The sequence below is a fragment of the Heterodontus francisci genome, unplaced genomic scaffold, assembly GCF_036365525.1.
Source record: "Heterodontus francisci isolate sHetFra1 unplaced genomic scaffold, sHetFra1.hap1 HAP1_SCAFFOLD_84, whole genome shotgun sequence".
NCBI classification, from domain to species: domain Eukaryota; kingdom Metazoa; phylum Chordata; class Chondrichthyes; order Heterodontiformes; family Heterodontidae; genus Heterodontus; species Heterodontus francisci.
The window spans coordinates 7121241-7265419 of NW_027140330.1; positions in this window are offsets into that span (position 1 = coordinate 7121241).

Genomic DNA, 144179 nt, shown 5'->3' on the forward strand with positions numbered 1-144179 from the left:
CCTGACACACCTGGCAGGAGCCTGATCCACTGTGAAAACCCCATACACACCTGGCAGGATCCTGATCCACTGTGAAAATTCCATACTAATCTGGCAGGATCCAGATCCACTGTGAAAACCCCGTACACACCTGGTAGGATCCTGATCCACTGTGAAACCCCATTCACATGTGGCAGGATCCTGATAAACTGTGAAACCCACATACACACCTGGAAGGATCCTGATACACTGTGAAAACCCCGTACATATCTGGCAGGATCCTGATTCACTGTGAAGCCCCATACACACCTGGCAGGATCCCGATACACTGTGAAAACCCCATACACAGCTGGCAGGATGCTGATACACTGAGAAAACCCCGTACACACCTGGCAGGATCCTGATGCACAGTGAATACCCCATACACACCTGGCAGGATCGTGATGCACAGTGAAAACCCCATACACACCTGGCAGGATACTGATACACTGTGAAAACCCCACACACACCTGGCAGGATTCTGATGCACAGTGAAACCCCCAGACACACCAGTCAGGATCCCGATAAACTGTGAAACACCCAGACACACCTGGCAGGATCCTGACAAACTGTGAAACCCCCATACACACCTGGCAGGAGACTGATAAACTGTGAAAACCCCAGACACACCTGGCATGATCCTGATACACTGTGAAACCCCCATGCACACCTGGCTGGATCCTGACGCACAGTGAAAACCCCATACACACCTGCCAGGATCCTGATACACAGTGAAAACCCCACACACACCTGGCAGGATCCTGATGCACAGTGAAAAACCCAAACACACCTGGCAGGATCCTGATAAACTGTGAAACCCACATACACACCTGGCAGGATCCTGATACAATGTGAAAAACCCATACACACCGGGCAGCATCCTGATGCACAGTGAAAACCCCATACACACCTGGCAGTATCCTGATACACAGTGAAAACCCTACAAACACCTGGCAGGATCCTGATGCACAGTGAAAACCCCAAACACACCTGGCAGGATGCTGATACACAGTGAAAACCCCATACACACCCTGCAGAATCCTGATGCACTGTGAAAACCCCATATACACCTGGCAGGATCTTGATACACTGTGAAAACCCCATACACACCTGGCAGGAACCTGATCCACTGTGAAAACCCCATACACACTTGGCAGCATCCTGATACACTGTGAAAACCCCATACACACCTGGCAGGATCCTGATACACTGTGAAAATACCATACACACCTGGCAGGATCCTGATATACTGTGAAAACCCATACACACCTGGCAGGGTCCTGATATACCGTGAAACCCCCATACACACCTGGCAGGAGCCTGATGCACTGTGAAATCCCCGTACACACCTGGCAGGTTCCTGATGCACAGTGAAACCCCATTCACATCTGGCCGGATCCTGATACACAGTGAAACCCAATTCACATCTGGCAGGATCCTGATACACTGTGAAACCCCATACACACCTGGCAGGATCCTGATACACTGTGAAACCCCATACACACCTGGCAGGATCCTGATGCACAGTGAAACCGCCATACACACCTGGCAGGATCCTGATCCACTGTGAAAACTCCAAACACGCCTGGCAGGACCTTGATAAACTGTGAACACCCCATACACACCTGTCAGGATCCTGATACACTGTGAAATCCCTGACACACCTGGCAGGAGCCTGATCCACTGTGAAAACCCCATACACACCTGGCAGGATCCTGATCCACTGTGAAAATTCCATACTAATCTGGCAGGATCCAGATCCACTGTGAAAACCCCGTACACACCTGGTAGGATCCTGATCCACTGTGAAACCCCATTCACATGTGGCAGGATCCTGATAAACTGTGAAACCCACATACACACCTGGAAGGATCCTGATACACTGTGAAAACCCCGTACACACCTAGCAGGATCCTGATGCACAGTGAAACCCCAAACACACCTGGCAGTATCCTGAACCACTGTGAAACCCCATTCACACGTGGCAGGATCCTGATCAACTGTGAAACCCACATACACACCTGGCAGGATCCTGATACACTGTGAAATCCCCATACACACATGGCAGGATCCTGATACACTGTGAACAACCCCGTACACACCTGGCAGGATCCTGATACACTGTGAAAACCCCATACACACCTCGCAGGACCCTGATGCACAGTGAATACCCCAAACACACCTGGCAGGGTCCTGAACCACTGTGAAAACCCAGACACATGCGGAAGGATCCTGATAAACTGTGAAACCCCCAAACACACCTGGCAGGATCCTGATAAACTGTGAAACCCACATAGACACCTTGCAGGACCCTGATCCACTGTGAAACCCCACACACACCTGGCAGGATCCTGATCCACTGTGAAACCCCATTCACATCTGGCAGGATCCTGATAAACTGTGAAACCCACATACACACCTGGCAGGATCCTGATACACTGTGAAAACCCCATACACACCTGGCAGGATGCTGATGCACAGTGAAAAACCCAAACACACCTAGCAGGATCCTGATACACTGTGAAAACCCAATACACACCTGGCAGGATGCTGATGCACAGTGAAAACCCAAACACACCTGGCAGGATCCTGAACCACTTTGAAACCCCATACGCACGTGGCAGGATACTGATAAACTGTGAAACCCACATACACACCTGGCAGGATCCTGATACACTGTGATATCCCCATACACACCTGGCAGGTTCCTGATCCACTGTCAGAACCCCATACACATCTGGCAGGTTCCTGATACACTGTTAACAACCCTGTACAAACCTGGCAGAAACCTGATACACTGGGAAAACCCCATACACACCTGGCAGGATGCTGATACACTGTGAAAACCCCGTGCACACCTGGCAGGATCCTGATGCACAGTGAATACCCCAAACACACCTGGCAGGATCCTGAACCACAGTGAAACCCCATACACATGTGGCAGGATCCAGATAAAATGTGAAACCCCATACACACCTGGCATGATCCTGATAAACTGTGAAACCCACATACACACCTGGCAGGATCCTGATACACTGTGAAAATCCCATACACACCGGGTAGCATCCTGATGCACAGTGAAAACCCCATACACACCTGGCAGTATCCTGATACACAGTGAAAACCCTACAAACACCTGGCAGGATCCTGATGCACAGTGAAAACCCCAAACACACCTGGCAGGATCCTGATACACAGTGAAAACCCCATACACACCCTGCAGAATCCTGATGCACTGTGAAAACCCCATATACACCTGGCAGGATCCTGATACACTGTGAAAACCCCATACACACCTGGCAGGAACCTGATCCACTGTGAAAACCCCATACACACTTGGCAGCATCCTGATACACTGTGAAAACCCCATACACACCTGGCAGGATCCTGATACACTGTGAAAATACCATACACACCTGGCAGGATCCTGATATACTGTGAAAACCCATACACACCTGGCAGGGTCCTGATATACCGTGAAACCCCCATACACACCTGGCAGGAGCCTGAGGCACTGTGAAATCCCCATACACACCTGGCAGGTTCCTGATGCACAGTGAAACCCCATTCACATCTGGCCGGATCCTGATACACAGTGAAACCCAATTCACATCTGGCAGGATCCTGATACACATTGAAACCCCATACACACCTGGCAGGATCCTGATACACTGTGAAACCCCATACACACCTGGCAGGATCCTGATGCACAGTGAAACCCCCATACACACCTGGCAGGATCCTGATCCACTGTGAAAACTCCAAACACGCCTGGCAGGACCTTGATAAACTGTGAACACCCCATACACACCTGTCAGGATCCTGATACACTGTGAAATCCCTGACACACCTGGCAGGAGCCTGATCCACTGTGAAAACCCCATACACACCTGGAAGGATCCTGATCCACTGTTAAAATTCCATACTAATCTGGCAGGATCCAGATCCACTGTGAAAACCCCGTACACACCTGGTAGGATACTGATCCACTGTGAAACCCCATTCACATGTGGCAGGATCCTGATAAACTGTGAAACCCACATACACACCTGGAAGGATCCTGATACACTGTGAAAACCCCGTACACACCTGGCAGGATCCTGATGCACAGTGAAACCCCAAACACACCTGGCATTATCCTGAACCACTGTGAAACCCCATTCACACGTGGCAGGATCCTGATCAACTGTGAAACCCACATACACACCTGGCAGGATCCTGATACACTGTGAAATCCCCATACACACATGGCAGGATCCTGATACACTGTGAACAACCCCGTACACACCTGGCAGGATCCTGATACACTGTGAAAACCCCATACACACCTCGCAGGACCCTGATGCACAGTGAATACCCCAAACACACCTGGCAGGGTCCTGAACCACTGTGAAAACCCAGACACATGTGGAAGGATCCTGATAAACTGTGAAACCCCCAAACACACCTGGCAGGATCCTGATAAACTGTGAAACCCACATAGAAACCTTGCAGGACCCTGATCCACTGTGAAACCCCACACACACCTGGCAGGATCCTGATCCACTGTGAAACCCCATTCACATCTGGCAGGATCCTGATAAACTGTGAAACCCACATACACACCTGGCAGGATCCTGATACACTGTGAAAACCCCATACACACCTGGCAGGATGCTGATGCACAGTGAAAACCCAAACACACCTGGCAGGATCCTGAACCACTTTGAAACCCCATACACGCGTGGCAGGTTCCTGATAAACACTGAAACCCACAAACACAACTTGCATGATCCTGATACACTGTGATATCCCCATACACACCTGGCAGGTTCCTGATCCACTGTGAAAACCCCATACATATCTGGCAGGATCCTGATACACTGTGAAGCCCCAGACACACCTGCAGTATCCTGATACACTGTGAACAACCCCGTACACACCTGGCAGTATCCTGATACACTGTGAAAACCCCACACACAGCTGGCAGGATGCTGATACACTGTGAAAACCCCGTACACACCTGGCAGGATCCTGAGCACAGTGAATACCCCATACACACCTGGCAGGATCCTGATGCACAGTGAAAACCCCATACACACCTGGCAGGATCCTGATACACTGTGAAAACCCCACACACACATGGCAGGATCCTGATGCACAGTGAAACCCCCAGACACACCAGTCAGGATCCCGATAAACTGTGAAACACCCAGACACACCTGGCAGGTTCCTGACAAACTGTGAAACCCCCATACACACCTGGTAGGAGACTGATAAACTTTGAAACCAACATACACACCTGGCAGCATCCTGATAAACTGTGAAAACCCCAGACAGACCTGGCATGATCCTGATACACTGTGAAACCCCCATGCACACCTGGCTGGATCCTGATGCACAGTGAAAACCCCATGCACACCTGCCAGGATCCTGATACACAGTGAAAACCCCACACACACCTGGCAGGATCCTGATGCACAGTGAAAACCCCAAACACACCTGGCAGGATCCTGATACACTGTGAAAACCCCATACACACCGAGCAGGATGCTGATGCACAGTGAAAACCCAAACACACCTGGCAGGATCCTGAACCACTTTGAAACCCCATACGCACGTGGCAGGATCCTGATAAACTGTGAAACCCACATACACACCTGGCAGGATCCTGATACACTGTGATATCCCCATACACACCTGGCAGGTTCCTGATCCACTGTCAAAACCCCATACACATCTGGCAGGATCCTGATACACTGTGAAACCCCATACACACCTGGCAGGATCCTGATACACTGTGAACAACCCCGGACACACCTGGCAGAATCCTGATACACCGGGAAAACCCCATACACACCTGGCAGGATGCTGATACACTGTGAAAACCCCGTACACACCTGGCAGGATCCTGATGCACAGTGAATACCCCAAACACACCTGGCAGGATCCTGAACCACTGTGAAACCCCATACACATGTGGCAGGATCCTGATAAACTGTGAAACCCACATACACACCTGGCAGGATCCTGATTAACTGTGAAAACCCCATACACACCTGGCAGGATCCTGATAAACTGTGAAGACCCCTGACACACCTGGCAGGATCCTGATAAAATGTGAAACCCCCATACACACCTGGCATGATCCTGATAAACTGTGAAACCCACATACACACCTGGCAGGATCCTGATACACTGTGAAAACCCCATACACACCTGGCAGCATCCTGATGCACAGTGAAAACCCCATACACACCTGGCAGTATCCTGATACACAGTGAAAACCCCACAAACACCTGGCAGGATCCTGATGCACAGTGAAAACCCCAAATACACCTGGCAGGATCCTGATACACAGTGAAAACCCCATACACACCCTGCAGAATCCTGATGCACTGTGAAAACCCCATAGACACCTGGCAGGATCCTGATACATTGTGAAAACCCCATACACACCTGGCAGGAACCTGATCCACTGTGAAAACCCCATACACACTTGGCAGCTTCCTGATACACTGTGAAAACCCCATACACACCTGGCAGGATCCTGATACACTGTGAAAATACCATACACACCTGGCAGGATCCTGATACACTGTGAAAATACCATACACACCTGGCAGGATCCTGATCCACTTTATATACCCCATACGCACCTGGCAGGATGCTGATAAGCTGTGAAACCCCCATACACACCTGGCAGGATACTGATAAACTGTGAAACCCCCATACACACCTGGCAGGATCCTGATATACTGTGAAAACCCATACACACTTGGCAGGGTCCTGATATACCATGAAACCCCCATACACACCTGGCAGGACACTGATGCACAGTGAATACCCCAAACACACCTGGCAGGGTCCTGAACAACTGTGAAAACCCAGACACATGTGGAAGGATCCTGATAAACTGTGAAACCCCCAAACACACCTGGCAGGATACTGATAAACTGTGAAACCCACATAGACACCTTGCAGGACCCTGATCCACTGTGAAACCCCACACACACCAGGCAGGATCCTGATAAACTGTGAAACCCACATACACACCTGGCAGGATCCTGATACACTGTGAAAACCCCATACACACCTGGCAGGATCCTGATACACTGTGCAAACCCCATACACACCTGGCAGGATCCTGATACACTGTGAAAACCCCATACACACCTGGCAGGATCCTGATACACTGTGAAAACCCCATACACACCTGGCAGGATCCTGATGCACTGTGCAAACCCCATACACACCTGGCAGGATCCTGATACACTGTGCAAACCCCATACACACCTGGCAGGATCCTGATGCACTGTGAAAACCCCATTCACATCTGGCAGTTTCCTGATAAAATGTGAAACCCACATACAAACCTGGCAGGATCCTGATGAACTGTGAATCCCCCAGACACACCAGGCAGGATCCTGATGAACTGTGAAACCCCCATACACACCTGGCAGGATCCTGATGAACTGTGAAACCCCCTTGCACACCTGGCAGGATCCTGATAAACTGTGAAACCCCCATACACACCTGGCAGGAGCCTGATGCACTGTGAAATCCCCGTACACACCAGGCAGGATCCTGATCCACTGTGAAAATTCCAAACACACCTGGCAGGACCTTGATAAACTGTGAACACCCCATACACACCTGTCAGGATCCTGATGCACAGTGCAACCACATTCACATCTGGAAGTATCCTGATACACAGTGAAACCCCATTCACATCTGGCAGGAGCCTGATACACTGTGAAACCCCATACACACCTGGCAGGATCCTGATACACTGTGAAACCCCATACACACCTGTCAGGATCCTGATACACTGTGAAATCCCTGACACACCTGGCAGGAGCCTGATCCACTGTGAAAACCCCATACACACCTGGCAGGATCCTGATCCACTGTGAAAACTCCAAACTAATCTGGCAGGATCCAGGTCCACTGTGAAAACCCCGTACACACCTGGTAGGATCCTGATCCACTGTGAAACCCCATTCACATGTGGCAGGATCCTGATAAACTGTGAAACCCACATACACACCTGGCAGGATCCTGATGCACTGTGAAAACCCCGTACACACCTGGCAGGATCCTGATGCACAGTGAAACCCCAAACACACCTGGCAGTATCCTGAACCACTGTGAAACCATCATACACACGTGGCAGGATCCTGATACGCTGTGAAATCCCCATACACACCTGGCAGGTTCCTGATCCACTGTGAAAACCCCATACACATCTGGAAGGATCCTGATACACTGTGAAAACTCCATACACACATGGCAGGATCCTGATACACTGTGAAGAACCCCGTACACACCTGGCAGGATCCTGATACACTGTGAAAACCCCATACACACCTGGCAGGACCCTGATGCACAGTGAATACCCCAAATACACCTGGCAGGGTCCTGAACCACTGTGAAAACACAGACACATGTGGAAGGATCCTGATAAACTGTGAAACCCCCAAACACACCTGGCAGGATCCTGATAAACTGTGAAACCCACATGGACACCTTGCAGGACCCTGATCCACTGTGAAACCCCACACACACCAGGCAAGATCCTGATAAACTGTGAAACCCACATGCACACCTGGCAGGATCCTGATACACTGTGAAAACCCCATACACACGATGCAGGATCCTGATACACTGTGCAAACCCCCATATACATCTGGAAGAATCCTGATGCACTGTGAATACCCCATACACATCTGACAGGATCCTGATGCACTGTGAAAACCCCATTCACATCTGGCAGTTTCCTGATAAACTGTGAAACCCACATACACACCTGGCAGGAACCTGATGAACTGTGAAACCCCCAGACACACCAGACAGGATCCTGAGAAACTGTGAAACCCCCATACACACCTGGCAGTATCCTGATGAACTGTGAAACCCCCTTACACACCTGGCAGGATCCTGATAAACTGTGAAACCCACATACACACCTGGCAGGATCCTGATAAACTGTGAAACCCCCATACACACCTGGCAGGATCCTGATACACTGTGAAAACCCCATACACACGTGGCAGGATCCTGAATTTCACTGAAACCCCATGCACACCAGGCAGGATCCTGATAAACTGTGAAACCCACATACGCACCTGGCAGGAGCCTGATACACTGTGAAACTCACATACACACCTGGCAGGTTCCTGTCACACTGTGAAAACCCCAGACACACCAGGCAGGATCCTGATGAACTGTGAAACCCACACATACACCTGGCAGGATCCGGATAAACTGTGAAACCCCAGACACACGTGGCAGGATCCTGATACACTGTGAAACCCCCAGACACATCTGGAAGGATCCTGATGCACTTTGAAAAACCCATTCACATCTGGCAGGATCCTGATAAACTGTGAAACCCACATACACACCTGGCAGGATCGTGATAAACTGTGAAACCCCCAGACACACCAGGCAGTATCCCGATAAACTGTGAAACCCCCATAAACACCTGGCAGGAACCTGACATACTGTGAAACCCCCATACACACCTGGCAGAAAACTGATAAACTGTGAATCCAACATGCACACCTGGCAGGATCCTGATAAACTGTGAAACCCCCAGACACACCTGGCAGGATCCTGATAAACTGTGAAACCCACATACACACCTGGCAGGATCCTGATACACTGTGAAAACCCCATACACACCTGGCAGGACCCTGATGCACAGTGAATACCCCAAACACACCTGGCAGGGTCCTGAACCACTGTGAAAACCCAGACACATGTGGAAGGATCCTGATAAACTGTGAAACCCCCAAACACACCTGGCAGGATCCTGATAAACTGTGAAACCCACATAGACACCTTGCAGGAACCTGATCCACTGTGAAACCCCACACACACCAGGCAAGATCCTGATAAACTGTGAAACCCACATACAAACCTGGCAGGATCCTGATACACTGTGAAAACCCCATGCACACCTGGCAGGATCCTGATACACTGTGCAAACCCCATACACACCTGGCAGGATCCTGATGCACTGTGAAAACCCCATACACACGATGCAGGATCCTGATACACTGTGAAACCCCCATACACATCTGGAAGAATCCTGATGCACTGTGAAAACCCCATACACATCTGGCAGTATCCTGATGCACTGTGAAATCCCCATTCACATCAGGCAGTTTCCTGATAAAATGTCAAACCCACATACACACCTGGCAGGATCCTGATGAACTGTGAATCCCCCAGACACACCTGGCAGGATCCTGATGAACTGTGAAACCCCCTTACACACCTGTCAGGATCCTGATAAACTGTGAAACCCCCGTACACACCTGGCAGGAGCCTGATGCACTGTGAAATGCCCGTACACACCTGGCAGGTTCCTGATGCACAGTGCAACCCCATTCACATCTGGCAGTATCCTGATACACAGTGAAACCCCATTCACATCTGGCAGGATCCTGATACACTGTGAAACCCAATACACACCTGGCAGGATCCTGATACACTGTGAAACCCCAAACACACCTGGCAGGATCCTGATACACAGTGAAACCCCCATGCACACCTGGCGTGATCCTGATCAACTGTGAAAACTCCAAACACGCCTGGCAGGACCTTGATAAACTGTGAACACCCCATACACACCAGGCAGGATCCTGATCCACTGTGAAATCCCTGACAAACCTGGCATGATCCTGATCCACTGTGAAACCCCCATACACACTTGGCAGGATCCTGAACCGCTGTGAAATCTCTATACACATCTGGCAGGATCCTGATCCACTGTGAAAACCCCGTGCACACCTGGCAGGATCCTAATCTACTGTGAAACCCCATTCACATCTGGCAGGATCCTGATAAACTGTGAAACCCACATACACACCTGGCAGGATCCTGATACACTGTGAAAACCCCGTACACACCTGGAAGGATCCTGATGCACAGTGAAACCCCAAACACACCTGGCAGTATCCTGAACCACTGTGAAACCCCATACACACGTGGCAGGATCATGATAAACTGTGAAACCCACATACACACCTGGCAGGTTCCTGATACACTGTGAAATCCCGATACACACTTGGCAGGTTCCTGATCCACTGTGAAAAACCCATACACATCAGGCAGGATCATGATACACTGTGAAAACCCCATACACACATGGCAGGATGCTGATACACTGTGAACAACACCGGACACACCTGGCAGGGTCCTGAACCACTGTGAAACCCCAGACACATGTGGAAGGACCCTGATCCGCTGTGAAATCTCTATACACATCTGGCAGGATCCTGATCCACTGTGAAAGCCCCGTGCACACCTGGCAGGATCCTAATCTACTGTGAAACCCCATTCACATCTGGCAGGATCCTGATACACTGTGAAATCCCGATACACACTTGGCAGGTTCCTGATCCACTGTGAAAAACCCATACACATCAGGCAGGATCCTGATACACTGTGAAAACCCCATACACACATGGCAGGATGCTGATACACTGTGAACAACCCCGGACACACCTGTCAGGATCCTGATACACTGTGAAAACCCCATACACACCAGGCAGGATCCTGATGCACAGTGAATACCCCATACACACCTGGCAGGGTCCTGAACCACTGTGAAACCCCAGACACATGTGGAAGGATCCTGATAAACTGTGAAAACCCCATACACACCTGGCAGGATCCTGATCCATTGTGAAAACCCCATACACACCTGGCAGGATACTGATCCACTGTGAAAACCCCACACACACCTGGCAGGATCCTGATACACTGTGAAAACCTCATACACACCTGGCAGGATCCTGATACACTGTGAAAACCCCATACACACCTGGCAGGATCCTTATGCACTGTGAAAACCCCATACACACCTGGCAGGATCCTGATACACTGTGAAAACCCCACACACACCTGGCATTATCCTGATCCACTGTGAAAACCCCATACACACCTGGCAGGATCCTGATACACTGTGAAACCCCATTCACATCTGGCAGGATCCAGTTAAACTGTGAAACCCACATACGCACCTGGCAGGATCCTGATACACTGTCAAAACCGCATACACACCTAGCAGGATCCTGATGCACAGTCAAACCCCAAACACACCTGGCAGGATCCTGAACCACTTTGAAACCCCATACACACGTGGCAGGATCCTGATAAACTGTGAAACCCACATAAACACCTGGCAGGATCCTGATACACTGTGAAATCCCCATACACACCTGGCAGGTTCATGATCCACTGTGAAAACCACATACACATCTGGCAGGATCCTGATACACTGTGAAAAAGCCATACACACCTGGCAGGATCCTGATACACTGTGAACAACCGCGTACACACCTGGCTGGATCCTGACACACTGTGAAAACCCCATACACACCTGGCTGGATGCTGATAAACTGTGAAAAGCCCGTACACACCTGGCAGGATCCTGAACCACTGTGCAACCCCAGACACATGTGGCAGGATACTGATAAACTGTGAAACCCCTAAACACACCTGGCAGAATCCTGATAAACTGTGAAACCCACATAGACACCTGGCAGGATCCTGATCCACTGTGAAACCCCATACATACCAGGCAGGATCCTGATAAACTGTGAAACCCACATACACACCTGGCAGGATCCTGATGCACTGTGAAAACCCCAAACACACCAGGCAGGATCCTGATAAACTGTGAAACCCACATACACACCTGGCAGGATCCTGATACACTGTGAAAACCCCATACACACCTGGCAGGATCCTGATACACTGTGAAAACCCCATACACACCTGGCAGGATCCTGATGCACTGTGAAAACCCCATACACACGATGCAGGATCCTGAGACATTGTGAAACCCCCATACACATCTGGAAGGATCCTGATAAACTGTGTAACCCACAAACACACCTGGCAGGATCCTGATGAACTGTGAAACCCCCAGACACCCCAGGCAGGATGCTGATAAACTGGGAAACCCCCATACACACCTGGCAGGATCCTTATGAACTGTGAAACCCCCTTACACACCTGGCAGGATCCTGATAAACTGTGAAACCCACATACACACCGGGCAGGATCCGGATAAACTGTGAAACCCCCATACACACCTGGCAGGATCCTGATACACTGTGAAAACCCCAAACACACGTGGCAGGATCCTGATCCACTGTGAAACCCCATACACACCAGGCAGGATCCTAATAAACTGTGAAACCCACATACACACCTGGCAGGAACCTGATACACTGTGAAACCCACATACACACCTGGCAGGATCCTGACACATTGTGAAAACCCCAGACACACCAGGCAGCATCCTGATAAACTGTGAAACCGACATATACACCTGGCATGATCCTGATAAACTGTGAAACCCCATACTAACGTGGCAGGATCCTGATACACTGTGAAACCCCCAGTCACATCTGGAAGGATCCTGATGCACTGTGAAAAACCCATACACATCTGGCAGGATCCTGATAAACTGTGAAACCCACATACATACCTGGCAGGATCCTGATTAACAGTGAAACCCCCAGACACACAAGGCAGGATTCTGACAAACTGTGAAACCCCCATGAACAACTGGCAGGAAACTGATAAACAGTGAAACCCCAGACACACCTGGCTGGATCCTGATTTACTGTGAAACCCACATACTCACCTGGCAGGATCCTGATACACTGTGAAACACGCATACATACCTGGCAGGATCATGAGACACTTTGAAAATCCCATACACACATGGCAGGATTCTGATGCACAGTGAAAGCCAAAACACAACTGGCAGGGTCCTGATGCACTGTGAAAACCCCACACACACCTGTCAGGATCCTGATTCATAGTGAAAACACAAAACACATCTGGCAGGATCCTGATATACTGTGAAAACCCCATACACACCTGGCAGGAACCTTATGCACTGTGAAAACCCCATACAAACCTGGCAGGATCCTGATGCACTGTGAAAACCCCACACACACCTGGCAGTATCCTGATCCACTGTGAAAACCCCATACACACTTGGCAGGATCCTAATACACTGTGAAAACCCCATACACACCTGGCAGGATCCTGATACATGGTGAAAGCCCCAAACACACCTGGTAGGATACTGATACACTGTGAAAACCCCATACACACCTGGCAGGATCCTGATATACTGTGAAAACCCCATACACACCTGGCAGGATCCTCATGCACTGTGAAAACCCCATACACACCTGGCAGGATCCTGATACACTGTGAAACCCCACACACACCTGGCAGTATCCTGATCAACTGTGAAAACCCCATACACAAGTGGCAGGATCCTGATACACTGTGAAAGCCCCATACACACCTGGCAGTATCCTGATACACTGTGAAAACCCCATGCACACCTGGCAGGATCCAGTTAAAATGTGAAACCCACATACACACCTGGCAGGATCCTGATACACTGTCAAAACCGCATACACACCTAGCAGGATCCTGATGCACAGTCAAACCCCAAACACACCTGGCAGGATCCTGAACCACTGTGAAACCCCATACACACGTGGCAGGATCCTGATAAACTGTGAAACCCACATAAACACCTGGCAGGATCCTGATACACTGTGAAATCCCCATACACACCTGGCAGGTTCATGATCCACTGTGAAAACCAAATGCACATCTGGCAGGATACTGATACACTGTGAAAAAGCCATACACACCTGGCAGGATCCTGATACACTGTGAACAACCGCGTACACACCTGGCTGGATCCTGACACACTGTGAAAACCCCATACACACTTGGCTGGATGCTGATAAACTGTGAAAAGCCCGTACACACCTGGCAGGATCCTGAACCACTGTGCAACCCCAGACACATGTGGCAGGATACGGATAAACTGTGAAACCCCTAAACACACCTGGCAGGATCCTGATAAACTGTGAAACCCACATAGACACCTGGCAGGATCCTGATCCACTGTGAAACCCCATACATACCAGGCAGGATCCTGATAAACTGTGAAACCCACATACACACCTGGCAGGATCCTGATGCACTGTGAAAACCCCAAACACACCAGGCAGAATCCTGATAAACTGTGAAACCCACATACACACCTGGCAGGATCCTGATACACTGTGAAAACCCCATACACACCTGGCAGGATCCTGATACACTGTGAAAACCCCATACACACCTGGCAGGATCCTGATGCACTGTGAAAACCCCATCCACACGATGCAGGATCCTGAGACACTGTGAAACCCCCATACACATCTGGAAGGATCCTGATAAACTGTGTAACCCACAAACACACCTGGCAGGATCCTGATGAACTGTGAAACCCCCAGACACCCCAGGCAGGATGCTGATAAACTGGGAAACCCCCATACACACCTGGCAGGATCCTTATGAACTGTGAAACCCCCTTACACACCTGGCAGGATCCTGATAAACTGTGAAACCCACATACACACCGGGCAGGATCCTGATAAACTGTGAAACCCCCATACACACCTGGCAGGATCCTGATACACTGTGAAAACCCCAAACACACGTGGCAGGATCCTGATCCACTGTGAAACCCCATACACACCAGGCAGGATCCTAATAAACTGTGAAACCCACATACACACCTGGCAGGAACCTGATACACTGTGTAACCCACATACACACCTGGCAGGATCCTGACACATTGTGAAAACCCCAGACACACCAGGCAGCATCCTGATAAACTGTGAAACCGACATATACACCTGGCATGATCCTGATAAACTGTGAAACCCCATACTAACGTGGCAGGATCCTGATACACTGTGAAACCCCCAGACACATCTGGAAGGATCCTGATGCACTGTGAAAAACCCATACACATCTGGCAGCATCCTGATGCACTGTGAAAACCCCATTCACATCTGGCAGGATCCTGATAAACTGTGAAACCCACATACATACCTGGCAGGATCCTGATAAACAGTGAAACCCCCAGACACACAAGGCAGTATCCCGATAAACTGTGAAACCCCCGTACACACCTGGCAGGATTCTGACAAACTGTGAAACCCCCATAAACAACTGGCAGGAAAGTGATAAACAGTGAAAACCCCAGACACACCTGGCTGGATCCTGATTAACTGTGAAACCCACATACACACCTGGCAGGATCCTGATACACTGTGAAAACCCCACACACACCTGTCAGGATCCTGATTCACAGTGAAAACACCAAACACACCTGGCAGGATCCTGATATACTGTGAAAACCCCATACACACCTGGCAGGAACCTTATGCACTGTGAAAACCCCATACACACCTGGCAGTATCCTGATCCACTGTGAAAACCCCATACACACCTGGCAGGATCCTGATAAAACTGTGAAAACCCAACACACTTGGCAGGATCCTAATACACTGTGAAAACCCCATACACACCTGGCAGGATCCTGATACACTGTGAAAGCCCCAAACACACCTGGTAGGATACTGATACACTGTGAAAACCCAAACACACCTGGCAGGATCCTGATATACTGTGAAAACCCCATACACACCTGGCAGGATCCTCATGCACTGTGAAAACCCCATACACACCTGGCAGGATCCTGATACACTGTGAAAACCCCACACACACCTGGCAGTATCCTGATCCACTGTGAAAACCCCATACACACCTGGCAGGATCCTGATACACTGTGAAAGCCCCATACACACCTGGCAGTATCCTGATACACTGTGAAAACCCCATGCACACGATGCAGGATCCTGATACACTGTGAAGCCCCCATGCACATCTTGAAGGATCCTGATGCACTGTGAAAACCCCATGCACATCTGGCAGGATCATGATGCACTTTGAAAACCCCATTCATATCTGGCAGTTTCCTGATAAACTTTGAAACCCACATACACACATGGCAGGATCCTGATGAACTGTGAAACCCCCAGACACACCACGCAGGATCCTGATGAACTGTGAATCCCCCATACACACCTGGCAGGATCCTGATAAACTGTGAAACCCACATACACGCCTGGCAGGATCCTGATAAACTGTGAAACCCCCATACACACCTGGCAGGATCCTGATACACTGTGAAAACGCCATACACACGTGGCAGGATCCTGATCCACTGTGAAACTCCATACACACCAGGCAGGATCCTGATAAACTGTGAAACCCACATACACACCTGGCAGGAGCCTGGTACACTGTGAACAACCCCCATACACACCTGGCTGGATGCTGATAAACTGTGAAAACCCTGTACACACCTGGCAGGATCCAGATGCACAGTGAATACCCCAAACACAACTGGCAGTGTCCTGAACCACTGTGTAACCCCAGACACATGTGGCAGGACCCTGATAAACTGTGAAAACCCCAAACACACCTGGCAGGATCCTGATAAACTGTGAAACCCACATAGACACCTGGCAGTATCCTGATCCACTGTGCAACCCCATACACACCAGGCAGGATCCTGATAAACTGTGAAACCCACATACACACCTGGCAGGATCCTGATGCACTGTGAAAAGCCCAGACACACCAGGCAGGATCCTGATAAACTGTGAAACCCACATACACACCTGGCAGGATCCTGATGCACTGTGAAAAACCCATAAACATCTGGCAGCATCCTGATACACTGCGAAAACCCCATTCACATCTGGCAGGATCCTGATAAACTGTGAAACCCACATACACACCTGGCAGGATCCTGATAAACAGTGAAACCCCCAGACACACCAGGCAGTATCCCGATAAACTGTGAAACCCCCATACACACCTGGCAGGATTCTGACAAACTGTGAAACCCCCATACACACCTGGCAGGAAACTGATAAACTGTGAAACCAACATACACACCTGGCAGGATCCTGATAAATTGTGAAAACCCCAGACACACCTGGCAGGATCCTGATAAACTGTGAAACCCACATACACACCTGGCAGGATCATGAGACACTGTGAAAACCCCATACACACTTGGCAGGATTCTGATGCACAGTGAAAGCCCCATACACACCTGGCAGGGTCCTGATACACTGTGAAAACCACATACACACCTGGCAATATCCCGATACACTGTGAAAGCCCCATACACACCTGGCAGGATCCTGATACACTGTGAAAACCCCATACACACCTGGCAGGATCCTGATATACTGTGAAATCCCCATACACACCTGGCAGGATCCTTATGCACTGTGAAAACCCCATACACACCTGGCAGGATCCTGATACACTGTGAAAACCCCACACACACCTGGCATTATCCTGCTCCACTGTGAAAACCCCATACACACCTGGCAGGATCCTGATACACTGTGAAAGCCCCATACACACCTGGAAGGATCCGGGTACACTGTGAAAACCCCATACACACCTGGCAGGATCCTGATGCACTGTGAAATCCCCACACACACGATGCAGGATCCTGATACACTGTGAAACCCCCATACACATCTTGAAGGATCCTGATGCACTGTGAAAACCCCATACACATCTGGCAGGATCCTGATGCACTGTGAAAACCCCATTCACATCTGGCAGTTTCCTGATAAACATTGAAACCCACATACACACCTGGCAGGATCCTGATGAACTGTGAAACCCCCATACACATCTTTAAGGATCCTGATGCACTGTGAAAACCCCATACACATCTTGAAGGATCCTGATGCACTGTGAAACCCCCAGACACACCACGCAGGATGCTGATAAACTGTGAAACCCCCATACACACCTGGCAGGATCCTGATGAACTGTGAAACCCCCATACACACCTGGCAGGATCCTGATAAACTGTGAAAGCCACATACACGCCTGGCAGGATCCTGATAAACTGTGAAACCCCCAAACACACCTTGCAGGATCCTGATACACCGTGAAAACGCCACACACACGTGGCAGGATACTGATCCACTGTGAAACCCCATACACACCAGGCAGGATCCTGATAAACTGTGAGACCCACATACACACCTGGCAGGATCCTGATACATTGTGAAAACTCCATACACACCTGGCAGGATACTGATCCACTGTATATACCCCATATGCACCTGGCAGGATCCTGATAAACTGTGAAACCCACATAAACACCTGGCAGGATCCTGATACACTGTGAAATCCCCATACACACCTGGCAGGTTCATGATCCACTGTGAAAACCACATACACATCTGGCAGGATCCTGATACACTGTGAAAAAGCCATACACACCTGGCAGGATCCTGATACACTGTGAACAACCGCGTACACACCTGGCTGGATCCTGACACACTGTGAAAACCCCATACACACCTGGCTGGATGCTGATAAACTGTGAAAAGCCCGTACACACCTGGCAGGATCCTGAACCACTGTGCAACCCCAGACACATGTGGCAGGATACTGATAAACTGTGAAACCCCTAAACACACCTGGCAGGATCCTGATAAACTGTGAAACCCACATAGAAACCTGGCAGGATCCTGATCCACTGTGAAACCCCATACATACCAGGCAGGAACCTGATAAACTGTGAAACCCACATACACACCTGGCAGGATCCTGATGCACTTTGAAAACCCCAAACACACCAGGCAGGATCCTGATAAACTGTGAAACCCACATACACACCTGGCAGGATCCTGATACACTGTGAAAACCCCATACACACCTGGCAGGATCCTGATACACTGTGAAAACCCCATACACACCTGGCAGGATCCTGATGCACTGTGAAAACCCCATACACACGATGCAGGATCCTGAGACACTGTGAAACCCCCATACACATCTGGAAGGATCCTGATAAACTGTGTAACCCACAAACACACCTGGCAGGATCCTGATGAACTGTGAAACCCCCAGACACCCCAGGCAGGATGCTGATAAACTGGGAAACCCCCATACACACCTGGCAGGATCCTTATGAACTGTGAAACCCCCTAACACACCTGGCAGGATCCTGATAAACTGTGAAACCCACATACACACCGGGCAGGATCCGGATAAACTGTGAAACCCCCATACACACCTGGCAGGATCCTGATACACTGTGAAAACCCCAAACACACGTGGCAGGATCCTGATCCACTATGAAACCCCATACACACCAGGCAGGATCCTAATAAACTGTGAAACCCACATACACACCTGGCAGGAACCTGATACACTGTGAAACCCACATACACACCTGGCAGGATCCTGACACATTGTGAAAACCCCAGACACACCAGGCAGCATCCTGATAAACTGTGAAACCGACATATACACCTGGCATGATCCTGATAAACTGTGAAACCCCATACTAACGTGGCAGGATCCTGATACACTGTGAAACCCCCAGTCACATCTGGAAGGATCCTGATGCACTGTGAAAAACCCATACACATCTGGCAGCATCCTGATGCACTGTGAAAACCCCATTCACATCTGGCAGCATCCTGATAAACTGTGAAACCCACATACATACCTGGCAGGATCCTGATAAACAGTGAAACCCCCAGACACACAAGGCAGTATCCCGATAAACTGTGAAACCCCCGTACACACCTGGCAGGATTCTCACAAACTGTGAAACCCCCATGAACAACTGGCAGGAAACTGATAAACAGTGAAACCCCATACACACCTGGCAGGATCCTGATAAATTGTGAAAACCCCAGACACACCTGGCTGGATCCTGATTAACTGTGAAACCCACATACTCACCTGGCAGGATCCTGATACACTGTGAAACACCCATACATACCTGGCAGGATCATGAGACACTTTGAAAATCCCATACACACATGGCAGGATTCTGATGCACAGTGAAAGCCCCATACACACCTGGCAGGGTCCTGATGCACTGTGAAAACCCCACACACACCTGTCAGGATCCTGATTCATAGTGAAAACACCAAACACATCTGGCAGGATCCTGATATACTGTGAAAACCCCATACACACCTGGCAGGAACCTTATGCACTGTGAAAACCCCATACAAACCTGGCAGGATCCTGATGCACTGTGAAAACCCCACACACACCTGGCAGTATCCTGATCCACTGTGAAAATCCCATACACACCTGGCAGGATCCTGATAAAACTGTGAAAACCCAACACACTTGGCAGGATCCTAATACACTGTGAAAACCCCATACACACCTGGCAGGATCCTGATACATGGTGAAAGCCCCAAACACACCTGGTAGGATACTGATACACTGTGAAAACCCCATACACACCTGGCAGGATCCTGATATACTGTGAAAACCCCATACACACCTGGCAGGATCCTCATGCACTGTGAAAACCCCATACACACCTGGCAGGATCCTGATACACTGTGAAAACCCCACACACACCTGGCAGTATCCTGATCAACTGTGAAAACCCCATACACAACTGGCAGGATCCTGATACACTGTGAAAGCCCCATACACACCTGGCAGTATCCTGATACACTGTGAAAACCCCATGCACACCTGGCAGGATCCAGTTAAACTGTGAAACCCACATGCACACCTGGCAGGATCCTGATACACTGTCAAAACCGCATACACACCTAGAAGGATCCTGATGCACAGTCAAACCCCAAACACACCTGGCAGGATCCTGAACCACTGTGAAACCCCATACACACGTGGCAGGATCCTGATAAACTGTGAAACCCACATAAACACCTGGCAGGATCCTGATACACTGTGAAATCCCCATACACACCTGGCAGGTTCATGATCCACTGTGAAAACCAAATGCACATCTGGCAGGATACTGATACACTGTGAAAAAGCCATACACACCTGGCAGGATCCTGATACACTGTGAACAACCGCGTACACACCTGGCTGGATCCTGACACACTGTGAAAACCCCATACACACTTGGCTGGATGCTGATAAACTGTGAAAAGCCCATACACACCTGGCAGGATCCTGAACCACTGTGCAACCCCAGACACATGTGGCAGGATACTGATAAACTGTGAAACCCCTAAACACACCTGGCAGGATCCTGATAAACTGTGAAACCCACATAGACACCTGGCAGGATCCTGATCCACTGTGAAACCCCATACATACCAGGCAGGATCCTGATAAACTGTGAAACCCACATACACACCTGGCAGGATCCTAATGCACTGTGAAAACCCCAAACACACCAGGCAGAATCCTGATAAACTGTGAAACCCACATACACACCTGGCAGGATCCTGATACACTGTGAAATCCCCATACACACCTGGCAGGTTCATGATCCACTGTGAAAACCAAATGCACATCTGGCAGGATACTGATACACTGTGAAAAAGCCATACACACCTGGCAGGATCCTGATACACTGTGAACAGCCGCGTACACACCTGGCTGGATCCTGACACACTGTGAAAACCCCATACACACTTGGCTGGATGCTGATAAACTGTGAAAAGCCCGTACACACCTGGCAGGATCCTGAACCACTGTGCAACCCCAGACACATGTGGCAGGATACTGATAAACTGTGAAACCCCTAAACACACCTGGCAGGATCCTGATAAACTGTGAAACCCACATAGACACCTGGCAGGATCCTGATCCACTGTGAAACCCCATACATACCAGGCAGGATCCTGATAAACTGTGAAACCCACATACACACCTGGCAGGATCCTGATGCACTGTGAAAACCCCAAACACACCAGGCAGAATCCTGATAAACTGTGAAACCCACATACACACCTGGCAGGATCCTGATACACTGTGAAAACCCCATACACACCTGGCAGGATCCTGATACACTGTGAAAACCCCATACACACCTGGCAGGATCCTGATGCACTGTGAAAACCCCATACACACGATGCAGGATCCTGAGACACTGTGAAACCCCCATACACATCTGGAAGGATCCTGATAAACTGTGTAACCCACAAACACACCTGGCAGGAACCTGATGAACTGTGAAACCCCCAGACACCCCAGGCAGGAAGCTGATAAACTGGGAAACCCCCATACACACCTGGCAGGATCCTTATGAACTGTGAAACCCCTTTACACACCTGGCAGGATCCTGATAAACTGTGAAACCCACATACTCACTGGGCAGGATCCGGATAAACTGTGAAACCCCCATACACACCTGGCAGGATCCTGATACACTGTGAAAACCCCAAACACACGTGGCAGGATCCTGATCCACTGTGAATCCCCATACACACCAGGCAGGATCCTGATAAACTGTGAAACCCACATACACACCTGGCAGGAACCTGATACACTGTGAAACCCACATACACACCTGGCAGGATCCTGACACATTGTGAAAACCCCAGACACACCAGGCAGCATCCTGATAAACTGTGAAACCGACATATACACCTGGCATGATCCTGATAAACTGTGAAACCCCATACTAACGTGGCAGGATCCTGATACACTGTGAAACCCCCAGACACATCTGGAAGGATCCTGATGCACTGTGAAAAACCCATACACATCTGGCAGCATCCTGATGCACTGTGAAAACCCCATTCACATCTGGCAGGATCCTGATAAACTGTGAAACCCACATACATACCTGGCAGGATCCTGATAAACAGTGAAACCCCCAGTCACACAAGGCAGTATCCCGATAAACTGTGAAACCCCCGTACACACCTGGCAGGATTCTGACAAACTGTGAAACGCCCATAAACAACTGGCAGGAAAGTGATAAACAGTGAAACCCCATACACACCTGGCAGGATCCTGATACACTGTGAAAACCCCAGACACACCTGGCTGGATCCTGATTAACTGTGAAACCCACATACACACCTGGCAGGATCCTGATACACTGTGAAAACACCAAACACACCTGGCAGGATCCTGATATACTGTGAAAACCCCATACACACCTGGCAGGAACCTTATGCACTGTGAAAACCCCATACACACCTGGCAGTATCCTGATCCACTGTGAAAACCCCATACACACCTGGCAGGATCCTGATAAAACTGTGAAAACCCAACACACTTGGCAGGATCCTAATACACTGTGAAAACCCCATACACACCTGGCAGGATCCTGATACACTGTGAAAGCCCCAAACACACCTGGTAGGATACTGATACACTGTGAAAACCCAAACACACCTGGCAGGATCCTGATATACTGTGAAAACCCCATACACACCTGGCAGGATCCTCATGCACTGTGAAAACCCCATACACACCTGGCAGGATCCTGATACACTGTGAAAACCCCACACACACCTGGCAGTATCCTGATAAACTGTGAAAACCCCATACACACCTGGCAGGATCCTCATACACTGTGAAAGCCCCATACACACCTGGCAGTATCCTGATACACTGTGAAAACCCCATGCACACGATGCAGGATCCTGATACACTGTGAAGCCACCATGCACATCTTGAAGGATCCTGATGCACTGTGAAAACCCCATGCACATCTGGCAGGATCCTGATGCACTTTGAAAACCCCATTCATATCTGGCAGTTTCCTGATAAACTTTGAAACCCACATACACACATGGCAGGATCCTGATGAACTGTGAAACCCCCAGACACACCACGCAGGATCCTGATGAAATGTGAATCCCCCATACACACCTGGCAGGATCCTGATAAACTGTGAAACCCACATACACGCCTGGCAGGATCCTGATAAACTGTGAAACCCCCATACACACCTGGCAGGATCCTGATACACTGTGAAAACGCCATACACACCTGGCAGGATCCTGATCCACTGTGAAACTCCATACACACCAGGCAGGATCCTGATAAACTGTGAAACCCACATACACACCTGGCAGGAGCCTGATACACTGTGAAACCCACATACACAACTGGCAGGATCCTGATCCACTCTGAAAACCCCAAACACACCAGGCAGGATCCTGATCCACTGCGAAAACCCCATGCACACTTGGCAGGATCCTGATACACTGTGAAAACCCCATACAAACCTGGCAGGATCCTGATACACTGTGAAAACACCATACACACCTGGCAGGATCCTGATCCACTGTATATACCCCATACGCACCTGGCAGGATGCCGATAAACTGTGAAACCCCCATACACACCTGGCAGGATCCTGATAAACTGCGAAACCCCCATACACACCTGGCAGGATCCTGATATGCTGTGAAAACCCATACACACCTGGCAGGAACCTGATATACTGTGAAACCCCCAAACACACCTGGCAGGAGCCTGTTGCACTGTGAAATCCCCGTACACACCTGGCAGGTTACGGATGCACAGTGAAACCCCATTCACATCTGGCAGGATCCTGATACACTATGAAAACCCCATACACACCTGGCAGGATCCTGATGCACAGTGAAAACCCCATACACACCTGGCAGGATCCTGATACACAGTGAAAACCCCACACACACCTGGCAGGATCCTGATGCACAGTGAAAACCCCAAACACACCTGGCAGGATCCTGATACACTGTGAAAACCCCATACACACCTGGCAGTATCCTGATGCACTGTGAAAACCACATATGCACCTGGCAGGATCCTGATACACTGTGAAAACCCCACACACACCTGGCAGGACCTTGATAAACTGTGAACACCCTATACACAGCTGGCAGGATCCTGATACACTGTTAAATCCCTTACACACCTGGCAGGATCCTGATACACTGTCAAAACCGCATACACACCTAGCAGGATCCTGTTGCACAGTGAAACCCCAAACACACCTGGCAGGATCCTGAACCACTGTGAAACCCCATACACACGTGGCAGGATCCTGATAAACTGTGAAACCCACATAAACACCTGGCAGGATGCTGATGCACTGTGAAATCCCGATACACACCTGGCAGGTTCCTGATCCACTGTGAAAACCACATACACACCTGGCAGGATCCTGGTACACTGTGAACAACCCCCATACACACCTGGCTGGATGCTGATAAACTGTGAAAACCCTGTACACACCTGGCAGGATCCTGATGCACAGTGAATACCCCAAACACAACTGGCAGTGTCCTGAACCACTGTGTAACCCCAGACACATGTGGCAGGACCCTGATAAACTGTGAAAACCCCAAACACACCTGGCAGGATCCTGATAAACTGTGAAACCCACATAGACACCTGGCAGTATCCTGATCCACTGTGAAACCCCATACACACCAGGCAGGATCCTGATAAACTGTGAAACCCACATACACACCTGGCAGGATATTGATGCACTGTGAAAAGCCCAGACACACCAGGCAGGATCCTGATAAACTGTGAAACCCACATACACACCTGGCAGGATCCTGATGCACTGTGAAAAACCCATAAACATCTGGCAGGATCCTGATAAACTGTGAAACCCACATACACACCTGGCAGGATCCTGATAAACAGTGAAACCCCCAGACACACCAGGCAGTATCCCGATAAACTGTGAAACCCCCATACACACCTGGCAGGATTCTGACAAACTGTGAAACCCCCATACACACCAGGCAGGAAACTGATAAACTGTGAAACCAACATACACACCTGGCAGGATCCTGATAAACAGTGAAACCCCCATACACACCTGGCAGGATCCTGATAAATTGTGAAAACCCCAGACACACCTGGCAGGATACTGATAAACTGTGAAACCCCCATACACACCTGGCAGGATCCTGATAAATTGTGAAACCCACATACACACCTGGCAGGATCCTGATAAACTGTGAAACCCCCATACACACCTGGCAGGATCCTGATAAATTGTGAAACCCACATACACACCTGGCAGGATCCTGATAAACAGTGAAACCCCCATACACACCTGGCAGGATCCTGATAAATTGTGAAACCCACATACACACCTGGCAGGATCCTGATAAACTGTGAAACCCACATACACACCTGGCAGGATCATGAGACACTGTGAAATCCCCATACACACTTGGCAGGATTCTGATGCACAGTGAAAGCCCCATACACACCTGGCAGGGTCCTGATACACTGTGAAAACCACATACACACCTGGCAGGATCCCGATACACTGTGAAAGCCCCATACACACCTGGCAGGATCCTGATACACTGTGAAAACCCCATACACACCTGGCAGGATCCTGATATACTGTGAAATCCCCATACACACCTGGCAGGATCCTTATGCACTGTGAAAACCCCATACACACCTGGCAGGATCCTGATACACTGTGAAAACCCCACACACACCTGGCATTATCCTGCTCCACTGTGAAAACCCCATACACACCTGGCAGGATCCTGATACACTGTGAAAGCCCCATACACACCTGGCAGGATCCGGGTACACTGTGAAAACCCCATACACACCTGGCAGGATCCTGATGCACTGTGAAATCCCCACACACACGATGCAGGATCCTGATACACTGTGAAACCCCCATACACATCTTGAAGGATCCTGATGCACTGTGAAAACCCCATACACATCTGGCAGGATCCTGATGCACTGTGAAAACCCCATTCACATCTGGCAGTTTCCTGATAAACATTGAAACCCACATACACACCTGGCAGGATCCTGATGAACTGTGAAACCCCCAGACACACCACGCAGGATGCTGATAAACTGTGAAACCCCCATACACACCTGGCAGGATCCTGATGAACTGTGAAACCCCCATACACACCTGGCAGGATCCTGATAAACTGTGAAAGCCACATACACGCCTGGCAGGATACTGATAAACTGTGAAACCCCCAAACACACCTTGCAGGATCCTGATACACCGTGAAAACGCCACACACACGTGACGTGGCAGGATACTGATCCACTGTGAAACCCCATACACACCAGGCAGGATCCTGATAAACTGTGAAACCCACATACACACCTGGCAGGATCCTGATACACTGTGAAAACTCCATACACACCTGGCAGGATACTGATCCACTGTATATACCCCATACGCACCTGGCAGGATGCCGATAAACTGTGAAACTCCCATACACACCTGGCAGGATCCTGATAAACTGCGAAACCCCCATACACACCTGGCAGGATCCTGATATACTGCGAAACCCCCAAACACACCTGGCAGGAGCCTGATGCACTGTCAAATCCCCGTACACACCTGGCATGTTCCTGATGCACAGTGAAACCCCATTCACATCTGGTAGGATCCTGATGAGCTGTGAAAACCCCATACACACGATGCAGGATCCTGAGACACTGTGAAACCCCCATACACATCTGGAAGGATCCTGAAGCACTGTGAAAACCCCATACACATCTGGCAGATTCCTGATAATCTGTGTAACCCACATACACACCTGGCAGGATCCTGATGAACTGTGAAACCCCCAGACACACCAGGCAGGATGCTGATAAACTGTGAAACCCCCATACACACCTGGCAGGATCCTTATGAACTGTGAAACCCCCTTACACACCTGGCAGTTTCCTGATAAAATGTGAAACCCACATACACACCTGGCAGGATCCTGATGCACTGTGAAAAACCCATAAACCTCTGGCAGCATCCTGATACACTGCGAAAACCCCATTCACATCTGGCAGGATCCTGATAAACTGTGAAACCCACATACACACCTGGCAGGATCCTGATAAACAGTGAAACCCCCAGACACACCAGGCAGTATCCCGATAAACTGTGAAACCCCCATACACACCTGGCAGGATTCTGACAAACTGTGAAACCCCCATACACACCTGGCAGGAAACTGATAAACTGTGAAACCAACATACACACCTGGCAGGATCCTGATAAACAGTGAAACCCCCATACACACCTGGCAGGATCCTGATAAATTGTGAAAACCCCAGACACACCTGGCATGATCCTGATAAACTGTGAAACCCACATACACACCTGGCAGGATCCTGATAAACTGTGAAACCCACATACACACCTGGCAGGATCACGAGACACTGTGAAAACCCCATACACACATGGCAGGATTCTGATGCACAGTGAAAGCCCCATACACACCTGGCAGGGTCCTGATACACTGTGAAAACCCCATACACACCTGGCAGGATCCTGATACACTGTGAAAGCCCCATACACACCTGGCAGGATCCTGATATACTGTGAAAACACCATATACACCTGGCAGGATCCTTATGCACTGTGAAAACCCCATACACACCTGGCAGGATCCTGTTACACTGTGAAATCCCCACACACAAGATGCAGGATCCTGATACACTGTGAAACCCCCATACACATCTTGAAGGATCCTGATGCACTGTGAAAACCCCATACACATCTGGCAGGATCCTGATGCACTGTGAAAACCCCATTCACATCTGGCAGTTTCCTGATTAACTTTGAAACCCACATACACACCTGGCAGGATCCTGATGAACTGTGAAACCCCCAGACACACCACGCAGGATGCTGATAAACTGTGAAACCCCCATACACGCCTGGCAGGATCCTGATGAACTGTGAAACCCCCATAAACACCTGGCAGGATCCTGATAAACTGTGAAACCCACATACACGCCTGGCAGAATCCTGATAAACTGTTAAACCCCCAAACACACCTGGCAGGATCCTGATAAACAGTGAAACCCCCAGACACACCAGGCAGTATCCCGATAAACTGTGAAACCCCCATACACACCTGGCAGGATTCTGACAAACTGTGAAACCCCCATACACACCTGGCAGGAAACTGATAAACCTTGAAACCAACATGCAAACCTGGCCGGATCCTGATAAACAGTGAAACTACCATACACACCTGGCAGGATCCTGAAAAATTGTGAAAACCCCAGACACACCTGGCAGGATCCTGATAAACTGTTGAAACCCACATACACACCTGGCAGGATCCTGATAAACTGTGAAACCCACATACACACCTGGCAGGATCACGAGACACTGTGAAAACCCCATACACACTTGGCAGGATTCTGATGCACAGTGAAAGCCCCATACACACCTGGCAGGGTCCTGATACACTGTGAAAACCCCATACACACCTGGCAGGATCCTGATACACTGTGAAATCCCCATACACACCTGGCAGGATCCTGATACACTGTGAAAATCCCATACACACCTGGCAGGATCCTGATATACTGTGAAAACCCCATACACACCTGGCAGGATCCTTATGCACTGTGAAAACCCCATGCACACCTGGCAGGATCCTGATACACTGTGAAAACCCCACACACACCTGGCATTATCCTGATCAACTGTGAAAACCCCATACACACATGGCAGGATCCTGATACACTGTGAAAGCCCCATACACACCTGGCAGGATCCTGATACTCTGTGAAAACCCCATACACACCTGGCAGGATCCTGATGCACTGTGAAATCCCCACACACACGATGCAGGATCCTGATGCACTGTGAATCCCCCATACACGTCTTGAAGGATCCTGATGCACTGTGAAAACCCCATACACATCTGGCAGGATCCTGATGCACTGTGAAAACCCCATTCACATCTGGCAGTTTCCTGATAAACTTTGAAACCCACATACACACCTGGCAGGATCCTGATGAACTGTGAAACCCCCAGACACACCACGCAGGATGCTGATAAACTGTGAAACCCACATACACGCCTGGCAGGATCCTGATAAACTGTGAAACCCCCAAACACAACTTGCAGGATCCTGATACACTGTGAAAACGCCACACACACCTGGCAGGATCCTGATCCACTGTGAAACCCCATACACACCAGGCAGGATCCTGATAAACTGTGAAACCCACATACACACCTGGCAGGAGCCTGATACACTGTGAAACCCACATACACACCTGGCAGGATCCTGATCCACTGTGAAAACCCCATGCACACCTGGCAGGATCCTGATCCACTGCGAAAACACCATACACACTTGGCAGGATCCTGATACACTGTGAAAACACCATACACACCTGGCAGGATACTGATCCACTGTATATTCCCCATACGCACCTGGCAGGATGCCGATAAACTGTGAAACCCCCATGCACACCTGGCAGGATACTGATATGCTGTGAAAACCCATACACACCTGGCAGGATCCTGATGTACTGTGAAACCCCCATACATACCTGGCAGGAGCCTGATGCACTATGAAATCCCCATACACACATGGCAGGATCCTGATGCACAGTGAAAACCCCATACACACCTGCCAGGATCGTGATGCACGGTGAAAACCCCAAACACACCTGGCAGGATCCTGATACACTGTGAAAACCCCATACACACCTGGCAGTATCCTGATGCACTGTGAAAACCACATACGCACCTGGCAGGATCCTGATACACTGTGAAAACCCCACACACACCTGGCAGGACCTTGATAAACTGTGAACCCCCCAAACACAACTTGCAGGATCCTGATACACTGTGAAAACGCCACACACACGTGGCAGGATCCTGATCCACTGTGAAACCCCATACACACCAGGCAGGATCCTGATAAACTGTGAAACCCACATACACACCTGGCAGGAGCCTGATGCACTGTGAAACCCACATGCACACCTGGCAGGATCCTGATCCACTGTGAAAACCCCATGCACACCTGGCAGGATCCTGATCCACTGCGAAAACACCATACACACTTGGCAGGATCCTGATACACTGTGAAAACACCATACACACCTGGCAGGATACTGATCCACTGTATATTCCCCATACGCACCTGGCAGGATGCCGATAAACTGCGAAACCCCCATGCACACCTGGCAGGATCCTGATATGCTGTGAAAACCCATACACACCTGGCAGGATCCTGATATACTGTGAAACCCCCATACATACCTGGCAGGAGCCTGATGCACTGTGAAATCCCCGTACACACCTGGCAGGTTCCTGATGCACAGTGAAACCCCATTCACATCTGGCAGGACCCTGATACACTATGAAAACCCCATACACACCTGGCAGGATCCTGATGCACAGTGAAAACCCCATACACACCTGCCAGGATCCTGATGCACGGTGAAAACCCCAAACACACCTGGCAGGATACTGATACACTGTGAAAACCCCATACACACCTGGCAGTATCCTGATGCACTGTGAAAACCACATACGCACCTGGCAGGATCCTGATACACTGTGAAAACCCCACACACACCTGGCAGGACCTTGATAAACTGTGAACACCCCATACACAGCTGGCAGGATCCTGATGCACAGTGAAACCCCAAACACACCTGGCAGGAACCTGAACCAATGTGAAACCCCATACACTAGTGGCAGGATCCTGATAAACTGTGAAACCCACATAAACACCTGGCAGGATCCTGACAAACAGTGAAACCCCCATACACACCTGGCAGGTTTGTGATAAATTGTGAAAACCCCAGACACACCTGGCTGGATCCTGATAAACTGTGAAACCCACATACACACCTGGCAGGATCCTGATAAACTGTGAAACCCACATACATACCTGGCAGGATCCTGATGCACTGTGAAACCCCCAGACACACCAGGCAGTATCCCGATAAACTGTGAAACCCCCATACACACCTGGCAGGATTCTGACAAACTGTGAAACCCCCATACACACCTGGCAGGAAACTGATAAACTGTGAAACCAACATGCAAACCTGGCAGGATCCTGATAAACAGTGAAACTACAATACACACCTGGCAGGATCCTGATAAATTGTGAAAACCCCAGACACACCTGGCAGGATCCTGATAAACTGTGAAACCCACATACACACCTGGCAGGATCCTGATAAACTGTGAAACCCACATACACACCTGGCAGGATCACGAGACACTGTGAAAACCCCATACACACTTGGCAGGATTCTGATGCACAGTGAAAGCCCCATACACACCTGGCAGGGTCCTGATACACTGTGAAAACCCCATACACACCTGGCAGGATCCTGATACACTGTGAAATCCCCATACACACCTGGCAGGATCCTGATACACTGTGAAAATCCCATACACACCTGGCAGGATCCTGATATACTGTGAAAACCCCATACACACCTGGCAGGATCCTTATGCACTGTGAAAACCCCATGCACACCTGGCAGGATCCTGATACACTGTGAAAACCCCACACACACCTGGCATTATCCTTCTTCTTCTTCTTCTTCTTCTTTTGGGCCTCCTGTGAAAACCCCATACACACCTGGCAGGATCCTTATGCACTGTGAAAACCCCATACACACCTGGCAGGATCCTGATACACTGTGAAAACCCCACACACACCTGGCATTATCCTGATCCACTGTGAAAACTCCATACACACCTGGCAGGATCCTGATACACTGTGAAAGCCCCGGACACACCTGGCAGGATCCTGATACACTGTGAAAACACCATACACACCTGGCAGGATCCTGATGCACTGTGAAATCCCCACACACACGCTGCAGGATCCTGATACACTGTGAAACCCCCATACACATCTTGAAGGATCCTGATGCACTGTGAAAACCCCATTCACATCTGGCAGTTTCCTGATAAACTTTGAAACCCACATACACACCTGGCAGGATCCTGATGAACTGTGAAACCCCCAGACACACCACGCAGGATGCTGATAAACTGTGAAACCCCCATACACACCTGGCAGGATCCTGATGAACTGTGAAACCCCCATACACACCTGGCAGGATCCTGATAAACTGTGAAACCCCCAAACACACCGTGCAGGATACTGATACATTGTGAAAACGCCACACACACGTGGCAGGATCCTGATCCACTGTGAAACCCCATACACACCTGGCAGGATCCTGATAAACTGTGAAACCCACATACACACCTGGCAGGAGCCTGATACACTGTGAAACCCACATACACACCTGGCAGGATCCTGATCCACTGTGAAAACCCCATGCACACGTGGCAGGATCCTGATCCACTGCGAAAACCCCATACACACTTGGCAGGATCCTGATACACTGTGAAAACCCCATACACACCTGGCAGGATCCTGATACACTGTGAAAACACCATACACACCTGGCAGGATACTGATCCACTGTATATATCCCATACGCACCTGGCAGGATGCCGATAAACTGTGAAACCCCCATACACACCTTGCAGGATCCTGATAAACTGCGAAAACCCCATACACACCTGGCAGTATCCTGATATGCTGCGAAAACCCATACACACCTGGCAGGATCCTGATATACTGTGAAACCCCCATACACACCTGGCAGGAGCCTGATGCACTGTGAAATCCCCGTACACACCTGGCAGGTTCCTGATGCACAGTGAAACCCCATTCACATCTGGCAGGACACTGATACACTGTGAAAACCCCATACACACCTGGCAGGATCCTGATGCGCTGTGAAAACCCCATACACACGATGCAGGTTCCTGAGACACTGTGAAACCCCCATACACATCTGGAAGGATCCTGATGCACTGTGAAAACCCCATACACATCTGGCAGTTTCCTGATAAACTGTGTAACCCACATACACACCTGGCAGGATCCTGATGAACTGTGAAACCCCCAGACACACCAGGCAGGATGCTGATAAACTGTGAAACCCCCATACACACCTGGCAGGATCCTTATGAACAGTGAAACCCCCTTACACACCTGGCAGGATCCTGATAAACTGTGAAACCCACATATACACCTGGCAGGATCCTGATGCACTGTGCAAAACCCATAAACATCTGGCAGCATCCTGATACACTGCGAAAACCCCATTCACATCTGGCAGGATACTGATAAACCGTGAAACCAACATACACACCTGGCAGGATCCTGATAAACAGTGAAACCCCCAGACACACCAGGCAGTATCCCGATAAACTGTGAAACCCCCATACACACCTGGCAGGATTCTGACAAACAGTGAAACCCCCATACACACCTGGCAGTAAACTGATAAACTGTGAAGCAAACATACACACCTGGCAGGATCCTGATAAACAGTGAAACCCCCATACACACCTGGCAGGATCCTGATAAACTGTGAAATCCCCAGAGACACCTGGCAGGATCCTGATGAACTGTGAAACCCCCATACACACCTGGCAGGATCCTGATAAACTGTGAAAACGCCACACACACGTGGCAGGATCCTGATCCACTGTGAAACCCCATACACACCAGGCAGGATCCTGATAAACTGTGAAACCCACATACACAACTTGCAGGAGCCTGACACACTGTGAAATCCACATACACACCTGCCAGGATCCTGATCCACTGTGAAAACCCCATGCACACCTGGCAGGAAGCTGATCCACTGCGAAAACCCCAAACACACCTGGCAGGATCCTGATACACTGTGAAAACACCATACACACCTGGCAGGGTACTGGTCCACTGTATATACCCCATACGCACCTGGCAGGATGCCGATAAATTGTGAAACCCCCATACACACCTGGCAGGATCCTGATAAACTGCGAAACCCCCATACACACCTGGCAGGATCCTGATATGCTGTGAAAACCCATACACACCTGGCAGGATCCTGATATACTGTGAAACCCCCATACACACCTGGCAGGAGCCTGATGCACTGTGAAATCCCCGTACACAACTGGCAGGTTCCTGATGCACAGTGAAACCCCATTCACATCTGGCAGGACCCTGATACACTATGAAAACCCCATACACACCTGGCAGGATCCTGATGCACAGTGAAAACCCCATACACACCTGCCAGGATCCTGATACACAGTGAACACCCCACACACACCTGGCAGGATCCGGATGCACAGTGAAAACCCCAAACACACCTGGCAGGATCCTGATACACTGTGAAAACCCCATACACACCTGGCAGTATCCTGATGCACTGTGAAAGCCACATACGCACCTGGCAGGATCCTGATACACTGTGAAAACCCCACACACACCTGGCAGGACCTTGATAAACTGTGAACACCCCATACACAGCTGGCAGGATCCTGATGCACAGTGAAACCCCAAACACACCTGGCAGGATCCTGAACCACTGTGAAACCCCATACACACGTGGCAGGATCCTGATAAACTGTGAAACCCACATAAACACCTGGCAGAATCCTGATGCACTGTGAAATCCCCATACACACCTGGCAGGTACCTGATCCACTGTGAAAACCCCATACACATCTGGCAGGATCCTGATACACTGTGAAAACCCCATGCACACCTGGCAGGATGCTGGTACACTGTGAACAACCCCGTACACACCTGGCAGAATACTGATACACTGTGAAAACCCCATACACAGCTGGCTGGATGCTGATAAACTGTGAAAACCCCGTACTCACCTGGCAGGATCCTGATGCACAGTGAATACCCCAAACACACCTGGCAGTGTCCTGAACCACTGTGCAACCCCAGACACATGTGGCAGGATCTAGATAATCTGTGAAACCCCCAAACACACCTGGCAGGATCCTGATAAACTGTGAAACCCACATAGGCACCTGGCAGGATCCTGATCCACTGTGAAACCCCATACACACCAGGCAGGATCCTGATAAACTGTGAAACCCACATACACACCTGGCAGGATCCTGATGCACTGTGAAAACCCCATGCACACCAGGCAGGATCCTGATAAACTGTGAAACCCACATACACACCTGGCAGGATCCTGATACTGTGTGAAAACCCCATACACATCTGGCAGGATCCTGATACACTGTGAAAACCCCATACACACCTGGCAGGATCCTGATGCACTGTGAAAACCCCATACACACGATGCACGATCCTGAGACACTGTGAAACCCCCATGCACATTTGGAAGGATCTTGATGCACTGTGAAAACCCCATACACATCTGGCAGGATCCTGATGCACTGTGAAAACCCCTTTCACATCTGGCAGTTTCCTGATAAACTGTGAAACCCCCAGACACACCAGGCAGGATGCTGATAAACTGTGAAACCCCCATACACACCTGGCAGGATCCTTATGAACTGTGAAACCCCCCTACACACCTGGCAGGATCCTGAGAAACTGTGAAACCCACATACACACCTGGCAGGATCCTGATAAACTGTGAAACCCCCATGCACACCTGGCAGGATCCTGATACACTGTGAAAATCCCATACACACGTGGCAGGATCCTGATCCACTGTGAAACCCCAATCACACCAGGCAGGATCCTTATAAACTGTGAAACCCACATACACACCTGGCAGGAACCTGATACACTGTGAAACCCACATGCACACCTGGCAGGATCGTGACACATTGTGAAAACCCCGGACACACCAGGCAGGATCCTGATAAACAGTGAAACCCCCATACACACCTGGCAGGATCCTGATAAATTGTGAAAACCCCAGACACACCTGGCAGGATCCTGATAATCTGTGAAACCCACATACACACCTGGCAGGATCCTGATAAACTGTGAAACCCACATACACACCTGGCAGGATCACGAGACACTGTGAAAACCCCATACACACTTGGCAGGATTCTGATGCACATTGAAAGCCCCATACACACCTGGCAGGGTCCTGATACACTGTGATAACCCCAGACACACATGGCAGGATCCTGATACACTGTGAAAGCCCCATACACACCTGGCAGGATCCTGATACACTGTGAAATCCCCACACACACCTGGCATTATCCTGATCCACTGTGAAAACCCCATACACACCTGGCAGGATCCTGATACACTGTGAAAGCCCCATACACACCTGGCAGGATCCTGATACTCTGTGAAAACCCCATACACACCTGGCAGGATCCTGATGCACTGTGAAATCCCCACACACACGATGCAGGATCCTGATACACTGCGAAACCCCCATACACATCTTGAAGGATCCTGATGCACTGTGAAAACCCCATACACATCTGGCAGGATCCTGATGCACTGTGAAAACCCCATTCACATCTGGCAGTTTCCTGATAAACTTTGAAACCCACATACACACCTGGCAGGATCCTGATGAACTGTGAAACCCCCAGACACACCACGCAGGATACTGATAAACTGTGAAACCCCCATACACACCTGGCAGGATCCTGATGAACTGTGAAACCCCCATACACACCTGGCAGGATCCTGATAAACTGTGAAAACGCCACACACACGTGGCAGGATCCTGATCCACTGTGAAACCCCATACACACCAGGCAGGATCCTGATAAACTGTGAAACCCACATACACACCTGGCAGGAGCCTGACACACTGTGAAATCCACATACACACCTGGCAGGATCATGATCCACTGTGAAAACCCCATGCACACCTGGCAGGAAGCTGATCCACTGTGAAAACACCATACACACCTGGCAGGATACTGGTCCACTGTATATACCCCAGACGCACCTGGCAGGATGCCGATAAATTGTGAAACCCCCATACACACCTGGCAGGATCCTGATAAACTGCGAAACCCCCATACACACCTGGCAGGATCCTGATATGCTGTGAAAACCCATACACACCTGGCAGGATCCTGATATACTGTGAAACCCCCATACACACCTGGCAGGAGCCTGATGCACTGTGAAATCCCCGTACACACCTGGCAGGTTACGGATGCACAGTGAAACCCCATTCACATCTGGCAGGACCCTGATGCACTATGAAAACCCCATACACACCTGGCAGGATCCTGATGCACAGTGAAAACCCCATACACACCTGCCAGGATCCTGATACACAGTGAACACCCCACACACACCTGGCAGGATCCTGATGCACAGTGAAAACCCCAAACACACCTGGCAGGATCCTGATACACTGTGAAAACCCCATACACACCTGGCAGTATCCTAATGCACTGTGAAAGCCACATACGCACCTGGCAGGATCCTGATACACTGTGAAAACCCCACACACACCTGGCAGGACCTTGATAAACTGTGAACACCCCATACACAGCTGGCAGGATCCTGATGCACAGTGAAACCCCAAACACACCTGGCAGGATCCTGAACCACTGTGAAACCCCATACACACGTGGCAGGATCCTGATAAACTGTGAAACCCACATAAACACCTGGCAGGATCCTGATGCACTGTGAAATCCCCATACACACCTGGCAGGTTCCTGATCCACTGTGAAAACCCCATACACATCTGGCAGGATCCTGATACACTGTGAAAACCCCATGCACACCTGGCAGGATGCTGGTGCACTGTGAACAACCCCGTACACACCTGGCAGAATCCTGATACACTGTGAAAACCCCATACACAGCTGGCTGGATGCTGATATACTGTGAAAACCCCGTACACACCTGGCAGGATCCTGATGCACAGTGAATACCCCAAACACACCTGGCAGTGTCCTGAACCACTGTGCAACCCCAGACACATGTGGCAGGATCTAGATAAACTGTGAAACCCCGAAACACACCTGGCAGGATCCTGATAAACTGTGAAACCCACATAGGCACCTGGCAGGATGCTGATCCACTGTGAAACCCCATACACACCAGGCAGGATCCTGATCCACTGTGAAACCCACATACACACCTGGCAGGATCCTGATGCACTGTGAAAACCCCATGCACACCAGGCAGGATCCTGATAAACTGTGAAACCCACATACACACCTGGCAGGATCCTGATACTGTGTGAAAACCCCATACACATCTGGCAGGATCCTGATACACTGTGAAAACCCCAAACACACCTGGCAGGATCCTGATACACTGTGAAAACCCCATACACACCTGGCAGTATCCTGATGCACTGTGAAAGCCACATACGCACCTGGCAGGATCCTGATACACTGTGAAAACCCCACACACACCTGGCAGGACCTTGATAAACTGTGAACACCCCATACACAGCTGGCAGGATCCTGATGCACAGTGAAACCCCAAACACACCTGGCAGGATCCTGAACCACTGTGAAACCCCATACACACGTGGCAGGATCCTGATAAACTGTGAAACCCACATAAACACCTGGCAGGATCCTGATGCACTGTGAAATCCCCATACACACCTGGCAGGTTCCTGATCCACTGTGAAAACCCCATACACATCTGGCAGGATCCTGATACACTGTGAAAACCCCATGCACACCTGGCAGGATGCTGGTGCACTGTGAACAACCCCGTACACACCTGGCAGAATCCTGATACACTGTGAAAACCCCATACACAGCTGGCTGGATGCTGATAAACTGTGAAAACCCCGTACACACCTGGCAGGATCCTGATGCACAGTGAATACCCCAAACACACCTGGCAGTGTCCTGAACCACTGTGCAACCCCAGACACATGTGGCAGGATCTAGATAAACTGTGAAACCCCGAAACACACCTGGCAGGATCCTGATAAACTGTGAAACCCACATAGGCACCTGGCAGGATCCTGATCCACTGTGAAACCCCATACACACCAGGCAGGATCCTGATCCACTGTGAAACCCACATACACACCTGGCAGGATCCTGATGCACTGTGAAAACCCCATGCACACCAGGCAGGATCCTGATAAACTGTGAAACCCACATACACACCTGGCAGGATCCTGATACTGTGTGAAAACCCCATACACATCTGGCAGGATCCTGATACACTGTGAAAACCCCATACACACCTGGCAGGATCCTGATGCACTGTGAAAACCCCATACACACGATGCACGATCCTGAGACACTGTGAAACCCCCATGCACATCTGGAAGGATCTTGATGCACTGTGAAAACGCCATACACATCTGGCAGGATCCTGATGCACTGTGAAAACCCCTTTCACATCTGGCAGTTTCCTGATAAACTGTGAAACCCCCAGACACACCAGGCAGGATGCAGATAAACTGTGAAACCCCCATACACACCTGGCAGGATCCTTATGAACTGTGAAACCCCCTTACACACCTGGCAGGATCCTGAGAAACTGTGAAACCCACATACACACCTGGCAGGATCCTGATAAACTGTGAAACCCCCATACACACCTGGCAGGATCCTGATACACTGTGAAAATCCCATACACACGTGGCAGGATCCTGATCCACTGTGAAACCCCAATCACACCAGGCAGGATCCTGATAAACTGTGAAAACCACATACACACCTGGCAGGAACCTGATACACTGTGAAACCCACATGCACACCTGGCAGGATCGTGACACATTGTGAAAACCCCGGACACACCAGGCAGGATCCTGATAAACTGTGAAACCGACATATACACCTGGCATGATCCTGATAAACTGTGAAACCCCATACTCACGTGGCAGGATCCTGATACACTGTGAAACCCCCAGACACATCTGGAAGGATCCTGATGCACTGTGAAATACCCATAAACATCTGGCAGCATCCTGATGCACTGTGAAAACCCCATTCACATCTGGCAGGATCCTGATAAACTGTGAAACCCCGAGATACACCAGGCAGTATCCCGATAAACTGTGAAACCCCCATACACACCTGGCAGGATTCTGACAAACTGTGAAACCCCCATACACACCTGGCAGGAAACTGATAAACTGTGAAAACAACATACACACCTGGCAGGATCCTGATAAACAGTGACACCCCCATACACACCTGGCAGGATCCTGATATATTGTGAAAACCCCAGACACACCTGGCTGGATCCTGATAAACTGTGAAACCCACATACACACCTGGCAGGATCCTGATACACTGTGAAACACCCATACATACCTGGCATGATCCCGATAAACTGTGAAACCCAAATACACACCTGGCAGGATCATGAGACACAGTGAAAGCCCCATACACACCTGGCAGGATCCTGATAAACTGTGAAAACCCCACACACACTTGGCAGGATCCTGATATACTGTGAAAACCCCATACACACCTGGCAGGATCCTTATGCACTGTGAAAACCCCATACACACCTGGCAGGATTCTGATACACTGTGAAAACCCCACACACACCTGGCAGTATCCTGATCCCCTGTGAAAACCCCTTACACACCTGGCAGGATCCTGATAAATCTGTGAAAACCCCACACACTTGGCAGGATCCTGATGCACTGTGAAAAACCCATACACACCTGGCAGGATCCTGATACACTGTGAACGCCCCATACACACCTGGCAGGCGCCTGTTGCACTGTGAAATCCCCGTAAACACCTGGCAGGTTACGGATGCACAGTGAAACCCCATTCACATCTGGCAGGATCCTGATACACTATGAAAACCCCAGACACATCTGGAAGGATCCTGATGCACTGTGAAATACCCATAAACATCTGGCAGCATCCTGATGCACTGTGAAAACCCCATTCACATCTGGCAGGATCCTGATAAACTGTGAAACCCCGAGATACACCAGGCAGTATCCCGATAAACTGTGAAACCCCCATACACACCTGGCAGGATTCTGACAAACTGTGAAACCCCCATACACACCTGGCAGGAAACTGATAAACTGTGAAAACAACATACACACCTGGCAGGATCCTGATAAACAGTGAAACCCCCATACACACCTGGCAGGATCCTGATAAATTGTGAAAACCCCAGACACACCTGGCTGGATCCTGATAAACTGTGAAACCCACATACACACCTGGCAGGATCCTGATCCCCTGTGAAAACCCCTTACACACCTGGCAGGATCCTGATAAATCTGTGAAAACCCCACACACTTGGCAGGATCCTGATGCACTGTGAAAAACCCATACACACCTGGCAGAATCCTGATACACTGTGAACGCCCCATACACACCTGGCAGGATCCTGATACACTGTGAAAACCCCATACACACCTGGCAGGATCCTGATGCACTGTGAAAACCTCATTCACATCTGGCAGTTACCTGATAAACTTTGAAACCCACATACACACCTGGCAGGATCCTGATGAACTGTGAAACCCCCAGACACACCACGCAGGATCCTGATAATCTGTGAAACCCCCATACACACCTGGCAGGATCCTGATGAACTGTGAAACCCCCATACACACCTGGCAGGATCCTGATGAACTGTGAAACCCCCATACACACCTGGCAGGATCCTGATAAACTGTGAAACCCACATACACGCCTTGCAGGATCCTGATAAACTGTGAAACCCCCATGCACACCTGGCAGGATCCTGATAAACTGTGAAACCCACATACACGCCTGGCAGGATCCTGATAAACTGTGAAACACACATACACACCTGGCAGGATCCTGATCCACTGTGAAAACCCCATACACACCTGGCAGGATCCTGAGCAACTGCGAAAACCCACATGCACACCTGGCAGGATCCTGATAAACTGCGAAACGCCCATACACACCTGGCAGGATCCTGATATGCTGTGAAAACCCATGCACACCTGGCAGTATCCTCAGATACTGTGAAACACCCATACACACCTGGCAGGAGCCTGATGCACTGTGAAATCCCCGTACACATCTGGCAGGTTCCTGATGCACAGTGAAACCCCATTCACATCTGGCAGGATCCTGATACACAGTGAAACCCCATTCACATCTGGCGGGATCCTAATACACTGTGAAACCCCATACACATCTGGCAGGATCCTGATACACTGTGAAACCCCATACACACCTGGCAGGATCCTGATACACAGTGACACCCCCATACACACCTGGCAGGATCCTGATCCATTGTGAAAACTCCTTACACACCTGGCAGGACATTGATAAACTGTGAACACCCCATACACACCTGGCAGGATCCTGATACACTGTGAAATCCCTGACATACCTGGCAGTATCCTGATCCACTGTGAAAACCCCTTACACACCTGGCAGGATCCAGATCCACTGTGAAAACTCCATACACATCTGGCAGGATACTGATCCACTGTGAAAACCCCGTACACACCTGGCAGGTTCCTGAACCACTGTGAAAACCCCGTACACACCTGGCAGGATCCTGATGCACAGTGAATACCCCAAACACACCTGGCAGGATCCTGAAACACTGTGAAACCCCACACACATGTGGCAGGATCCTGATAAACTGTGGAACCCACATAGACACCTGGCAGGATCCTGATCCACTGTGAAACCCCATACACACCAGGCAGGATCCTGATGCAATGTGAAAACCCCAGACACACCAGGCAGGATCCTGATAAACTGTGAAACCCTCGTAGACACCTGGCAGGATCCTGATGAACTGTGAAACCCCCAGACACACCTGGCAGGATCCTGATGAAATGTGAAACCCCCATACACACCTGGCAGGATCCTGATAAAATGTGAAACCCCCATACACACCTGGCAGGATCCTGATGAAATGTGAAACCCCCATACACACCTGGCAGGATCCTGATAAACTGTGAAACACACATGCACACCTGGCAGGATCCTGATAAACTGTGAAACCCCATACACACGATGCAGGATCGTGATACACTGTGAAAACGCCACACACACACGTGGCACGATCCTGATCCACTGTGAAACCCCATACACACCAGGCAGGATCCTGATAAACTGTGAAACCCACATACACACGATGCAGGATCCTGATACACTGTGAAACCCCCATACACATCTGGAAGGATTGTGATGCACTGTGAAAACCCCATACACATCTGGCAGGATCCTGATGCACTGTGAAAACCCCATTCACATCTGGCAGTTTCCTGAAAAACTGTGAAACCCCCATACACACCTGGCAGGATCCTGATGAACTGTGAAACTCCCATACACATCTGGAAGGATCCTGATGCACTGTGAAGACCCCATACACATCTGGCAGGATCCTGATGCACTGTGAAAACCTCATTCACATCTGGAAGGATCCTGATGCACTGTGAAAACCCCATACACATCTGGCAGGATCCTGATGCACTGTGAAAACCTCATTCACATCTGGCAGTTTCCTGGTAAACAGTGAAACCCCCAGACACACTAGGCAGTATCCCGATAAACTGTGAAACCCCCATACACACCTGGCAGGATTCTGACAATCTGTGAAACCCCCATACACACCTGGCAGGAAACTGATAAACTGTGAAAACAACATGCACACCTGGCATGATCCTGATAAAATGTGAAACCCACATACTCACCTGGCAGGATCATGAGACACTGTGAAAAACCCATACACACCCGGCAGGATTCTGATGCACAGTGAAAGCCCCATACACACCTGGCAGGGTCCTGATACACTGTGAAAACCCCACACACACCAGGCAGGATCCTGATGTACAGTGAAAACACCAAACACACCTGGCAGGATCCTGATATACTGTGAAAACCCCATACACACCTGGCAGGATCCTGATACAATGTGAAAACCCCACACACACCTGGCAGGATCCTGATCCACTGTGAAAACCCCTGACATACCTGGCAGGATCCTGATAAAACTGTGAAAACCCCAAACACTTGGCAGGATCCTGATACACTGTGAAAAACCCATACACACCTGGCAGGATCCTGATGCACTGTGAAAGCCCCATACACACCTGGCAGGATCCTGATGCACTGTGAAAAACCCATGCACACCTGGCAGGATCCTGATGCACTGTGAAAACCCCATTCACATCTGGCAGTTTCCTGATAAACTTTGAAACCCACATACACACCTGGCAGGATCCTGATGAACTGTGAAACCCCCAGACACACCACGCAGGATCCTGATAAACTGTGAAACCCCCATACACACCTGGCAGGATCCTGATGAACTTTGAAACCCACATACACACCTGGCAGGATCCTGATAAACTGTGAAACCCACATACACGCCTGGCAGGATCCTGATAAACTGTGAAACCCCCATACACTCCTGGCAGGATCCTGATACACTGTGAAAACGCCATACACACGTGGCAGGATCCTGATGAACTGTGAAACTCCCATACACATCTGGAAGGATCCTGATGCACTGTGAAGACCCCATACACATCTGGCAGGATCCTGATGCACTGTGAAAACCTCATTCACATCTGGAAGGATCCTGATGCACTGTGAAAACCCCATACACATCTGGCAGGATCCTGATGCACTGTGAAAACCTCATTCACATCTGGCAGTTTCCTGATAAACAGTGAAACCCCCAGACACACTAGGCAGTATCCCGATAAACTGTGAAACCCCCATACACACCTGGCAGGATTCTGACAATCTGTGAAACCCCCATACACACCTGGCAGGAAACTGATAAACTGTGAAAACAACATGCACACCTGGCATGATCCTGATAAAATGTGAAACCCACATACTCACCTGGCAGGATCATGAGACACTGTGAAAAACCCATACACACCCGGCAGGATTCTGATGCACAGTGAAAGCCCCATACACACCTGGCAGGGTCCTGATACACTGTGAAAACCCCACACACACCAGGCAGGATCCTGATGTACAGTGAAAACACCAAACACACCTGGCAGGATCCTGATATACTGTGAAAACCCCATACACACCTGGCAGGATCCTGATACAATGTGAAAACCCCACACACACCTGGCAGGATCCTGATCCACTGTGAAAACCCCTGACATACCTGGCAGGATCCTGATAAAACTGTGAAAACCCCAAACACTTGGCAGGATCCTGATACACTGTGAAAAACCCATACACACCTGGCAGGATCCTGATGCACTGTGAAAGCCCCATACACACCTGGCAGGATCCTGATGCACTGTGAAAAACCCATGCACACCTGGCAGGATCCTGATGCACTGTGAAAACCCCATTCACATCTGGCAGTTTCCTGATAAACTTTGAAACCCACATACACACCTGGCAGGATCCTGATGAACTGTGAAACCCCCAGACACACCACGCAGGATCCTGATAAACTGTGAAACCCCCATACACACCTGGCAGGATCCTGATGAACTTTGAAACCCACATACACACCTGGCAGGATCCTGATAAACTGTGAAACCCACATACACGCCTGGCAGGATCCTGATAAACTGTGAAACCCCCATACACTCCTGGCAGGATCCTGATACACTGTGAAAACGCCATACACACGTGGCAGGATCCTGATCCACTGTGAAACCCCATACACACTTGGCAGGATCCTGATACACTGTGAAAACCCCTTACAAACCTGGCAGGATCCTGATACACTGTGAAAACACCATACACACCTGGCAGGATCCTGATCCACTGTAAATACCCCATACGCACCTGGCAGGATGCCGATAAACTGTGAAACCCCCAGACACACCTGGCAGGATCCTGATAAACTGCGAAACGCCCAGACACACCTGGCAGGATCCTGATAAACTGTGAAACCCTCATACACACCTGGCAGTATCCTGATAAACTGTGAAACCCTCATGCACGCCTGGCAGGATCCTGATAAACTGTGAAACCCCCATAGACACCTGGCAGGATCCTGATACACTGTGAAAACGCCATACACTCGTGGCAGGATCCTGATCCACTGTGAAACCCCATACACACCAGGCTGGATCCTGATAAACTGTGAAACCCACATACACACCTGGCAGGAGCCTGAGACACTGTGAAACCCACATGCACACCTGGCAGGATCCTGATACACTGTGAAAACCCCATACACACCTGGCAGGATCCTGATCCACTGCGAAAACCCCTTACACACTTGGCAGGATCCCGATACACTGTGAAAACCCCATACACACCTGGCAGGATCCTGATACACTGTGAAAACACCATACACACCTGGCAGGACCCTGATCCACTGTAAATACCCCATACGCACCTGGCAGGATGCCGATAAACTGTGAAACCCCCATACACACCTGGCAGGATCCAGATAAACTGTGAAACGCCCATACACACCTGGCAGGATCCTGATATGCTGTGAAAACCCATACACACCTGGCAGGATCCTCAGATACTGTGAAACCCCCATACACACCTGGCAGGAGCCTGATGCACTGTGAAATCCCCGTACACACCTGGCAGGTTCCTGATGCACAGTGAAACCCCATTCTCATCTGGTAGGATCCTGATACACAGTGAAACCGAATTCACATCTGGCAGGATCCTGATACACTGTGAAAACCCCATACACATTTGGCAGGATCCTGATACACAGTGAAACCCAATTCACATCTGGTAGGATCCTGATACACAGTGAAACCCCATTCACATTTGGCAGGATCCTGATACACTGTGAAACCCCATACACACCTGGCAGGATCCTGATACACTGTGAAACCCCATGCAAACCTGACAGGATCCTGATACACATTGACACCCCCATACACACCTGGCAGGATCCTGATCCACTGTGAAAACTCCTTACATGCCTGGCAGGACCTTGATAAACTGTGAACACCCCATACACACCTGGCAGGATCCTGTTACACTGTGAAATCCCTGACATACCTGGCAGGATCCTGATCCACTGTGAAAACCCCTTACACACCTGGCAGGATCCAGATCCACTTTGAAAACCCCGTACACACCTGGCAGGATCCTGATCCACTGTGAAAGCCCATTCACATCTGGCAGCATCCTGATAAACTGTGAAACCCACATACACACCTGGCAGGATCCTGATACACTGTCAAAACCCCATACACACCTAGCATGATCCTGATGCACAGTGAAACCCCAGACACAGCTGGCAGGATCCTGAACCACTGTGAAACCCCGTACACACGTGGGAGGATCCTGATAAACTGTGAAACCCACATACACATCTGGCAGGATCCTGATAAACTGTGAAACCCCCATACACACCTGGCAGGCTCCTGATGAACTGTGAAACCCCCATACACACCTGGCAGGATCCTGATAAACTGTAAAAACCCCATACACATCTGGCAGGATCCTGATACACTGCGAAAACCCCATACATACCTGGCAGGATCCTGATACACTGTGAACAACCGCGGACACAGCTGGCAGGATCCTGATACACTGTGAAAACCCCATACATACCTGGCAGGATGCTGATGCACAGTGAATACCCCAAACACACCTGGCAGGATCCTGAAACACTGTGAAACCCCACACACACCAGGCAGGATCCTGATGCACTGTGAAAACCCCAGACACACCAGGCAGGATCCTGATAAACTGTGAAATCCCCAAACACACCTGGCAGGATCCTGATAAACGGTGAAACCCACATAGACACCTGACAGGATGCTGATCCACTGCGAAATCCCACACACACCAGGCAGGATCCTGATGTACTGTGAAAACCCCAGACACACCAGGCAGGATCTTGATAAACTGTGAAATCCACATACACACCTGGCAGGATCCTGATGAACTGTGAAACCCCCGTACACACCAGGCAGGATCCTGATAAACTGTGAAACACACATACACACCTGGTAGGATCCTGATGAACTGTGAAACCCACATACACACCTGGCAGGATCCTGAAAAACTGTGAAACCCCATACACACGATGCAGTATCCTGATACACTGTGAAACCCCTATACACACCTGGCAGGAAACTGACAAACTGTGAAATCAACATACACACCTGGCAGGATCCTGATACACTGTGAAAAACCCACACATACCTGGCATGATCCTGATAAACTGTGAAACGCACATACACACCTGGCAGGATCATGAGACACTTTGAGAAACCCATACACACCCGGCAGGATTCTGATCCACAGTGAAAGCCCCATACACACCTGGCAGGGTCCTGATACACTGTGGAAATCCGACACACACCTGGCAGGATCCTGATGCACAGTGAAAACACCAAACACACCTGGCAGGTTCCTGATGTACTGTGAAAACCCCATACACACCTGGCAGGATCCTTATGCACTGTGAAAACCCCATACACACCTGGCAGGATCCTGATACACAGTGAAAATCCCACACACACCTGGCAGTATCCTGATCCACTGTGAAAACCCCTTACACACCTGGCAGGATCCTGATAAAACTGTGAAAACCCCACACACTTGGCAGGATCCTGATACACTGTGAAAAACCCATACACACCTGGCAGGATCCTGATACACTGTGAAACCCCCAGACACACCACGCAGGATCCTCATAAACTGTGAAACCACCATACACGCCTGGCAGGATCCTGATAAACTGTGAAACCCACATACACGCCTGGCAGGATCCTGTTAAACTTTGAAACCCCCATACACACCTGGCAGGATCCTGATACACTGTGAAAACGCCATACACATGTGGCAGGATCCTGATCCACTGTGAAACCCCATACACACCAGGCAGGATCCTGATATACTGTGAAACCCACATACACACCTGGCAGGAGCCTGAAACACTGTGAAACCCACATGCACACCTGGCAGGATCCTGATCCACTGCGAAAACCCCTTACACACTTGGCAGGATCCTGATACACTGTGAAAACCCCATACACACCTGGCAGGATCCTGATACACTGTGAAAACACCACGCACACCTGGCAGGATCCTGATCCACTGTAAATACCCCATACGCACCTGGCAGGATGCCGATAAACTGTGAAACCCCCATACACACCTGGCAGGATCCTGATAAACTGCGAAACGCCCATACACACCTGGCAGGATCCTGATATGTTGTGAAAACCCATACACACCTGGCAGGATCCTCAGATACTGTGAAACCCCCATACACACCTGGCAGGAGCCTGATGCACTGTGAAATCCCTGTACACACCTGGCAGGTACCTGATGCACAGTGAAACCCCATTCACATCTGGTCGGATCCTGATACACAGTGAAACCCCATTCACATCTGGCAGGATCCTGATACACTGTGAAACCCCATACACATCTGGCAGGATCCTGATACACTGTGAAACCCCAAAAACAACTGGCAGGATCCTGATACACAGTGACACCCCCATACACACCTGGCAGGATCCTGATCCACTGTGAAAACTCCTTACACGCCTGGCAGGACCTTGATAAACTGTGAACACCCCATACACACCTGGCAGGATCCTGTTACACTGTGAAATCCCTGACATACCTGGCAGGATGATGCTCCACTGTGAAAACCCCTTACACACCTTGCAGGATCCAGATCCACTGTGAAAACTCCATACACATCTGGCAGGATACTGATCCACTGTGAAACCCCCGTACACACCTGGCAGGATCCTGATCCACTGTGAAACCCCATTCACATCTGGCAGGATCCTGATAAACTGTGAAACCCCCATACACACCTGGCAGGATCCTGATACACTGTCAAAACCCCATACACACCTGGCAGGATCCTGAACCACTGTGAAACCCCGTACACACGTGGCAGGATCCTGATAAAATGTGAAACCCACATACACACCTGGCAGGATCCTGATGCACTGTGAAATCCCCGTAGACACCTGGCAGGTTCCTGATCCACTGCGAAAACCCCATACACACCTGGCAGGATCCTGATACACTGTGAACAACCGCGTACAAAACTGGCAGGATCCTGATACACTGTGAAAACCCCATACACACCTGGCAGGATGCTGATACACTGTGAAAACCCCGTACACACCTGGCAGGATGCTGATGCACAGTGAATACCCCAAACACACCTGGCAGGATCCTGAAACACTGTGAAACCCCACACACATGTGGCAGGATCCTGATATACTGTGAAACACACATACACACCTGGCAGGATCCTGATACACTGTGAAATCCCCGTAGACACCTGGCATGTTCCTGATCCACTGTGAAAACCCCATACACATCTGGCAGGATCCTGATACACTGTGAAAACAACATACACACCTGGCAAGATCCTGATACACTGTGAACAACCCCATACACATCTGGCAGGGTCCTGATACACTGTGAAAACCCCATACACAACTGGCAGGATGCTGATACACTGTGAAAACCCCATACACACCTGGCAGGATCCTGATAAACTGTGAAACCCACATATACACCTGGCAGGATCCTGATGAACTGTGAAACCCACATACACACCTGGCAGGATCCTGAAAAACTGTGAAACCCCATACACACGATGCAGTATCCTGATACACTGTGAAACCCCTATACACATCTGGAAGGATCCTGATGCACTGTGAAAACCCCATACACATCTGGCAGGATCCAGATGCACTGTGAAAGCCCCATTCACATCTGGCAGTTTCCTGATAAACTTTGAAACCCACATACACACCTGGCAGGATCCTGATGAACTGTGAAACCCCCAGACACACCAGGCAGGATCCTGATCAACTGTGAAACCCACATACACACCTGGCAGGATCCTGATGAACTGTGAAACCCCCAGACACACCAGGCAGGATCCTGATAAACTGTGAAACCCCCCATACACATCTGGAAGGATCCTGATGCACTGTGAAAACCCATACACATCTGGCAGGATCCTGATGCACTGTGAAAACCCCAGACGCACCAGGCAGGATCCTGATATACTGTGAAACCCCCAGACACACCTGGCAGGATCCCGATTAAATGTGAAACCCCCATACACACCTGGCAGGATCCTGATGACCTGTGAAACCCCCAGACACACCAGGCAGGATCCTGATAAACTGTGAAACCCCCAGACACACCTGGCAGGATCCCGATGAAATGTGAAACCCCCAGACACACCAGGCAGGATCCTGATAAACTGTGAAACCCCCAGACACACCTGGCAGGATCCTGATAAACTGTGAAACCCACATACACACCTGGAGGATCCTGATAAACTGTGAAACCCCACACACACGATGCAGGATCCTGATACACTGTGAAAACCCCATACACACGTGGCAGGATCCTGATCCACTGTGAAACCCCATGCACACCAGGCAGGATCCTGATAAACTGTGAAACCCACATAAACACGATGCAGGATCCTGATACACTGTGAAACCCCCATACACATCTGGAAGGATCATGATGCACTGTGAAAACCCCATACACATCTGGCAGGATCCTGATGCACTGTGAAAACCCCATTCACATCTGGCAGTTTCCTGATAAACTTTGAAACCCACATACACACCTGGCAGGAACCTGATGAACTTTGAAACCCACATACACACCTGGCAGGATCCTGATGAACTGTGAAACCCCCATACACACCCGGCAGGATCCTGATAAACTGTGAAACCCACTTACACACCTGGCAGGATCCTGATAAACTGTGAAAACGCCATACACACGTGGCAGGATCCTGATCCACTGTGAAACCCCATACACACCAGGCAGGATCCTGATAAACTGTTAAAACCACATACACACCTGGCAGGAGCCTGATACACTGTGAAACCCACATACACACCTGGCAGGATCCTGATCCACTGTGAAAACCCCATACACACCTGGCAGGATCCTGATACACTGTGAAAACACCATGCACACTTGGCAGGATCCTGATCCACTGTCTATACCCCATACGCACCTGGCAGGATGCCGATAAACTGTAAAACCCCCAAACACACCTGGCAGGATCCTGATAAACTGTGAAACCCCCACACACACCTGGCAAGATCCTGACATGCTGTGAAAACCCATACACACCTGGCAGGATCCTGATATACTGTGAAGCCCCCATACACACCTGGCAGGAGCCTGATGCACTGTGAAATCCCCGTACACACCTGGCAGGTTCCTGATGCACAGTGAAACCCCATTCACATCTGGCAGGATCCTGATACACAGTGAAACCCCATTCACATCTGGCAGGATCCTGATACACTGTGAAACCCCATACACACCTGGCAGGATCCTGATACACAGTGACACCCCCATACACACCTGGCAGGATCCTGATCCACTGTGAAAACTCCAAACACGCCTGGCAGGACCATGATAAACTGTGAACACCCCATACACACCTGGCAGGAGCCTGATGCACTGTGAAATCCCCGTACACACCTGGCAGGTTCCTGATGCACAGTGAAACCCCATTCACATCTGGCAGGATCCTGATACACTGTGAAACCGCATACACACCTGGCAGGATCCTGATACACTGTGAAACCCCATACACACCTGGCAGGATCCTGATACACAGTGACACCCCCATACACACCTGGCAGGATCCTGATCCACTGTGAAAACTCCATACACGCCTGGCAGGACCATGATAAACTGTGAACACCCCATACACACCTGGCAGGATCCTGATACACTGTGAAATCCCTGATATACCTGGCAGGATACTGATCCACTGTGAAAACCCTTTACACACCTGGCAGGATCCAGATCCACTGTGAAAACTCCATACACATCTGGCAGGATCCTGATCCACTGAGAAAACCCTGGACATACCTGGCAGGATCCTGATCCACTGTGAAAACCCATTCACATCTGGCAGGATCCTGATAAACTGTGAAACCCACAGACACACCTGGCAGGATCCTAATACACTGTCAAAACACCATACACACCTAAAATGATCCAGATGCACAGTGCAACCCCAGACACACCTGGCAGGATCCTGAACCTCTGTGAAAACCCATACACACGTGGCAGGATCCTGATAAACTGTGAAACCCACATGCACACCTGGCAGGATCCTGATACACTGTGAAATCCCCGTAGACACCTGGCAGGTTCCTGATCCACTGTGAAAACCCCATACACATCTGGCAGGATACAGATACACTGTGAACAACCCCGTACACACGTGGCAGGATCCTGATACACTGTGAAAACCCCACACACACCTGGCAGGATGCTGATACACTGTGAAAACCCCGTACACACCTGGCAGGATCCTGATGCACAGTGAATACCCCAAACACACCTGGCAGTATCCTGAACCACTGTGAAACCCCATACACATGTGGCAGGATCCTGATAAACTGTGGAACCCCCAAACACACCTGGCAGGATCCTGATACACTGTGAAACACACATACACACCTGGCAGGATCCTGATACACTGTGAAAACCCCATACACACGATGCAGGATCCTGATACACTGTGAAACCCCCATACACATCTGGAAGGATCCTGATGCACTGTGAAAACCCATACACATCTGGCAGGATCCTGATGCACTGTGAAATCCCCTGGCACACCAGGCAGGATCCTGATAAACTGTGAAAACCCCGTACACACCTGGCAGGATCCTGATGCACAATGAATACCGCAAACACACCTGGCAAACTCCTGAACCACTGTGAAACCCCCTACACATGTGGCAGGATCCTGATAAACTGTGGAACCCCCAAACACACCTGGCAGGATCCTGATAAACTGTGAAACCCACATAGACACCTGGCAGGTTCCTGATCCACTGTGAAACCCTATACACACCTGGCAGGATCCTGATGCAGTGTGAAAACCCCATACACACCAGGCAGGATCCTGATAAACTGTGAAACCCACTTACACACCTGGCAGGATCCTGATACACTGTGAAATCCCCATACACACCTGGCAGGATCCTGATACACTGTGAAAACCGCATACTCACCTGGCAGGATCCTGATGCACTGTGAAAACCCCATACACACCTGGCAGGATCCTGATACACTGTGAAACCCCCATACACATCTGGAAGGATCCTGATGCACTGTGAAAACCCATACACATCTGGCAGGATCCTGATGCACTATGAAAACCGCAGGCACACCAGGCAGGATCATGACAAACTGTGAAATCCACATACTCACCTGGCAGCATCCTGATGAACTGTGAAACCCCCAGACACACCAGGCAGGATCCTGATAAACTGTGAAACTCCCATACACACCTGGCAGGATCCTGACAAACTGTGAAATCCCCATACACACCAAGCAGGAAACTGATGAACTGTGAAACCAAAATCCACACCTGGCAGGATCCTGACAAACTGTGAAACCCCATACACACCTGGCAGGATCCTGATGCAGTGTGAAAACCCCATACACACCAGGCAGGATCCTGATAAACTGTGAAACCCACATAGACACCTGGCAGGATCCTGATCCACTGTGAAACCCCATACACACCTGGCAGGATCCTGATGCAGTGTGAAAACCCCATACACACCAGGCAGGATCCTGATAAACTGTGAAACCCACTTACACACCTGGCAGGATCCTGATACACTGTGAAATCCCCATACACAACAGGCAGGATCCTGATACACTGTGAAAACCGCATACTCAACTGGCAGGATCCTGATGCACTGTGAAAACCCCATACACATCTGGAAGGATCCTGATACACTGTGAAAACCCATACACATCTGGCAGGATCCTGATGCACTATGAAAACCGCAGGCACACCAGGCGGGATCCTGACAAACTGTGAAATCCACATACTCACCTGGCAGCATCCTGATGAACTGTGAAACCCCCAGACACACCAGGCAGGATCCTGATAAACTGTGAAACCCCCATACACACCTGGCAGGATCCTGACAAACTGTCAAAACCCCATACACACCTAGCAGGAAACTGATGAACTGTGAAACCAAAATCCACACCTGGCAGGATCCTGACAAACTGTGAAACCCCCATACACACCTCGCAGGATCCTCATAAACTGTGAAAACCCCAGATACACCTGGCAGGATCCTGATAAACTGTGAAACCCACATGCACACCTGGCAGGATCCTGATACACTGTGAAACCCCCATTCACACCTGGCAGGATCCTGATGAATTGTGAAACCCCCATACACACCTGGCAGGATCCTGATAAACTGTAAAACCCACATACACACGTGGCAGGATCCTGATCCACTGTGAAAACCCATACACACCAGGCAGGATACTGAAAAACTGTGAAACCCACATATACACATGGCAGTATCCTGATAAACTGTGAAACCCCATACACACGTGGCAGGATCCTGATACACTGTGAAACCCCCAGACACATCTGGAAGGATCCTGATGCACTGTGAAAAACCCATACACACCTGGCAGGATGCTGATACACTGTGAAAACCCCGTACACACCTGGCAGGATGCTGATGCACAGTGAATACCCCAAACACACCTGGCAGGATCCTGAAACACTGTGAAACCCCACACACATGTGGCAGAATCCTGATATACTGTGAAACACACATACACACCTGGCAGGATCCTGATACACTGTGAAATCCCCGTAGACACCTGGCATGTTCCTGATCCACTGTGAAAACCCCATACACATCTGGCAGGATCCTGATACACTGTGAAAACAACATACACACCTGGCAAGATCCTGATACACTGTGAACAACCCCATACACACCTGGCAGGGTCCTGATACACTGTGAAAACCCCATACACAACTGGCAGGATGCTGATACACTGTGAAAACCCCATACACACCTGGCAGGATCCTGATAAACTGTGAAACCCACATACACACCTGGCAGGATCCTGATGAACTGTGAAACCCACATACACACCTGGCAGGATCCTGAAAAACTGTGAAACCCCATACACACGATGCAGTATCCTGATACACTGTGAAACTCCTATACACATCTGGAAGGATCCTGATGCACTGTGAAAACCCCATACACATCTGGCAGGATCCAGATGCACTGTGAAAGCCCCATTCACATCTGGCAGTTTCCTGATAAACTTTGAAACCCACATACACACCTGGCAGGATCCTGATGAACTGTGAAACCCCCAGACACACCAGGCAGGATCCTGATCAACTGTGAAACCCACATACACACCTGGCAGGATCCTGATGAACTGTGAAACCCCCAGACACACCAGGCAGGATCCTGATAAACTGTGAAACCCCCCATACACATCTGGAAGGATCCTGATGCACTGTGAAAACCCATACACATCTGGCAGGATCCTGATGCACTGTGAAAACCCCAGACGCACCAGGCAGGATCCTGATGACCTGTGAAACCCCCAGACACACCAGGCAGGATCCTGATAAACTGTGAAACCCCCAGACACACCTGGCAGGATCCCGATGAAATGTGAAACCCCCAGACACACCAGGCAGGATCCTGATAAACTGTGAAACCCCCAGACACACCTGGCAGGATCCTGATAAACTGTGAAACCCACATACACACCTGGAGGATCCTGATAAACTGTGAAACCCCATACACACGATGCAGGATCCTGATACACTGTGAAAACCCCATACACACGTGGCAGGATCCTGATCCACTGTGAAACCCCATGCACACCAGGCAGGATCCTGATAAACTGTGAAACCCACATAAACACGATGCAGGATCCTGATACACTGTGAAACCCCCATACACATCTGGAAGGATCATGATGCACTGTGAAAACCCCATACACATCTGGCAGGATCCTGATGCACTGTGAAAACCCCATTCACATCTGGCAGTTTCCTGATAAACTTTGAAACCCACATACACACCTGGCAGGATCCTGATGAACTTTGAAACCCACATACACACCTGGCAGGATCCTGATGAACTGTGAAACCCCCATACACACCCGGCAGGATCCTGATAAACTGTGAAACCCACTTACACACCTGGCAGGATCCTGATAAACTGTGAAAACGCCATACACACGTGGCAGGATCCTGATCCACTGTGAAACCCCATACACACCAGGCAGGATCCTGATAAACTGTTAAAACCACATACACACCTGGCAGGAGCCTGATACACTGTGAAACCCACATACACACCTGGCAGGATCCTGATCCACTGTGAAAACCCCATACACACCTGGCAGGATCCTGATACACTGTGAAAACACCATGCACACTTGGCAGGATCCTGATCCACTGTCTATACCCCATACGCACCTGGCAGGATGCCGATAAACTGTAAAACCCCCAAACACACCTGGCAGGATCCTGATAAACTGTGAAACCCCCACACACACCTGGCAGGATCCTGACATGCTGTGAAAACCCATACACAACTGGCAGGATCCTGATATACTGTGAAGCCCCCATACACACCTGGCAGGAGCCTGATGCACTGTGAAATCCCCGTACACACCTGGCAGGTTCCTGATGCACAGTGAAACCCCATTCACATCTGGCAGGATCCTGATACACAGTGAAACCCCATTCACATCTGGCAGGATCCTGATACACTGTGAAACCGCATACACACCTGGCAGGATCCTGATACACTGTGAAACCCCATACACACCTGGCAGGATCCTGATACACAGTGACACCCCCATACACACCTGGCAGGATCCTGATCCACTGTGAAAACTCCATACACGCCTGGCAGGACCATGATAAACTGTGAACACCCCATACACACCTGGCAGGATCCTGATACACTGTGAAATCCCTGATATACCTGGCAGGATACTGATCCACTGTGAAAACCCCTTACACACCTGGCAGGATCCAGATCCACTGTGAAAACTCCATACACATCTGGCAGGATCCTGATCCACTGAGAAAACCCTGGACATACCTGGCAGGATCCTGATCCACTGTGAAAACCCATTCACATCTGGCAGGATCCTGATAAACTGTGAAACCCACAGACACACCTGGCAGGATCCTAATACACTGTCAAAACACCATACACACCTAAAATGATCCAGATGCACAGTGCAACCCCAGACACACCTGTCAGGATCCTGAACCTCTGTGAAAACCCACATGCACACCTGGCAGGATCCTGATACACTGTGAAATCCCCGTAGACACCTGGCAGGTTCCTGATCCACTGTGAAAACCCCATACACATCTGGCAGGATCCTGATACACTGTGAAAACCACATACACACCTGGCAAGATACAGATACACTGTGAACAACCCCGTACACACGTGGCAGGATCCTGATACACTGTGAAAACCCCACACACACCTGGCAGGATGCTGATACACTGTGAAAACCCCGTACACACCTGGCAGGATCCTGATGCACAGTGAATACCCCAAACACACCTGGCAGTATCCTGAACCACTGTGAAACCCCATACACATGTGGCAGGATCCTGATAAACTGTGGAACCCCCAAACACACCTGGCAGGATCCTGATACACTGTGAAACACACATACACACCTGGCAGGATCCTGATACACTGTGAAAACCCCATACACACGATGCAGGATCCTGATACACTGTGAAACCCCCATACACATCTGGAAGGATCCTGATGCACTGTGAAAACCCATACACATCTGGCAGGATCCTGATGCACTGTGAAATCCCTTGGCACACCAGGCAGGATCCTGATAAACTGTGAAAACCCCGTACACACCTGGCAGGATCCTGATGCACAATGAATACCGCAAACACACCTGGCAAACTCCTGAACCACTGTGAAACCCCCTACACATGTGGCAGGATCCTGATAAACTGTGGAACCCCCAAACACACCTGGCAGGATCCTGATAAACTGTGAAACCCACATAGACACCTGGCAGGTTCCTGATCCACTGTGAAACCCCATACACACCTGGCAGGATCCTGATGCAGTGTGAAAACCCCATACACACCAGGCAGGATCCTGATAAACTGTGAAACCCACTTACACACCTGGCAGGATCCTGATACACTGTGAAATCCCCATACACACCTGGCAGGATCCTGATACACTGTGAAAACCGCATACTCACCTGGCAGGATCCTGATGCACTGTGAAAACCCCATACACACGATGCAGGATCCTGATACACTGTGAAACCCCCATACACATCTGGAAGGATCCTGATGCACTGTGAAAACCCATACACATCTGGCAGGATCCTGATGCACTATGAAAACCGCAGGCACACCAGGCAGGATCATGACAAACTGTGAAATCCACATACTCACCTGGCAGCATCCTGATGAACTGTGAAACCCCCAGACACACCAGGCAGGATCCTGATAAACTGTGAAACTCCCATACACACCTGGCAGGATCCTGACAAACTGTGAAATCCCCATACACACCAAGCAGGAAACTGATGAACTGTGAAACCAAAATCCACACCTGGCAGGATCCTGACAAACTGTGAAACCCCCATACACACCTCGCAGGATCCTCATAAACTGTGAAAACCCCAGATACACCTGGCAGGATCCTGATAAACTGTGAAACCCACATACACACCTGGCAGGATCCTGATACACTGTGAAACCCCCATACACACCTGGCAGGATCCTGATGAATTGTGAAACCCCCATACACACCTGGCAGGATCCTGATAAACTGTGAAACCCACATACACACGTGGCAGGATCCTGATCCACTGTGAAACCCCATACACACCAGGCAGGATACTGAAAAACTGTGAAACCCACATACACACCTGGCAGGAGCCTGGTACACTGTGAAACCCCCATACACACCTGGCAGAATCCTGATACACTGTGAAAACCCCAGACACACCAGGCAGGATCCTGATAAACTGTGAAACCCAGATAAACACATGGCAGTATCCTGATAAACTGTGAAACCCCATACACACGTGGCAGGATCCTGATACACTGTGAAACCCCCAGACACATCTGGAAGTATCCTGATGCACTGTGAAAACCCATACACATCTGGCAGGATCCTGATGCACTGTGAAATCCCCTGGCACACCAGGCAGGATCCTGATAAACTGTGAAAACCCCGTACACACCTGGCAGGATCCTGATGCACAATGAATACCGCAAACACACCTGGCAGGATCCTGAACCACTGTGAAACCCCCTACACATGTGGCAGGATCCTGATAAACTGTGGAACCCCCAAACACACCTGGCAGGATCCTGATAAACTGTGAAACCCACATAGACACCTGGCAGGATCCTGATCCACTGTGAAACCCCATACACACCTGGCAGGATCCTGATGCAGTGTGAAAACCCCATACACACCAGGCAGGATCCTGATAAACTGTGAAACCCACATAGACACCTGGCAGGATCCTGATCCACTGTGAAACCCCATACACACCTGGCAGGATCCTGATGCAGTGTGAAAACCCCATACACACCAGGCAGGATCCTGATAAACTGTGAAACCCACTTACACACCTGGCAGGATCCTGATACACTGTGAAATCCCCATACACACCAGGCAGGATCCTGATACACTGTGAAAACCGCATACTCAACTGGCAGGATCCTGATGCACTGTGAAAACCCCATACACATCTGGAAGGATCTTGATACACTGTGAAAACCCATACACATCTGGCAGGATCCTGATGCACTATGAAAACCGCAGGCACACCAGGCGGGATCCTGACAAACTGTGAAATCCACATACTCACCTGGCAGCATCCTGATGAACTGTGAAACCCCCAGACACACCAGGCAGGATCCTGATAAACTGTGAAACCCCCATACACACCTGGCAGGATCCTGACAAACTGTGAAAACCCCATACACACCTAGCAGGAAACTGATGAACTGTGAAACCAAAATCCACACCTGGCATGATCCTGACAAACTGTGAAACCCCCATACACACCTCGCAGGATCCTCATAAACTGTGAAAACCCCAGATACACCTGGCAGGATCCTGATAAACTGTGAAACCCACATGCACACCTGGCAGGATCCTGATACACTGTGAAACCCCCATTCACACCTGGCAGGATCCTGATGAATTGTGAAACCCCCATACACACCTGGCAGGATCCTGATAAACTGTAAAACCCACATACACACGTGGCAGGATCCTGATCCACTGTGAAAACCCATACACACCAGGCAGGATACTGAAAAACTGTGAAACCCACATATACACATGGCAGTATCCTGATAAACTGTGAAACCCCATACACACGTGGCAGGATCCTGATACACTGTGAAACCCCCAGACACATCTGGAAGGATCCTGATGCACTGTGAAAAACCCATACACATCTGGCAGGATCCTGATGCACTGTGAAAACCCCATTCACATCTGGCAGGATCCTGATAAACTGTGAAACCCACATATACACCTGGCAGGATCCTGATAAACTGTGAAACCCCATACACACGATGCAGGATCCTGATACACTGTGAAACCCACATACACACCCGGCAGGATCCTGATGAACTGTGAAACCCACATACACACCTGGCAGGATCCTGATGAACTGGGAAACCCCCATACACACCTGGCAGGATCCTGATAAATTGTGAAAACCCCAGACACACCTGGCAGGATCCTGATAAACTGTGAAAACGCCATACACACGTGGCAGGATCCTGATCCACTGTGAAACCCCATACACACCAGGCAGGATCCTGATAAACTGTTAAAACCACATACACACCTGGCAGGAGCCTGATACACTGTGAAACCCACATACACACCTGGCAGGATCCTGATCCACTGTGAAAACCCCATACACACCTGGCAGGATCCTGATACACTGTGAAAACACCATGCACACTTGGCAGGATCCTAATCCACTGTCTATACCCCATACGCACCTGGCAGGATGCCGATAAACTGTAAAACCCCCAAACACACCTGGCAGGATCCTGATAAACTGTGAAACCCCCACACACACCTGGCAGGATCCTGACATGCTGTGAAAACCCATACACACCTGGCAGGATCCTGATATACTGTGAAGCCCCCATACACACCTGGCAGGAGCCTGATGCACTGTGAAATCCCCGTACACACCTGGCAGGTTCCTGATGCACAGTGAAACCCCATTCACATCTGGCAGGATCCTGATACACAGTGAAACCCCATTCACATCTGGCAGGATCCTGATACACTGTGAAACCGCATACACACCTGGCAGGATCCTGATACACTGTGAAACCCCATACACACCTGGCAGGATCCTGATACACAGTGACACCCCCATACACACCTGGCAGGATCCTGATCCACTGTGAAAACTCCATACACGCCTGGCAGGACCATGATAAACTGTGAACACCCCATACACACCTGGCAGGATCCTGATACACTGTGAAATCCCTGATATACCTGGCAGGATACTGATCCACTGTGAAAACCCCTTACACACCTGGCAGGATCCAGATCCACTGTGAAAACTCCATACACATCTGGCAGGATCCTGATCCACTGAGAAAACCCTGGACATACCTGGCAGGATCCTGATCCACTGTGAAAACCCATTCACATCTGGCAGGATCCTGATAAACTGTGAAACCCACAGACACACCTGGCAGGATCCTAATACACTGTCAAAACACCATACACACCTAAAATGATCCAGATGCACAGTGCAACCCCAGACACACCTGGCAGGATCCTGAAGCTCTGTGAAAACACATACACACGTGGCAGGATCCTGATAAACTGTGAAACCCACATGCACACCTGGCAGGATCCTGATACACTGTGAAATCCCCGTAGACACCTGGCAGGTTCCTGATCCACTGTGAAAACCCCATACACATCTGGCAGGATCCTGATACACTGTGAAAACCACATACACACCTGGCAAGATACAGATACACTGTGAACAACCCCGTACACACGTGGCAGGATCCTGATACACTGTGAAAACCCCACACACACCTGGCAGGATGCTGATACACTGTGAAAACCCCGTACACACCTGGCAGGATCCTGATGCACAGTGAATACCCCAAACACACCTGGCAGTATCCTGAACCACTGTGAAACCCCATACACATGTGGCAGGATCCTGATAAACTGTGGAACCCCCAAACACACCTGGCAGGATCCTGATACACTGTGAAACACACATACACACCTGGCAGGATCCTGATACACTGTGAAAACCCCATACACACGATGCAGGATCCTGATACACTGTGAAACCCCCATACACATCTGGAAGGATCCTGATGCACTGTGAAAACCCATACACATCTGGCAGGATCCTGATGCACTGTGAAATCCCCTGGCACACCAGGCAGGATCCTGATAAAGTGTGAAAACCCCGTACACACCTGGCAGGATCCTGATGCACAATGAATACCGCAAACACACCTGGCAAACTCCTGAACCACTGTGAAACCCCCTACACATGTGGCAGGATCCTGATAAACTGTGGAACCCCCAAACACACCTGGCAGGATCCTGATAAACTGTGAAACCCACATAGACACCTGGCAGGATCCTGATCCACTGTGAAACCCCATACACAACTGGCAGGATCCTGATGCAGTGTGAAAACCCCATACACACCAGGCAGGATCCTGATAAACTGTGAAACCCACTTACACACCTGGCAGGATCCTGATACACTGTGAAATCCCCATACACACCTGGCAGGATCCTGATACACTGTGAAAACCGCATACTCACCTGGCAGGATCCTGATGCACTGTGAAAACCCCATACACACCTGGCAGGATCCTGATACACTGTGAAACCCCCATACACATCTGGAAGGATCCTGATGCACTGTGAAAACCCATACACATCTGGCAGGATCCTGATGCACTATGAAAACCGCAGGCACACCAGGCAGGATCATGACAAACTGTGAAATCCACATACTCACCTGGCAGCATCCTGATGAACTGTGAAACCCCCAGACACACCAGGCAGGATCCTGATAAACTGTGAAACCCCCATACACACCTGGCAGGATCCTGACAAACTGTGAAATCCCCATACACACCAAGCAGGAAACTGATGAACTGTGAAACCAAAATCCACACCTGGCAGGATCCTGACAAACTGTGAAACCCCCATACACACCTCGCAGGATCCGCATAAACTGTGAAAACCCCAGATACACCTGGCAGGATCCTGATAAACTGTGAAACCCACATACACACCTGGCAGGATCCTGATACACTGTGAAACCCCCATACACACCTGGCAGGATCCTGATGAATTGTGAAACCCCCATACACACCTGGCAGGATCCTGATAAACTGTGAAACCCACATACACACGTGGCAGGATCCTGATCCACTGTGAAACCCCATACACACCAGGCAGGATACTGAAAAACTGTGAAACCCACATACACACCTGGCAGGAGCCTGGTACACTGTGAAACCCCCATACACACCTGGCAGAATCCTGATACACTGTGAAAACCCCAGACACACCAGGCAGGATCCTGATAAACTGTGAAACCCACATATACACATGGCAGTATCCTGATAAACTGTGAAACCCCATACACACGTGGCAGGATCCTGATACACTGTGAAACCCCCAGACACATCTGGAAGTATCCTGATGCACTGTGAAAACCCATACACATCTGGCAGGATCCTGATGCACTGTGAAATCCCCTGGCACACCAGGCAGGATCCTGATAAACTGTGAAAACCCCGTACACACCTGGCAGGATCCTGATGCACAATGAATACCGCAAACACACCTGGCAGGATCCTGAACCACTGTGAAACCCCCTACACATGTGGCAGGATCCTGATAAACTGTGGAACCCCCAAACACACCTGGCAGGATCCTGATAAACTGTGAAACCCACATAGACACCTGGCAGGATCCTGATCCACTGTGAAACCCCATACACACCTGGCAGGATCCTGATTCAGTGTGAAAACCCCATACACACCAGGCAGGATCCTGATAAACTGTGAAACCCACATAGACACCTGGCAGGATCCTGATCCACTGTGAAACCCCATACACACCTGGCAGGATCCTGATGCAGTGTGAAAACCCCATACACACCAGGCAGGATCCTGATAAACTGTGAAACCCACTTACACACCTGGCAGGATCCTGATACACTGTGAAATCCCCATACACAACAGGCAGGATCCTGATACACTGTGAAAACCGCATACTCAACTGGCAGGATCCTGATGCACTGTGAAAACCCCATACACATCTGGAAGGATCCTGATGCACTGTGAAAACCCATACACATCTGGCAGGATCCTGATGCACTATGAAAACCGCAGGCACACCAGGCAGGATCCCGACAAACTGTGAAATCAACATACTCACCTGGCAGCATCCTGATGAACTGTGAAACCCCCAGACACACCAGGCAGGATCCTGATAAACTGTGAAACCCCCATACACACCTGGCAGGATCCTGACAAACTGTGAAAACCCCATACACACCTAGCAGGAAACTGATGAACTGTGAAACCAAAATCCACACCTGGCAGGATCCTGACAAACTGTGAAACCCCCATACACACCTCGCAGGATCCTCATAAACTGTGAAAACCCCAGATACACCTGGCAGGATCCTGATAAACTGTGAAACCCACATGCACACCTGGCAGGATCCTGATACACTGTGAAACCCCCATTCACACCTGGCAGGATCCTGATGAATTGTGAAACCCCCATACACACCTGGCAGGATCCTGATAAACTGTAAAACCCACATACACACGTGGCGGAATCTGATCCACTGTGAAACCCCATACACACCAGGCAGGATACTGAAAAACTGTGAAACCCACATATACACATGGCAGTATCCTGATAAACTGTGAAACCCCATACACACGTGGCAGGATCCTGATACACTGTGAAACCCCCAGACACATCTGGAAGGATCCTGATGCACTGTGAAAAACCCATACACATCTGGCAGGATCCTGATACACTGTGAAAACCCCATTCACATCTGGCAGGATCCTGATAAACTGTGAAACCCACATATACACCTGGCAGGATCCTGATAAACTGTGAAACCCCATACACACGATGCAGGATCCTGATACACTGTGAAACCCACATACACACCTGGCAGGATACTGATAAACTGTGAAACCCCCATACAAACCTGGCAGGATCCTGATGAACTGTGAAACCCCCAGACACACCTGGCAGGATCCTGATCCACTGTGAAACCCACATACACACCTGGCAGGATCCTGATGCACTGTGAAACCCCCATACACACCAGGCAGGATCCTAATAAACTGTGAAACCCCCATACACACCAGGCAGGTTCCTGATGAACTGTGAAACCCCCATACACACCTGGCAGGATCCTGATAAACTGTTAAAACCCCATACACACGATGCAGGACCCTGATCCACTGTGAAACCCCATACACACCAGGCAGGATCCTGACAAACTGTGAAAACCCCAGACACATCAGGCAGGATACTGATAAACTGTGAAACCCCCATACAAACCTGGCAGGATCCTGATGAACTGTGAAACCCCCATACACACCTGGCTGGATCCTGATAAACTGTGAAATCCACATACACACCTGGCAGGATCCTGATAAATTGTGAAAACCCCAGACACACCTGGCATGATCCTGATAAACTGTGAAACGCACATACACACCTGGCAGGATCATGAGACACTTTGAGAAACCCATACACACCCGGCAGGATCCTTATGCACTGTGAAAACCCCATACACACCTGGCAGGATCCTGATACACTGTGAAAATCCCACACACACCTGGCAGTATCCTGATCCACTGTGAAAACCCACATGCACACCTGGCAGGATCCTGATAAAACTGTGAAAACCCCACACACTTGGCAGGATCCTGATACACTGTGAAAAACCCAGACACACCTGGCAGGATCCTGATACACTGTGAAACCCCCAGACACACCACGCAGGATCCTGATAAACTGTGAAACCACCATACACACCTGGCAGGATCCTGATGAACTGTGAAAGCCCCATACACACCTGGCAGGATCCTGATAAACTGTGAAACCCACATACACGCCTGGCAGGATCCTGTTAAACTTTGAAACCCCCATACACACTAGGCAGGATCCTGATACACTGTGAAAACGCCATACACATGTGGCAGGATCCTGATCCACTGTGAAACCCCAAACACACCAGGCAGGATCCTGATATACTGTGAAACCCACATACACACCTGGCAGGAGCCTGATACACTGTGAAAACCCCATGCACACGATGCAGGATCCTGATACACTGTAAAACCCCCATACACATCTGGAAGGATCCTGATACACTGTGAAAACCCATACACATCTGGCAGGATCCTGATGCACTGTGAAATCCCCTGGCACACCAGGCAGTATCCTGATAAACTGTGAAATCCCCGTACACACCTGGCACGATCCTGATGCACAATGAATACCGCAAACGCACCTGGCAAACTCCTGAACCACTGTGAAACCCCCTACACATGTGGCAGGATCCTGATAAACTGTGGAACCCCCAAACACATCTGGCAGGATCCTGATAAACTGTGAAACCCACATAGACACCTGGCAGGATCCTGATCCACTGTGAAACCCCATACACACCTGGCAGGATCCTGATGCAGTGTGAAAACCCCATACACACCAGGCAGGATCCTGATAAACTGTGAAACCCACTTACACACCTGGCAGGATCCTGATACACTGTGAAATCCCCATACACACCTGGCAGGATCCTGATACACTGTGAAAACCGCATACTCACCTGGCAGGATCCTGATGCACTGTGAAAACCCCATACACACGATGCAGGATCCTGATACACTGTGAAACCCCCATACACATCTGGAAGGATCCTGATGCACTGTGAAAACACATACACATCTGGCAGGATCCTGATGCACTATGAAAACCGCAGGCACACCAGGCAGGATCCTGACAAACTGTGAAATCCACATACTCACCTGGCAGCATCCTGATGAACTGTGAAACCCCCAGACACACCAGGCAGGATCCTGATAAACTGTGAAACCCCCATACACACCTGGCAGGATCCTGACAAACTGTGAAAACCCCATACACACCTAGCAGGAAACTGATGAACTGTGAAACCAAAATCCACACCTGGCAGGATCCTGACAAACTGTGAAACCCCCATACACACCTCGCAGGATCCTCATAAACTGTGAAAACCCCAGATACACCTGGCAGGATCCTGATAAACTGTGAAACCCACATACACACCTGGCAGGATCCTGATACACTGTGAAACCCCCATACACACTTGGCAGGATCCCGATGAATTGTGAAACCCCCATACACACCTGGCAGGATCCTGATAAACTGTGAAACCCACATACACACGTGGCAGGATCCTGATCCACTGTGAAACCCCATACACACCAGGCAGGATACTGAAAAACTGTGAAACCCACATACACACCTGGCAGGAGCCTGGTACACTGTGAAACCCCCATACACACCTGGCAGAATCCTGATACACTGTGAAAACCCCAGACACACCAGGCAGGATCCTGATAAACTGTGAAACCCACATATACACATGGCAGTATCCTGATAAACTGTGAAACCCCATACACACGTGGCAGGATCCTGATACACTGTGAAACCCCCAGACACATCTGGAAGTATCCTGATACACTGTGAAATCCCCTGGCACACCAGGCAGGATCCTGATAAACTGTGAAAACCCCGTACACACCTGGCAGGATCCTGATGCACAATGAATACCGCAAACACACCTGGCAGGATCCTGAACCACTGTGAAACCCCCTACACATGTGGCAGGATCCTGATAAACTGTGAAAGCCCCATTCACATCTGGCAGTTTCCTGATAAACTTTGAAACCCACATACACACCTGGCAGGATCCTGATGAACTGTGAAACCCACATACACACCAGGCAGGATCCTGATCAACTGTGAAAACCACATACACACCTGGAAGGATCCTGATGAACTGTGAAACCCCCAGACACACCAGGCAGGATCCTGATAAACTGTGAAACCCCCCATACACATCTGGAAGGATCCTGATGCACTGTGAAAACCCCAGACGCACCAGGCAGGATCCTGATATACTGTGAAACCCCCAGACACACCTGGCAGGATCCCGATGAAATGTGAAACCCCCATACACACCTGGCAGGATCCTGATGACCTGTGAAACCCCCAGACACACCTGGCAGGATCCTGATAAACTGTGAAACCCCCAGACACACCTGGCAGGATCCCGATGAAATGTGAAACCCCCAGACACACCAGGCAGGATCCTGATAAACTGTGAAACCCCCAGACACACCTGGCAGGATCCTGATAAACTGTGAAACCCACATACACACCTGGAGGATCCTGATAAACTGTGAAACCCCATACACACGATGCAGGATCCTGATAGACTGTGAAAACCCCATACACACGTGGCAGGATCCTGATCCACTGTGAAACCCCATGCACACCAGGCAGGATCCTGATAAACTGTGAAACCCACATAAACACGATGCAGGATCCTGATACACTGTGAAACCCCCATACACATCTGGAAGGATCATGATGCACTGTGAATACCTCATACACATCTGGCAGGATCCTGATGCACAGTGAAAACCCCATTCACATCTGGCAGTTTCCTGATAAACTTTGAAACCCACATACACACCTGGCAGGATCCTGATGAACTTTGAAACCCACATACACACCTGGCAGGATCCTGATGAACTGTGAAACCCCCATACACACCTGGCAGCATCCTGATAAACTGTGAAACCCACTTACACACCTGGCAGGATCCTGATACACTGTGAAAACGCCATACACACGTGGCAGGATCCTGATCCACTGTGAAACCCCATACACACTTGGCAGGATCCTGATACACTGTGAAAACCCCTTACAAACCTGGCAGGATCCTGATACACTGTGAAAACACCATACACACCTGGCAGGATCCTGATCCACTGTAAATACCCCATACGCACCTGGCAGGATGCCGATAAACTGTGAAACCCCCAGACACACCTGGCAGGATCCTGATAAACTGCGAAACGCCCAGACACACCTGGCAGGATCCTGATAAACTGTGAAACCCTCATACACACCTGGCAGTATCCTGATAAACTGTGAAACCCTCATGCACGCCTGGCAGGATCCTGATAAACTGTGAAACCCCCATAGACACCTGGCAGGATCCTGATACACTGTGAAAACGCCATACACTCGTGGCAGGATCCTGATCCACTGTGAAACCCCATACACACCAGGCTGGATCCTGATAAACTGTGAAACCCACATACACACCTGGCAGGAGCCTGAGACACTGTGAAACCCACATGCACACCTGGCAGGATCCTGATACACTGTGAAAACCCCATACACACCTGGCAGGATCCTGATCCACTGCGAAAACCCCTTACACACTTGGCAGGATCCCGATACACTGTGAAAACCCCATACACACCTGGCAGGATCCTGATACACTGTGAAAACACCATACACACCTGGCAGGACCCTGATCCACTGTAAATACCCCATACGCACCTGGCAGGATGCCGATAAACTGTGAAACCCCCATACACACCTGGCAGGATCCAGATAAACTGTGAAACGCCCATACACACCTGGCAGGATCCTGATATGCTGTGAAAACCCATACACACCTGGCAGGATCCTCAGATACTGTGAAACCCCCATACACACCTGGCAGGAGCCTGATGCACTGTGAAATCCCCGTACACACCTGGCAGGTTCCTGATGCACAGTGAAACCCCATTCTCATCTGGTAGGATCCTGATACACAGTGAAACCCCATTCACATTTGGCAGGATCCTGATGCACAGTGAAACCCCATTCTCATCTGGTAGGATCCTGATACACAGTGAAACCCCATTCACATTTGGCAGGATCCTGATACACTGTGAAACCCCATACACACCTGGCAGGATCCTGATACACTGTGAAACCCCATGCAAACCTGACAGGATCCTGATACACATTGACACCCCCATACACACCTGGCAGGATCCTGATCCACTGTGAAAACTCCTTACATGCCTGGCAGGACCTTGATAAACTGTGAACACCCCATACACACCTGGCAGGATCCTGTTACACTGTGAAATCCCTGACATACCTGGCAGGATCCTGATCCACTGTGAAAACCCCTTACACACCTGGCAGGATCCAGATCCACTTTGAAAACCCCGTACACACCTGGCAGGATCCTGATCCACTGTGAAAGCCCATTCACATCTGGCAGCATCCTGATAAACTGTGAAACCCACATACACACCTGGCAGGATCCTGATACACTGTCAAAACCCCATACACACCTAGCATGATCCTGATGCACAGTGAAACCCCAGACACAGCTGGCAGGATCCTGAACCACTGTGAAACCCCGTACACACGTGGGAGGATCCTGATAAACTGTGAAACCCACATACACATCTGGCAGGATCCTGATAAACTGTGAAACCCCCATACACACCTGGCAGGATCCTGATGAACTGTGAAACCCCCATACACACCTGGCAGGATCCTGATAAACTGTAAAAACCCCATACACATCTGGCAGGATCCTGATACACTGCGAAAACCCCATACATACCTGGCAGGATCCTGATACACTGTGAACAACCGCGGACACAGCTGGCAGGATCCTGATACACTGTGAAAACCCCATACATACCTGGCAGGATGCTGATGCACAGTGAATACCCCAAACACACCTGGCAGGATCCTGAAACACTGTGAAACCCCACACACACCAGGCAGGATCCTGATGCACTGTGAAAACCCCAGACACACCAGGCAGGATCCTGATAAACTGTGAAATCCCCAAACACACCTGGCAGGATCCTGATAAACGGTGAAACCCACATAGACACCTGACAGGATGCTGATCCACTGCGAAATCCCACACACACCAGGCAGGATCCTGATGTACTGTGAAAACCCCAGACACACCAGGCAGGATCTTGATAAACTGTGAAATCCACATACACACCTGGCAGGATCCTGATGAACTGTGAAACCCCCATACACACCTGGCAGGATCCTGATAAACTGTAAAAACCCCATACACATCTGACAGGATCCTGATACACTGCGAAAACCCCATACATACCTGGCAGGATCCTGATACACTGTGAACAACCGCGGACACAGCTGGCAGGATCCTGATACACTGTGAAAACCCCATACATACCTGGCAGGATGCTGATGCACAGTGAATACCCCAAACACACCTGGCAGGATCCTGAAACACTGTGAAACCCCACACACACCAGGCAGGATCCTGAAAAATTGTGAAAACCCCAGACACACCTGGCTGGATCCTGATGAACTGTGAAACCCCCATACACACCTGGCAGGATCCTGATAAAATGTGAAACCCCCATACACACCTGGCAGGATCCTGATGAACTGTGAGACCCCCATACACACCTGGCAGGATCCTGATAAACTGTGAAACACACATACACACCTGGCAGGATTCTGACAAACTGTGAAACCCCCATACACACCTGGCAGGAAACTGACAAACTGTGAAATCCACATACACACCTGGCAGGATCCTGATACACTGTGAAAAACCCACACATACCTGGCATGATCCTGATAAACTGTGAAACGCACATACACACCTGGCAGGATCATGAGACACTTTGAGAAACCCATACACACCCGGCAGGATTCTGATCCACAGTGAAAGCCCCATACACACCTGGCAGGGTCCTGATACACTGTGAAAATCCGACACACACCTGGCAGGATCCTGATGCACAGTGAAAACACCAAACACACCTGGCAGGTTCCTGATGTACTGTGAAAACCCCATACACACCTGGCAGGATCCTTATGCACTGTGAAAACCCCATACACACCTGGCAGGATCCTGATACACTGTGAAAATCCCACACACACCTGGCAGTATCCTGATCCACTGTGAAAACCCCTTACACACCTGGCAGGATCCTGATAAAACTGTGAAAACCCCACACACTTGGCAGGATCCTGATACACTGTGAAAAACCCATACACACCTGGCAGGATCCTGATACACTGTGAAACCCCCAGACACACCACGCAGGATCCTGATAAACTGTGAAACCACCATACACACCTGGCAGGATCCTGATGAACTGTGAAACCCCCATACACACCTGGCAGGATCCTGATAAACCCCCATACATACCTGGCAGGATGATGATCCACTGTGAAACCCACATACACGCCTGGCAGGATCCTGTTAAACTTTGAAACCCCCATACACACCTGGCAGGATCCTGATACACTGTGAAAACGCCATACACATGTGGCAGGATCCTGATCCACTGTGAAACCCCATACACACCAGGCAGGATCCTGATATACTGTGAAACCCACATACACACCTGGCAGGAGCCTGATACACTGTGAAACCCACATGCACACCTGGCAGGATCCTGATCCACTGTGAAAACCCCATACACACCTGGCAGGATCCTGATCCACTGCGAAAACCCCTTACACACTTGGCAGGATCCTGATACACTGTGAAAACCCCATACACACCTGGCAGGATCCTGATACACTGTGAAAACACCACACACACCTGGCAGGATCCTGATCCACTGTAAATACCCCATACGCACCTGGCAGGATGCCGATAAACTGTGAAACCCCCATACACACCTGGCAGGATCCTGATAAACTGCGAAACGCCCATACACACCTGGCAGGATCCTGATATGTTGTGAAAACCCATACACACCTGGCAGGATCCTCAGATACTGTGAAACCCCCATACACACCTGGCAGGAGCCTGATGCACTGTGAAATCCCTGTACACACCTGGCAGGTACCTGATGTACAGTGAAACCCCATTCACATCTGGTCGGATCCTGATACACAGTGAAACCCCATTCACATCTGGCAGGATCCTGATACACTGTGAAACCCCATACACATCTGGCAGGATCCTGATACACTGTGAAACCCCAAAAACAACTGGCAGGATCCTGATACACAGTGACACCCCCATACACACCTGGCAGGTTCCTGATCCACTGTGAAAACTCCTTACACGCCTGGCAGGACCTTGATAAACTGTGAACACCCCATACACACCTGGCAGGATCCAGATCCACTGTGAAATCTCCATACACATCTGGCAGGATACTGATCCACTGTGAAACCCCCGTACACACCTGGCAGGATCCTGATCCACTGTGAAACCCCATTCACATCTGGCAGGATCCTGATAAACTGTGAAACCCCCATACACACCTGGCAGGATCCTGATACACTGTGAAACCCCATTCACATCTGGCAGGATCCTGATAAACTGTGAAACCCACATACACACCTGGCAGGATCCTGATACACTGTCAAAACCCCATACACACCTGGCAGGATCCTGAACCACTGTGAAACCCCGTACACACGTGGCAGGATCCTGATAAAATGTGAAACCCACATACACACCTGGCAGGATCCTGATGCACTGTGAAATCCCCGTAGACACCTGGCAGGTTCCTGATCCACTGCGAAAACCCCATACACACCTGGCAGGATCCTGATACACTGTGAACAACCGCGTACAAAACTGGCAGGATCCTGATACACTGTGAAAACCCCATACACACCTGGCAGGATGCTGATACACTGTGAAAACCCCGTACACACCTGGCAGGATGCTGATGCACAGTGAATACCCCAAACACACCTGGCAGGATCCTGAAACACTGTGAAACCCCACACACATGTGGCAGGATCCTGATATACTGTGAAACACACATACACACCTGGCAGGATCCTGATACACTGTGAAATCCCCGTAGACACCTGGCATGTTCCTGATCCACTGTGAAAACCCCATACACATCTGGCAGGATCCTGATACACTGTGAAAACAACATACACACCTGGCAAGATCCTGATACACTGTGAACAACCCCATACACACCTGGCAGGGTCCTGATACACTGTGAAAACCCCATACACAACTGGCAGGATGCTGATACACTGTGAAAACCCCATACACACCTCGCAGGATCCTGATAAACTGTGAAACCCACATACACACCTGGCAGGATCCTGATGAACTGTGAAACCCACATACACACCTGGCAGGATCCTGAAAAACTGTGAAACCCCATACACACGATGCAGTATCCTGATACACTGTGAAACCCCTATACACATCTGGAAGGATCCTGATGCACTGTGAAAACCCCATACACATCTGGCAGGATCCAGATGCACTGTGAAAGCCCCATTCACATCTGGCAGTTTCCTGATAAACTTTGAAACCCACATACACACCTGGCAGGATCCTGATGAACTGTGAAACCCCCAGACACACCAGGCAGGATCCTGATCAACTGTGAAACCCACATACACACCTGGCAGGATCCTGATGAACTGTGAAACCCCCAGACACACCAGGCAGGATCCTGATAAACTGTGAAACCCCCCATACACATCTGGAAGGATCCTGATGCACTGTGAAAACCCATACACATCTGGCAGGATCCTGATGCACTGTGAAAACCCCAGACGCACCAGGCAGGATCCTGATATACTGTGAAACCCCCAGACACACCTGGCAGGATCCCGATGAAATGTGAAACCCCCATACACACCTGGCAGGATCCTGATGACCTGTGAAACCCCCAGACACACCAGGCAGGATCCTGATAAACTGTGAAACCCCCAGACACACCTGGCAGGATCCCGATGAAATGTGAAACCCCCAGACACACCAGGCAGGATCCTGATAAACTGTGAAACCCCCAGACACACCTGGCAGGATCCTGATAAACTGTGAAAAACCCATACACACCTGGCAGGATCCTGATAAACTGTGAAAACGCCATACACACGTGGCAGGATCCTGATCCACTGTGAAACCCCATACACACCAGGCAGGATCCTGATAAACTGTTAAAACCACATACACACCTGGCAGGAGCCTGATACACTGTGAAACCCACATACACACCTGGCAGGATCCTGATCCACTGTGAAAACCCCATACACACCTGGCAGGATCCTGATACACTGTGAAAACACCATGCACACTTGGCAGGATCCTGATCCACTGTCTATACCCCATACGCACCTGGCAGGATGCCGATAAACTGTAAAACCCCCAAACACACCTGGCAGGATCCTGATAAACTGTGAAACCCCCACACACACCTGGCAGGATCCTGACATGCTGTGAAAACCCATACACACCTGGCAGGATCCTGATATACTGTGAAGCCCCCATACACACCTGGCAGGAGCCTGATGCACTGTGAAATCCCCGTACACACCTGGCAGGTTCCTGATGCACAGTGAAACCCCATTCACATCTGGCAGGATCCTGATACACAGTGAAACCCCATTCACATCTGGCAGGATCCTGATACACTGTGAAACCGCATACACACCTGGCAGGATCCTGATACACTGTGAAACCCCATACACACCTGGCAGGATCCTGATACACAGTGACACCCCCATACACACCTGGCAGGATCCTGATCCACTGTGAAAACTCCATACACGCCTGGCAGGACCATGATAAACTGTGAACACCCCATACACACCTGGCAGGATCCTGATACACTGTGAAATCCCTGATATACCTGGCAGGATACTGATCCACTGTGAAAACCCCTTACACACCTGGCAGGATCCAGATCCACTGTGAAAACTCCATACACATCTGGCAGGATCCTGATCCACTGAGAAAACCCTGGACATACCTGGCAGGATCCTGATCCACTGTGAAAACCCATTCACATCTGGCAGGATCCTGATAAACTGTGAAACCCACAGACACACCTGGCAGGATCCTAATACACTGTCAAAACACCATACACACCTAAAATGATCCAGATGCACAGTGCAACCCCAGACACACCTGGCAGGATCCTGAACCTCTGTGAAAACCCATACACACGTGGCAGGATCCTGATAAACTGTGAAATCCACATGCACACCTGGCAGGATCCTGATACACTGTGAAATCCCCGTAGACACCTGGCAGGTTCCTGATCCACTGTGAAAACCCCATACACATCTGGCAGGATCCTGATACACTGTGAAAACCACATACACACCTGGCAAGATACAGATACACTGTGAACAACCCCGTACACACGTGGCAGGATCCTGATACACTGTGAAAACCCCACACACACCTGGCAGGATGCTGATACACTGTGAAAACCCCGTACACACCTGGCAGGATCCTGATGCACAGTGAATACCCCAAACACACCTGGCAGTATCCTGAACCACTGTGAAACCCCATACACATGTGGCAGGATCCTGATAAACTGTGGAACCCCCAAACACACCTGGCAGGATCCTGATACACTGTGAAACACACATACACACCTGGCAGGATCCTGATACACTGCGAAAACCCCATACACACGATGCAGGATCCTGATAAACTGTGAAACCCACATAGACACCTGGCAGGTTCCTGATCCACTGTGAAACCCCATACACACCTGGCAGGATCCTGATGCAGTGTGAAAACCCCATACACACCAGGCAGGATCCTGATAAACTGTGAAACCCACTTACACACCTGGCAGGATCCTGATACACTGTGAAATCCCCATACACACCTGGCAGGATCCTGATACACTGTGAAAACCGCATACTCACCTGGCAGGATCCTGATGCACTGTGAAAACCCCATACACACGATGCAGGATCCTGATACACTGTGAAACCCCCATACACATCTGGAAGGATCCTGATGCACTGTGAAAACCCATACACATCTGGCAGGATCCTGATGCACTATGAAAACCGCAGGCACACCAGGCAGGATCATGACAAACTGTGAAATCCACATACTCACCTGGCAGCATCCTGATGAACTGTGAAACCCCCAGACACACCAGGCAGGATCCTGATAAACTGTGAAACTCCCATACACACCTGGCAGGATCCTGACAAACTGTGAAATCCCCATACACACCAAGCAGGAAACTGATGAACTGTGAAACCAAAATCCACACCTGGCAGGATCCTGACAAACTGTGAAACCCCCATACACACCTCGCAGGATCCTCATAAACTGTGAAAACCCCAGATACACCTGGCAGGATCCTGATAAACTGTGAAACCCACATACACACCTGGCAGGATCCTGATACACTGTGAAACCCCCATACACACCTGGCAGGATCCTGATGAATTGTGAAACCCCCATACACACCTGGCAGGATCCTGATAAACTGTGAAACCCACATACACACGTGGCAGGATCCTGATCCACTGTGAAACCCCATACACACCAGGCAGGATACTGAAAAACTGTGAAACCCACATACACACCTGGCAGGAGCCTGGTACACTGTGAAACCCCCATACACACCTGGCAGAATCCTGATACACTGTGAAAACCCCAGACACACCAGGCAGGATCCTGATAAACTGTGAAACCCACATATACACATGGCAGTATCCTGATAAACTGTGAAACCCCATGCACACGTGGCAGGATCCTGATACACTGTGAAACCCCCAGACACATCTGGAAGTATCCTGATGCACTGTGAAAACCCATACACATCTGGCAGGATCCTGATGCACTGTGAAATCCCCTGGCACACCAGGCAGGATCCTGATAAACTGTGAAAACCCCGTACACACCTGGCAGGATCCTGATGCACAATGAATACCGCAAACACACCTGGCAGGATCCTGAACCACTGTGAAACCCCCTACACATGTGGCAGGATCCTGATAAACTGTGGAACCCCCAAACACACCTGGCAGGATCCTGATAAACTGTGAAACCCACATAGACACCTGGCAGGATCCTGATCCACTGTGAAACCCCATACACACCTGGCAGGATCCTGATGCAGTGTGAAAACCCCATACACACCAGGCAGGATCCTGATAAACTGTGAAACCCACATAGACACCTGGCAGGATCCTGATCCACTGTGAAACCCCATACACACCTGGCAGGATCCTGATGCAGTGTGAAAACCCCATACACACCAGGCAGGATCCTGATAAACTGTGAAACCCACTTACACACCTGGCAGGATCCTGATACACTGTGAAATCCCCATACACACCAGGCAGGATCCTGATACACTGTGAAAACCGCATACTCAACTGGCAGGATCCTGATGCACTGTGAAAACCCCATACACATCTGGAAGGATCCTGATACACTGTGAAAACCCATACACATCTGGCAGGATCCTGATGCACTATGAAAACCGCAGGCACACCAGGCAGGATCCTGACAAACTGTGAAATCCACATACTCACCTGGCAGCATCCTGATGAACTGTGAAACCCCCAGACACACCAGGCAGGATCCTGATAAACTGTGAAACCCCCATACACACCTGGCAGGATCCTGACAAACTGTGAAAACCCCATACACACCTAGCAGGAAACTGATGAACTGTGAAACCAAAATCCACACCTGGCAGGATCCTGACAAACTGTGAAACCCCCATACACACCTCGCAGGATCCTCATAAACTGTGAAAACCCCAGATACACCTGGCAGGATCCTGATAAACTGTGAAACCCACATGCACACCTGGCAGGATCCTGATACACTGTGAAACCCCCATTCACACCTGGCAGGATCCTGATGAATTGTGAAACCCCCATACACACCTGGCAGGATCCTGATAAACTGTAAAACCCACATACACACGTGGCAGGATCCTGATCCACTGTGAAAACCCATACACACCAGGCAGGATACTGAAAAACTGTGAAACCCACATATACACATGGCAGTATCCTGATAAACTGTGAAACCCCATACACACGTGGCAGGATCCTGATACACTGTGAAACCCCCAGACACATCTGGAAGGATCCTGATGCACTGTGAAAAACCCATACACATCTGGCAGGATCCTGATGCACTGTGAAAACCCCATTCACATCTGGCAGGATCCTGATAAACTGTGAAACCCACATATACAGCTGGCAGGATCCTGATAAACTGTGAAACCCCATACACACGATGCAGGATCCTGATACACTGTGAAACCCACATAGACACCTGGCAGGATCCTGATGAACTGTGAAACCCCCATACACACCTGGCAGGATCCTGATAAATTGTGAAAACCCCAGACACACCTGGCAGGATCCTGATAAACTGTGAAAACGCCATACACACGTGGCAGGATCCTGATCCACTGTGAAACCCCATACACACCAGGCAGGATCCTGATAAACTGTTAAAACCACATACACACCTGGCAGGAGCCTGATACACTGTGAAACCCACATACACACCTGGCAGGATCCTGATCCACTGTGAAAACCCCATACACACCTGGCAGGATCCTGATACACTGTGAAAACACCATGCACACTTGGCAGGATCCTAATCCACTGTCTATACCCCATACGCACCTGGCAGGATGCCGATAAACTGTAAAACCCCCAAACACACCTGGCAGGATCCTGATAAACTGTGAAACCCCCACACACACCTGGCAGGATCCTGACATGCTGTGAAAACCCATACACACCTGGCAGGATCCTGATATACTGTGAAGCCCCCATACACACCTGGCAGGAGCCTGATGCACTGTGAAATCCCCGTACACACCTGGCAGGTTCCTGATGCACAGTGAAACCCCATTCACATCTGGCAGGATCCTGATACACAGTGAAACCCCATTCACATCTGGCAGGATCCTGATACACTGTGAAACCGCATACACACCTGGCAGGATCCTGATACACTGTGAAACCCCATACACACCTGGCAGGATCCTGATACACAGTGACACCCCCATACACACCTGGCAGGATCCTGATCCACTGTGAAAACTCCATACACGCCTGGCAGGACCATGATAAACTGTGAACACCCCATACACACCTGGCAGGATCCTGATACACTGTGAAATCCCTGATATACCTGGCAGGATACTGATCCACTGTGAAAACCCCTTACACACCTGGCAGGATCCAGATCCACTGTGAAAACTCCATACACATCTGGCAGGATCCTGATCCACTGAGAAAACCCTGGACATACCTGGCAGGATCCTGATCCACTGTGAAAACCCATTCACATCTGGCAGGATCCTGATAAACTGTGAAACCCACAGACACACCTGGCAGGATCCTAATACACTGTCAAAACACCATACACACCTAAAATGATCCAGATGCACAGTGCAACCCCAGACACACCTGGCAGGATCCTGAAGCTCTGTGAAAACACATACACACGTGGCAGGATCCTGATAAACTGTGAAACCCACATGCACACCTGGCAGGATCCTGATACACTGTGAAATCCCCGTAGACACCTGGCAGGTTCCTGATCCACTGTGAAAACCCCATACACATCTGGCAGGATCCTGATACACTGTGAAAACCACATACACACCTGGCAAGATACAGATACACTGTGAACAACCCCGTACACACGTGGCAGGATCCTGATACACTGTGAAAACCCCACACACACCTGGCAGGATGCTGATACACTGTGAAAACCCCGTACACACCTGGCAGGATCCTGATGCACAGTGAATACCCCAAACACACCTGGCAGTATCCTGAACCACTGTGAAACCCCATACACATGTGGCAGGATCCTGATAAACTGTGGAACCCCCAAACACACCTGGCAGGATCCTGATACACTGTGAAACACACATACACACCTGGCAGGATCCTGATACACTATGAAAACCCCATACACACGATGCAGGATCCTGATACACTGTGAAACCCCCATACACATCTGGAAGGATCCTGATGCACTGTGAAAACCCATACACATCTGGCAGGATCCTGATGCACTGTGAAATCCCCTGGCACACCAGGCAGGATCCTGATAAACTGTGAAAACCCCGTACACACCTGGCAGGATCCTGATGCACAATGAATACCGCAAACACACCTGGCAAACTCCTGAACCACTGTGAAACCCCCTACACATGTGGCAGGATCCTGATAAACTGTGGAACCCCCAAACACACCTGGCAGGATCCTGATAAACTGTGAAACCCACATAGACACCTGGCAGGATCCTGATCCACTGTGAAACCCCATACACACCTGGCAGGATCCTGATGCAGTGTGAAAACCCCATACACACCAGGCAGGATCCTGATAAACTGTGAAACCCACTTACACACCTGGCAGGATCCTGATACACTGTGAAATCCCCATACACACCTGGCAGGATCCTGATACACTGTGAAAACCGCATACTCACCTGGCAGGATCCTGATGCACTGTGAAAACCCCATACACACCTGGCAGGATCCTGATACACTGTGAAACCCCCATACACATCTGGAAGGATCCTGATGCACTGTGAAAACCCATACACATCTGGCAGGATCCTGATGCACTATGAAAACCGCAGGCACACCAGGCAGGATCATGACAAACTGTGAAATCCACATACTCACCTGGCAGCATCCTGATGAACTGTGAAACCCCCAGACACACCAGGCAGGATCCTGATAAACTGTGAAACCCCCATACACACCTGGCAGGATCCTGACAAACTGTGAAATCCCCATACACACCAAGCAGGAAACTGATGAACTGTGAAACCAAAATCCACACCTGGCAGGATCCTGACAAACTGTGAAACCACCATACACACCTCGCAGGATCCTCATAAACTGTGAAAACCCCAGATACACCTGGCAGGATCCTGATAAACTGTGAAACCCACATACACACCTGGCAGGATCCTGATACACTGTGAAACCCCCATACACACCTGGCAGGATCCTGATGAATTGTGAAACCCCCATACACACCTGGCAGGATCCTGATAAACTGTGAAACCCACATACACACGTGGCAGGATCCTGATCCACTGTGAAACCCCATACACACCAGGCAGGATACTGAAAAACTGTGAAACCCACATACACACCTGGCAGGAGCCTGGTACACTGTGAAACCCCCATACACACCTGGCAGAATCCTGATACACTGTGAAAACCCCAGACACACCAGGCAGGATCCTGATAAACTGTGAAACCCACATATACACATGGCAGTATCCTGATAAACTGTGAAACCCCATACACACGTGGCAGGATCCTGATACACTGTGAAACCCCCAGACACATCTGGAAGTATCCTGATGCACTGTGAAAACCCATACACATCTGGCAGGATCCTGATGCACTGTGAAATCCCCTGGCACACCAGGCAGGATCCTGATAAACTGTGAAAACCCCGTACACACCTGGCAGGATCCTGATGCACAATGAATACCGCAAACACACCTGGCAGGATCCTGAACCACTGTGAAACCCCCTACACATGTGGCAGGATCCTGATAAACTGTGGAACACCCAAACACACCTGGCAGGATCCTGATAAACTGTGAAACCCACATAGACACCTGGCAGGATCCTGATCCACTGTGAAACCCCATACACACCTGGCAGGATCCTGATGCAGTGTGAAAACCCCATACACACCAGGCAGGATCCTGATAAACTGTGAAACCCACATAGACACCTGGCAGGATCCTGATCCACTGTGAAACCCCATACACACCTGGCAGGATCCTGATGCAGTGTGAAAACCCCATACACACCAGGCAGGATCCTGATAAACTGTGAAACCCACTTACACACCTGGCAGGATCCTGATACACTGTGAAATCCCCATACACACCAGGCAGGATCCTGATACACTGTGAAAACCGCATACTCAACTGGCAGGATCCTGATGCACTGTGAAAACCCCATACACATCTGGAAGGATCCTGATGCACTGTGAAAAACCATACACATCTGGCAGGATCCTGATGCACTATGAAAACCGCAGGCACACCAGGCAGGATCCTGACAAACTGTGAAATCCACATACTCACCTGGCAGCATCCTGATGAACTGTGAAACCCCCAGACACACCAGGCAGGATCCTGACAAACTGTGAAAACCCCATACACACCTAGCAGGAAACTGATGAACTGTGAAACCAAAATCCACACCTGGCAGGATCCTGACAAACTGTGAAACCCCCATACACACCTCGCAGGATCCTCATAAACTGTGAAAACCCCAGATACACCTGGCAGGATCCTGATAAACTGTGAAACCCACATGCACACCTGGCAGGATCCTGATACACTGTGAAACCCCCATTCACACCTGGCAGGATCCTGATGAATTGTGAAACCCCCATACACACCTGGCAGGATCCTGATAAACTGTAAAACCCACATACACACGTGGCAGGATCCTGATCCACTGTGAAACCCCATACACACCAGGCAGGATACTGAAAAACTGTGAAACCCACATATACACATGGCAGTATCCTGATAAACTGTGAAACCCCATACACACGTGGCAGGATCCTGATACACTGTGAAACCCCCAGACACATCTGGAAGGATCCTGATGCACTGTGAAAAACCCATACACATCTGGCAGGATCCTGATGCACTGTGAAAACCCCATTCACATCTGGCAGGATCCTGATAAACTGTGAAACCCACATATACACCTGGCAGGATCCTGATAAACTGTGAAACCCCATACACACGATGCAGGATCCTGATACACTGTGAAACCCACATACACACCTGGCAGGATACTGATAAACTGTGAAACCCCCATACAAACCTGGCAGGATCCTGATGAACTGTGAAACCCCCATACACACCTGGCAGGATCCTGATAAACTGTGAAAACCCCAGACACACCTGGCAGGATCCTGATCCACTGTGAAACCCACATACACACCTGGCAGGATCCTGATGCACTGTGAAACCCCCATACACACCAGGCAGGATTCTAATAAACTGTGAAACCCCCATACACACCAGGCAGGTTCCTGATGAACTGTGAAACCCCCATACACACCTGGCAGGATCCTGATAAACTGTTAAAACCACATACACACCTGGCAGGACCCTGATCCACTGTGAAACCCCATACACACCAGGCAGGATCCTGACAAACTGTGAAAAACCCAGACACATCAGGCAGGATACTGATAAACTGTGAAACCCCCATACAAACCTGGCTGGATCCTGATAAACTGTGAAATCGACATACACACCTGGCAGGATCCTGATAAATTGTGAAAACCCCAGACACACCAGGCAGGATCCTGATGAACTGTGAAACGCACATACACACCTGGCAGGATCATGAGACACTTTGAGAAACCCATACACACCCGGCAGGATTCTGATCCACAGTGAAAGCCCCATACACACCTGGCAGGGTCCTGATACACAGTGAAAACACCAAACACACCTGGCAGGTTCCTGATGTCCTGTGAAAACCCCATACAGACCTGGCAGGATCCTTATGCACTGTGAAAACCCCATACACACCTGGCAGGATCCTGATACACTGTGAAAATCCCACACACACCTGGCAGTATCCTGATCCACTGTGAAAACCCCTTACACACATGGCAGTATCCTGATAAACTGTGAAACCCCATACACACGTGGCAGGATCCTGATACACTGTGAAACCCCCAGACACATCTGGAAGGATCCTGATGCACTGTGAAAAACCCATACACATCTGGCAGGATCCTGATGCACTGTGAAAACCCCATTCACATCTGGCAGGATCCTGATAAACTGTGAAACCCACATATACACCTGGCAGGATCCTGATAAACTGTGAAACCCCATACACACGATGCAGGATCCTGATACACTGTGAAACCCACATACACACCTGGCAGGATACTGATAAACTGTGAAACCCCCATACAAACCTGGCAGGATCCTGATGAACTGTGAAACCCCCATACACACCTGGCAGGATCCTGATAAACTGTGAAAACCCCAGACACACCTGGCAGGATCCTGATCCACTGTGAAACCCACATACACACCTGGCAGGATCCTGATGCACTGTGAAACCCCCATACACACCAGGCAGGATCCTAATAAACTGTGAAACCCCCATACACACCAGGCAGGTTCCTGATGAACTGTGAAACCCCCATACACACCTGGCAGGATCCTGATAAACTGTTAAAACCACATACACACCTGGCAGGACCCTGATCCACTGTGAAACCCCATACACACCAGGCAGGATCCTGACAAACTGTGAAAAACCCAGACACATCAGGCAGGATACTGATAAACTGTGAAACCCCCATACAAACCTGGCTGGATCCTGATAAACTGTGAAATCGACATACACACCTGGCAGGATCCTGATAAATTGTGAAAACCCCAGACACACCTGGCATGATCCTGATGAACTGTGAAACGCACATACACACCTGGCAGGATCATGAGACACTTTGAGAAACCCATACACACCCGGCAGGATTCTGATCCACAGTGAAAGCCCCATACACACCTGGCAGGGTCCTGATACACAGTGAAAACACCAAACACACCTGGCAGGTTCCTGATGTCCTGTGAAAACCCCATACAGACCTGGCAGGATCCTTATGCACTGTGAAAACCCCATACACACCTGGCAGGATCCTGATACACTGTGAAAATCCCACACACACCTGGCAGTATCCTGATCCACTGTGAAAACCCCTTACACACCTGGCAGGATCCTGATAAAACTGTGAAAACCCCACACACTTGGCAGGATCCTGATACACTGTGAAAAACCCATACACACCTGGCAGGATCCTGATACACTGTGAAACCCCCAGACACACCACGCAGGATCCTGATAAACTGTGAAACCACCATACACACCTGGCAGGATCCTGATGAACTGTGAAACCCCCATACACGCCTGGCAGGATCCTGTTAAACTTTGAAACCCCCATACACACTAGGCAGGATCCTGATACACTGTGAAAACGCCATACACATGTGGCAGGATCCTGATCCACTGTGAAACCCCATACACACCAGGCAGGATCCTGATATACTGTGAAACCCGCATACACACCTGGCAGGAGCCTGATACACTGTGAAAACCCCAGACACACCAGGCAGGATCCTGATAAACTGTGAAACCCCCATACACACCTGGCAGGATCCTGACAAACTGTGAAAACCCCATACACACCTAGCAGGAAACTGATGAACTGTGAAACCAAAATCCACACCTGGCAGGATCCTGACAAACTGTGAAACCCCCATACACACCTCGCAGGATCCTCATAAACTGTGAAAACCCCAGATACACCTGGCAGGATCCTGATAAACTGTGAAACCCACATACACACCTGGCAGGATCCTGATCCACTGTGAAACCCCATACACACCAGGCAGGATACTGAAAAACTGTGAAACCCACATACACACCTGGCAGGAGCCTGGTACACTGTGAAACCCCCATACACACCTGGCAGAATCCTGATACACTGTGAAAACCCCAGACACACCAGGCAGGATCCTGATAAACTGTGAAACCCACATATACACATGGCAGTATCCTGATAAACTGTGAAACCCCATACACACGTGGCAGGATCCTGATACACTGTGAAACCCCCAGACACATCTGGAAGTATCCTGATACACTGTGAAATCCCCTGGCACACCAGGCAGGATCCTGATAAACTGTGAAAACCCCGTACACACCTGGCAGGATCCTGATGCACAATGAATACCGCAAACACACCTGGCAGGATCCTGAACCACTGTGAAACCCCCTACACATGTGGCAGGATCCTGATAAACTGTGAAAGCCCCATTCACATCTGGCAGTTTCCTGATAAACTTTGAAACCCACATACACACCTGGCAGGATCCTGATGAACTGTGAAACCCCCAGACACACCAGGCAGGATCCTGATCAACTGTGAAACCCACATACACACCTGGAAGGATCCTGATGAACTGTGAAACCCCCAGACACACCAGGCAGGATCCTGATAAACTGTGAAACCCCCCATACACATCTGGAAGGATCCTGATGCACTGTGAAAACCCATACACATCTGGCAGGATCCTGATGCACTGTGAAAACCCCAAACGCACCAGGCAGGATCCTGATATACTGTGAAACCCCCAGACACACCTGGCAGGATCCCGATGAAATGTGAAACCCCCAGACACACCTGGCAGGATCCTGAAGACCTGTGAATCCCCCAGACACACCTGGCAGGATCCTGATGACCTGTGAAACCCCCAGACACACCTGGCAGGATCCTGATAAACTGTGAAACCCACATACACACCTGGAGGATCCTGATACACTGTGAAAACCCCATACACACGTGGCAGGATCCTGATCCACTGTGAAACCCCATGCACACCAGGCAGGATCCTGATAAACTGTGAAACCCACATAAACACGATGCAGGATCCTGATACACTGTGAAACCCCCATACACATCTGGAAGGATCATGATGCACTGTGAAAACCTCATACACATCTGGCAGGATCCTGATGCACTGTGAAAACCCCATTCACATCTGGCAGTTTCCTGATAAACTTTGAAACCCACATACACACCTGGCAGGATCCTGATGAACTTTGAAACCCACATACACACCTGGCAGGATCCTGATGAACTGTGAAACCCACTTACACACCTGGCAGGATCCTGATAAACTGTGAAAACGCCATACACACGTGGCAGGATCCTGATCCACTGTGAAACCCCATACACACCAGGCAGGATCCTGATAAACTGTTAAAACCACATACACACCTGGCAGGAGCCTGATACACTGTGAAACCCACATACACACCTGGCAGGATCCTGATCCACTGTGAAAACCCCATACACACCTGGCAGGATCCTGATACACTGTGAAAACACCATGCACACTTGGCAGGATCCTGATCCACTGTCTATACCCCATACGCACCTGGCAGGATGCCGATAAACTGTAAAACCCCCAAAAACACCTGGCAGGATCCTGATAAACTGTGAAACCCCCACACACACCTGGCAGGATCCTGACATGCTGTGAAAACCCATACACACCTGGCAGGATCCTGATATACTGTGAAGCCCCCATACACACCTGGCAGGAGCCTGATGCACTGTGAAATCCCCGTACACACCTGGCAGGTTCCTGATGCACAGTGAAACCCCATTCACATCTGGCAGGATCCTGATACACAGTGAAACCCCATTCACATCTGGCAGGATCCTGATACACTGTGAAACCGCATACACACCTGGCAGGATCCTGATACACTGTGAAACCCCATACACACCTGGCAGGATCCTGATACACAGTGACACCCCCATACACACCTGGCAGGATCCTGATCCACTGTGAAAACTCCATACACGCCTGGCAGGACCATGATAAACTGTGAACACCCCATACACACCTGGCAGGATCCTGATACACTGTGAAATCCCTGATATACCTGGCAGGATACTGATCCACTGTGAAAACCCCTTACACACCTGGCAGGATCCAGATCCACTGTGAAAACTCCATACACATCTGGCAGGATCCTGATCCACTGAGAAAACCCTGGACATACCTGGCAGGATCCTGATCCACTGTGAAAACCCATTCACATCTGGCAGGATCCTGATAAACTGTGAAACCCACAGACACACCTGGCAGGATCCTAATACACTGTCAAAACACCATACACACCTAAAATGATCCAGATGCACAGTGCAACCCCAGACACACCTGGCAGGATCCTGAACCTCTGTGAAAACCCATACACACGTGGCAGGATCCTGATAAACTGTGAAACCCACATGCACACCTGGCAGGATCCTGATACACTGTGAAATCCCCGTAGACACCTGGCAGGTTCCTGATCCACTGTGAAAACCCCATACACATCTGGCAGGATCCTGATACACTGTGAAAACCACATACACACCTGGCAAGATACAGATACACTGTGAACAACCCCGTACACACGTGGCAGGATCCTGATACACTGTGAAAACCCCACACACACCTGGCAGGATGCTGATACACTGTGAAAACCCCGTACACACCTGGCAGGATCCTGATGCACTGTGAAATCCCCTGGCACACCAGGCAGGATCCTGATAAACTGTGAAAACCCCGTACACACCTGGCAGGATCCTGATGCACAATGAATACCGCAAACACACCTGGCAAACTCCTGAACCACTGTGAAACCCCCTACACATGTGGCAGGATCCTGATAAACTGTAGAACCCCCAAACACACCTGGCAGGATCCTGATAAACTGTGAAACCCACATAGACACCTGGCAGGATCCTGATCCACTGTGAAACCCCATACACACCTGGCAGGATCCTGATGCAGTGTGAAAACCCCATACACACCAGGCAGGATCCTGATAAACTGTGAAACCCACTTACACACCTGGCAGGATCCTGATACACTGTGAAATCCCCATACACACCTGGCAGGATCCTGATACACTGTGAAAACCGCATACTCACCTGGCAGGATCCTGATGCACTGTGAAAACCCCATACACACGATGCAGGATCCTGATTCACTGTGAAACCCCCATACACATCTGGAAGGATCCTGATGCACTGTGAAAACCCATACACATCTGGCAGGATCCTGATGCACTATGAAAACCGCAGGCACACCAGGCAGGATCCTGACAAACTGTGAAATCCACATACTCACCTGGCAGCATCCTGATGAACTGTGAAACCCCCAGACACACCAGGCAGGATCCTGATAAACTGTGAAACCCCCATACACACCTGGCAGGATCCTGACAAACTGTGAAATCCCCATACACACCAAGCAGGAAACTGATGAACTGTGAAACCAAAATCCACACCTGGCAGGATCCTGACAAACTGTGAAACCCCCATACACACCTCGCAGGATCCTCATAAACTGTGAAAACCCCAGATACACCTGGCAGGATCCTGATAAAATGTGAAACCCACATACACACCTGGCAGGATCCTGATACACTGTGAAACCCCCATACACACCTGGCAGGATCCTGATGAATTGTGAAACCCCCATACACACCTGGCAGGATCCTGATAAACTGTGAAACCCACATACACACGTGGCAGGATCCTGATCCACTGTGAAACCCCATACACACCAGGCAGGATACTGAAAAACTGTGAAACCCACATACACACCTGGCAGGAGCCTGGTACACTGTGAAACCCCCATACACACCTGGCAGAATCCTGATACACTGTGAAAACCCCAGACACACCAGGCAGGATCCTGATAAACTGTGAAACCCACATATACACATGGCAGTATCCTGATAAACTGTGAAACCCCATACACACGTGGCAGGATCCTGATACATTGTGAAACCCCCAGACACATCTGGAAGTATCCTGATGCACTGTGAAAACCCATACACATCTGGCAGGATCCTGATGCACTGTGAAATCCCCTGGCACACCAGGCAGGATCCTGATAAACTGTGAAAACCCCGTACACACCTGGCAGGATCCTGATGCACAATGAATACCGCAAACACACCTGGCAGGATCCTGAACCACTGTGAAACCCCCTACACATGTGGCAGGATCCTGATAAACTGTGGAACCCCCAAACACACCTGGCAGGATCCTGATAAACTGTGAAACCCACATAGACACCTGGCAGGATCCTGATCCACTGTGAAACCCCATACACATCTGGCAGGATCCTGATGCAGTGTGAAAACCCCATACACACCAGGCAGGTTCCTGATAAACTGTGAAACCCACTTACACACCTGGCAGGATCCTGATACACTGTGAAATCCCCATACACACCAGGCAGGATCCTGATACACTGTGAAAACCGCATACTCAACTGGCAGGATCCTGATGCACTGTGAAAACCCCATACACATCTGGAAGGATCCTGATGCACTGTGAAAAGCCATACACATCTGGCAGGATCCTGATGCACTATGAAAACCGCAGGCACACCAGGCAGGATCCTGACAAACTGTGAAATCCACATACTCACCTGGCAGCATCCTGATGAACTGTGAAACTCCCAGACACACCAGGCAGGATCCTGATAAACTGTGAAACCCCCATACACACCTGGCAGGATCCTGACAAACTGTGAAAACCCCATACACACCTAGCAGGAAACTGATGAACTGTGAAACCAAAATCCACACCTGGCAGGATCCTGACAAACTGTGAAACCCCCATACACACCTCGCAGGATCCTCATAAACTGTGAAAACCCCAGATACAACTGGCAGGATCCTGATAAACTGTGAAACCCACATGCACACCTGGCAGGATCCTGATACACTGTGAAACCCCCATTCACACCTGGCAGGATCCTGATGAATTGTGAAACCCCCATACACACCTGGCAGGATCCTGATAAACTGTAAAACCCACATACACACGTGGCAGGATCCTGATCCACTGTGAAACCCCATACACACCAGGCAGGATACTGAAAAACTGTGAAACCCACATACACACCTGAAAGGAGCCTGGTACACTGTGAAACCCCCATACACACCTGGCAGAATCCTGATACACTGTGAAAGCCCCAGACACACCAGGCAGGATCCTGATAAACTGTGAAACCCACATATACACATGGCAGTATCCTGATAAACTGTGAAACCCCATACACACGTGGCAGGATCCTGATCCACTGTGAAACCCCCAGACACATCTGGAAGGATCCTGATGCACTGTGAAAAACCCATACACATCTGGCAGGATCCTGATGCACTGTGAAAACCCCATTCACATCTGGCAGGATCCTGATAAACTGTGAAACCCACATATACACCTGGCAGGATCCTGATAAACTGTGAAACCCCATACACACGATGCAGGATCCTGATCCACCGTGAAACCCCATACACACCAGGCAGGATCTTGATAAACTGTGAAATCCACATACACACCTGGCAGGATTCTGACTAACTGTGAAACCCCCATACACACCTGGCAGGATCATGATAAACTGTGAAACACACATACACACCTGGCAGGATTCTGACAAACTGTGAAACCCCCATACACACCTGGCAGGATCATGATAAACTGTGAAACACACATACACACCTGGCAGGAAACTGACAAACTGTGAAATCAACATACACACCTGGCTGGATCCTGATAAACTGTGAAATCCACATACACACCTGGCAGGATCCTGATACACTGTGAAAAACCCACACATACCTGGCATGATCCTGATAAACTGTGAAACGCACATACACACCTGGCAGGATCATGAGACACTTTGAGAAACCCATACACACCCGGCAGGATACTGATCCACAGTGAAAGCCCCATACACACCTGGCAGGGTCCTGATACACTGTGAAAATCCGACACACACCTGGCAGGATCCTGATGCACAGTGAAAACACCAAACACACCTGGCAGGTTCCTGATGTCCTGTGAAAACCCCATACACACCTGGCAGCATCCTTATGCACTGTGAAAACCCCATACACACCTGGCAGGATCCTGATACACTGTGAAAATCCCACACACACCTGGCAGTATCCTGATCCACTGTGAAAACCCCTTACACACCTGGCAGGATCCTGATAAAACTGTGAAAACCCCACACACTTGGCAGGATCCTGATACACTGTGAAAAACCCATACACACCTGGCAGGATCCTGATACACTGTGAAACCCCCAGACACACCACGCAGGATCCTGATAAACTGTGAAACCACCATACACACCTGGCAGGATCCTGATGAACTGTGAAACCCCCATACACACCTGGCAGGATCCTGATAAACTGTGAAACCCACATACACGCCTGGCAGGATCCTGTTAAACTTTGAAACCCCCATACACACCTGGCAGGATACTGATACACTGTGAAAACGCCATACACATGTGGCAGGATCCTGATCCACTGTGAAACCCCATACACACCAGGCAGGATCCTGATATACTGTGAAACCCACATACACACCTGGCAGGAGCCTGATACACTGAAAAACCCACATGCACACCTGGCAGGATCCTGATCCACTGTGAAAACCCCATACACACCTGGCAGGATCCTGATCCACTGCGAAAACCCCTTACACACTTGGCAGGATCCTGATACACTGTGAAAACCCCATACACACCTGGCAGGATCCTGATACACTGTGAAAACACCACACACACCTGGCAGGATCCTGATCCACTGTGAAACCCCCATACACACCTGGCAGGATCCTGATAAACTGCGAAACGCCCATACACACCTGGCAGGATCCTGATATGTTGTGAAAACCCATACACACCTGGCAGGATCCTCAGATACTGTGAAACCCCCATGCACATCTGGCAGGAGCCTGATGCACTGTGAAATCCCTGTACACACCTGGCAGGTACCTGATGCACAGTGAAACCCCATTCACATCTGGTCGGATCCTGATACACAGTGAAACCCCATTCACATCTGGCAGGATCCTGATACACTGTGAAACCCCATACACATCTGGCAGGATCCTGATACACTGTGAAACCCCAAAAACAACTGGCAGGATCCTGATACACAGTGACACTCCCATACACACCTGGCAGGATCCTGATCCACTGTGAAAACTCCTTACACGCCTGGCAGGACCTTGATAAACTGTGAACACCCCATACACACCTGGCAGGATCCTGTTACACTGTGAAATCCCTGACATACCTGGCAGGATGATGATCCACTGTGAAAACCCCTTAACACACCTGGCAGGATCCAGATCCACTGTGAAAACTCCATACACATCTGGCAGGATACTGATCCACTGTGAAACCCCCGTACACACCTGGCAGGATCCTGATACACTGTGAAACCCCATTCACATCTGGCAGGATCCTGATAAACTGTGAAACCCACATACACACCTGGCAGGATCCTGATACAATGTCAAAACCCCATACACACCTAGCATGATCATGATGCACAGTGAAACCCCAGACACACCTGGCAGGATCCTGAACCACTGTGAAACCCCGTACACAGGTGGCAGGATCCTGATAAAATGTGAAAACCACATACACACCTGGCAGGATCCTGATGCACTGTGAAATCCCCGTAGACACCTGGCAGGTTCCTGATCCACTGCGAAAACCCCATACACACCTGGCAGGATCCTGATACACTGTGAACAACCGCGTACAAAACTGGCAGGATCATGATACACTGTGAAAACCCCATACACACCTGGCAGGATGCTGATACACTGTGAAAACCCCGTACACACCTGGCAGGATACTGATGCACAGTGAATACCCCAAACACACCTGGCAGGATCCTGAAACACTGTGAAACCCCAGACACATGTGGCAGGATCCTGATATACTGTGAAACACACATACACACCTGGCAGGATCCTGATACACTGTGAAATCCCCGTAGACACCTGGCATGTTCCTGATCCACTGTGAAAACCCCATACACATCTGGCAGGATACTGATACACTGTGAAAACAACATACACACCTGGCAAGATCCTGATACACTGTGAACAACCCCGTACACACCTGGCAGGGTCCTGATACACTGTGAAAACCCCATACACAACTGGCAGGATGCTGATACACTGTGAAAACCCCATACACACCTGGCAGAATCCTGATAAACTATGAAACCCACATACACACCTGGCAGGATCCTGATGAACTGTGAAACCCACATACACACCTGGCAGGATCCTGAAAAACTTTGAAACCCCATACACACGATGCAGTATCCTGATACACTGTGAAACCCCTATACACATCTGGAAGGATCCTGATGCAGTGTGAAAACCCCATACACATCTGGCAGGATCCAGATGCACTGTGAAAGCCCCATTCACATCTGGCAGTTTCCTGATAAACTTTGAAACCCACATACACACCTGGCAGGATCCTGATGAACTGTGAAACCCCCAGACACACCAGGCAGGGTCCTGATCAACTGTGAAACCCACATACACACCTGGCAGGATCCTGATGAACTGTGAAACCCCCAGACACACCAGGCAGGATCCTGATAAACTGTGAAACCCCCCATACACATCTGGAAGGATCCTGATGCACTGTGAAAAGCCCATACACATCTGGCAGGATCCTGATGCACTGTGAAAACCCCAGACGCACCAGGCAGGATCCTGATATACTGTGAAACCCACATACACACCTGGCAGGATCCTGATGACCTGTGAAACCCCCAGACACACCTGGCAGGATCCCGATGAAATGTGAAACCCCAATACACACCTGGCAGGATCCTGATAAACTGTGAAACCCACATACACACCTGGAGGATCCTGATAAACTGTGAAACCCCATACACACGATGCAGGATCCTGATACACTGTGAAAACCCCATACACACGTGGCAGGATCCTGATCCACTGTGAAACCCCCATACACATCAGGCAGGATCCTGATAAACTGTGAAACCCACATAAACACGATGCAGGATCCTGATACACTGTGAAACCCCCATACACATCTGGAAGGATCATGATGCACTGTGAAAACCCCATACACATCTGGCAGCATCCTGATGCTCTGTGAAAACCCCATTCACATCTGGCAGTTTCCTGATAAACTTTGAAACCCACATACACACCTGGCAGGATCCTGATAAACTGTGAAACCCCCATACACACCTGGCAGGATCCTGATGAACTGTGAAACCCCCATACACACCTGGCAGTATCCTGATAAACTGTGAAACCCACATACACACCTGGCAGGATCCTGATAAACTGTGAAACCCCCATACACACCTGGCAGGATCCTGATACACTGTGAAAACGCCATACACACGTGGCAGGATCCTGATCCACTGTGAAACCCCATACACACCAGGCAGGATCCTGATAAACTGTTAAAACCACATACACACCTGGCAGGAGCCTGATACACTGTGAAACCCACATACACACCTGGCAGGATCCTGATACACTGTGAAACCCCCATACACATCTGGAAGGATCATGATGCACTGTGAAAACCCCATACACATCTGGCAGGATCCTGATGCACTGTGAAAACCCCATTCACATCTGGCAGTTTCCTGATAAACTTTGAAACCCACATACACACCTGGCAGGATCCTGATAAACTGTGAAACCCCCATACACACCTGGCAGGATCCTGATGAACTGTGAAACCCCCATACACACCTGGCTGGATCCTGATAAACTGTGAAACCCACATACACACCTGGCAGGATCCTGACAAACTGTGAAACCCCCATACACACCTGGCAGGATCCTGATACACTGTGAAAACGCCATACACACGTGGCAGGATCCTGATCCACTGTGAAACCCCATACACACCAGGCAGGATCCTGATAAACTGTTAAAACCACATACACACCTGGCAGGAGCCTGATGCACTGTGAAACCCACATACACACCTGGCAGGATCCTGATCCACTGTGAAAACCCCATGCACACCTGGCAGGATCCTGATACACTGTGAAAACACCATGCACACTTGGCAGGATCCTGATCCACTGTCTATACCCCATAGGCACCTGGCAGGATGCCGATAAACTGTAAAACCCCCAAACACACCTGGCAGGATCCTGATAAACTGTGAAACCCCCACACACACCTGGCAGGATCCTGACATGCTGTGAAAACCCATACACACCTGGCAGGATCCTGATATACTGTGAAGCCCCCATACACACCTGGCTGGAGCCTGATGCACTGTGAAATCCCCGTACACACCTGGCAGGTTCCTGATGCACAGTGAAACCCCATTCACATCTGGCAGGATCCTGATACACAGTGAAACCCCATTCACATCTGGCAGGATCCTGATACACTGTGAAACCACTAACACACCTGGCAGGATCCTGATACACTGTGAAACCCCATACACACCTGGCAGGATCCTGATACACAGTGACACCCCCATACACACCTGGCAGGATCCTGATCCACTGTGAAAACTCCATACACGCCTGGCAGGACCATGATAAACTGTGAACACCCCATACACACATGGCAGGATCCTGATACACTGTGAAATCCCTGATATACCTGGCAGGATACTGATCCACTGTGAAAACCCCTTACACACCTGGCAGGATCCAGATCCACTGTGAAAACTCCATACACATCTGGCAGGATCCTGATCCACTGAGAAAACCCTGGACATACCTGGCAGGATCCTGATCCACTGTGAAAACCCATTCACATCTGGCAGGATCCTGATAAACTGTGAAACCCACAGACACACCTGGCAGGTTCCTAATACACTGTCAAAACACCATACACACCTAAAATGATCCAGATGCACAGTGCAACCCCAGACACACCTGGCAGGATCCTGAACCTCTGTGAAAACCCATACACACGTGGCAGGATCCTGATAAACTGTGAAACCCACATGCACACCTGGCAGGATCCTGATACACTGTGAAATCCCCGTAGACACCTGGCAGGTTCCTGATCCACTGTGAAAACCCCATACACATCTGGCAGGATCCTGATACACTGTGAAAACCACATACACACCTGGCAAGATACAGATACACTGTGAACAACCCCGTACACACGTGGCAGGATCCTGATACACTGTGAAACCCCACACACACCTGGCAGGATGCTGATACACTGTGAAAACCCCGTACACACCTGGCAGGATCCTGATGCACAGTGAATACCCCAAACACACCTGGCAGTATCCTGAACCACTGTGAAACCCCATACACATGTGGCAGGATCCTGATAAACTGTGGAAACCCCAAACACACCTGGCAGGATCCTGATACACTGTGAAACACACATACACACCTGGCAGGATCCTGATACATTGTGAAATCCCCATACACACGATGCAGGATCCTGATACACTGTGAAACCCCCATACACATCTGGAAGGATCCTGATGCACTGTGAAAACCCATACACATCTGGCAGGATCCTGATGCACTGTGAAATCCCCTGGCACACCAGGCAGGATCCTGATAAACTGTGAAAACCCCGTACACACCTGGCAGGATCCTGATGCACAATGAATACCGCAAACACACCTGGCAGGATCCTGAACCACTGTGAAACCCCCTACACATGTGGCAGGATCCTGATAAACTGTGGAGCCCCCAAACACACCTGGCAGGATCCTGATAAACTGTGAAACCCACATAGAAAGCTGGCAGGATCCTGATCCACTGTGAAACCCCATACACACCTGGCAGGATCCTGATGCAGTGTGAAAACCCCATACACACCAGGCAGGATCCTGATAAACTGTGAAACCCACTTACACACCTGGCAGGATCCTGATACACTGTGAAATCCCTATACACACCTGGCAGGATCCTGATGCACTGTGAAAACCCCATACACACGATGCAGGATCCTGATACACTGTGAAACCCCCATACACATCTGGAAGGATCCTGATGCACTGTGAAAACCCATACACATCTGGCAGGATCCTGATGCACTATGAAAACCGCAGGCACACCAGGCAGGATCCTGACAAACTGTGAAATCCACATACTCACCTGGCAGCATCCTGATGAACTGTGAAACCCCCAGACACACCAGGCAGGATCCTGATAAACTGTGAAACCCCCATACACACCTGGCAGGATCCTGACAAACTGTGAAATCCCCATACACACCAAGCAGGAAACTGATGAACTGTGAAACCAAAATCCACACCTGGCAGGATCCTGACAAACTGTGAAACCCCCATACACACCTCGCAGGATCCTCATAAACTGTGAAAACCCCAGATACACCTGGCAGGATCCTGATAAACTGTGAAACCCACATACACACCTGGCAGGATCCTGATACACTGTGAAACCCCCATACACACCTGGCAGGATCCTGATGAATTGTGAAACCCCCATACACACCTGGCAGGATCCTGATAAACTGTGAAACCCACATACACACGTGGCAGGATCCTGATCCACTGTGAAACCCCATACACACCAGGCAGGATGCTGAAAAACTGTGAAACCCACATACACACCTGGCAGGAGCCTGGTACACTGTGAAACCCCCATACACACCTGGCAGAATCCTGATACACTGTGAAAACCCCAGACACACCAGGCAGGATCCTGATAAACTGCGAAACCCACATATACACATGGCAGTATCCTGATAAACTGTGAAACCCCATACACACGTGGCAGGATCCTGATACACTGTGAAACCCCCAGACACATCTGGAAGTATCCTGATGCACTGTGAAAACCCATACACATCTGGCAGGATCCTGATGCACTGTGAAATCCCCTGGCACACCAGGCAGGATCCTGATAAACTGTGAAAACCCCGTACACTCCTGGCAGGATCCTGATGCACAATGAATACCGCAAACACACCTGGCAGGATCCTGAACCACTGTGAAACCCCCTACACATGTGGCAATATCCTGATAAACTGTGGAACCCCCAAACACACCTGGCAGGATCCTGATAAACTGTGAAACCCACATAGACACCTGGCAGGATCCTGATCCACTGTGAAACCCCATACACACCTGGCAGGATCCTGATGCAGTGTGAAAACCCCATACACACCAGGCAGGATCCTGATAAACTGTGAAACCCACTTACACACCTGGCAGGATCCTGATACACTGTGAAATCCCCATACACACCTGGCAGGATCCTGATACACTGTGAAAACCGCATACTCACCTGGCAGGATCCTGATGCACTGTGAAAACCCCATACACACGATGCAGGATCCTGATACACTGTGAAACCCCCATACACATCTGGAAGGATCCTGATGCACTGTGAAAACACATACACATCTGGCAGGATCCTGATGCACTATGAAAACCGCAGGCACACCAGGCAGGATCCTGACAAACTGTGAAATCCACATACTCACCTGGCAGCATCCTGATGAACTGTGAAACCCCCAGACACACCAGGCAGGATCCTGATAAACTGTGAAACCCCCATACACACCTGGCAGGATCCTGACAAACTGTGAAAACCCCATACACACCTAGCAGGAAACTGATGAACTGTGAAACCAAAATCCACACCTGGCAGGATCCTGACAAACTGTGAAACACCCATACACACCTCGCAGGATCCTCATAAACTGTGAAAACCCCAGATACACCTGGCAGGATCCTGATAAACTGTGAATCCCACATACACACCTGGCAGGATCCTGATAAACTGTGAAACCCACATATACACCTGGCAGGATCCTGATAAACTGTGAAACCCCATACACACGATGCAGGATCCTGATACACTGTGAAAACCCCATACACACGTGGCAGGATCCTGATACACTGTGAAACCCCATACACACCAGGAAGGATCCTGATAAACTGTGAAACCCACATACACACCTGGCAGGTGCCTGGTACACTGTGAAACCCCCATACACACCTGGCAGAATCCTGATACACTGTGAAAACTCCATTCACATCTGGCAGGATCCTGATAAACTGTGAAACCCACATATACACCAGGAAGGATCCTGATAAACTGTGAAACCCACATACACACGATGCAAGATCCTGATACATTGTGAAACCCCCATACACATCTGGAAGGATCCTGATGCACTGTGAAAACCCCATACACATCTGGCAGGATCCTGCTGCACTGTGAAAACCCCATTCACATCTGGCAGTTTCCTGATAAACATTGAAACCCACATAAACACCTGGTAGGATCCTGATGAACTGTGAAACCCCCAGACAGACCAGGCAGGATCCTGATAAACAGTGAAAACCCCAGACACACCTGGCAGGATCCTGATGAACTGTGAAACCCCCATACACACCTGGCAGGATCCCGATAAACAGTGAAACCCACATACACACCTGGCAGGATCCTGATAAACTGTGAAACCCCCATACACACATGGCAGGATCCTGATACACTGTGAAAACGCCATACACACGTGGCAGGATCCTGATCAACTGTGAAACCCCATACACACCAGGCAGGATCCTGATATACTGTGAAACCCACATACACACCTGGCAGGAGCCTGATAAACTGTGAAACCCACATACACACCTGGCAGGATCCTGATCCACTGTGAAAACACCATACACACCTGGCAGGATCCTGATACACTGTGAAAACACCATGCACACTTGGCAGGATCCTGATCCACTGTATATACCCCAAACGCACCTGGCAGGATACTGATATACTGTGAAACCCACATATACACATGGCAGGATCCTGATAAACTGTGAAAACCCATACACACGTGGCAGGATCCTGATACACTGTGAAACCCCATACACATGTGGCAGGATCCTGATACACTGTGAAACCCCCAGACACATCTGGAAGGATCCTGATGCACTGTGAAAAACCCATACACATCTGGCAGGATCCTGATGCACTGTGAAAACCCCATTCACATCTGGCAAGATCCTGATACACTGTGAAAACCCCAGACACACCTGGCAGGATCCTGATAATCTGTGAAACCCACATATACACATGGCAGGATCCTGATAAACTGTGAAACCCCACACACACGTGGCAGGATCCTGATACACTGTGAAACCCCCATCCACATCTGGAAGGATCCTGATGCACTGTGAAAAACCCATACACATCTGGCAGGATCCTGCTGCACTGTGAAAACCCCATTCACATCTGGCAGTTTCCTGATAAACTTTGAAACCCACATACACACCTGGCAGGATCCTGATGAACTGTGAAACCCCCAGACACACCAGGCAGGATCCTGATAAACTGTGAAACCCCCATACACACCTGGCAGGATCCTGATCCACTGTGAAACCCCATACACACCAGGCAGGATCCTGATAAACTGTGAAACCCACATACACACCTGGCAGGAGCCTGTCACACTGTGAAACCAACATACACACCTGGCAGGATCCTGATCCACTGTGAAAACCCCATACACACCTGGCAGGATCCTGATACACTGTGAAAACACCATGCACACTTGGCAGGATCCTGATCCACTGTATATACCCCATACGCACCTGGCAGGATGCCTATAAACTGTAAAACCCCCATGCACACCTGGCAGGATCCTGATAAACTGTGAAACCCACATATACACATGGCAGGATCCTGATAAACTGTGAAACCCCATACACACGTGGCAGGATCCTGATACACTGTGAAACCCCCAGACACATCTGGAAGGATCCTGATGCACTGTGAAAATCCCATACACATCTGGCAGGATCCTGATGCACTGTGAAAACCCCATTCACATCTGGCAGGATCCTGATAAACTGTGAAACCCACATATACACCTGGCAGGATCCTGATAAACTGTGAAACCCCATACACACGATGCAGGATCCTGATACACTGTGAAAGCCCCATACACACGTGGCAGGATCCTGATCCACTGTGAAACCCCATACACACCAGGCAGGATCCTGATAAACTGTGAAACCCACATACACACGATGCAGGATCCTGATACACTGTGAAACCCCATACACATCTGGAAGGATCCTGATGCACTGTGAAAACCCCATACACATCTGGCAGGATCCTGCTGCACTGTGAAAACCCCATTCACATCTGGCAGTTTCCTGATAAACTTTGAAACCCACATACACACCTGGCAGGATCCTGATGAACTGTGAAACCCCCAGACACACCAGGCAGGATCCTGATAAACTGTGAAACCCCCATTCACACCTGGCAGGATCCTGATGAACTGTGAATCCCCCATACACACCTGGCAGGATCCTGATAAACTGTGAAACCCACATACACACCTGGCAGGATCCTGATAAACTGTGAAACCCCCATACACACCTGGCAGGATCCTGATACACTGTGAAAACGCCATACACACGTGGCAGGATCCTGATCCACTGTGAAACCCCATACACACCAGTCAGGATCCTGATAAACTGTGAAACCCACAAACACACCTGGCAGGAGCCTGATACACTGTGAAACCCACATACACACCTGGCAGGATCCTGATCCACTGTGAAAACCCCATACACACCTGGCAGGATCCTGATACACTGTGAAAACACCATGCACACTTGGCAGGATCCTGATCCACTGTATATACCCCATACGCACCTGGCAGGATCCCGATAAACTGTAAAACCCCCATACACACCTGGCAGGATCCTGACATGCTGTGAAAACCCATACACACCTGGCAGGATCCTGATATACTGTGAAGCACCCATACACACCTGGCAGGAGGCTGATGCACTGTGAAATCCCCGTACACACCTGGCAGGTTCCTGATGCACAGTGAAACCCCCATACACACCTGGCAGGATCATGATCCACTGTGAAAACTCCATACACGCCTGGCAGGACTTTGATAAACTGTGGACACCCCATACACACCTGACAGGATCCTGATACACTGTGAAATCCCTGACATACCTGGCAGGATCCTGATCCACTGTGAAAACCCCATACACACCTGGCAGGATTCAGATCCACTGTGAAAACTCCATACACATCTGGCAGGATCCTGATACACTGTGAACAACCCCGTACACACGTGACAGGATCCTGATACACTGTGAAAACCCCACACACACCTGGCAGGATGCTGATACACTGTGAAAACCCCGTACACACCTGGCAGGATCCTGATGCACAGTGAATACCCCAAACACACCTGGCAGGATCCTGAACCACTGTGAAACCCCATACCCATGTGGCAGGATCCTGATAAACAGTGGAACCCCCCAAACACACCTGGCAGGATCCTGATAAACTGTGAAACCCACATAGACACCTGGCAGGATCCTGATCCACTGTGAAACCCCATACACACCAGGCAGGATCCTGATGCAGTGTGAAAACCCCATGCACACCAGGCAGGATCCTGATAAACTGTGAAACCCACATACACACCTGGCAGGATCCTGATACACTGTGAAAACCCCATACACACCTGGCAGGATCCTGATACACTGTGAAAACCGCATACTCACCTGGCAGGATCCTGATGCAATGTGAAAACCCCATACACACGATGCAGGATCCTGATCCACTGTGAAACCCCATGCACACTAGGCAGGATCCTGATGCAGTGTGAAAACCCCATACACACCAGGCAGGATCCTGACAAACTGTGAAACCCCATACACACCTGGCAGGATCCTGATACACTGTGAAAACCGCATACTCACCTGGCAGGATCCTGATGCACTGTGAAAACCCCATACACACGATGCAGGATCCTGATACACTGTGAAACCCTCATACACATCTGGAAGGATCCTGATGCACTGTGAAAACCCATATACATATCTGGCAGGATCCTGATGAACTGTGAAAACCCCAGGCACACCAGGCAGGATCCTGATAAACTGTGAAACCCACATACACACCTGGCAGCATCCTGATGAACTGTGAAACTCCCAGACACACCAGGCAGGATCCTGATAAACTGTGAAACCCCCATACACACCTGGCAGGATCCTGACAAACTGCGAAACCCCCATACACACCTGGCAGGATCCTCATAAACTGTGAAAACCCCAGACACACCTGGCTGGATCCTGATAAACTTTGAAACCCACATACACACCTGGCAGGATCCTGATACACTGTGAAACCCCCATACACACCTGGCAGGATCCTGATGAACTGTGAAACCCACATACACACGTGGCAGGATCCTGATCCACTGTGAAACCCCATACACACCTGGCAGGATACTGATAAACTGTGAAACCCACATACACACCTGGCAGGAGCCTGGTACACTGTGAAACCCCCATACACACCAGGCAGGATACTGATAAACTGTGAAACCCACATACACACCTGGCAGAATCCTGACACACTGTGAAAACCCCAGACACACCAGGCAGGATCCTGATAAACTGTGAAACCCACATATACACATGGCAGGATCCTGATAAACTGTGAAACCCCATACACACGTGGAGGATCCTGATACACTGTGAAACCCCCAGACACATCTGGAAGGATCCTGATGCACTGTGAAAAAACCATACACATCTGGCAGGAACATGATGCACTGTGAAAACCCCATTCACATCTGGCAGGATCCTAATAAACTGTGAAACCCACATATAACACCTGGCAGGATCCTGATAAACTGTGATTCCCCAGACACAAAAGGCAGGATCCCGATAAACTGTGAAAACCCTATACACACATGGCAGGATCCTGACAAACTGTGAAACCCCCATACACACCTGGCGGGAATCTGATGAACTGTGAAACCAACATCCACACCTGGCAGGATCCTGACAAACTGTGAAACCCCCATACACACCTGGCAGGATCCTCATAAACTGTGAAAACCCCAGACACACCTGGCAGGATCCTGATAAACTGTGAAACCCACATACACACCTGGCAGGATCCTGATACACTGTGAAACCCCCATACACACCTGGCAGGATCCTGATAAACTGTGAAACCCACATACACACCTGGCAGGATCCTGATACACTGTGAAAACCCCAAACACACCTGGCAGCATCCTGATGCACAGTGAAAACCCCATACACACCTGGCAGGATCCTGATACACTGTGAAAACACCACACACACCTGGCAGTATCCTGATACACTGTGAAAACCCCATACACACCTGGCAGGATCCTGATGCAATGTGAAAACCCCATGCACACCTGGCAGGATCCTGATACACTGTGAAAACCCCACACACACCTGGCAGGATCCTGATCCTCTGTGAAAACCCCATACACACCTGGCAGGATCCTGATCCACTGTGAAAACCCCATACACACTTGGGAGGATCCTGATACACTGTGAAAACCCCATACACACCTGGCAGTATCCTGATACACTGTGAAAACCCCATGCACACGATGCAGGACGCTGATACACTGTTAAAACCCCGCACACATCTGGAAGGTTCCTGATGCACTGTGAAAACCACATACACATCTGGCAGGATCCTGATGCACTGTGAAAACCCCATTCACATCTGGCAGTTTCCTGATACACTGTGAAACACACATACACACCTGGCAGGATCCTGATGAACTGTGAAGCCCCCAGACACACCTGGCAGTTTCCTGATAAACTGTGAGACCCCCATACACACCTGGCATGATCCTGATGAACTGTGAAACCCCCATACACACCTGGCAGGATCCTGATAAACTGTGAAACCCACATACACACCTGGCAGGATCCTGATACACTGTGAAAACCCAATACACACCTGGCAGGATCCTGATACACTGTGAGAACCGCATACTCACCTGGCAGGATCCTGATGCACTGTGAAAACCCCATACACACGATGCAGGATCCTGATACACTGTGAAACCCTCATACACATCTGGAAGGATCCTGATGCACTGTGAAAACCCATACACATCTGGCAGGATCCTGATGCACTGTGAAAACCCCAGGCACACCAGGCAGGATCCGGATAACATGTGAAACCCACATACACACCTGGCAGCATCCTGATGAACTGTGAAAACCCCAGACACACCAGGCAGGATCCTGATAAACTGTGAAACCCCCATACACACCTGGCAGGATCCTGACAAACTGTGAAACCCCCATACCCACCTGGCAGGAAACCGATGAACTGTGAAACCAACATCCACACCTGGCAGGATCCTGATAAACTGTGAAACCCACATATACACCTGGCAGGATCCTGATACACTGTGAAACCCCCATACACTCCTGGCAGGCTCCTGATGAACTGTGAAACCCCCATACACACCTGGCAGGATCCTGATAAACTGTGAAACCCACATACACATGTGGCAGAATCCTGATCCACTGTGAAACCCCATACACACCAGGCAGGATACTGATAAACTGTGAAACCCACATACACACCTGGCAGGATCCTGACACACTGTGAAAACCCCAGACACACCAGGCAGGATCCTGATAAACTGTGAAACCCACATATACACATGGCAGGATCCTGATAAACTGTGAAACCCCCATACACACGTGGCAGGATCCTGATACACTGTGAAACCCCCAGACACATCTGGAAGGATCCTGATGCACTGTGAAAAACCCATACACATCTGGCAGGAACCTGATGCACTGTGAAACCCACATACACACCTGGCAGGATCCTGATAAACTGTGAAACCCCAGACACAAAAGGCAGGATCCCGATAAACTGTGAAAACCCCATACACACCTGGCAGGATCCTGACAAACTGTGAAACCCCCATACACACCTGGCAGGAAACTGATGAACTGTGAAACCAACATCCACACCTGGCAGGATCCTGACAAACTGTGAAACCCCCATACACTCCTGGCAGGATCCTCATAAACTGTGAAAACCCCAGACACACCTGGCAGTATCCTGATAAACTGTGAAACCCACATACACACCTGGCAGGATCCTGATACACTGTGAAACCCCATACACACCTGGCATGATCCTGATAAACTGTGAAACCCACATACACACCTGGCAGGATCCTGATACACTGTGAAAACCCTAAACACACCTGGCAGCATCATGAGGCACAGTGAAAACCCCATACACACCTGGCAGGATCCTGATACACTGTGAAAAACCCAAACACACCTGGCAGGATCCTGATGCACAGAGAAAGCACCAAACACACCTGGCAGGATCCTGATACACTGTGAAAACCCCATACACACCTGGCAGGATCCTGATGCAATGTGAAAACCCCATGCACACCTGGCAGGATCCTGATAAACTGTGAAAACCCCACACACACCTGGCAGGATCCTGATCCACTGTGAAAACCCCATACACACCTGCAGGATCCTGATGCACTGTGAAAACCCCATACACACTTGGGAGGATCCTGATACACTGTGAAAACCCCATACACACCTGGCAGTATCCTGATACACTGTGAAAACCCCATGCACCCGAAGCAGGATCCTGATACACTGTGAAACCCCCACACACATCTGGAAGGTTCCTGATGCACTGTGAAAACCACATACACATCTGGCAGGATCCTGATGCACTGTGAAAACCCCATTCACATCTGGCAGTTTCCTGATACACTGTGAAACACACATACACACCTGGCAGGATCCTGATGAACTGTGAAGCCCCCAGACACACCTGGCAGTTTCCTGATAAACTGTGAGACCCCCATACACACCTGGCAGGATCTGATGAACTGTGAAACCCCCATGCACACCTGGCAGGATACTGATAAACTGTGAAACCTACATACACACCTGGCAGGATCCTGATACACTGTGAAAACCCCATACACACCTGGCAGGATCCTGATACACTGTGAGAACCGCATACTCACCTGGCAGGATCCTGATGCACTGTGAAAATCCCATACACACGATGCAGGATCCTGATACACTGTGAAACCCTCATACACATCTGGAAGGATCCTGATGGACTGTGAAAACCCATACACATCTGGCAGGATCCTGATGCACTGTGAAAACCCCAGGCACACCAGGCAGGATCCTGATAAAATGTGAAACCCACATACACACCTGGCAGCATCCTGATGAACGGTGAAACCCCCAGACACACCAGGCAGGATCCTGATAAACTGTGAAACCCCCATACACACCTGGCAGGATCCTGACAAACTGTGAAACCCCCATACACACCTGGCAGGATCCTGAACCACTGTGAAACCCCATACATATGTGGCAGGATCCTGATAAACTGTGGAACACCCAAACAGACCTGGCAGGATCCTGATAAACTGTGAAACCCACATAGACACCTGGCAGGATCCTGATCCACTGTGAAACCCACATGCACATGTGGCAGGATCCTGATCCACTGTGAAACCCCATACACTCCAGCCAGGATACTGATAAACTGTGAAACCCACATACACACCTGGCAGGAGCCTGGTACACTGTGAAACCCCCATACACACCTGGCAGAATCCTGACACACTGTGAAAACCCCAGACACACCAGGCAGGATCCTGATAAACTGTGAAACCCACATATACACATGGCAGGATCCTGATAAACTGTGAAACCCCCATACACACGTGGCAGGATCCTGATACACTGTGAAACCCCCAGACACATCTGGAAGGATCCTGATGCACTGTGAAAAACCCATACACATCTGACAGGAACCTGATGCACTGTGAAAACCCCATTCACATCTGGCAGGATCCTGATAAACTGTGAAACCCACATACACACCTGGCAGGATCCTGATAAACTGTGAAACCCCAGACACAAAAGGCAGGATCCCGATAAACTGTGAAAACCCCATACACACCTGGCAGGATCCTGACAAACTGTGAAACCCCCATACACACCTTGCAGGAAACTGATGAACTGTGAAACCAACATCCACACCTGGCAGGATCCTGACAAACTGTGAAACCCCCATACACACCTGGCAGGATCCTCATAAACTGTGAAAACCCCAGACACATCTGGCAGTATCCTGCTAAACTGTGAAACCCCCATACACACCTGGCATGATCCTGATAAACTGTGAAACCCACATACACACCTGGCAGGATCCTGATACAATGTGAAAACCCCAAACACACTTGGCAGCATGCTGATGCACAGTGAAAACCCCAGACACACCTGACAGGATCCTGATACACTGTGAAAACCCCACACACACCTGGCAGGATCCTGATCCACTGTGAAAACCCCATACACACCTGGCAGTATCCTGATCCACTGTGAAAACCCCATACACACTTGGGAGTATCCTGATACACTGTGAAAACCCCATACACACCTGGCATTATCCTGATACACTGTGAAAACCCCATGCACACGATGCAGGATCCTGATACACTGTGAAACCACCACACACATCTGGAAGGTTCCTGATGCACTGTGAAAACCACATACACATCTGGCAGGATCCTGATGCACTGTGAAAACCCCATTCACATCTGGCAGTTTCCTGATACACTGTGAAGCACACATGCACACCTGGCAGGGTCCTGATGAACTGTGAAGCACCCTGACACACCTGGCAGTTTCCTGATAAACTGTGAGACCCCCATACACACCTGGCAGGATCCTGATGAACTGTGAAACCCCCATACACACCTGGCAGGATCCTGATACACTGTGAAACCCACATATACACCTGGCAGGATCCTGATAAACTGTGAAACCCCCATAAACACATGGCAGGATCCTGATCCACTGTGAAACCCCATACACACCAGGCAGGATCCTGATAAACTGTGAAACCCACATACACACCTGGCAGGAGCCTGATGCACTGTGAAACCCACATACGCACCTGGGAGGATCCTGACACACTGTGAAAACCCCAGACACACCAGGCAGGATCCTGATAAACTGTGAAACCCACATATACACCTAGCAGGATCCTGATAAACTGTGAAACCCCATGCATACGGGGCAGGATCATGATACACTGTGAAACCCCCAGACACATCTGGAAGGATCCTGATGCACTGTGAAAAACCCATACACATCTGGCAGGATCCTGATCCACTGTGAAACCCCATACAATCCAGCCAGGATACTGATAAACTGTGAAACCCACATACACACCTGGCAGGAGCCTGGTACACTGTGAAACCCCCATACACACCTGGCAGAATCCTGACACACTGTGAAAACCCCAGACACACCAGGCAGGATCCTGATAAACTGTGAAACCCACATATACACATGGCAGGATCCTGATAAACTGTGAAACCCCCATACACACGTGGCAGGATCCTGATACACTGTGAAACCCCCAGACACATCTGGAAGGATCCTGATGCACTGTGAAAAACCCATACACATCTGGCAGGAACCTGATGCACTGTGAAAACCCCATTCACATCTGGCAGGATCCTGATAAACTGTGAAACCCACATACACACCTGGCAGGATCCTGATAAACTGTGAAACCCCAGACACAAAAGGCAGGATCCCGATAAACTGTGAAAACCCCATACACACCTGGCAGGATCCTGACAAACTGTGAAACCCCCATACACACCTGGCAGGAAACTGATGAACTGTGAAACCAACATCCACACCTGGCAGTATCCTGACAAACTGTGAAACCCCCATGCACACCTGGCAGGATCCTCATAAACTGTGAAAACCCCAGACACATCTGGCAGTATCCTGATAAACTGTGAAACCCCCATACACACCTGGCATGATCCTGATAAACTGTGAAACCCACATACACACCTGGCAGGATCCTGATACACTGTGAAAACCCCAAACACACTTGGCAGCATCCTGATGCACAGTGAAAACCCCATACACACCTGACAGGATCCTGATACACTGTGAAAACCCCACACACACCTGGCAGGATCCTGATCCACTGTGAAAACCCCATACACACCTGGCACTATCCTGATCCACTGTGAAAACCCCATACACACTTGGGAGTATCCTGATACACTGTGAAAACCCCATACACACCTGGCATTATCCTGATACACTGTGAAATCCCCATGCACACGATGCAGGATCCTGATACACTGTGAAACCCCCACACACATCTGGAAGGTTCCTGATGCACTGTGAAAACCACATACACATCTGGCAGGAACCTGATGCAATGTGAAAACCACATTCACATCTGGCAGTTTCCTGATACACTGTGAAGCACACATGCACACCTGGCAGGGTCCTGATGAACTGTGAAGCACCCTGACACACCTGGCAGTTTCCTGATAAACTGTGAGACCCCCATACACACCTGGCAGGATCCTGATGAACTGTGAAACCCCCATACACACCTGGCAGGATCCTGATACACTGTGAAACCCACATACACACCTGGCAGGATCCTGATAAACTGTGAAACCCCCATAAACACATGGCAGGATCCTGATCCATTGTGAAACCCCATACACACCAGGCAGGATCCTGATAAACTGTGAAACCCACATACACACCTGGCAGGAGCCTGATTCACTGTGAAACCCACATACGCACCTGGGAGGATCCTGACACACTGTGAAAACCCCAGACACACCAGGCAGGATCCTGATAAACTGTGAAACCCACATATACACCTAGCAGGATCCTGATAAACTGTGAAACCCCATGCACACGGGACAGGATCATGATACACTGTGAAACCCCCAGACACATCTGGAAGGATCCTGATGCACTGTGAAAAACCCATACACATCTGGCAGAATCCTGATGCACTGTGAAAACCCCAGACACACCAGTCAGGATCCTGATAAACTGTGAAACCCACATATACACCAGGCTGGATCCTGATAAACTGTGAAACCCCATGCACACGTGGCAGGATCATGATACACTGTGAAACCCCCAGACACATCTGGAAGGATCCAGATGCACTGTGAAAATCCCGGACAGACCTGGCAGGATCCTGATGCACAGTGAATACCCCAAACACACCTGGCAGGATCCTGAAATACTGTGAAACCCCATACATATGTGGCAGGATCCTGATAAACTGTGGAACACCCAAACAGACCTGGCAGGATCCGGATAAACTGGGAAACCCACATAGACACCTGGCAGGATCCTGATCCACTGTGAAACCCCATACACACCAGGCAGGATCCTGATGCAGTGTGAAAACCCCATACACACCAGGCAGGATCCTGATAAACTGTGAAACCCACATACACACCTGGCAGGATCCTGATGCACTGTGGAAACCCCATACACACGATGCAGGATCCTGATACACTGTGAAACCCCCATACACATCTGGAAGGATCCTGATGCACTGTGAAAACCCATACACATCTGGCAGGACCCTGATGCACTGTGAAAACCCCAGGCACACCAGGCAGGATCCTGATAAACTGTGAAACCCACATACACACCTGGCAGCATCCTGATGAACTGTGAAACCCCCAGACACACCAGGCAGGATACTGATAAACTGTGAAACCCCCATCCACACCTGGCAGGATCCTGACAAACTGTGAAATCCCCATACACACCTGGCAGGAAACTGATGAACTGTGAAACCTCATCCACACCTGGCAGGATCCTGACAAACTGTGAAACCCACATACACACCTGGCAGGATCCTCATAAACTGTGAAAACCCCAGACACACCTGGCAGGATACTAATAAACTGTGAAACCCCCATCCACACCTGGCAGGATCCTGACAAACTGTGAAATCCCCATACACACCTGGCAGGAAACTGATGAACTGTGAAACCAACATCCACACCTGGCAGGATCCTGACAAACTGTGAAACCCACATACACACCTGGCAGGATCCTGATACACTGTGAAAACCCCAGACACACCTGGCAGGATCCTGATAAACTGTGAAACCCACATACACACCTGGCAGGATCCTCATAAACTGTGAAAACCCCAGACACACCTGGCAGGATCCTGATAAACTGTGAAACCCACATACACACCTGGCAGGATCCTGATACACGGTGAAACCCCCATACACACCTGGCAGGATCCTGATGAACTGTGAAACCCCCATACACACCTGGCAGGATCCTGATAAACTGTGAAACCCACATACACACGTGGCAGGATCCTGATCCACTGTGAAACCCCATACACACCAGGCAGGATACTGATAAACTGTGAAACCCACATACACACCTGGCAGGAGCCTGGTACACTGTGAAACCCCTATACACACCTGGCAGAATCCTGACATACTGTGAAAACCCCAGACACACCAGGCAGGATCCTGATAAACTGTGAAACCCACATATACACATGGCAGGATCCTGATAAACTGTGAAACCCCATACACACGTGGCAGGATCCTGATACACTGCGAAACCCCCAGACACATCTGGAAGGATCCTGATGCACTGTGAAAAACCCAGACACATCTGACAGGAACCTGATGCACTGTGAAAACCTGATTCACATCTGGCAGGATCCTGATAAAATGTGAAACCCACATACACACCTGGCAGGATCCTGATAAACTGTGAAACCCCAGACACAAATGGCAGGATCCCGATAAACTGTGAAAACCCCCATACACACCTGGCAGGATCCTGACAAACTGTGAAACCCCCATACACACCTGGCAGGAAACGGATGAACTGTGAAACCAACATCCACACCTGGCAGGATCCTGACCAACTGTGAAACCACCATACACACCTGGCAGGATCCTCATAAACTGTGAAAACCCCAGACACACCTGGCAGGATCCTGATAAACTGTGAAACCCACATACACACCTGGCAGGATCCTGATACACTGTGAAACCCCCATACACACCTGGCATGATCCTGATAAACTGTGAAACCCACATACACACCTGGCAGGATCCTGATACACTGTGAAAACCCAAAACACACCTGGCAGCATCCTGATGCACAGTGAAAACCCCATACACACCCGGCAGGATCCTGATACACTGTGAAAACCCCACACACACCTGGCAGGATCCTGATGCACAGAGAAAGCACCAAACACACCTGGCAGGATCCTGATACACTGTGAAAACCCCATACACACCTGGCAGGATCCTGATGCAATGTGAAAACCCCATGCACACCTGGCAGGATCCTGATACACTGTGAAAACCCCACACAGACCTGGCAGGATCCTGATCCACTGTGAAAACCCCATACACACCTGGCAGGATCCTGATGCACTGTGAAAACCCCATACACACTTGGGAGGATCCTGATACACTGTGAAAACCCCATACACACCTGGCAGTATCCTGATACACTGTGAAAACCCCATGCACACGATGCAGGATCCTGATACACTGTGAAACCCCCACACACATCTGGAAGGTTCCTGATGCACTGTGAAAACCACATACACATACGGCAGGATCCTGATGCACTGTGAAAACCCCATTCACATCTGGCAGTTTCCTGATACACTGTGAAACACACATACACACATGGCAGGATCCTGATAAAGTGTGAAACCCACATACACACCTGGCAGGATCCTGATAAATTGTGAAACCCCCATAAACACCTGGCAGGATCCTGATACACTGTGAAAACCCCATACACACCTGGCAGGATCCTGATCCACTGTGAAACCCCATACACACCTGGAAGGATCCTGACATACTGTGAAATCCCCAGACACACCAGGCAGGAGCCTGATACACTGTGAAACCCACATACACACCTGGAAGGATCCTGACATACTGTGAAAACCCCAGACACACCAGGCAGGATCCTGATAAACTGTGAAACCCACATATACACCTAGCAGGATCCTGATAAACTGTGAAACCCCATGCACACGTGGCAGGATCATGATACACTGTGAAACCCCCAGACACATCTGGAAGGATCCTGATGCACTGTGAAAAACCCATACACATCTGTCAGGATCCTGATGCACTGTGAAAACCCCAGACACACCAGTCAGGATCCTGATAAACTGTGAAACCCACATATACACCTAGCAGGATCCTGATAAACTGTGAAACCCCATGCACACATGGCAGGATCATGATACACTGTGAAACACCCAGACACATCTGGAAGGATCCTGATGCACTGTGAAAAACCCATACACACCTGGGAGGATCCTGACAAATTGTGAAACCCCCATACACAACTGGCAGGAAACTGAAAAACTGCGAAACCAACATACACACCTGGCAGGATCCTGATAAACTGTGAAATACCCATACAGACCAGGCAGGATCCTGATAAACTGCGAAAATCCCAGACACACCTGGCAGCATCCTGATAAACAGTGAAACCCACATACACACCAGGCAGGATCCTGATATACTGTGAAAACCCCATACACACCTGGCATGATTCTGATAAAATGCGAAACCCACATACACACCTGGCAGGATCCTGATACACAGTGAAAACCCCATACACACCTGGCAGGATCCTGTTGCACAGTGAAAACCCCATACACACCTGGCAGGATCCTGATACACTGTGAAAACCCCAAACACACGGCAGGATCCTGATACACTGTGAAAACCCCATACACACCTGGCAGGAAACTGATGCACTGTGAAAACCCCATACACACCTGGCAGGATCCTGATACACAGTGAAAACCCCATACACACCTGGCAGGATCCTGTTGCACAGTGAAAACCCCATACACACCTGGCAGGATCCTGATACACTGTGAAATCCCCAAACACACGGCAGGATCCTGATACACTGTGAAAACCCCATACACACCTGGCAGGAAACTGATGCACTGTGAAAACCCCATACACACCTGGCAGGATCCTGATACACTGTGAAAACCCCACATACATCCGGCAGGATCCTGATCCACTGTGAAAACCCCATACACACCTGGCAGGATCCTGATCCACTGTGAAAACCCCATACACACTTGGCAGGATCCTGATACTCTGTGAAAACCACATACACACCTGGCAGGATCCTGATACACTTTGAAAACACCATGCACACTTGGCAGGATCCTGATCCACTGTATATATACCCCATACGCACCTGGCAGGATGCTGATAAACTGTCAATCGCCCATACACACATGGCAGGATCCTGATAAACTGTGAAACCCCCATACACACCTGGCAGGATCCTGATGTACTGTGAAACCCCATACACACCTGGCAGGATCCTGATATACTGTGAAACCCCCATACACACCTGGCAGGAGCCTGATAAACTGTGAAACCCCCATACAGCCCTGGCAGGATCCTGATGAACTGCGAAAATCCCAGACACACCTGGCAGCATCCTCATAAACTGTGAAACCCACATACACACCTGGCAGGATCCTGATACACTGTGAAACCCCCATACACACCTGCCATGATCCTGATAAACTGTGAAACCCACATACAAACCTGGAATGATCCTGATACACTGTGAAAACCCCATACACACCTGGCAGGATCCTGATGCACAGTGAAAACCCCATACACACCTGGCAGGATCCTGAGACACTGTGAAAACCCCACACACACCTGGCAGGATCCTGATGCACAGTGAAAACACCAAACACACCTGGCAGGATCCTGATACACTGTGAAAACATCATCCACACCTGGCAGGATCCTGATGGACTGTGAAAACCCCATACACACCTGGCAGGAACCTGACACACTGTGAAAACCCCGCACACACCTGGCAGGATCCTGATCCACTGTGAAAACCCCATACACACCTGGCAGGAATCTGATCCACTGTGAAAACCCCATTCACACTTGGCAGGATCCTTATACACTGTGAAAACCCCATACACACCTGGCAGGATCCTGATACATTGTGAAAACACCATACACACCTGGCAGGATCCTGATCCACTGTATATATACCCCATACGCACCTGGCAGGATCCTGATAAACTGTCAATTCCCCAGACACACCTGGCAGGTTCCTGATAAACTGTGAAACCCCCATACACACCTGGCAGGATCCTGATATACTGTGAAGCCCCATACACACCTGGCAGGATCCTGATATACTGTGAAACCCCCATGCACACCTGGCAGGAGCCTGATGCACTGAGAAATCCCCGTGCACACCTGGCAGGTTCCTGAAGCACAGTGAAACCCCATTCACATCTGGCAGGAGCCTGATACACAGTGAAACCCCATTCACATCTGGCAGGATCCTGATACCCTGAGAAGCCCCATACACACCTGGCAGGATCCTGATGCACAGTGAAACCCCCATGCACACCTGGCAGGATCCTGATCCACTGTGAAAACACCATACACGCCTGGCAGGACCTTGATAAACTGTGAACACCCCATACACACGTGGCAGGAGCCTGATACACTGTTAAATCCCTGACACACCTGGCAGGATCCTGATCCACTGTGAAATCTCCATACACATCTGGCAGGATCCTGATCCACTGTGAAAACCCCGTTCACACCTGGCAGGATCCTGATCCACTGTGAAACCCCATTCACATCTGGCAGGATCCTGATAAACTGTGAAACCCACATACACACCTGGCAGGATCCTGATGAACTGTGAAACCCCCAGACACACCAGGCAGGATCCTGATAAACTGTGAAACCCCCATACACACCTGGCAGGATCCTGATGAACTGTGAAACCCCCATAAACACCTGGCAGGATCCTGATAAACTGTGAAACCCACATACACACCTGGCAGGATCCTGATAAACTGTGAAACCCCAGACACAAAAGGCAGGATCCCGATAAACTGTGAAAACCCCATACACACCTGGCAGTTTCCTGATACACTGTGAAACACACATACACACCTGGCAGGATCCTGATAAAGTGTGAAACCCACATGCACACCTGGCAGGATCCTGATAAATTGTGAAACCCCCATAAACACCTGGCAGGATCCTGATACACTGTGAAAACCCCATACACACCTGGCAGGATCCTGATCCACTGTGAAACCCCATGCACACCTGGAAGGATCCTGACATACTGTGAAAACCCCAGACACACCAGGCAGGAGCCTGATACACTGTGAAACCCACATACACACCTGGAAGGATCCTGACATACTGTGAAAACCCCAGACACACCAGGCAGGATCCTGATAAACTGTGAAACCCACATATACACCTAGCAGGATCCTGATAAACTGTGAAACCCCATGCACACGTGGCAGGATCATGATACACTGTGAAACCCCCAGACACATCTGGAAGGATCCTGATGCACTGTGAAAAACCCATACACATCTGGCAGGATCCTGATGCACTGTGAAAACCCCAGACACACCAGTCAGGATCCTGATAAACTGTGAAACCCACATATACACCTAGCAGGATCCTGATAAACTGTGAAACCCCATGCACACGTGGCAGGATCATGATACACTGTGAAACACCCAGACACATCTGGAAGGATCCTGATGCACTGTGAAAAACCCATACACACCTGGGAGGATCCTGACAAATTGTGAAACCCCCATACACAACTGGCAGGAAACTGAAAAACTGTGAAACCAACATACACACCTGGCAGGATCCTGATAAACTGTGAAATACCCATACAGACCAGGCAGGATCCTGATAAACTGCGAAAACCCCAGACACACCTGGCAGCATCCTGATAAACAGTGAAACCCACATACACACCTGGCAGGATCCTGATATACTGTGAAACCCCCAAACACACCTGGCACGATTCTGATAAAATGCGAAACCCACATACACACCTGGCAGGATACTGATACACTGTGAAAACCCCATACACACCTGGCAGGATCCTGATACACTGTGAAAACCCCAAACACACGGCAGGATCCTGATACACTGTGAAAACCCCAAACACACGGCAGGATCCTGATACACTGTGAAAACCCCAGACACACCTGGCACGAAACTGATGCACTGTGAAAACCCCATACACACCTGGCATGATTCTGATAAAATGCGAAACCCACATACACACCTGGCAGGATACTGATACACTGTGAAAAACCCATACACACCTGGCAGGATCCTGATGCACAGTGAAAACCCCATACACACCTGGCAGGATCCTGATACACTGTGAAAACCCCAAACACACGGCAGGATCCTGATACACTGTGAAAACCCCAGACACACCTGGCACGAAACTGATGCACTGTGAAAACCCCATACACACCTGGCAGGATCCTGATACACTGTGAAAACCCCACACACATCCGGCAGGATCCTGATCCACTGTGAAAACCCCATGCACACCTGGCAGGATCCTGATCCACTGTGAAAACCCCATACACACTTGGCAGGATCCTGATACACTGTGAAAACCACATACACACCTGGCAGGATCCTGATACACTTTGAAAACACCATGCACACTTGGCAGGATCCTGATCCACTGTATATATACCCCATATGCACCTGGCAGGATGCTGATAAACTGTCAATCCCCCATACACACCTGGCAGGATCCTGATAAACTGTGAAACCCCCATACATACCTGGCAGGATCCTGATGTACTGTGAAACCCCATACACACCTGGCAGGATCCTGATATACTGTGAAACCCCCATACACACCTGGCAGGAGCCAGATAAACTGTGAAACCCCCGTACAGCCCTGGCAGGATCCTGATGAACTGCGAAAATCCCAGACACACCTGGCAGCATCCTCATAAACTGTGAAACCCACATACACACCTTGCAGGATCCCGATATACTGTGAAACCCCATACACACCTGGCAGGATCCTGATATACTGTGAAACCCCCATACACACCTGGCAGGAGCCTGATGCACTGTGAAATCCCCGTGCACACCTGGCAGGTTCCTGATGCACAGTGAAACCCCATTCACATCTGGCAGGATCCTGATACACAGTGAAACCCCATTCACATCTGTCAGGATCCTGATACACTGTGCAACCCCCATACACACCTGGCAGGGTCCTGATACCCTGAGAAGCCCCATACACACCTGGCAGGATCCTGATACACAGTGAAACCCCCATGCACACCTCGCAGGATCCTGATCCACTGTGAAAACCCCATACACGCCTGGCAGGATCCTGATCCACTGTGAAAACCCCATACGCACTTAGCAGGATACTGATAAAATGTGAAAACCACATACACACCTGGCAGGAACCTGATACACTTTGAAAACACCATGCACACTTGGCAGGATCCTGATCCACTGTATATATACCCCATACGCACCTGGCAGAATGCTGATAAACTGTCAATCCCCCATACACACATGGCAGGATCCTGATAAACTGTGAAACCCCCATACACACCTGGCAGGATCCTGATGTACTGTGAAACCCCATACACACCTGGCAGGATCCTGATATACTGTGAAACCCCCATACACACCTGGCAGGACCCTGATAAACTGTGAAACCCCCGTACAGCCCTGGCAGGATCCTGATGAACTGCGAAAATCCCAGACACACCTGGCAGCATCCTCATAAACTGTGAAACCCACATACACACCTGGCAGGATCCTGATAAACTGTGAAACCCCCATACACACCTGGCAGGATCCTGATGCACAGTGAAAACCCCATACACACCTGGCAGGATCCTGATACACTGTGAAAACCCCACACACACCTGGCAGGATCCTGATGCACAGTGAAAACACCATACACACCTGGCAGGATCCTGATACACTGTGAAAACATCATCCACACCTGGCAGGATCCTGATGGACTGTGAAAACCCCATACACACCTGGCAGGAACCTGATACACTGTGAAAACCCCGCACACACCTGGCAGGATCCTGATCCACTGTGAAAACCCCATACACACCTGGCAGGATCCTGATCCACTGTGAAAACCCCATTCACACTTGGCAGGATCCTTATACACTGTGAAAACCCCATGCACACCTGGCAGGATCCTGATACATTGTGAAAACACCATACACACCTGGCAGGATCCTGATCCACTGTATATATACCCCATACGCACCTGGCAGGATGCTGATAAACTGTCAATTCCCCAGACACACCTGGCAGGTTCCTGATAAACTGTGAAACCCCCATACACACCTGGCAGGATCCTGATATACTGTGAAACCCCATACACACCTGGCAGGATCCTGATATACTGTGAAACCCCCATGCACACCTGGCAGGAGCCTGATGCACTGTGAAATCCCCGTGCACACCTGGCAGGTTCCTGAAGCACAGTGAAACCCCATTCACATCTGGCAGGATCCTGATACACAGTGAAACCCCATTCACATCTGGCAGGATCCTGATACCCTGAGAAGCCCCATACACACCTGGCAGGATCCTGATGCACAGTGAAACCCCCATGCACACCTGGCAGGATACTGATCCACTGTGAAAACACCATACACGCCTGGCAGGACCTTGATAAACTGTGAACACCCCATAAACACCTGGCAGGAGCCTGATACACTGTTAAATCCCTGACACACCTGGCAGGATCCTGATCCACTGTGAAATCTCCATACACATCTGGCAGGATCCTGATCCACTGTGAAAACCCCGTTCACACCTGGCAGGATCCTGATCCACTGTGAAACCCCATTCACATCTGGCAGGATCCTGATAAACTGTGAAACCCACATACACACCTGGCAGGATCCTGATGAACTGTGAAACCCCCAGACACACCAGGCAGGATCCTGATAAACTGTGAAACCCCAATACACACCTGGCAGGATCCTGATGAACTGTGAAACCCCCATACACACCTGGCAGGATCCTGATAAACTGTGAAACCCACATACACACCTGGCAGGATCCTGATAAACTGTGAAACCCCAGACACAAAAGGCAGGATCCCGATAAACTGTGAAACCCCCATACACACCTGGCAGGATCCTGGCAAACTGTGAAACCACCATACACACCTGGCAGGATCCTCATAAACTGTGAAAACCCCAGACACACCTGGCAGGATCCTGATAAACTGTGAAACCCACATACACACCTGGCAGGATCCTGATACACTGTGAAACCCCCATACACACCTGGCATGATCCTGAAAAACTGTGAAACCCACATACACACCTGGCAGGATCTTGATACACTGTGAAAACCCAAAACACACCTGGCAGCATCCTGATGCACAGTGAAAACCCCATACACACCTGGCAGGATCCTGATACACTGTGAAAACCCCACACACACCTGGCAGGATCCTGATGCACAGAGAAAGAACCAAACACACTGGCAGTATCCTGATACACTGTGAAAACCCCATACACACCTGGCAGGATCCTGATGCAATGTGAAAACCCCATGCACACCTGGCAGGATCCTGATACACTGTGAAAATCCCACACACACCTGGCAGGATCCTGATCCACTGTGAAAACCCCATATACACTTGGGAGGATCCTGATACACTGTGAAAACCCCATGCACACGATGCAGGATCCTGATACACTGTGAAACCCCCACACACATCTGGAAGGTTCCTGATGCACTGTGAAAACCACATACACATCTGGCAGGATCCTGATGCACTGTGAAAACACCATTCACATCTGGCAGTTTCCTGATACACTGTGAAACACAAATACACACCTGGCAGGATCCTGATGAACTGTGAAGCCCCCATACACACCTGGCAGGATCCTGATAAACTGTGAAACCCACATACACACCTGGCAGGATCCTGATAAACTGTGAAACCCCAGACACAAAAGGCAGGATCCCGATAAACTGTGAAACCCCCATACACACCTGGCAGGATCCTGGCAAACTGTGAAACCACCATACACACCTGGCAGGATCCTCATAAACTGTGAAAACCCCAGACACACCTGGCAGGATCCTGATAAACTGTGAAACCCACATACACACCTGGCAGGATCCTGATACACTGTGAAACCCCCATACACACCTGGCATGATCCTGAAAAACTGTGAAACCCACATACACACCTGGCAGGATCTTGATACACTGTGAAAACCCAAAACACACCTGGCAGCATCCTGATGCACAGTGAAAACCCCATACACACCTGGCAGGATCCTGATACACTGTGAAAACCCCACACACACCTGGCAGGATCCTGATGCACAGAGAAAGAACCAAACACACTGGCAGTATCCTGATACACTGTGAAAACCCCATACACACCTGGCAGGATCCTGATGCAATGTGAAAACCCCATGCACACCTGGCAGGATCCTGATACACTGTGAAAATCCCACACACACCTGGCAGGATCCTGATCCACTGTGAAAACCCCATATACACTTGGGAGGATCCTGATACACTGTGAAAACCCCATGCACACGATGCAGGATCCTGATACACTGTGAAACCCCCACACACATCTGGAAGGTTCCTGATGCACTGTGAAAACCACATACACATCTGGCAGGATCCTGATGCACTGTGAAAACACCATTCACATCTGGCAGTTTCCTGATACACTGTGAAACACAAATACACACCTGGCAGGATCCTGATGAACTGTGAAGCCCCCAGACACACCTGGCAGTTTCCTGATAAACTGTGAGACCCACATAAACACCTGGCAGGATCCTGATACACTGTGAAAACCCCATACACACGTGGCAGGATCCTGATCCACTGTGAAACCCACATACACACCTTGCAGGATCCCGATATACTGTGAAACCCCATACACACCTGGCAGGATCCTGATACACTGTTAAAACCCCATACACACGTGGCAGGATCCTGATCCACTGTGAAACCCACATACACACCTTGCAGGATCCCGATATACAGTGAAACCCCATACACACCTGGCAGGATCCTGATATACTGTGAAACCCCCATACACACCTAGCAGGAGCCTGATGCACTGTGAAATCCCCGTGCACACCTGGCAGGTTCCTGATGCACAGTGAAACCCCATTCACATCTGGCATGATCCTGATACACAGTGAAACCTCATTCACATCTGTCAGGATCCTGATACACTGTGAAACCCCCATACACACCTGGCAGGACCCTGATAAACTGTAAAACCCCCGTACAGCCCTGGCAGGATCCTGATGAACTGCGAAACTCCCAGACACACCTGGCAGCATCCTCATAAACTGTGAAACCCACATACACACCTGGCAGGATCCTGATACACTGTGAAACCCCCATACACACCTGGCAGGATCCTGATGCACAGTGAAAACCCCATACACACCTGGCAGGATCCTGATACACTGTGAAAACCCCACACACACCTGGCAGGATCCTGATGCACAGTGAAAACACCATACACACCTGGCAGGATCCTGATACACTGTGAAAACATCATCCACACCTGGCAGGATCCTGATGGACTGTGAAAACCCCATACACACCTGGCAGGAACCTGATACACTGTGAAAACCCCGCACACACCTGGCAGGATCCTGATCCACTGTGAAAACCCCATACACACCTGGCAGGATCCTGATCCACTGTGAAAACCCCATTCACACTTGGCAGGATCCTTATACACTGTGAAAACCCCATGCACACCTGGCAGGATCCTGATACATTGTGAAAACACCATACACACCTGGCAGGATCCTGATCCACTGTATATATACCCCATACGCACCTGGCAGGATGCTGATAAACTGTCAATTCCCCAGACACACCTGGCAGGTTCCTGATAAACTGTGAAACCCCCATACACACCTGGCAGGATCCTGATATACTGTGAAACCCCATACAATCCTGGCAGGATCCTGATATACTGTGAAACCCCCATGCACACCTGGCAGGAGCCTGATGCACTGTGAAATCCCCGTGCACACCTGGCAGGTTCCTGAAGCACAGTGAAACCCAATTCACATCTGGCAGGATCCTGATACACAGTGAAACCCCATTCACATCTGGCAGGATCCTGATACCCTGAGAAGCCCCATACACACCTGGCAGGATCCTGATGCACAGTGAAACCCCCATGCACACCTGGCAGGATACTGATCCACTGTGAAAACACCATACACGCCTGGCAGGACCTTGATAAACTGTGAACACCCCATACACACCTGGCAGGAGCCTGATACACTGTTAAATCCCTGACACACCTGGCAGGATCCTGATCCACTGTGAAATCTCCATACACATCTGGCAGGATCCTGATCCACTGTGAAAACCCCGTTCACACCTGGCAGGATCCTGATCCACTGTGAAACCCCATTCACATCTGGCAGGATCCTGATAAACTGTGAAACCCACATACACACCTGGCAGGATCCTGATGAACTGTGAAACCCCCAGACACACCAGGCAGGATCCTGATAAACTGTGAAACCCCAATACACACCTGGCAGGATCCTGATGAACTGTGAAACCCCCATACACACCTGGCAGGATCCTGATAAACTGTGAAACCCACATACACACCTGGCAGGATCCTGATAAACTGTGAAACCCCAGACACAAAAGGCAGGATCCCGATAAACTGTGAAACCCCCATACACACCTGGCAGGATCCTGACAAACTGTGAAACCACCATACACACCTGGCAGGATCCTCATAAACTGTGAAAACCCCAGACACACCTGGCAGGATCCTGATAAACTGTGAAACCCACATACACACCTGGCAGGATCCTGATACACTGTGAAACCCCCATACACACCTGGCATGATCCTGAAAAACTGTGAAACCCACATACACACCTGGCAGGATCTTGATACACTGTGAAAACCCAAAACACACCTGGCAGCATCCTGATGCACAGTGAAAACCCCATACACACCTGGCAGGATCCTGATACACTGTGAAAACCCCACACACACCTGGCAGGATCCTGATGCACAGAGAAAGAACCAAACACACTGGCAGTATCCTGATACACTGTGAAAACCCCATACACACCTGGCAGGATCCTGATGCAATGTGAAAACCCCATGCACACCTGGCAGGATCCTGATACACTGTGAAAATCCCACACACACCTGGCAGGATCCTGATCCACTGTGAAAACCCCATACACACTTGGGAGGATCCTGATACACTGTGAAAACCCCATGCACACGATGCAGGATCCTGATACACTGTGAAACCCCCACACACATCTGGAAGGTTCCTGATGCACTGTGAAAACCACATACACATCTGGCAGGATCCTGATGCACTGTGAAAACCCCATTCACATCTGGCAGTTTCCTGATACACTGTGAAACACACATACACACCTGGCAGGATCCTGATGAACTGTGAAGCCCCCAGACACACCTGGCAGTTTCCTGATAAACTGTGAGACCCACATAAACACCTGGCAGGATCCTGATACACTGTGAAAACCCCATACACACGTGGCAGGATCCTGATCCACTGTGAAACCCACATACACACCTTGCAGGATCCCGATATACTGTGAAACCCCATACACACCTGGCAGGATCCTGATACACTGTGAAAACCCCATACACACGTGGCAGGATCCTGATCCACTGTGAAACCCACATACACACCTTGCAGGATCCCGATATACTGTGAAACCCCATACACACCTGGCAGGATCCTGATATACTGTGAAACCCCCATACACACCTAGCAGGAGCCTGATGCACTGTGAAATCCCCGTGCACACCTGGCAGGTTCCTGATGCACAGTGAAACCCCATTCACATCTGGCAGGATCCTGATACACTGTGAAACCCCCATACACACCTGGCAGGATCCTGATACCCTGAGAAGCCCCATACACACCTGGCAGGATCCTGATACACAGTGAAACCCCCATGCACACCTGGCAGGATCCTGATCCACTGTGAAAACCCCATACACGCCTGGCAGGATCCTGATCCACTGTGAAAACCCCATACGCACTTGGCAGGATACTGATAAACTGTGAAAACCACATACACACCTGGCAGGATCCTGATACACTTTGAAAACACCATGCACACTTGGCAGGATCCTGATCCACTGTATATATACCCCATACGCACCTGGCAGAATGCTGATAAACTGTCAATCCCCCATACACACATGGCAGGATCCTGATAAACTGTGAAACCCCCATACACACCTGGCAGGATCCTGATATACTGTGAAACCCCCATACACACCTGGCAGGACCCTGATAAACTGTGAAACCCCAGACACACCTGGCAGGATCCTGATATACTGTGAAACCCCCATACACACCTGGCAGGACCCTGATAAACTGTGAAACCCCCGTACAGCCCTGGCAGGATCCTGATGAACTGCGAAAATCCCAGACACACCTGGCAGCATCCTCATAAACTGTGAAACCCACATACACACCTGGCAGGATCCTGATAAACTGTGAAACCCCCATACACACCTGGCAGGATCCTGATGCACAGTGAAAACCCCATACACACCTGGCAGGATCCTGATACACTGTGAAAACCCCACACACACCTGGCAGGATCCTGATGCACAGTGAAAACACCATACACACCTGGCAGGATCCTGATACACTGTGAAAACATCATCCACACCTGGCAGGATCCTGATGGACTGTGAAAACCCCATACACACCTGGCAGGAACCTGATACACTGTGAAAACCCCGCACACACCTGGCAGGATCCTGATCCACTGTGAAAACCCCATACACACCTGGCAGGATCCTGATCCACTGTGAAAACCCCATTCACACTTGGCAGGATCCTTATACACTGTGAAAACCCCATGCACACCTGGCAGGATCCTGATACATTGTGAAAACACCATACACACCTGGCAGGATCCTGATCCACTGTATATATACCCCATACGCACCTGGCAGGATGCTGATAAACTGTCAATTCCCCAGACACACCTGGCAGGTTCCTGATAAACTGTGAAACCCCCATACACACCTGGCAGGATCCTGATATACTGTGAAACCCCATACACACCTGGCAGGATCCTGATATACTGTGAAACCCCCATGCACACCTGGCAGGAGCCTGATGCACTGTGAAATCCCCGTGCACACCTGGCAGGTTCCTGAAGCACAGTGAAACCCCATTCACATCTGGCAGGATCCTGATACACAGTGAAACCCCATTCACATCTGGCAGGATCCTGATACCCTGAGAAGCCCCATACACACCTGGCAGGATCCTGATGCACAGTGAAACCCCCATGCACACCTGGCAGGATACTGATCCACTGTGAAAACACCATACACGCCTGGCAGGACCTTGATAAACTGTGAACACCCCATAAACACCTGGCAGGAGCCTGATACACTGTTAAATCCCTGACACACCTGGCAGGATCCTGATCCACTGTGAAATCTCCATACACATCTGGCAGGATCCTGATCCACTGTGAAAACCCCGTTCACACCTGGCAGGATCCTGATCCACTGTGAAACCCCATTCACATCTGGCAGGATCCTGATAAACTGTGAAACCCACATACACACCTGGCAGGATCCTGATGAACTGTGAAACCCCCAGACACACCAGGCAGGATCCTGATAAACTGTGAAACCCCAATACACACCTGGCAGGATCCTGATGAACTGTGAAACCCCCATACACACCTGGCAGGATCCTGATAAACTGTGAAACCCACATACACACCTGGCAGGATCCTGATAAACTGTGAAACCCCAGACACAAAAGGCAGGATCCCGATAAACTGTGAAACCCCCATACACACCTGGCAGGATCCTGGCAAACTGTGAAACCACCATACACACCTGGCAGGATCCTCATAAACTGTGAAAACCCCAGACACACCTGGCAGGATCCTGATAAACTGTGAAACCCACATACACACCTGGCAGGATCCTGATACACTGTGAAACCCCCATACACACCTGGCATGATCCTGAAAAACTGTGAAACCCACATACACACCTGGCAGGATCTTGATACACTGTGAAAACCCAAAACACACCTGGCAGCATCCTGATGCACAGTGAAAACCCCATACACACCTGGCAGGATCCTGATACACTGTGAAAACCCCACACACACCTGGCAGGATCCTGATGCACAGAGAAAGAACCAAACACACTGGCAGTATCCTGATACACTGTGAAAACCCCATACACACCTGGCAGGATCCTGATGCAATGTGAAAACCCCATGCACACCTGGCAGGATCCTGATACACTGTGAAAATCCCACACACACCTGGCAGGATCCTGATCCACTGTGAAAACCCCATATACACTTGGGAGGATCCTGATACACTGTGAAAACCCCATGCACACGATGCAGGATCCTGATACACTGTGAAACCCCCACACACATCTGGAAGGTTCCTGATGCACTGTGAAAACCACATACACATCTGGCAGGATCCTGATGCACTGTGAAAACACCATTCACATCTGGCAGTTTCCTGATACACTGTGAAACACAAATACACACCTGGCAGGATCCTGATGAACTGTGAAGCCCCCAGACACACCTGGCAGTTTCCTGATAAACTGTGAGACCCACATAAACACCTGGCAGGATCCTGATACACTGTGAAAACCCCATACACACGTGGCAGGATCCTGATCCACTGTGAAACCCACATACACACCTTGCAGGATCCCGATATACTGTGAAACCCCATACACACCTGGCAGGATCCTGATACACTGTTAAAACCCCATACACACGTGGCAGGATCCTGATCCACTGTGAAACCCACATACACACCTTGCAGGATCCCGATATACAGTGAAACCCCATACACACCTGGCAGGATCCTGATATACTGTGAAACCCCCATACACACCTAGCAGGAGCCTGATGCACTGTGAAATCCCCGTGCACACCTGGCAGGTTCCTGATGCACAGTGAAACCCCATTCACATCTGGCATGATCCTGATACACAGTGAAACCTCATTCACATCTGTCAGGATCCTGATACACTGTGAAACCCCCATACACACCTGGCAGGACCCTGATAAACTGTAAAACCCCCGTACAGCCCTGGCAGGATCCTGATGAACTGCGAAACTCCCAGACACACCTGGCAGCATCCTCATAAACTGTGAAACCCACATACACACCTGGCAGGATCCTGATACACTGTGAAACCCCCATACACACCTGGCAGGATCCTGATGCACAGTGAAAACCCCATACACACCTGGCAGGATCCTGATACACTGTGAAAACCCCACACACACCTGGCAGGATCCTGATGCACAGTGAAAACACCATACACACCTGGCAGGATCCTGATACACTGTGAAAACATCATCCACACCTGGCAGGATCCTGATGGACTGTGAAAACCCCATACACACCTGGCAGGAACCTGATACACTGTGAAAACCCCGCACACACCTGGCAGGATCCTGATCCACTGTGAAAACCCCATACACACCTGGCAGGATCCTGATCCACTGTGAAAACCCCATTCACACTTGGCAGGATCCTTATACACTGTGAAAACCCCATGCACACCTGGCAGGATCCTGATACATTGTGAAAACACCATACACACCTGGCAGGATCCTGATCCACTGTATATATACCCCATACGCACCTGGCAGGATGCTGATAAACTGTCAATTCCCCAGACACACCTGGCAGGTTCCTGATAAACTGTGAAACCCCCATACACACCTGGCAGGATCCTGATATACTGTGAAACCCCATACAATCCTGGCAGGATCCTGATATACTGTGAAACCCCCATGCACACCTGGCAGGAGCCTGATGCACTGTGAAATCCCCGTGCACACCTGGCAGGTTCCTGAAGCACAGTGAAACCCAATTCACATCTGGCAGGATCCTGATACACAGTGAAACCCCATTCACATCTGGCAGGATCCTGATACCCTGAGAAGCCCCATACACACCTGGCAGGATCCTGATGCACAGTGAAACCCCCATGCACACCTGGCAGGATACTGATCCACTGTGAAAACACCATACACGCCTGGCAGGACCTTGATAAACTGTGAACACCCCATACACACCTGGCAGGAGCCTGATACACTGTTAAATCCCTGACACACCTGGCAGGATCCTGATCCACTGTGAAATCTCCATACACATCTGGCAGGATCCTGATCCACTGTGAAAACCCCGTTCACACCTGGCAGGATCCTGATCCACTGTGAAACCCCATTCACATCTGGCAGGATCCTGATAAACTGTGAAACCCACATACACACCTGGCAGGATCCTGATGAACTGTGAAACCCCCAGACACACCAGGCAGGATCCTGATAAACTGTGAAACCCCAATACACACCTGGCAGGATCCTGATGAACTGTGAAACCCCCATACACACCTGGCAGGATCCTGATAAACTGTGAAACCCACATACACACCTGGCAGGATCCTGATAAACTGTGAAACCCCAGACACAAAAGGCAGGATCCCGATAAACTGTGAAACCCCCATACACACCTGGCAGGATCCTGACAAACTGTGAAACCACCATACACACCTGGCAGGATCCTCATAAACTGTGAAAACCCCAGACACACCTGGCAGGATCCTGATAAACTGTGAAACCCACATACACACCTGGCAGGATCCTGATACACTGTGAAACCCCCATACACACCTGGCATGATCCTGAAAAACTGTGAAACCCACATACACACCTGGCAGGATCTTGATACACTGTGAAAACCCAAAACACACCTGGCAGCATCCTGATGCACAGTGAAAACCCCATACACACCTGGCAGGATCCTGATACACTGTGAAAACCCCACACACACCTGGCAGGATCCTGATGCACAGAGAAAGAACCAAACACACTGGCAGTATCCTGATACACTGTGAAAACCCCATACACACCTGGCAGGATCCTGATGCAATGTGAAAACCCCATGCACACCTGGCAGGATCCTGATACACTGTGAAAATCCCACACACACCTGGCAGGATCCTGATCCACTGTGAAAACCCCATACACACTTGGGAGGATCCTGATACACTGTGAAAACCCCATGCACACGATGCAGGATCCTGATACACTGTGAAACCCCCACACACATCTGGAAGGTTCCTGATGCACTGTGAAAACCACATACACATCTGGCAGGATCCTGATGCACTGTGAAAACCCCATTCACATCTGGCAGTTTCCTGATACACTGTGAAACACACATACACACCTGGCAGGATCCTGATGAACTGTGAAGCCCCCAGACACACCTGGCAGTTTCCTGATAAACTGTGAGACCCACATAAACACCTGGCAGGATCCTGATACACTGTGAAAACCCCATACACACGTGGCAGGATCCTGATCCACTGTGAAACCCACATACACACCTTGCAGGATCCCGATATACTGTGAAACCCCATACACACCTGGCAGGATCCTGATACACTGTGAAAACCCCATACACACGTGGCAGGATCCTGATCCACTGTGAAACCCACATACACACCTTGCAGGATCCCGATATACTGTGAAACCCCATACACACCTGGCAGGATCCTGATATACTGTGAAACCCCCATACACACCTAGCAGGAGCCTGATGCACTGTGAAATCCCCGTGCACACCTGGCAGGTTCCTGATGCACAGTGAAACCCCATTCACATCTGGCAGGATCCTGATACACTGTGAAACCCCCATACACACCTGGCAGGATCCTGATACCCTGAGAAGCCCCATACACACCTGGCAGGATCCTGATACACAGTGAAACCCCCATGCACACCTGGCAGGATCCTGATCCACTGTGAAAACCCCATACACGCCTGGCAGGATCCTGATCCACTGTGAAAACCCCATACGCACTTGGCAGGATACTGATAAACTGTGAAAACCACATACACACCTGGCAGGATCCTGATACACTTTGAAAACACCATGCACACTTGGCAGGATCCTGATCCACTGTATATATACCCCATACGCACCTGGCAGAATGCTGATAAACTGTCAATCCCCCATACACACATGGCAGGATCCTGATAAACTGTGAAACCCCCATACACACCTGGCAGGATCCTGATATACTGTGAAACCCCCATACACACCTGGCAGGACCCTGATAAACTGTGAAACCCCAGACACACCTGGCAGGATCCTGATATACTGTGAAACCCCCATACACACCTGGCAGGACCCTGATAAACTGTGAAACCCCCGTACAGCCCTGGCAGGATCCTGATGAACTGCGAAAATCCCATACACACCTGGCAGCATCCTCATAAACTGTGAAACCCACATACACACCTGGCAGGATCCTGATAGTCTGTGAAACCCCCATACACACCTGCCATGAACCTGATAAACTGTGAAACCAACATACAAACCTGGAATGATCCTGATACACTGTGAAAACCCCATACACACCTGGCAGGATCCTGATGCACAGTGAAAACCCCATACACACCTGGCAGGATCCTGATACACTGTGAAAACCCCACACCCACCTGGCAGGATCCTGATGCACAGTGAATACACCAAACACACCTGGCAGGATCCTGATACACTGTGAAAACATCATCCACACCTGGCAGGATCCTGATGGACTGTGAAAACCCCATACACACCTGGCAGGAACCTGATACACTGTGAAAACCCCGCACACACCTGGCAGGATCCTGATCCACTGTGAAAACCCCATACACACCTGGCTGGATCCTGATCCACTGTGAAAACCCCATTCACACTTGGCAGGATCCTTATACACTGTGAAAACCCCATACACACCTGGCAGGATCCTGATACATTGTGAAAACACCATACACACCTGGCAGGATCCTGATGTACTGTGAAAACCCCATGCACACCTGGCAAGAGCCTGATGCACTGTGAAATCCCCGTGCACACCTGGCAGGTTCCTGAAGCACAGTGAAACCCCATTCACATCTGGCAGGATCCTGATACACAGTGAAACCCCATTCACATCTGGCAGGATCCTGATACCCTGAGAAGCCCCATACACACCTGGCAGGATCCTGATGCACAGTGAAACCCCCATGCACACCTGGCAGGATCCTGATCCACTGTGAAAACACCATACACGCCTGGCAGGACCTTGATAAACTGTAAACACCCCATACACACCTGGCAGGAGCCTGATACACTGTTAAATCCCTGACACACCTGGCAGGATCCTGATCCACTGTGAAATCTCCATACACATCTGGCAGGATCCTGATCCACTGTGAAAACCCCGTTCACACCTGGCAGGATCCTGATCCACTGTGAAACCCCATTCACATCTGGCAGGATCCTGATAAACTGTGAAACCCACATAAACACCTGGCAGGATCCTGATGAACTGTGAAACCCCCAGACACACCAAGCAGGATCCTGATAAACTGTGAAACCCCAATACACACCTGGCAGGATGCTGATGAACTGTGAAACCCCCATACACACCTGGCAGGATCCTGATAAACTGTGAAACCCACATACACACCTGGCAGGATCCTGATAAACTGTGAAACCCCAGACACAAAAGGCAGGATCCCGATAAACTGTGAAACCCCCATACACACCTGGCAGGAAACTGATGAACTGTGAAACCAACATCCACACCTGGCAGGATCCTGACAAACTGTGAAACCACAATACACACCTGGCAGGATCCTCATAAACTGTGAAAACCCCAGACACACCTGACAGGATCCTGATAAACTGTGAAACCCACATACACACCTGGCAGGATCCTGATACACTGTGAAACCCCCATACACACCTGGCATGATCCTGAAAAACTGTGAAACCCACATACACACCTGGCAGGATCTTGATACACTGTGAAAACCCAAAACACACCTGGCAGCATCCTGATGCACAGTGAAAACCCCATACACACCTGGCAGGATCCTGATACACTGTGAAAACCCCACACACACCTGGCAGGATCCTGATGCACAGAGAAAGAACCAAACACACTGGCAGTATCCTGATACACTGTGAAAACCCCATACACACCTGGCAGGATACTGATGCAATGTGAAAACCCCATGCACACCTGGCAGGATCCTGATACACTGTGAAAATCCCACACACACCTGGCAGGATCCTGATCCACTGTGAAAACCCCATACACACCTGGCACTATCCTGATCCACTGTGAAAACCCCATAAACACTTGGGAGGATCCTGATACACTGTGAAACCCCCACACACATCTGGAAGGTTCCTGATGCACTGTGAAAACCACATACACATCTGGCAGGATCCTGATGCACTATGAAAACCCCATTCACATCTGGCAGTTTCCTGATAGACTGTGAAACACACATACACACCTGGCAGGATCCTGATGAACTGTGAAGCCCCCAGACACACCTGGCAGTTTCCTGATAAACTGTGAGACCCACATACACACCTGGCAGGATCCTGATAAACTGTGAAACCCCCATAAACACCTGGCAGGATCCTGATACACTGTGAAAACCCCATACACACGTGGCAGGATCCTGATCCACTGTGAAAACCCCATACACACTTGTGAGGATCCTGATACACTGTGAAAACCCCATACACTCCTGGCAGTATACTGATACACTGTGAAAACCCCATGCACACGATGCAGGAACCTGATACACTGTGAAACCCCCACACACAACTGGAAGGTTCCTGATGCACTGTGAAAACCACATACACATCTGGCAGGATCCTGATGCACTGTGAAAACCCCATTCACATCTGGCAGTTTCCTGATACACTGTGAAACACACATACACACCTGGCAGGATCCTGATGAACTGTGAAGCCCCCAGACACACCTGGCAGTTTCCTGACAAACTGTGAGACCCACATACACACCTGGCAGGATCCTGATGCACTGTGAAACCCCCATAAACACCTGGCAGGATCCTGATACACTGTGAAAACCCCATACACACGTGGCAGGATCCTGATCCACTGTGAAACCCCATACACACCAGGCAGGATCCTGATAAACTGTGAAACCCACATACACACCTGGCAGGAGCCTGATACACTGTGAAACCCACATACACACCTGGAAGGATCCTGACACATCTGTGAAAACCCCAGACACACCAGGCAGGATCCTGATAAACTGTGAAACCTACATATACACCTAGCAGGATCCTGATAAACTGTGAAACCCCATGCACACGTGGCAGGATCATGATACACTGTGAAACATCCAGACACATCTGGAAGGATCCTGATGCACTGTGAAAAACCCATACACACCTGGGAGGATCCTGACAAATTGTGAAACCCCCATACACACCTGGCAGGAAACTGATAAACTGTGAAACCAACATACACACCTGGCAGGATCCTGATAAACTGTGAAATACCCATACAGACCAGGCAGGATCCTGATAAACTGCGAAAACCCCAGACACACCTGGCAGCATCCTGATAAACTGTGAAACCCACATACACACCTGGCAGGATCCTGATATACTGTGAAACCCCCATACACACCTGGCATGATTCTGATAAAATGCGAAACCGACATACACACCTGGCAGGATCCAGATACACTGTGAAAACCCCATACACACCTGGCAGGATCCTGATGCACAGTGAAAACCCCATACACACCTGGCAGGATCCTGATACACTGTGAAAACCCCAAACACACGGCAGGATCCTGATACACTGTGAAAACCCCATACACACCTGGCAGGAAACTGATGCACTGTGAAAACCCCATACACACCTGGCAGGATCCTGATCCACTGTGAGAACCCCATACACACTTGGCAGGATCCTGATGAACTGTGAAAACCACATACACACCTGGCAGGATCCTGATACACTTTGAAAACACCATGCACACCAGGCAGGATCCTGATCCACTGTATATATACCCCATACGCACCTGGCAGGATGCTGATAAACTGTCAATTCCCCATACACACCTGGCATAATCCTGATAAACTGTGAAACCCCCATACACACCTGGCAGGATCCTGATGTTCTGTGAAACCCCATACACACCTGGCAGGATGCTGATATACTGTGAAACCCCCATACACACCTGGCAGGAGCCTGATAAACTGTGAAACCCCCATACAGCCCTGGCAGGATCCTGATAAACTGCGAAAATCCCAGACACACCTGGCAGCATCCTCATTAACTGTGAAACCCACATACACACCTGGCAGGATACTGATACACTGTGAAACCCCCATACACACCTGGAATGATCCTGATAAACTGTGAAAGCCACATACAAACCTGGAAGGATCCTGATACACTGTGAAAACCCCATGCACACCTGGCAGGATCCTGATGCACAGTGAAAACCCCATACACACCTGGCAGGATCCTGAGACACTGTGAAAACCCCACACACACCTGGCAGGATCCTGATGCACAGTGAAAACACCAAACACACCTGGCAGGATCCTGATACACTGTGAAAACCCCATCCACACCTGGCAGGATCCTGATGGACTGTGAAAACCCCATACACACCTGGCAGGAACCTGATACACTGTGAAAACCCCGCACACACCTGGCAGGATCCTGATCCACTGTGAAAACCCCACACACACCTGGCAGGATTCTGATCCACTGTGAAAACCCCATTCACACTTGGCAGGATCCTTATACACTGTGAAAACCCCATACACACCTGGCAGGATCCTGATACATTGTGAAAACACCATACACACCTGGCAGGATCCTGATCCACTGTATATATACCCCATACGCACCTGGCAGGATGCTGATAAACTGTCAATTCCCCATACACTCCTGGCAGGATCCTGATAAACTGTGAAACCCCCATACACGCCTGGCAGGATCCCGATTTCCTGTGAAACCCCATACACACCTGGCAGGATCCTGATATACTGTGAAACCCCCATACACACCTGGCAGGATCCTGATATACTGTGAAACCCCCATACACACCTGGCAGGAGCCTGATGCACTGTGAAATCCCCGTGCACACCTGGCAGGTTCCTGATGCACAGTGAAACCCCATTCACATCTGGCAGGATCCTGATACACAGTGAAACCCCATTCACATCTGTCAGGATCCTGATACACTGTGAAACCCCCATACACACCTGGCAGGATCCTGATACCCTGAGAAGCCCCATACACACCTGGCAATATCCTGATACACAGTGAAACCCCCATGCACACCTGGCAGGATCCTGATCCACTGTGAAAACCCCATACACGCCTGGCAGGATCCTGATCCACTGTGAAAACCCCATACGCACTTGGCAGGATACTGATAAACTGTGAAAACCACATACACACCTGGCAGGAACCTGATACACTTTGAAAACACCATGCACACCTGGCAGGATCCTGATCCACTGTAGATATACCCCATACGCACCTGGCAGGATGCTGATAAACTGTCAATCCCCCATACACACCTGGCATAATCCTGATAAACTGTGAAACCCCCATACACAACTGGCAGGATCCTGATGTTCTGTGAAACCCCATACACACCTGGCAGGATGCTGATATACTGTGAAACCCCCATACACACCTGGCAGGAGCCTGATAAACTGTGAAACCCCCATACAGCCCTGGCAGGATCCTGATAAACTGCGAAAATCCCAGACACACCTGGCAGCATCCTCATTAACTGTGAAACCCCCATACACACCTGGAATGATCCTGATAAACTGTGAAAGCCACATACAAACCTGGAAGGATCCTGATACACTGTGAAAACCCCATACACACCTGGCAGGATCCTGATGCACAGTGAAAACCCCATACACACCTGGCAGGATCCTGATACACTGTGAAAACCCCACACACACCTGGCAGGATCCTGATGCACAGTGAAAACACCAAACACACCTGGCAGGATCCTGATACACTGTGAAAACCCCATCCACACCTGGCAGGATCCTGATGGACTGTGAAAACCCCATACACACCTGGCAGGAACCTGATACACTGTGAAAACCCCGCACACACCTGGCAGGATCCTGATCCACTGTGAAAACCCCACACACACCTGGCAGGATTCTGATACATTGTGAAAACACCATACACACCTGGCAGGATCCTGATCCACTGTATATATACCCCATACGCACCTGGCAGGATGCTGATAAACTGTCAATTCCCCATACACACCTGGCAGGATCCTGATAAACTGTGAAACCCCCATACACACCTGGCAGGATCCCGATTTCCTGTGAAACCCCATACACACCTGGCAGGATCCTGATATACTGTGAAACCCCCATACACACCTGGTAGGAGCCTGATGCACTGTGAAATCCCCGTGCACACCTGGCAGGTTCCTGATGCACAGTGAAACCCCATTCACATCTGGCAGGATCCTGATACACAGTGAAACCCCATTCACATCTGTCAGGATCCTGATACACTGTGAAACCCCCATACACACCTGGCAGGATCCTGATACCCTGAGAAGCCCCATACACACCTGGCAATATCCTGATGCACAGTGAAACCCCCATGCACACCTGGCAGGATCCTGATCCACTGTGAAAACCCCATACACGCCTGGCAGGATCCTGATCCACTGTGAAAACCCCATACACACCTGGCAGGAACCTGATACACTTTGAAAACACCATGCACACCTGGCAGGATCCTGATCCACTGTAGATATACCCCATACGCACCTGGCAGGATGCTGATAAACTGTCAATCCCCCATAAACACCTGGCAGGATCCTGATAAACTGTGAAACCCCCATACACACCTGGCAGGATCCTGATGTACTGTGAAACCCCATACACACCTGGCAGGATCCTGATATACTGTGAAACCCCCATACACACCTGGCAGGAGCCTGATAAACTGTGAAACCCCCATACAGCCCTGGCAGGATCCTGATACACTGTGAAAACCCCATACACACCTGGCAGGATCCTGATGCACAGTGAAAACGCCATACACACCTGGCAGGATCCTGATACACTGTGAAAACCCCACACACACCAGGCAGGATCCTGATGCACAGTGAAACACCAAACACACCTGGAAGGATCCTGATACACTGTGAAAACCCCATCCACTCCTGGCAGGATCCTGATGGACTGTGAAAACCCCATACACACCTGGCAGGAACCTGATACACTGTGAAAACCCCGCACACACCTGGCAGGATCCTGATCCACTGTGAAAACCCCATACACACCTGGCAGGAACCTGATACACTGTGAAAACCCCGCACACACCTGGCAGGATCCTGATCCACTGTGAAAACCCCATACACACCTGGCAGGATCCTGATAAACTGTGAAAACCCCATACACACCTGGCAGGATCCTGATACATTGTGAAAACACCATACACATCTGGCAGGATCCTGATCCACTGTATATATACCCCATACGCACCTGGCAGGATGCTGATAAACTGTCAATTCCCCATACACACCTGGCAGGATCCTGATAAACTGTGAAACCCCCATACACACCTGGCAGGATCCTGATATACTGTGAAACCCCATACACACCTGGCAGGATCCTGATATACTGTGAAACCCCCATACACACCTGGCAGGAGCCTGATGCACTGTGAAATCCCCGTGCACACCTGGCAGGTTCCTGATGTACTGTGAAACCCCATACACACCTGGCAGGATCCTGATATACTGTGAAACCCCCATACACACCTGGCAGGAGCCTGATAAACTGTGAAACCCCCATACAGCCCTGGCAGGATCCTGATACACTGTGAAACCCCATACACACCTGGCAGGATCCTGATAAACTGTGAAACCCCCATACACACCTGGCAGGATCCTGATGTACTGTGAAACCCCATACACACCTGGCAGGATCCTGATATACTGTGAAACCCCCATACACACCTGGCAGGAGCCTGATAAACTGTGAAACCCCCATACAGCCCTGGCAGGATCCTGATACACTGTGAAAACCCCATACACACCTGGCAGGATCCTGATGCACAGTGAAAACCCCATACACACCTGGCAGGATCCTGATACACTGTGAAAACCCCACACACACCAGGCAGGATCCTGATGCACAGTGAAAACACCAAACACACCTGGCAGGATCCTGATACACTGTGAAAACCCCATCCACTCCTGGCAGGATCCTGATGGACTGTGAAAACCCCATACACACCTGGCAGGAACCTGATACACTGTGAAAACCCCGCACACACCTGGCAGGATCCTGATCCACTGTGAAAACCCCATACACACCTGGCAGGAACCTGATACACTGTGAAAACCCCGCACACACCTGGCAGGATCCTGATCCACTGTGAAAACCCCATACACACCTGGCAGGATCCTGATCCACTGTGAAAACCCCATACACACCTGGCAGGATCCTGATACATTGTGAAAACACCATACACATCTGGCAGGATCCTGATCCACTGTATATATACCCCATACGCACCTGGCAGGATGCTGATAAACTGTCAATTCCCCATACACACCTGGCAGGATCCTGATAAACTGTGAAACCCCCATACACACCTGGCAGGATCCTGATATACTGTGAAACCCCATACACACCTGGCAGGATCCTGATATACTGTGAAATCCCCATACACACCTGGCAGGAGCCTGATGCACTGTGAAATCCCCGTGCACACCTGGCAGGTTCCTGATGCACAGTGAAACCCCATACACGCCTGGCAGGATCCTGATCCACTGTGAAAACCCCATACGCACTTGGCAGGATACTGATAAACTGTGAAAACCACATACACACCTGGCAGGAACCTGATACACTTTGAAAACACCATGCACACCTGGCAGGATCCTGATCCACTGTATATATACCCCATACGCACCTGGCAGGATGCTGATAAACTGTCAATCCCCCATACACTCCTGGCAGGATCCTGATAAACTGTGAAACCCCCATACACACCTGGCAGGAGCCTGATAAACTGTGAAACCCCCATACAGCCCTGGCAGGATACTGATGCACAGTGAAAACCCCATACACACCTGGCAGGATCCTGATACACTGTGAAAACCCCATACACACCTGGCAGGATCCTGATGCACAGTGAAAACCCCATACACACCTGGCAGGATTCTGATACACTGTGAAAACCCCACACACACCTGGCAGGATCCTGATGCACAGTGAAAACACCAAACACACCTGGCAGGATCCTGATGGACTGTGAAAACCCCATACACACCTGGC